Below are 110,868 nucleotides of genomic sequence, written 5' to 3'. Positions count from 1 at the left end.
ACTGATTTAAAGAGAGTCAGTAGCATAAGAGAAACACTGACTCAAGAGGTAGGCTTTTTTTTTTCCTTCTTTTTTCTTTAAGGTAGAATGGGTTTCACTCATCTACTCGAGGTAAGATGCAAATTTCATTGGGTAACTGCTCAGATTTTTGCAGTAGCCAAGAAGAAAAATTCTGAAGTAACAAGCAGATTTCTAGAAAACATTTTTTAAAAAATTTTTGCATACACAGATTTTTATTTTAATTATCAATTAGGCTTAGTTTTATACTTAGTCCATAAGAGGAAAGCTATGTAATTATCCAACATTTCTTGTTGAAAAATAGACCTATCTTGAAATCAGTAGAATCTTGAATTTTATTGATATCTATACTAGCATAATGATGAGTTGTTAGTTTGGTCAAGAAGAAAAAGACCTTCCTGGCTTAATGACAACATTCCATGACAGAGACTTTCCATTTTCAGTAACCTTGAGTTTTCATACTGTGTAACCCAAAGAAAGAGGGTTTCTGGATAAAGTGCCTTGATAAAGCCAAACCAATGTACAGTAGGCTTTATATTAACCTTTTCCTTCCAAGACATTTAAACTATAAAAATAAGAAAAGAAAAATTGTTTATGTCCTTACTTAGAAAACATAATTAAAATTAATTAGATTAATTAATCTGTTCCCTCAGACCACTGCTCTCAGGTGCAGGTCCAGCAGAGGAAGATCTACCCAGTAGCATATAAAAACTGCATAAACCCAACAAATACGTATGTGTTCCAGCCAAAGGTAATGAATCAGGTCAGGCTGGGACTGATGACAAAGAAGAGGAGCTGCACATTTAGGTCATTTCTCAAAATAACATGTAAATTTTCTAGAGTAATTTAAAAAAAAAAAAAAAAAAAAACAAACAAAAACAACTTGAAAGCAGAATAATTTATTGTAGCTAGGTTACTTTTAAAGCTTTCTCCACAGCATTTGCATGGTACCCAAAAATGACAATAGTGAAGTGGAATCCCGTACCACCTGTAAATGCAGACAAAATTGGGCATTTGATGATGTATAAGAATAGGATTTACAGTTAGACTCAATGATCTTAAAGGTCTTTTCCAACCTAAATGATTCTATAATTCTAGGACTTCTATTTTTTAAGCCATAAAGTGACACAGTGTTATGAACCTTTGATAATATCTAATGTAAACTCTATTTCTACATTCTCTGTAGCCTTTAAGCTAGGAAATTGTTAGAGCTGTTGGGAGAAGGAAAAAAACACCGAACAAAAAAACCCCAAAAAACTGATTAAATCCCATTCTTACTCATTCTGTATCATAAAACACCAGAACGGGTACTTCAGTGGACAAGCATTTCTCATTTGTATGAGAACTTTAAAAAGAAATTCACCAAAGGGTCTTTTTTCTTGGGAATAAACTACTACTTTATACACAGTATGCCTCTTTGTTTATTTCACACACAAAAACATTTTTATAGTGATAATTTACTCTCTGATTTTCCATCTCATGATTATAGGTCTCTCCCTGAGTAAAATTTTTCACAAGGTTGGAATTAATAAATTACTTTTATCATTCAAAGTTTGAAATAATTATATGAAATCATGTAGATATATGGAAAATGCATGCTGCTCTGATTTCTTTCATGTATTATATATTGTTGAATTTGTAGGCTGGAATTTCAGAAACATGATTACCATAATTATTCTATGGAAGAAATAAAGCAGTTTCATTTTTTACTTTTTTGTAAGCAAGTCTGAAGAATTATTTCCCATTGTATTTTAAATATATTCTTTCTGATATGCTTTGCACATCGTGTTTCTGGTCCTCAAATTTCTACAGTACTTAGTTTTGTCCACATTTGGACCATAGACCTGTTAACTAATCTGAGCTGTTAGCTAATCTGAGCCCCATTCTCCATATCTTTATTATGGCTGTTAAGCAGTGGTCTATTTGCCTGAATATTTTCACAATAAGGTCCATTTCCCCTCCTCATATACTTACATATGTTTGAGAACTGCAGGTGGTAAAGCAGTGTTTCAAAGCTTGCCATGTGGATATAAACAGTTTCAATCTTTTCAATGTATATATGCCATTGTACAAAACAGAGTTCTGATTTTAAATGGTGTTTTACTACCAGGTACTGTAAAAATTTAAGTGACTTTTAAAACCACATCAAATCTACTATCATCAAGTGACTATTCCATTAATGTTCAATACATCAACATAGATCAAACTTGAAGACTGTGTTTTATACATGACTGTGATTATGGGCTGCTCAAAGTGCATAAACGTCGATGTTGTTAGAAAACAAAATAATCATCAAATAAAAGTTGTATGCACAAAACCAAGTTTTAAATCATGTTTCATTGTGTTTTCCCAATCTAAGAATGACAAAAAGTATTTAAATGTATGACTGTGTATGCATGCATGATCTAATTATTAAAGTATTAGATACAAGGATGAAATCTGGGATGTTCTAAACTCAAAATTTCCCACTGATTTCAGAGGATATAGTATTGCGAATATATTTTTAATAATAGCAAGAAAGCAGAAATAGATTAAGTAATTTAAGTTCATACAAGACTGCTTACCTAGGAATGCACTTTCTTGAATCTTTAAAAGAAGGGAGAAGAGGTAGTTCTTGGTGATTCTTAAGATCATAGGGATTTGTGGATGTAACAAAAAAGCTTAGCTTGATACAAACAAAGGGCTCAGCTATCTGTGGGAAAAGTATCTAAAGTGATAAAAAAATTAAACAAAGCAAAGAAATAAACTGATTACATAGTTCAAAGTAAATTTAATCTCTTTTTCTATTCATATCATGATGGCATGACAAATTCAGTCTGTATCTGTGTAACTAATTTATTTCACTTTCAAATGAAAGCTTTCAGAGGGATAATTCTTCTATTTGGCTAAGTGATGGAAAACCAGAAGGTAGTAAATGGCACACACACACACACACACACAAAAAAAAAAAAATCACAAGAACTCTTTAACGTAGCTTCAAACGGATAGATTTTTCAGACAGTAAAGTAACCTCATCACAAGACACTCCTGGTGAAAACATTTATCCTAGAATTTTATAAGCTCTATTAGTAATTTTTAAACATTAATAAACAATTGTCATTTTATTAGATTGTTCACTTTCTGCATTCTCCAATACAATCCAGTGTTGCAGCCTCAGTTAGTATCCCATTAAATTAAATTCTTAACTTTAAAAGAAAATCCCAACTGAAAGTTTACAGCAGAAATGAATGTATTACTGTTGGATAGAGGAAAACAGCTAATATGTTGGGCCAAATCTACTCTGATCTATGGTGAAATAAATCCTTCTCTAATCTAAGATTGGAATTTGCTGCCAACATACTCATTTTGAAGTGGCAGTTACCCAGGACTTGAGAGGTTAAGACTGTTAGGGCTCAAAACAACATTACATATCTGCTAGTATTGAAAGCCTTAAACTTTATGATATCTATTTATAAAAGTGCTGGTTTTGCATACTGTTGAAAGTCCAACGTTTTCAAACACAGACCTTTAATTTCACAATATAGACAAGTACTAAATTCCACAGATCTACACGACTGTAGCAATAATTCCATTCAAATGCATCAATGTGTTAAAAAAAAATCCAGAATTATTTGTTTTAGAATTACATATTGTGAACTACAGTTACTCAAAAAATCCTACTGCTTTCATAAAGTGAGATGATGTTCTGCTGTTCATATTTTTGCTATCATCTCTTTAGCTGCAGATAACTTTAGTTAGGTACAAATACAATTGAAAAGACCTATGACTTAACATTGCACTCTGAGCAGGATCCAGCAGATGGCACACACAGAAAATGTATTCATGCAACAAGAACAGCTTATGTATTATCGAAGTCCCTGTTGATACACAAAAGCTAAAAGCCAATAGACTCCTATGGTGTTACACAGTTATTAAACACTGCTTTAGGAAGAGATGGAGTCATTCTAGAGTCATTGAAAGTGTAGAGGTAGAGAGAAAACCAACCACCAATACTGTGGACAGAATTTATTGGCATTATTCCAATTAGTACTGGCATTACAACATTATTTTCAAATATCATCTTTTATTGAACGTGTTCTCCCAGTCTACTTGAGTGGAATCTGTATGTATCATTTGGCATCAAGACTGATAGAACCCTGCTTAGTAAGTTTCAAAATTATTTCTGAGAAATTGTAAGGCTCCGATGGTATTTTAAGTATAATTCAGCTTAATTTAATTAATTTGATGCATTGATACTAACTCACTTTCTCTTAATAAGATATTTTTATATATTTTACCCTGTTGCTTGGTTAATTTAATTTAGTGCCTCTGTGGCATTCTTCCATAGTCCACAGTAGAACAGGAATCTCTAATGAAACATTAGAGTCTTTGAAGGAAAGTTGGGTTTTGTGTATTGATCCTTCAATGAGTAATGCAGGTCCCAATATTTCATGCAGCCTCACCACACTTCTACAGTATTTACAAACTTACCAGTCCAAGAATTGAGCAGGTCTTCATAACAACTCTTTATTCTTTAAATAATTGCCAGTCAAAATCAAGACTAGTCAACTCAGCTGCAAAAAAGGATACGTTTGGCACAATGCGTACAACTCCATTAAACTGCCTGATTAGAGCTGAAAATACCTCCCATCGGATTTCAATCATTTAATTCCTCTTTAGTTTTAGAAGAGCTGATTAGCGTCTCACTCAATGCTTTATAAACTTACCCTTACCTTGTAATGATATGTAGATGGAGTTGAATTTCATTCTCCATTTAGCAGCCATTGAAAGATTCTTGGCAAGTAATTATAGATCAAAATAGCTATATTCAGAAACTGCACCTTCTAACACCTATATGCATATTTGTTTTTATATTCACCTTTTTTCATTCCAGCAAATGTTAGAAGATATTTTTCAGTGTTAAACAATAGCTCAAGAGAGACATGAGAAGAGTATAAATCAGTATTATTAAGTATGGTGATAACTGCATTAAGAAAATTGGCACTTACTTCCATTTCAGAAAGCACATAATTAAATTTTGCAAAAGGATTAGATCCAGCTACTGAATGAATATTAAAGCAGCTGCAAATGGATCTTTTTCTGTTTGATGTGAAGTGAAATGTTTTCAAATGAAATTTCACCAGCTCAGATGTATAAATACAAATGAAACTATATTCATTGGTCTTGTCTTCCTTCTTACATGAAGAATAATGCAAAGAAGATAAATTCATACTACCGAAATATTATCAATTCATTATATTACTTCACCTAAGGATCTCAAAGCATGTTATGAGTATCAATTAAGTCTTTGAAACAGAGCTGACTTGCTAAACCCACGCCCCAGAGAAAGGTTACAGTGAAAAACAATTTACTGTGTAGCTCAGGAACTAATTGCCTGAGGGCCCTTCACCCAGATGACAATCTTTGGACAAAACCCCGACATTGGGACCATAATCCAGTTAAAATGCCTTTGCTTAGATGCCAGGATATATGACCAGAGTCTGCATGGTATGAAAAAATATGATTATGTATACAGTAAATATTTCTCTAACACTATGTAAATCATATGATCTAACAATTTCACCAAAGGTTAGCAGAGCAGGAAATATATAATAAATAACAATACTTTGGTTAGAACATACAGTAAAACTCAGGGATAGCAGAAAGTTGGAGACTGAAGAAAAATAAGAAGGTAAGCTAACTGTTATTGCAAGTGTGTACCTGTGGCTCCAGGGAACCTACAGGTGAAAAAGATGACAGCACCATCAGGAATAACACCTCCTTGTCAGAACTGGGGACACTAATGTCTTCTTGTGACACTCCACTTAGGGAAGAATAGCCATTAACCTTGTGACTCCACACATAATCAAGGTGCAAGGAAAACACTTCAAAAGGGATACATACCACTTGCTAAAATGTAAGGCAGCAATAATAAGCCACAGCTGGTATTGTTACTAATTGGATTACCAGTAAATTATTGACTCTATACCATGTGTTTTCCTTCAGGTAACCTGCTTAAAATAACAAGTGCAAGAACCTCGGTTTTTTGGTTGGTTGATTTTTTAACAGCTACTTAAAATTATATCAAGGAATGACAACTCCCCATTTTCAGTTCCAGCTACACACTAGAGCTCTTTGCCATAATAGGAGAATGTCACCTAGCAAATACAAAAGCCTGTTGAAATCCTCTTAAATTTGAGTCATTTATCTTCAAGCATTTCTGAAAAGTGCCATGGGAACTGTATCACGACCCCATAAAGGATAAATTGTTTTGGAGAACTACTTCTTACAGGGTTAAAAGGTTTTCATACAGCATGCTAGTGCAAAACATTGGCATGAGATAGCAAGGCTTGTGATTCACAGGATGAGGAAGTTTACGCAGACTACACAAAGAAGATATACTCCCTAGTGAGGATTCTCTCCTGAGCTCTCTCTGTGCTCTTTGGAAACTGTGCTCCTTCTCAAAAGCCCTGTGGAAGAGCTCAAATTTAAGAAGGCCAAGGCTCTGCAATTTAGCTACTACCAATAACAATGGAATGCCAGTTCACGTAATTGTAAAAAAACAAGATAAATAAACAAACATACAAATCCACAACCCACCATATTTTTTGAAAGAGAGGGCAATGATACAGTATGCAGTATTGATGTCCAGGAATAGTCTCCAAACATCATAACCTATTGAAAGCCCAAGTTTGCCATGTTCTTTAAAGTTTTCAAGGTACAGATCATCAATTTGTGAGCAGTTTAAAGCATAATATTGGACCTACTTAAATTTCAAACTATGTATTAAATTTTCTGTTTGAAGTCTGCTAACATGAATCTGTTTCCACATTATATTTTTTTGATTAAATTATTAAATTCCTAATTCTCCTCTGAGAATTCAAGGAGTTCTCTTCAGGACAGAGCATAGGGACAGAGCATGAATAGCGCAATAGGAGACTCAACCAATTCAAAATGCTGCTTCAGTATTTGGCTTCTGAAGAGGCTGATTAATTAGCATGGTGTTTCTGTGACACCATAGTCTTTCAAACAAAATACCACAGACTGAACTTGGATTAGAGTAAAAACCCTTAATGAATATTACTGCAGTGGAGCCTTTGCGAGTCCAATGACTATTTATATATTAGTCCACAGTTTGAAAAGTTAAAAAATAAACTGAAGTGTGACATTTACTCACCAAGCCTTTTTAGAACTTACAAGGTGTGGTTTACAGGGGTTCATCTCAGTATTCTGAGCAAGTCTAATGAAACGTCATGTAAAGTCAGTGCGATTTAAAAGTTTAAGTGTTACAATTGCTCCTGAGAGCAAGGAAAAATTAATTCTAAATATATTTTTAAATTACTAGCAAAGACATGTCATTCTAATTGAGTAGCAATAAACAGCAGTACCTATGTACAACATATATCCTAGAGTAACAGGTGTCTTCCTTCAGCCTGTCATATGAGGTTTTTTATGCTTTACCTCATCTGCAAAGCATTACCATTATTACTTTTCATCGTACATTAATTCTGAAAAGTTAAGGCAGTACTTTGTGCCACAATCTGGTTCTGTGCACCAAGTCCAAACATTTTCTATGGGTTTTTTTGCAGTGATCATTCTTTTGCAAAATATATTTTACTATTTTATAACTACTTACTATTGGCAGTTTCACTGTGCTATTACACTAATAAATTATTTTTCTATACCATTCTGAAACCTTCCATTTACTTATCCATCCATTTTGCAGTAACATGACAACAGCTTACAACAGCTTAACTGATTTATCAAGGAAGAAACTTTCCACAGCAGAGACTTAGGCCTCATACTACATGGCATTTAGTCTTTGGTCTCTTTTTCCCACTTATGATTGTCCAAAATAACGAAAGTGCTGTACTGGAGCCTTCCAAAGCAGTATGTTTTTGTGCATAAAACTACACAAAACTGAAGGTTTTAATGCATGCTTTGAGATAAATATGAGATCATGCAAAAGATGCAAAGCCTGTTGGCTGATGGAGAAAACAATACTTGGATTTTGGAGGAGATTTACCTATCATACTCTCCCTCTGTCCTGGAAAGGGCTAGTTGAAGCTCTCCAAAAGAGTACAAAGATCTCGTTAGATCATACAGAGAGGGAATTAGAAAGGCAAAAGCCCGGCTAGAGCTCAGTCTGGCCACAGTCGTAAGGGATAACAAAAAATGTTTCTACAAATACATTAACAACAAAAAGAGAGCCAAAGAGAGTCTCCGTCCTCTACTGGATGCGGGAGGGAACGTTGTCACCAAGGATGAGGAAAAGGCTGAGGTACTTAATGCCTTCTTTGCCTCAGTCTTTAATAACCGGACCAGGTATCCTCAGGGAATCCAGCTCCCTGAGCTGGATGACAAGGATGGAGAGCAAAATAAACTCCCCATGATCCAGGAGGAAGCAGTTAATGACCTGCTATGCCACCTGGACACTCACAAGTCTATGGGGCCTGATGGCATCCACCCAAGGATATTGAGGGAGCTGGCAGAGGAGCTTGCCAAGCCACTCTCCACCATTTGTCAACAGTCCTGGTTAACAGGGGAGGTCCCGGATGACTGGAGGCTTGCCAACGTGATGCCCATCTACAAGAAGGGCTGGAAGGAGGATCTGGGCAACTACAGGCCTGTCAACCTGGCTTGGGTGCCAGGGAAGATTATGGAGAGGTTCATCTTGAGGGCACTTACAGGTCATGTGCAGGACAACCAAGGGATCAGGCCCAGCCAGCACGGGTTCATGAAAGGCAGGTCCTGCTTGACCAACCTGATCTCCTTCTATGACCAGGTGACCCTCCTACTGGATGAGGGAAAGGCTGTGGTTGTTGTCTACCTGGACTTTAGTAAAGCCTTCGACACCGTCTCCCAGAGTATTCTCCTGGAGAGGCTGGCGACTCGTGGATTAGACAGCTGCACTCTTCACTGGGTAAAAAACTGGTTGGAGAGCCGAGCCCAGAGAGTTGTGGTGAATGGAGTGAAATCCAGTTGGCAGCCGGTCACAAGTGCTGTCCCCCAGGGCTCAGTTCTGGGGCCGGTCTTGTTTAATACCTTTATCAATGATCTAGATGAGGGGATCGAGTGCTCCCTCAGCAAGTTAGCAAACGACACCAAGTTGGGCGGGAGTGTTGATCTGCGCAAGGGTAGGAAGGCTCAGCAGAGGGATCTGGACAGGCTGGATCCATGGGCCGAGGCCAATTGTATGAGGTTCAACAAGGCCAAGTGCCGGGTCCTGCACTTGGGTCACAACAACCCCATGCGACGCTACAGGCCTGGGGACGAGTGGCTGGAAAGCTGCCCTGCAGAAAAGGACCTGGGGGTGCTGGTTGACAGCCGGCTGGATATGAGCCAGCAGTGTGCCCAGGTGGCCAAGAAGGCCAACGGCATCCTGGCCTGTATCAGAAATAGTGTGGCCAGCAGCAGCAGGGAGGTGATCATGCCTCTGTACCCGGCGCTGGTGAGGCCGCACCTTGAATCCTGTGTTCAGTTTTGGGCCCCTCACTCCAAGAAGGACATTGAGGTGCTGGAGTGTGTCCAGAGAAGGGCGACGAAGCTGGTGAGGGGTCTGGAGCACAAGTCTTATGAGGAGCGGCTGAGGGAACTGGGGTTGTTCAGTCTATAGAAGAGGAAGCTGAGGGGAGACCTCATAGCTCTCTACAACTACCTGAAAGGAGGTTGCAGAGAGTTGGGTCTTGGTCTGTTCTCCCAAGTGACAGGACAAGAGGAAATGGCCTCAAGTTGCACCAGGGGAGGTTTAGACTGGAGATTAGGAAAAATTTCTTTACTGAAAGAGTGGACAAGCATTGGAACAATCAACTAGCCTATGGTTAAGGCAAGATTTATTGTTGTAAAAGCAGTTATGCAAACACAAACCCATAGATCTAACCACCAGTAGAACATACTTCGAATCCTGTGTTGAGATGGATTTTGAAAGAAAAAAACCTCACACTCACATTAAAAGAAAAAAAAAAGTAACATTAGACCACAATATTTACCACAGGCATGGTGCACAAGCCATCCCAATATCAAAATCAATAAAGCTTTAATAATATGCTTTGGAAATACTATGGTTTTATTATAAATTTTTTTCAACAACTTTACCGTACTTGTCAATGATAAAAACCAGAACAGAAATATTATCTTAATCAAATGAGATTGGTTCCATCATAGTGGACAGCTGAAGAATCAAATCAGTAGTAACTCACATTTTTTGCTAACAAAAAGTCTTATACAGATATCTTTGCCTTTCTTCATAAGAGTGCATGCCCCTCTGCCTTCCCTACCTACAGTCTCAGAAATCAGGATCTTTTCCTATTTAACACATACTGTTGGCACACAGAAACCTGAGGGTCTATAGCTGAGACATACTGTATTATTTTGCTTTGTTCAAGTCAGCTAGCAGCCGGCAGACAATGGCTGGCTTTCAACAGTACTAGGAAATCTTGTGGCGTGTTCTCTTTCCCCTCTTATCAAAGTTCTCCCTTTTGCTACTTCAACATTTCAGACACTGTAGTTCTTAAAACTAGGTATTATATAGGACATATTGTACAGATCTCCAAGTCAAATGGCACTCAGAGCCATTATATCACCACAGCAAGTTGTGAAAGGTTCTTTTATCAAAATTATTAAAGACATCCCTTATGAGTCCTATTGGAACAATGTCTCAAAAAAAAAAAATATCCCTTCTCTCCTGACTGCCTGGTCCTAGTCTGCCTCTTGATGAGAAGTTTTCACAGACTCTATTGCTTCCTCTTGCTTTTCATCAAAGCTGCTGTTTGGTAGTTCAAAAATCTTTTGTCTCACATCAAATCTCGGACACTTGTCCCATCACAGCAGCCAGTAATAAGTCATATTTCACATAATTCTCAGGTGTGGTTCACTCAAACTAGATGTAAAATTCTATACAATCCAGTAGACAAGACCAGTAAAATATGTAAAACTGATTGATTAGACTACAGAAAATGTTGCCGAAACAAGTATATATCCATTAATAGGTTCTCTTTGCCACCTGTGTCAATGTATTTCTGCCATAATATAGAAGGTTTTTTGCCCTAAAGTCAAAAAATGTTTCCATAATGGGGAATATAAACCTCTGTCATCAAATACTACACACTGCATTTTTTTAGTAAGTGACAAACACTAAAAGATACTTCAGTAAATTCATCAAGTTTTACTGATCATGAGAAATTGAACCATTAGTTCAGTGCAGTTTCATTGAAATCAAAGGCTCATTGAAAAGGTATTGAATTTTTACTGGGAGTTTGATGCTTTTTTTTTTAATGTTTCTTTCAAAACTTCTATACTATATTACCAAATGATAGAGAAGATTTTTATTTTTTAAGCACATTCTAGTTATTTTAGGAAAACAGGACACTGTAAGCATCCAAAACTCTTGCATCTGTGAAGAATTACTGGCTAATTTATCTTTCTTTTATATTGTTCCCCTATAGAACAATATCAAGCGTACATCTTATCACAGTTTAAAGGTTGTACTAACTACATCTCTCTCCTTCGCAGTACTCCATAATGCTTCAGCACCTTTTTTTTTTCTTTCCAGAAAAACAAGCTGATAATTGTATTATGCTTTAAGCCGTTTTACACTTATATTAAGGTTGTCTCTAATAGTTAGAGAGTGGATTAATACATACTTATTTGCCTGCTGTATTTCCAGCGCTTCATAAATGGCAAAATATTGCAGCTGTATTTAGTGCAAATGACATTTGCATATGATACACTGAGCAGACTAATATTTCAAAGGAATTGTTCTAGAAGTAAGAAGAGGAGTATTTTCCTTGTCCAGGTCCTTTACTAAAACACATTCACATTCAAATCCTCTTCTTATAAATTAATCTATAAAATTAGTACAAAATAATAATGACTAGGACTTAAAACTTTAGTATAAATTATATGGTGGGGGGTTGTTCTAGTCTTGGGGTTCACTTCACTAAATTACTGGGTGAAAACCTTTAAACTTAACTGCCTATTCTTTACATTAATATCCACAGGGGCTTTGGAAGGGAGGTGTGAGCATGCTTTGTCCATGGTTCTGAACTGGGAGGGACTCAGGCAATTTCGTTAGCCCCACAAGGAACCCGCTTCTCAGCGGGACTTGGTAGGTTGAGCGTGGCATGACAACAATTGCAGTTAAGTTCTTGCAGTCATCTTGGAGCCAAGGAGGGGGGGGGGGGGGAAGCAGTACTTTGGACATATGGTAGGAGGTGCAGAAGACAGTGATAATCTCAGATATTACTTCCTGACAGCCAAAAGTACCACTGTCCCCCAAAGACTCAAGGTGTAAATCACATGGGGATAGAAAGATACAGAGGTCAGTGCTGCAATACAGTTAGGTACCCTGAATCTGTCCTTTCCCAAGCCCTATTCAACAGTGCCTCCCCAACACTCAGACATAATGAAAGGAAGGACTTGAGTCTATTTCTTACAACCAGCCACACAAATGGAAATTTTCAGATAGTCTCTGGACAAACGAAGTCCAGATAATCCAAAAACTCAACATGTCAAACTTTCTAAGCATTTTTTTTTTCAGGCAGGTGTTCAAAAAGTGCTGAAAATGTAAAATTTGAAACTTGTTTGTGGCAAGGTAAAATATACATAACGATGCTAACATAGCTCCACAATCTCTGCTTGAATGTAATGAATTATCAAACTGAAAGCACTGAAATGCTCAGAATTGTTATATCCAGGAGAAACTCTAATTAATGCAACTGCTATAAAAGGAATATTGCATCTCTTGATAACAAGTTTTATTAGAAATGGAGGAGCAGTGGCATAGGATTAAATTGATTGATTAAATTGATCCATTGTTTTCTGGATGAGAACAAACAATAGCTGATGCTTGGCACTCAAAAAAGGAATCACAATTTTTGAGAGACTGAAGAGTAAGACTCCTATAAGCCTTGTTAAAAGAACAAAATCTTTCTAAAATCAGGTTTTTTTAAAAAGTAAGAAAAAGCTTTAAATTGCATTCTGAATAATCTACTTAAAAGAATTTCTTTGCTGGTCAGTCATCACAACACAGTTACCACAGTATTTTCCACCTACCAAATGCAGCAGAAATGCCAGCTTCTCAGACTAACAGTCTAGTTAGGCAATCCATGAAATGTGGCTCAAGCTTTAAAATCCTGATATCCTGGACTGTTACAGGTAAATAAGTTTATTCTGATAAGCAAAATTAATCACGCTTCCTTAACTCTGTAAGTCCTAAAAAGGAGTGATATTCAACAGTCACTTTGATAAAGAATCCAAAAATAGTAATTCAACTGTCAGTCCTTACTGGGCAGCAAAATAATGGCTCAGTAGGGAATAATCTAGCAATATATATTTGGTTCATTCACATGAAAGAATAACATTTTGTGAAAGAATTTTCCTGCATTTCAAAGACAGGCCTCACTTGTGAGTGGTCTTTGGCTCCTTGACTCTTCAGAATAACACACAGTGTAAAAACAAAAACAAAACCCCCAATCAGTTAGCAAAGATCTACATATAAAAAAGGGCTTTTTGTTGCATGTCCTCTTAAGCACTGTGCTGTGATATTGCTGACCTGATATAGCTCAATATCAAATAAGGAAGAGGAGATTTGGATACTAAGTATGTACATAAATTTATTTCTGAACTGTGAGGAAGACAAAAACCTGTAAATTTATAAAGCTACCATCTGTAAAACTACTCACAATTTTTCAGGAACTGGATACAGTGGACTTTATTTAATCTGATACTGGTTTTTCCTCATGCCTACTTGAAACAGGACAGGCCAAACCTGAAATCATTTCTCTAAACTTCCTATTTTTCCAAGTTTTGTTGACTTCAAACAATTTCATGGAAATAAAAATTTAATGAGATAATGGCTCAGGGAAAGATGAAAGTAACAATGTCCTGGAACTGGGATTATGTTGCATGCCTTTATATATCGCACTTATGCAATTAAGAGTTGTGCTTCAGAGATTAAAGGTGAGCTCAATTTATCAGCAATTATGCAAAGAAAACAGATCAGCAAATGCAACTCTGCTACAGGATAAAAATTAACACATCGATCGAGCTTTTTTTATCAGTTTCTATTTTTATTGTGTTCCTATTTTCCTCTTTGTTCAATAATGAAGGGGAGGGGATGTAGGCGTCCAAGCTTGGGCCCCCATATGTAGAACAAAGTTTCCATTGCTGCGCATTATCAAACTGGGTGTTAATTTCTTCCAATTTTATTTAAACTTTGCCATGGGACATCTGTTCTTGTGTGCTGTGTTATATTATTAACACTTTCTGCATACCCTTACAGGAACATGGACAATCATTTTGAAAGAATGTTCCTGCTTTAACTTGAGTGTTCTAGAATGTGCTTTTTAAAAATTAAAATGCCAGCACAGCTCTTTCCTTTCATTATGGTAACAGCTGAATTTCTATTTCTAAATTGAGGATGTAAGAAGAAACCAGATGTAGTGCAATATGCACTGCAGTGACAAACTTAGGTATTTAATGGTCTGTGTTATACAGAATAAATAAGAGATACTTTCTCCCTGCTAAGTCCTTGGAATTTGTGAACAACAAATAGGATCCAGCTTCAAATCATTCCAGGTTCTTTTCTAAGAGCCAAAACCCAACTGCAGTACACTTTTCTACAGCAAAATCAGCCCTATTTGTTCTCAACTTTTAGTAAAAGGGAGATTGGTCGAAGGTGGAATCAATCATCCAGATTCCTTTTCCACTCAAATTTCAATGAATTTCAGTTTATATAATTGAGGTTGAACCCAAACCAGCTTTTGCCTGAAGCTTCAGAACCAGCACTGCAAAGACAACCTTATGGCTTAATCCATCATACAGGATTAAGTTAGAGCCGGCTGTCAATTTCTAATAAAGTATCTTTTTATCTGAAAATGTAATTTGTCAGAACACCACCATTATTTGAGAAAAGGGAGACAGTAATCCCAAAAGTAAGATTGGTTTATTTAAAGCTGTTCTCTGTTGGCAGAAACTTAGATTGAAGCCTCTACTCTAATGAGCATTTACATGCCCTTTTGTTTCATAGTTGAAGAAAATGACAGTGTAAAAAGGTTTCCAGACTAACACTTAAGTCAGGGAAAACAATGACAAAACATTTTGACCAGATTCCTAAATGTCAGTGTAAGATTGCAAATATCTTTCACTGATGAGATCCAGAAGAACTGCATTGGTAGCCAAAACCCAAGGCTGTGTGCCAGATTAAATACGTTCAGGGTTTATTATCAATACATCACTAAAGTCATCAGGTCAATGGAGCAGGGCAGGAGAGAAAATAAAGGTCCTAGCTTCCAAAACATCTTTCTTTGGATTCCTTAGATACATATCTTCTGTGTCACCTTGCTTATGCAGTGAAAGAACACATGTGCAAAAACATACATAAGCCTGCATTGTCCATGTTACCGGAATCAGGCTCTGGGTTACTGTGTTGGCCTAGTAATGAGGAGGTCATGAATACAAATATGACCCCCTGTTTTAGAACTGAAACAAATTAACAAATTCTACATTAAAGCCATGAATGTGCCATGTTGTCCCATGCAGTAGGGAACCCTCTCTCCAGCCTGCTTTCCTCAGCCTTTTTCTAGCTCCAAGCCTGATCTCTCTCTCTCCACTACACCACCAAGCACATTCCCACAATCATCCTTGATTACTCTCTCATGCTCTGTTACTCCCTTCTGTGGTTGCTCAGCCCCTGGATTGCTACAGCTCAATCCCGTGGTTGCTCCTCATATACCACTGCTACAGTGCCCCAATCCCCAGTGCCAGATTTAGCTGGTTATCCTATTTTTGTCATCTGCTCAATGATTGGGATCCTTGCAGAGGGGCAGGCAGAGCACAGTGTACATGTACACATGATGTCCAAGTCAAGTAACCTACTACATCAGAGGGTCACCCCTCATCAGGTCTCCTGACAGGAGCGATCTTAAGGCTCCAGTTAAAGTTGCCCAACCACCCCACTCACCCCTCACCCCCACTGCTGCCCTACAACTTACTTCTCCCACAGTATGCCACTGCCATTGACTCTGAACTTCAACAGTGGTTACTGAGAGAGCTAGAAGGCTCTTAACTGCTGTTTGGACCTACAGCAGATCACAATCTTCCCACCTCTCTACTAGACCAGTATTTCAAACAAATCCTGAACTCCAAGAGCAGCTCCACAAGAAGCTCTTGCTGCTGTCTTTACCAGAATAGCCATTGTGGTTTTTAAAGGAAACTCAATAAACGCTTCAAGTGGTTCTGCCAAACTATTGCCACTCCTTCCAACTTAGGCACCAACAGAACTTTGGGCTGGCACCAAAAACAATGAGTAGCAGTGCTTTTCAAAACAAATTTGATACCAGGCAGCAAAACATTTGCCATCTCCAAGTGTTACTCTGAGGAATAAGGCAAGCGATATAATTTCAGATTTTACTTTCTGATAAAGCCTTGTCTTATATTCAGGCCAAAAGAATTAATAACTTCAGGAGAAGAGACATCATTACATTTAAAAGTTGTGTTTCTTTTTTTTTTTTCTTCAGAAAACTGAGTGCAGAATTGGCCAATATTCCACTAAATTAGATTGCCAGCTCTTTGGCAGAGGAGTCAGGCCTTGTTTATATGTTGTAAAGCCTCAAGCCACTACCAGCAGTTCCTGAAAAGACAAAAACATACTTCTATACTATTATGTCAGATATGATAAAAATGTGGCAGCAAAACCAATGCAGCATGTTGGCTTAAAGTGGGTATGGCTTTAAAGTACAATACCTATTACTAATGAACACACTTTGTGGACACTTATTTTGAAGTAAGCGAGATTTACTCAAAATTAGTTTGTTTTTTTTTCTAAGTCTGACATGATTGAAAGAAAACATAGAAAGTTACTTTAAAATGCCAGGAGCAAAAGAAGTTTAAAGCTTTTATTTGATTCAAATACATTTTTTTAAACAAGTATGAAACTGGGGAATGTATTCTAGTAAGTTCACTGAATTAATACACTGGTTGGGGCTAAAGGAAGAAGAGTATGAGACAACCGAGAACTTTGGACTATGTATGTACAGAATGAGTGCTAATCCTCTTCATCACAAACATCTGTGTTGATCAGTCCAGCGTAGCAAGGATACAGGAAAGGTGAAGTACAAAGTCTGATGCATGAGCCAAGGGCTTGGTTATGGTTCAAAATAAAGTACTACTTGATTACACTTTGCCAAAGAGCATACACGGCTTTCTTGTGGCACATACCTAACAAGCATTCCTTACTGCAATACTTACATTATAGTCTATTCCAACCGATTTAAAGTTGATGAAAGTCTAATTCAATTTAATTTACTTTATCAGTGAACACTCTTGTGCTGGTTTTGGCTGGGATGGGGTTAACTTTCTTCATAGCAGCTAGTATGGGGCTGTGTTTTGGATTGTATGGGGCTGTGTTTTGGATTTGGGCTGGAAACAATGTTGATAAAGCAGGAATGTTTTAGTTACTGCTGAGCAGGGCTCACACAGCACCAAGGCCTTTTCTGCTCCTCACCCCACCCCACCAGCGAGCGGGCTGGGGGTGCACGGGAAGTTGGGAGGGAACACAGCCGGGACAGCTGACCCCAACTGACCAAAGGGATGTTCCATACCATATGACATCATGCTCAGTATATAAAGCTGGGGGAGGAAGAAGGAAGGTGGGGACATTCGGAGTAATGGCGTTTGTCTTCCCGAGCAACCGCTACGTGTGATAGAGCCCTGCTTCCCTGCAGATAGCTGAACACCTGCCTGCCGACGGGAAGTGGTGAATTAATTCCTTCTTTCGCTTTGCTTCTCCGCGCGGTGTTTTTTGCTCTACCTATTAAACTGTTTTTATCTCAGCCCACGAGTTTTCTCACTTTTACTCTTCTGGTTCTCTCCCCCACCCCACCTGGGGGGAGTGAGTGAGCGGCTGCGTGGTGCTTAGTTGCCAGCTGGGCTTAAACCACGACAACTCTTGTATTGCTTCTTATTAAAGAAGTTTTATTTTAGTGACTGCTACTCAAAGCAAAAGCTTGAAAAGTTTTGGAAGAGTTCTCTTATGCTAAAAAAAACCTGCCAAACCTGACTGGACTTTGTTCACCTCCGCTACAAGATAAATGCAGAGTGCAAAGAGTTAACATTTCCATTGAGAGACCCTCATCTGGACAAGAAACAAACTAATCAGATATGCCTTTAAATTTACTAGCCTGCCAACAATCCAGCTGTGTTACAACGGCAGACACAATGGTATGGGAGTGACATCCCCATCATAATAAACAGCTAAAACAGACAATTTCATTACAAACCAAAACGAACATTTTGTCAGCTGTTACTATAATACACAACTGCTGAAAATAGGGTCTTACAAATAATGATAAATATTCATTAGGACATCATTACAAGGCTATGAAAAAGATGGCTCAAACTGAGCTACGATTGCTGGTGTGTCCTTTTTTAAAGCCATGATACCTTGTCTCTAGATGCTAACTCTTAACTGATTCTGAGCAATCATTTGTCCTGAACTTCAATAGGAAATGTGCATCTTTAGCATTTCACTGCAGACTCTCAGTGCCTCACAGGAGTGAGCTTTTAAAGAGGAACAAAAGGAGAAGAGAGTCTACAGGCAGATGGTAGGCAGCCAGGGAAAAGTCATGCTGGGTTGGCTGACCAGCTAAAAAGAAACAGAGGGAGATGGTCTAGCAGACCCATTGTGGAGGAGAGAAGGGGAAAACCTGGGGGGGATCACACACAGCTTGCTTCTGTTGCTGCTGCCCCTATTCCCTGAAGTGCAAGGGGACAGAACAAAGTGGAAATTGGCAAAGAAAATGGCAGCCATGGTTGATTCACATACCAACAACACTTGGCACAACTGCCCCTTTCCTCTCTGCTATTGTCACTGCTTAGGCTGCCACAGTTTCCTTAACTTTTCGTACTGAAGTTGTTTCAGCCATTCAAGGAGTAAGCAGGTAACAAAATAAAGATATATAAGAGAAAGTCCCAGGTTGAGCATGTCTTAAAAGAAGAGATTACCATATCAACAAGTATTGTGTCCATTTGACCAGGTGTAACAATGTTCTTAAGAAGTTCCAGAACTATGTCTGCAGTCAACAGCTACCCTTCATTATGGGAAAACTGCAACTACTGGTGTGTATTTATGTACTTCCATTGCTCCTGCAAACCTCATAAACGATCATTAATTCTGAGCTATACTGATGACGCCTTTTATGCATACAGAAAACTAAACCGGGAGGTCCTGCTTTCCTTTTTCCTTACCATGATCACAAATGCCTGACCCCTTCTCACTGATACTTGTGTGATTTCATGTTAAATTTTTCAAGGAACTAAATCAGTAGAAGCCTGTTCACTTTTATTTTGGCAAGCTATATTTCTGCCAGTTTAACTCTTTACTGGTTCTTGGGAGGAGACGGCAGCTAAGTTGGACAGCATTGTGACAATAATGGCAAAAGCGGAGTGCCAGCATTTACAGAGATGGAGACGAGAGAAGCAGGTCTGTCCTTTTCAAGTGACATGAGGTCAACTTAGCTCTGTTAGCAAACCATATCCTGATATGCTGTATAAGGAAACCTCATTCAGTGTGGTGAATTATACTGGTCAACATTTACCAAGAAAAGGAAACAGAAAAGCCCACGTACCATTGCAGCGTATCAAGACTGGCAGGTACATTTCTATTACGGACCTTTGAGTTTTCACGATGTTAAAAAGAAATGCAGTCATCCTCCCCCCACTCCCGCATATATATATATATACACACAGTTATGTATGTATGTGTGCATGCCCTGGCTTTACAATGATCACCTGGTTTCTAAGTGCCATCACCATCCACACAGGTTTAAAAGTCACAAATGGAGCTATACATCATTGTGAAGAAAAGATAGTTTAAATAATTATAGTAGGGGCCATCTTTTAAAACATAGGCTCTTACTTTGTAAGAAATATGAAGCATCAAAACTGCAACAGCTTTCAGACAGTTTGTAATGTGTCTTCCACAGACAGGCAGACAAGTACAATTTTAAGCAGCTAGTATAGCCCTCCATCTGCTGGCTACACTTAGTGTATGTGGCTTGCAAGTCACTAATACAAAATTCAAGTGGGAACTCTCAGTCTGAACTTAGTCCTATTACAAGCCACCTTTTTCATACTTTATTCAAGGAGATGTTATCAGCTGATAGATTATACAAAATACAGACTCTAAAATTTATAACAATACAAATCCTAATAAAAAAACATGCTGGAAAGTTGAATAGACGATTTCACTGACTTACCAATCAAGACCTAAATCACTGTCAAAACTATTTGTTCTTTTCCCTATAATTTTTGCATAAACATTCTGCATTGTATTCTAATTGGGCACTGACTTATCAAATAGTCTGGCAAGATTACAAATGAGAATACTTACTTTGAGAATATGAAATTCATAAAAGGCATATTTCTCTTAATAAGCTTTACAAACAAAAACACTTCAATAATAGCATGTAAAATCTGACAGAGAAGACAGTAGGTAAAACTTCCCCATTAACTTGAGTAGATTACCAAGAAAGGGAGTGAAGAAGCGAGGGCCAAAAAAACAAATTGCTGCCTGTGACAGGAGGTTGAATTTTTAACAGTAAAATATCTGAGACATAAAAATCTCAAGATTGTTCCAGGAAACAAACATATTACATTCTTCACTGAACCCTGGAACTTCACCTATCTAAGTGCACAGGAAAGAAAATAATTTCTTCATAAATGAGAAATAAGAGAAACAGTGAATAAAGGCTGAGTCATCACAACTAAAACTTCAGCTTCCACCTACACCTCTTACACATGTACATACACACAGAAGATGAACAGCATTGTTTATGAACACTGACACATCTTAATATCAGATGAGTCATTATACAAGGTATTTCAGGATTCATTTTATCATAGCATGTGAGAGGGATACAACAAATGGACTGCTTAAATCCAACCCACATAAGCTTTGTCCAGTGCTTTGTAAGGTTGCTTTTTCATATACTATTTTTCAATATCAAGAGCATCTCACTTTAAACAAGAGACCATTTCTGAAACTGAACCTGTTATCCCAAAGTAGGTTTGGCTAGTGTTCAATGGGATACTGTATGCTCTGTAGTGCTAATTGTACTTCTTACATTTATTTTCATTTCTATCTCTTAAATATATTCTTAACTTGGAAAAATTTTAAGAAGTTACATAATCAGTTAACTAAGGATCACCTCTCCTAACAGTTCCAGTAGTTCACATCAAAATTTTATTGCAATGGTGCCTCAACTGTGAATATTTGAATCAGTCCTCATTCCTACTGTATGATGCTGTGAGGAAGTGACAGCCACACCACAGGCTCTATGCCTCCTTCACATTGTTAAACAGTGCTCATTAGAACTCTGAAACTCCTAGAACTCATTAGCACAAAAAATACTGTCTTTCAGTAAAAACACGTGTAGCCAGGCCCAGTTTTACCTCAGATAAGATATTTTTATCTCCAGAATGACATCAGCTACTAACTACTTTAGATCCTTCTCTTGAAATTCTCAGTACACTGTTAGAACTTCATGATACCTGGTTGACTTTAACAAAGCTCTGAACACTCTGTTTAGGGACATGTGGTCTCATTAATAGGATTGTTTTTTGTTGTGCATGATTTCATGTTTATTATGGGGTACAGTCACAGTTCATTGTCCTTCAAAATGGTGGGAACCTTATCTCATTTCTTTATCTAATGAAATAGCATGCTTGCTTTAGTACCCTGATGTTCTCCTGCAGCATTTCAGTTTGTAGACTTTGTGATGGCTTTCTATCATCCTTCAAATCCTTTCATTATAACACTTGCTGCAGCAGTTGATCTGCCCTTGGGCTTGTGATATCCATGATGAATCTCTGCAGTGACTCAGCTTGCTACTCATTGTAACTGTTGATACAGAGCTGAAAGTGTTTTTATATAACCAACCCATGGATACCATCCGAAATCTGTTGGTTTACTTTTGTTCTCAGTAATGAACTGGGCTTTTTAGCCATACACAGAGAAAGAGGGCTTGGATTCTCACATTCTGAAACACATAGTGCTGTCTCTTCAGGTTTTGCTCCACATGCTGCCAATCAAATCATCCCACACTAGCATCCTTCACATCAGCACTCAGTTCCCCGGTCAGAGTCCAATCCCTTTGTGGTGCTCAGTGCTGCCGGTGAGATGCTGAGTCTCCACTTCTACCTGCTTGCCTGAAAATGGGAAATGCTCAGCCCCTCCTGTGACTGGATCTTTATTCGACATTCTTTTCAAATCCACTAGACATTGTAATTTTAATCTGACAAGATGCTTGGTAGAAACACTTGCTACAGTAATGGCTGGGTTGTCATCTTTGACTCTAAATTGCCTTGCCTACAATTTCTGGCCTAATTTTTAAATTTCTATTTATTTTACAGGTGCATAACAAACCAAGAGACAATGTGCCTCACTGATGAATGTTACCTCCTCTGTCTTTAACAAAGACAAACCTTTGGCAGAGTTCTTATTTTGAGCAGGAGGTTTGACTGGTTAACCTCCCGAGATGCCTCGCAACCTGAATTATCCTACAATCCTAAGTACTTTTCCTATTACAGCCTGTTCAGACTGATTGGCAGCCATAAACATTACACTAGTTAAAAGCAGCACTGCTGTATTATGCATTGTATAATCTTGTTTTTTCCAACTCCTTTTCCTTGTACATCTTTCACAAATAAAGCAGTAGAAGAGTAAAGGGAGTCCATCATGCAATGAAAGCAATTTGAGACTTCAAACATATCAGTGTTAAGTTTCCCCACTGCAGCTCTGTCCTGAAGTCCCCCCTATTCTAGGTCTTTGACATGGAGCAGTGATGAAAGACAGAAATTCAGGGTATTTTTTGCTCCCTTCAGGAAGCACATTAGGATTTCTTTTTCTTGAAGTAGCAGAAACATAATCATGATCTCCTCATTTCCCTCATACAAACACTTGTAGCAACAGAGAAACAAACATTTCTCTTCTTTCCCCATCCCACACAGACATCAGTAGAAGACAATTCCCCAAGAAACATTCAGCAGTCAAGATTTCTCTGTCCAAGTATGTGGTCAATACAGCTGATGTTATTCTTCTACTTTCATAAGCAAATACTAGTCTTACAATACTTGTCCTAGTCTAATACCTGCCTCCCAAGAGCAGTCTCATCTACTGCAACTGTGAGAATTCATCGAGTTTTAACTAAATACCATTCCCTAGGATGTGCTCTGCCATGGACACGTGCAGATGAGTTGAGATAGACTCAGTGTCCTGCCCTCCCAGCCACACCATTGTGCAAAATGCACTGGGAGTGTAGTCCAGTAAATACCACATGCAGACAACTCAATCAGCCTGTTCCTGCAGTATTCTTAAACCAAATGCAGCCGATACCTGCAAAGAATGGGCCAATGCAAGAGAGTGCAGCGTTTCTCCCAGACTGAGGGCTTCACAATAAAGTTCTATACTCAAAGGAGCCTTGGTATCAAGCAAATTCCCAGCAAGTCTTGTTTTGAGACCTTCCCTATCACTTCACCACCACTAACCTAGATGATGACATGATAATGTGACCCAGCAAACCATTCCTTTTTACCTCAGCTGATCAGATTCGTGAAAACTAAGAGATCATCCCTCCCGGTGCTCCCACAGAATACTACATGAAGTGTGAGGAAAAGGACTTCAGTCGTCCTACTTGGACAACATGAAGTCATCTTTGTGTCACTTTTACACCTCTGAAATGAAATGGAGGTCTTACTGAACTGTTGACATTTCCATTGACTTTAGATACCAGTAATTCACCTATAAAATGATTCACTGTATGCTGAAAGACTCTAAAGGTTTGCTTTACAGTTTGATAAAAATGTGTATTTTTTTCATATTCAAACCACATTACAGCACAGACTTTACATTTGTCTTTCAATGTCTTCTATAATTTCAGAATTAATTTTTCTTTAAGAAATAACCTTATCATAATTTCTCACTACAGTTTATGAACACGACTATTTTTTACAAGATATAAAATAAAATCCTCAAAAAACCTCAGTAGTTTCTGCTTGGCTTTTTAAATTTTACACAGCAAGGCTTGAAAGTATACCATCAGTTGCCATTAGGTACATATACCACAGAATATGCCTATTCATGTAATGTTTTCATCTTCTATGATAACTGCACTAGTTCAAACTTCAGCTGAATTAATACTATGTTGCCTTGAAAAATCTGACCATCCTCCTTTCTCCTAATCCTCACATCATGAATTTCATATACCAGCTGACAACAGGCCCTTTTACAGAGTTGAGGAGCCCCAGATGTCTTGTACCACTTTATAACTTGGCTTTCTAATATAAACCAAAAAAAAAAAAAAATTCGATAATCTCAAAGATCAGACATTTTACTTAGTCACACTCACCACAATTTTTAGATTGTCTACATTTTTTACTCTTTTGATCTGCCTGACAGTCCAGTTTAATGATTGAGGCACATGACTATTTTATCTCATTACAATTTTCATCATTTGTTTGGGTTTTTTTGTTTGGTTTTTTTTGGGGTTTTTTTGTTGGTTTGTTTTTTTTTTTCAACCAACTGCCTCCTGGTCAGAATAAAAAACGGTATGGATCATAGTGAGTCACAACAATGATTTTCTGCACCAGTACAACAACTTTCAAACACACTGTTCCACATGCACAGAAATTAACATACCTTTTGTTCCTGTAGATGTGGATCCTTCAGCACTTAAGTCACTCCTATTTTCTTCCCCACACCACAGTAAGTTACAATTTACCTTCCAAGAGACCTACCCACAAAGTGACAGCATGTGATACACTAAGTCTGAGTTAATGCATGACAACTGTCCAGCCAGTTGCTGCCAAACAAACAACAGATGAGTTCTCCCTGCTTTTCCTTTAGCAGAGACACCAGTTTGGTTGCTGAGTGAAGGAGGGAGACCCGATTTTCACAGTTTGTAGAAACTGAATCATTTCTGAGGCATACTTTCCTCTTCTGACTTTTTGAAGCTGGCTAGTTGTATTGAAAGTTATTCAGGCAAAGACAGACAGCCTGAGCTTGTTTTCTTAGCAAAGCTAGAGACAAAGACATATTAATGCAATAATCCTGTTCTACCTTCCAAAATTTTTCCTCATAATTCTGAAATCTGTACCTTCAAGGACAGAAGCACATCTGGTCCCTGACTTGCCAGCCACAGGTATTTCTGTATCAGCATACCAAAACTAAGGCATTAAGCACTTTTCACAAAAAGCATTGCACCCCAGTGTTTTTATCCAAATACCACAATACCAGTGAGTTTTTCCTTCTTAGCCCTTTGGTATGCTTTACCTCCTACATTTTTTTTGCTTCTCAACATTACTCTTCCCCTGTATATGCTGGAAATCAATAGAATATACATAAAATTGTTGAGTAGACATCCCTAGGTAGACACGTCCCACGGTGCTGACCTCAGCAATGTTAAAAGGAAGATAGTATTGGTACTACTTATCAAAAGAACAACTGATTTACATCTGTCACCTGGCTTGAACCACTCTTGCTAGAACTATTCACTTTGAATAACTATATATACATGCAATGAATCAGAACAACTCACAGACACTCCATATGATGTAAGACAAATAGATATGTTCAGGTCTTCATTTTCAATCAGGCAAATGAGGATTGTGAACCTGTGTTTCTCTAGATCCAATAGGAAAGTACTAAAAAGTAGGTTATGACTGCAACTTGCTTGTGTTCTCTTTTTCTCCAGTACCAAACTTTAAAATTCAACCAGATAGTCTATTCCTCCTCACTCCTGCAGAACAGTGAAAATGACTACACCAATTCTAATGCTCAATGAAATGGTTGTTTATTTACAGTGTTCTTCCCTGAAGAAGGGGGGAAGGGAGGGAAGATGGAACTAGCAAGACTCTTATTCAAGTTTTTCCGTAAATTCTTCTTCTGGGGAAAAACAAGACTTGCCAGCTGAACAAAGGATTCTGCTTAAAGATGCACAGCCATCAAGATTGCAGGAGGGGCTTTATTTCAAAAAATCCTGGCTTGAAGACCACATCTTGTACTGGGATAGGTTTCCCTTAGTGGTTGCCAATAGCAAGTAGTCTGTAGAGCTTGCTGAAGGACTACAGCAAGTTATCAGTGTCCTTTACATTTTGTTTCCTTCAGAATTCCAGCAGTATTAAAAAGGGCCTTTACACACATTCTCTAGCCCTTCCAGCTACCTTAGCTGCAAAGAGGACCCAAGATCTACCATCCAAAAATTTAGTCGTACAAAAATAAAGGCTCTAGATCTACCTATCTACAGACAAATTTATGTTCTCCAAGTTGAATTCAAGTCATTCATATATTGTATTTACAGGTACTCTGAGTCCCTCAATGTATGCAAGAGGAATAATTCACTCAAAATTACTTAGAAACTTGCTGTCCAGACCACTCTCATTCTCTTTACTAGGAATGTTGTAGGATTACACGTAATTTAATTGTCTATGTTGCATGTTTCTAAGACTACCCATAAAATGCAATTTTATGTCTGGGTTGATGATATTTAGTTATTTATAGATAGGTGGGTAGCAGAGTGCCTTTTGCCATGCTCTTAGAAGTGGTCATGAAGTAATGCCCACGCACTGTCAGATGAAGATGATGTTTCCATACTGTTCTAAAAATCACATCATGCTCTACAGAAACCACAAATGAGTCTATAAACATTCTGCCATTTAAGCGAAGTCTGTAGATATTAGTGAATTGCTCCACAAAAAATTGTTTTCTGTCTCTATGATTGCCTCTCAGAGATCGTGATTCCCTTTAGTCCAAAGGGTGCTATGCTTTTTAGCAGACTGATCCCAGCTATTGCATCGTTATTTCAGTCACAGGTGCATCACTCCTGGACTGAAATCCACAGCATTGATTCAATCACCTTTCCAACGTGCAGATACATCATATGGCTTTAAAATGGGAGTCACAGCATTTGCTGTAAAGGAGCAACCAGACCTAGTCAGCTGCAAAACACTGTATGCTTTAAGACTTTTCCTAATAATACCCAATTTGAAAAATGTTATTAAGTTTCTACATTAGTTGTCCAGCTCTGTGGATCTCAGCATTTGTGCTTTGTGGGAAAGCATGATCTACCATATTCTAATAATTCAGGATGTCTAGGCATCATTATCATGTGAATAAATATTAGCCTTCAAAACACAACATAATCTGAAATGTTTGGTGGGTTGTTTTTTGTGTGTTGAAGAGTAGAAGAAAGCAATACAGAAATAACCACAGAAATAATGTATTTTGTAGTACACATAAGTGTGTAACAAACATCGTGACCATAGGAAAAAAAGTCAATGTTTGCATAAAGAACAGGATTAAAAAAGTTAATGCTAACTATAAAACACTCCAGAAAGACAGTACAGTATAGGTCCTCCATAGTTTCCTAGCAACAAAATTTTCTCTGCTTTCTCAGAGTATCATGAAGTTGTGGAATCCTCCTCCTACACATAATTTGAAATCAGGGATGAAAACAAGGATGACCCATCTTCCAGACTAGAAGCAGAAAACTGTTTCAAAGCTTGCTGAAAGACAGCTCAGTAACAAGCAGCATCTGTTGTTGGTTTAACTGTATTTTACTTGCATCTCAGACATGGTCAAAGGCTTAAATGTAGCCATCAGATAACCAACCCTCGTAATGAGGAGCATAACTCAGCAACACATGGAAAGTAAGGAATGTGACATATTTTAAAATAACTTCAGTGACCACCACAAGAATTAAAAATAATTCCCAAAACCAGTGGCAGACAGGAAAGTGGTTTTGACTGGCAGCTGTCCCCTAGCTTTCTCTAGACAGCATCAGAATGGGGCAAAACAAAAGACAATCCCCTGCTTTATCCTGTATTTTACAGCGATTCCCTCGAGAAAAATTCTTTAAAGCTTATTTTCCCTACGCCAGAACAGGGAAAGCAGAAACAAAGTTCATGTTCTGGCTCATCAATCTTATCCTTTAATATTATTAGCATCCCACCTGTAATGAAATTTAAAATTGCAAGTAAAATAAGTATCTAATTTATCAGGGCTTTAAAATAATAATGCCTAACTCCCTGTTTATAAAAACAAGTGAAGATCATGGCCTAACCAATAAAATTTCCACCCAGAATTTCCTCAAAAGAAATCTTCCACCAACAGAATGAACAGGTGCATTTTCAGTTTGGGAAGGTACCTTTCTTTTCTTTAATTGCTTAGAATGTAAGGTTATGTATCCAAGAGTTTGCCAATCTACAGAAAGTTGCATGCATAACTTGCAAGATAGACATCCTTCTAAGCACAGGACAAATCATCATCCCACAACAGAATGGTACAGTATCTTTAAAAAAAAACAAAAACAAAATTATCACTAAAGTAGTACAAAACTATGAAAAGCCTATGAAATTCAAATTACAGTTTAATATAGAAAACCTTATTCTATAAGCAAAATCCTACTGTAAGTGAACAGAAAAGTAACATCCTCATGGCCAAAAAAATGAACATGAACATTTATACCATTCAGTTCTCATAGGAGTCTTGTTTCTTTAAGGTAAGAGGAAACAGGGCAAGTTACTGCTTTAGGGAAAAAAGAAAAAAAGAAACCACACACAAAAAACCCGAGGAAACCAACACACAAGAAGTGGGCACTAGTCTGGCTGTGCTGTTTTCCTGTGTCTGTAAGCATAGATGTTAGTAAGCTTGCCTCCCAATTTAACTGCTGCTTCTTTAAAAGTTGCCGCCCTTGTTCAGTGTTGTATCAGCTCAAGGGAAAAGATATTTATTGTTCCTTCTTCCTTTCTTAGTATGAGCAGTCAGAATTTGGATCAGACCAATTACTTACTGTTATTAAAATGTTCCTGTTCTACTCAACCCACAGTCCCAGCCTATTTGCACAGGTGAAAATATCAATTTCTGACAAAATTACCTTTATGATAACCTACCAAGAGTAATGCAGTTCAGCACGATGTAAATTGCACAGGAGTACAATATTTTTCTATTTTACTTTATTCCATTTGGGATTAAAATCTCATAAGAGCACCTTACAAGGCATTGAGGCGATTGAAGCTAAATTTCAGTCTTAGCTTTAAATCTGATATTCCAGAAACATCAGAGCATAGGTTAGTACCAGTACCAGGCTGCAGTCTCACTCTGTGACTACTTCCTCAGCTCTTCAAGAAAAGTCAACACCAGACAAAGGCAGAACATAAGTCAGCAAGTTCAATGGCTAAAAATATGTCCGTACTATGGTAGGTATTCAGAACTGATGCCCTACATCTCTTACAGTAACTTTAAAAAAAAAAAAAGGGGGGGGGCAGAAAATACTGCACTCTTCCACATTTATCCTCTCAAGATAGGATGTACATGCACTGCCTAAATCAGATATTACAAAAATCTAGATCTTTAATTCTTACTCAAGTGCCAGTAGATATTCAAAGTAATGCAGACATCTTGTTCATTATTTGAATTCTAAATCAAATACGAAGAGTGTTTGCAGACCACCAATAGATGCATTATCGCAACTACAATCCGTTAAAAATACATGCAAAATGTATACATGTATATGCATGCTGACCAGCTTCCAGGCATCAGTAAGAATCTAAGCTCCTGGCACAACAAAGTTGTTGACAGAGACTCTAGTGATCTTTGATACTAGTTATTCATGCTTTGCCAATAATGGTGCAGACAGTTTTCTTCATGAATATACACACAAACACTGACACCACCAAGAAATTGGAAAAAAAAAAATCTAAAATCTGCTACAGTACATTTGAGTATATCAGCCTGTGGCAGGTGCTTCCCTGTTTAATGCATTCAGTAGCAATGGCGCTTGGATATGAAAGATATAATAACAAACTGTGAAGCAAAATATTAGGCAACAATATTAGAAACAGGACATCCTAGGGTAGACCTTATTTAAATAATGTTAAGAAATTATTTGTGAGAAAAAATATAAATGTTACATTTTTACATTTAGAACCATAAAGAAGATGCAATCCTACCCACATGTCTTTACAGACTAAAACAGACAAGTCAAACACAAAGATGGCAGTGCAGAGGGGGTTCTGTTAGATTTAAAAATGGAAAGAAAAGAGAGACTGCTTTAGGTTTTAAGGCTCAGTTTGAAGGAGGAAAGCTTGAGTAACAAAGGCAGAGAGGCAGCTTGCCAATCTTTTATTTAGCAGAAACGGATAACCTAACAGTTCAGGTACGGCGCAAGAGACACAGGTGAAAGTCTGTGTTCCACATTCAACTTTAAATCACAGCTTCTCAGTACCTCATTTCCCTCTCTCTGAACGAGAGAAATACTATTATCCTTATTTCACAACAGTCCTGTAAGGATAAATATACTGACACAGATGCTATGGTAGCTGGGCTACTGAAGTATTTAGAATACGATAAAATTGTATTTGCGTGAACATTCAAGGGTGATTCAGATAGAACAGTGAAAAAGCATGAATCCTAAAAGCTCTCACAGGCAGATCTCCAGCACTCAGATACAATGAGTAGGCAGAGGAGGATTTCAGATAAGTTCCATATGGAATGAAGATCAAGACCAGATGCAGCTGAAATGTGAATGGAGGAGCCATACAGCGATGTAGCCACTACAGACAGCATCATATAACTCGGAATACACGCAACATATGGGGCAGTTCCAGTCGGCTGTGTTACCTGCTCCCTGGTAAGTCATATTTGCAGAGATTTGCAGGCAAATGTATAAACTGAGCCTTGAGAAAAAAACGTTCCAGTTTCTAAATATCCCAACAGTCTTTAGGTCTGCCCTAGCAATAAAGGAAAGAGTCACAGAGCTTTAGCTTATAACAATGAATATGTAATCGCACTAATTGTACTAAATGTAAAAAATAAGCAAGCCATAAAATGTCATCTTTCTCCATGTGGAGGTTCATTTAACATGCATCTAGCTACTACATATATTGCTTTTAATAAACCTTTCGTGCTTTTCTCTGCACCAGTATTGTAACGAGTGGAAACTATGAAGTTCAGAGCTCTAAGCATGTGGAATTTTCCAGGTCACATGTTAAACCAAATGCTGGACTCTGTTGGGCAGAGAACATTAAGAAGGAAAAAACCTGAATTCTAACCATATGTTTTGAAACGAAACAATATGCTCATTCTGTTACAGCTGAAAACTTTAATAACTGCTTTACAGTTAGCAGCAATAAAGAGGGAAGGTAATCTTGAAACAGCATTTACTGTGGAATAGAAAGTAATTACAGCATAGTAATGAGAACGCCCAATGTATATACCACAAGTCTGACGCAATACAGTATTGATTAAGTTAATACCATTTCCATCATAATATTTATCAGTGTGGTTATACAAGAATAAAAAAACTGACAAGAATTAAAATAAGTGGGATTTGGTTTTCATTCTAACTATTCCATACCAAGACTTTCGTCTTTCAGAGGATCATGAAAAATAATCTGTCCTTTTACCAACTGAACTATGATCAATGGCAGAGAAGTGTGACTATTCAGAGTTTAACATTTAATTGCAATTATAGCATAGGTTATGTGCTCAGAAAAAAAAAAAGCCCACACAGAAAATAGGGTAAGGCCAGTGCCTGGAATACCTTGGAAGCGCATACACAGCTGCATTGTATCAGCTCATGACGTAACCCAGAATACATTGAACCAGGCAGCCCCCTTTGCTGCTGGGGGAGCAGGAAGGGTTCCACTGTACACATGTCCCTGCAAAAAACATTTTGGTTTTTTGCCTACCTAATTACAGTGACTGTCATTACAAAGTCAGAATTTGTCCAGGTTAGAAATTACCATTCGAGTTTCAAGCAATTAAAGACAGTCTAGACAATGAATTAATTGCACTCAAATACAAACTTAGTCTTATCGGGGAGGTTTTTTAGGTTGCATTTATGCTAGTAAAAAGCAAACAACGTCAATAAGAGACAGAGACTGAACTCTTTCCAGCTCTCAGATTCTGTTCTTGGTGTGGTAGCTGGGATTATCTTTTGTGACTTAATCTTGGCATTTTTCTCTCGCTATGTTGTCTGTCATGTTTGTAGATTCTCCACATCTTCTGCATTCAGATTCTGCATTGCCTCCTCACAATAGAATCGTAGAATCGGTTTTCCTTACATGATACTAATTTCTAATCAGCAGTATTTGGAATGTCATTTTAAAGTTAATGCAAGAAATTACAAACAAAAGTCAGAACTTGTTTTCATGGAATAAAAACCAAAAAGTGTCTTAACACTATAGGCTCAGGGTATGACAGCAACATGCCAAATAACTTAACAACTAACTTTTCACTCCAGAGGTGGAAGATTTTTGTGTCTAAATTCAACATATCAATGTGTGTTTTCCAGGGTCAGAAAACTTGAGGTCTTCTAACCCTTCAGCTTCAACTTGATTTGAAGGCAGGGGAGCATGCTAGAATTCAGCCTAGAACATAAGGCAAACTCTGGCTTCATTTTCACTGTTGTAGTTCTAGTTCTTACACTCAGCATTGCACAGAATAAGCCATCACCGAAAAGAATTTGTCAGGGCCCTTTGGGTTTAGAAAGAACCCTTTTTCTTTTTTTTTTTTTTTTTTTTTTAACATGTTACAGTATACACTAACAGAGGAAGTCTTCACATTTGTCAAGAGTGTTGGGCATAGTCTGATGACAATAGATAACTTCATACATGCAGCTTCAAAGCAGTGTCCAGGCATTGCTTTCTCCAGCAACAAGGATCTACATGGTTTTGGGGGAAGAGAGTTACAGAGTAAAGAAACAGGTATCTGTGGTCTACAGCTATAGGCATAAATCTCTGGCTGGAGAATGCAGTCATCTGCAGGTAAGTGTTCCAGGCACTGGCTGGCTTTTAGGATGTGACATATCTATGGATCAGATAGATGTATGAGGTCTGTTTTAGGATGACTCTTGGTTCCCAATTAGAAAAGTACTCTTGCTACTACTTTCCTGGGATTTTTGTGCTAGAATTCAAGTGATCTTTGGCCTGTAACAGCAAGGAAAAGTAGAAAGGAGTAAAAGCAAAGGGAAAGAAAGATCTACCTAACCTCAGAGCTGAACAAGTGGCCTCAACCATCTGAATTAAGGGGTGTCTCAGGACTGTAGTAGCTTGTAGCACACAGGCAAAGCCTGCAAGGTTCAAGCTATAAAGTTTTTAGACTCAGAGTTCAAAACTATCTTCCGACATAGCCTTCACTTACCAAGTAGCGCACTGGCTCCCTGAGCCTGCAAGTAACGTGCAAACGGGCAGCCGCATAATTCACTCCTTCAATACCCTTCTGGGCGCTAATATCCAGTAAGAACTGACACTTCCCCGCTGGCCTCCACCGTTCTAATGACTAATTTTTGAGGAAATTGATCATTAAGGAGAGCGCGCTAGTGAAAAGAGACAAGGCAACGACTGAAGGTCAGGGGAGATGCCCACATGAAAAGAGAAGAAGGAAAAGGCAAAATAAACGGGAGACACGATGGCAGCCAACGTAAAGGACCGTCATTCCGGTCCTTTTTGCGCTCTTAAGTTCTGCCTCAGGAGCGGCCCCGAGCCCTCCGCGGAGCGGGCAGGCCCCAGCTATCCGGCCGCGGGTCCCCGCCGCCACCCCCGCCACCGCCGGGCGGCGTCCAGCCGGGGCCAGGCCGGGGCGGCTGGGAGAGGCAGCCGGCTGCGAGACGAACTTGTGTAACAGGCTCGGGGAAGAAACCGTTCCTCCGCCGCGCCCCCGCTCCCTCCTCCCCTCGCCGGAGCCCGCCCGTCTCCGCTCCTCCTTTGCAGCCAATGGCACTAAGCGAGGTGGCTGCATGTGGTGGCGCGGACCCAGCGCCCGGGCTGGGAGGAGAGGAGGAGGCAGCAGGCTCTGCTCGCCGCTCGCTCCCGTCTCCCGCTCCCCGGCTGCGGGCACTCCTCCTGCCAGCGGCGGCCAGCCGCACGCTGCCCGCCCCGAGCTGCCCCGCGGCCCCTCCGCCCCGCCGGTACCTGCAGCATGGACTCGGACTCCGGGGAGCTCAGCGAAGGCGAGCTGGTCTCACCCGCAGGTAAGGGGGGCCGCTGCCCGACGGACCGCTGCCGCCTAGCCCCGCGAGCGGTGGGGCTGGGGGCGACTGCGAGAAGGAAGGGGTCTCGCCCTCGCTGCCCCTGAGGCAGCTCCAGGGCAGGGCGGCGCTGAGGAGAGGTCCCCGCCAAGCGCCCCGCGCGAGCCCGGCCAGCTGCGACGCCAAGCGCCCCGCGCGAGCCCCGCCAAGCGCCCCGCGCGAGCCCCGCGGCCTCGCAGGAGAACAGGCACCGGCAGCGGCGAGAAGCCCCCCTTGCCCGTCCGCCCCGCAGGCGGTGCGAGCGACAACCGGCTCCTCCGGCGGCTGCTGGGGCAGAGGCACCCCGCGGGAGCGGGAGGGGCGCGGCCCCGCGCCGGGCTCTGCTCTGCCCCGGCCAGCCGGCTGCCCGGCCGGGGGAGAGCGCTGCCCTGCTGAGTTGCGTTCAGCCATGACGTGACAGCCGGTTAAGTTAGCGGTGTTGGCGTGAATCTGATGCATTGTGCTTTATGTCCAGAGGCTGCAAAGTTTCGGGGGTTTGGTTAGGGCTATTTTGCTATGGCTGCAGACCCCAGCAGTCAGCCCACGTGCAGGAGGGGAGGCTCCCCCACAGCGGCCGGCGTGCGGAGCCCTCGGCTTTTGTTTTCAAGTCCTGACTTGTCACCAAAAACCGTAAAAATGCTGCTGTCTAACTGCTGCAGCCGGCATAGTTCTTAGATGAGACAGAAGAAAAAAAATAAAAAGCCCTCCTGCCATTTCCGAATGTCCAGATTCCTGTGTCCCACACAAAACGGACCATCGCCGATGTGCTGTCAAAGGCTGTCCTGCACAGACAGTAAACGGGCACAATAAACTTGTACCAAACCCAGCACACAGAGGTAGGCTTGCGCTACCGGCAGAGCACGCGTCCCAGCGCCAGTCCGCGGACAACTGCTATCAGCTGAAGGCCACCCCCTTCCCCACGCACGTCTCTGGGCCTCCACCTCTTCCTCAGCCCGTGGCAGTGCCACCCTGCCATCCGCAGAGCGGGCTGCGGTGCTGTCGCCCACACCGCTAGCACCTGACCGGCGCTGGGCGATTACTGACGCTAGGTGCCAAAGGGACCTGTTTGACCTCTGGCTTCCCGTCAGACACAAGTAAGCGCAATTGGAATGATGTCTGAAACTGTCCTAGAGATCGTAATAAACCCAAACAGAAAGTTACTGTGGTACCTTACAAGACCTTCTCTGAGAAGAATCGTTTCACCATGATCTGTCCAGTTTAGACATGTCCTTTATTCCAGCTGGCACCTCCCCCCACTCCACCCCCCCAAAAAGAAAGGTTTCAACACCAAACAATATTTTAACTACAAGTAAAAAATGCCAGATATTTTGTGAAATATTTTAACGGTCCCATTAATACAGCAGTGATAAACAACGGTAGGAGATCATAAGATAAATGGGTGTTACCTTGTCTACTCTCCCAGGAGAACAGGATTTTACAGCATGGTCTTAAACGCAATTCAATTTTAAATATTAGGGGTATTTACTCTTGATATCTTGCTTTGCAAAGATATCTTACTTGAGATCTAGAGAATGAATTAAGACTAGCAACAGGTCATACAGCTCCTTATATCCATAAAGCTTCATTAGGCTGAACTTCCTAACAAAGGCCACCAACAGCTATAATTTTTCATCCAAATATTCAAAGCAGTGCATGAAGCGCAAGTTACAAACATTACATTTATAGACAAATTAATGTAATATAGCTCCTGCCAACAACTTACTCCTGTTCTGAATAGGATTTTCTTTTAAATAAATTAAAAATAAGTATGCTTAGAGATTGCCATAAGTGCTTTACATCATCACTTGCTAGCTGCCAAGAGTTGATGTTCATCATTCTCCTCTCCTCTTTTCTATTCCTTCTTTGTACTATCTGAGAGAAGAAAAATCTGGTATTTTGACCATACATGGCAGCTGCCTTGCAGTAGAATAAAACTGGAATAGAGTGAAAACTTGGTGGTTTTGTCCTAACCAGTTGCAATCATCTTTTCTGCACTAAGAATTACTTGCTGTTTGTATCCCCCACCCTCTTCTGAAAAATACATTTTTGCTAGATTTTATTTGGTCTTTTTTCTGTACTCTGCCATATGTACAATGCAGTATCTCTCTGTGTGTGGGTGTTCAGCAGTCACGCTGTCAGTCACTGTTGCAGGCACAGTAACTGAAGGGTTATAGTGTGGGATTCAGTCACCACCCTGTTCAGGGAGGGGCCACACCCCACAAATCCCAGTGACCAGGGGCATTCTGCCTGCAGTTTATAGGGCAAGCAGAGTGCCTCCGAGAACTATTTGGGATAAAGTCCTAGTAACGGTCTGATTTTGGCCATTTATTTTAGAACAGCTAGGATTTTGTACTGAAAGCAACACCAACTTGAACATTTAGCTTACTCTCTTCATTACCAATCTTTGCACTTCCAAGTTTGTAAAGCAATGACTTACACAGTTAAAACCCCTTGTAGCCATTGCCCACGTCTTCGGCTGTCCAATTGTTCAAGCCCAGCTTGATACAGTTTACTTTATCACTAGGGCTCCATGATGCTAATGCAATACAGGTGTTTAAAAACATATCCCATTCAAAGGTTTGTACTACTCCTGCAATACTTATTTAGCCTTTTGCTCTGCCCCAGTGGAACAGCACCCCTGCGATTCCTGGGATTCACACGGATGTGCACAGGACAGGAGGCTACCTTGTACGGCCCCACCATCTGCCACACACGCTTGGCTTCCACAAGCCAGCTGGAGTCTTTCTCTGAGATCCCAGCAGCCTCATTTCCTTTAATAGCCCACTTAAAGCTGAGTCTCCAAGGAGGCAGAAGTATTTTTTCTTTATTTATTCTGAACGTGTTGTCACAATAGCATCTTCATATTTCTTTGGTACAAACAAAAGGCTCCATATATATGAGTAGTGCAAGATGTTAGCTGTACTTTACAAGAAAACCCAAACAACAAAAAGCACCGCACCTCTGCACACAAGAACATCCAGCGCCACAGCCTTGGCTTCCACCGGTCACCTCACACCCATCCATGACTGCTTCACATTTGAGTTGTCTATATAGTCAATAAGGTTTTGGGGTTTGGGTCCCCCCCAAAAAAAAAAAGTTACTCCTGAGACGGACTCCTGTTAAAATCATTAAACAGGTCTTCACTATTCTGAAACAATTAGATATTGTAATGCAAAAGAAAAAAAAGAAACTTACATGCTTACTAGCAGTACCCTCAGTGAAATTTCTTGAGTTTTACTGTATACACAACTAGTCACATTTCTTTTCTTGTCCTATAGAAAAGATTTGAGAACTGAACAGGTAATCTTAAAATAGAACATTGCTCTCATTTTTTCCATGTCCACCTACTGAGAGGTTGGGTTTTTCAAGAAATTATTCAGTAGAGCAATGGACTGCTGTTTCCCAGCTCTTTCATAGGCAGCCTACCACATGAAAGTACAATTCTCCATACTGCCATCTTTCAGAGTAAGATTTCATAAAAATCCAGGTCATGTCCAACAGCAATGATTTTGCAGTGGATTTGGAGATTCTACACGTAAGAGAAAGAAGGTGGCAGACCTTTATTTGGTGTGCCTTGTCCTAGGTTCCTTGGCTGAAACAGGCAGGAATTTGGCCATAGAGCTTTTACGCAATACTGATTTAGGCCTTTCTACAAGCTACTAAGTCAGAACATAGATTTCCATGTTTACTTCAATGGAACTATTATGTTACACTATTAACATATGATAACTAGAGGCCAAATTGCCTGTATGGTCTTTGAAAGAATACAGATTTTTTTTTTTTTATAAAGTTTAACATATCCTGGAGAGTAAACTGTTGCTGGTCCCTTCTCTGGCTTTCCCCCACTGAAGTCAAAAGACATTTGATATAGGAAAGAGAGCAGCTTGCACTCCAAGTAGAGCTCTAAACTGGTGACAGGATTTTTTTTTTTTTTTTTTAAATATTAACACTTTGGAGCCTATGACTTTGTATGATGCCAGGGAGAACAAAATGAAGACAACCTTACCACCAGCCTTGCATCCATAATGGCAGTGGGAGTCTTATTATTGTCTTCAATGGGGCCAAGATCTTACCCTGCAACTCCTGGCACAGAAATATTAATGCATTTAAAATTATTTGATAAATTATCTGAACTCTACTCTGGACAATAAATATATACTTAGTAAAAAACAATGACAGGTTTAAACATTACTTACTGTTGTAGAACAGTCCCGACAGACATGAATAATTTTTCCGGAGCTGTAATATTATTTGATTTGCAACGCTTAGCAAATAATTTCTTCTGCAAATTATTTATCATCCTATGTGAACTGCCTGTACTTTTGTGATATTAATCTTTTAAGCCTGTTACATATTTTAATCACTGTTTTACAGAGTTAAATGCCATTCAAGAGCTAATACATTCTTGTAAATATAAAATTAATTAGAAAATGTACTGTAAGATATTTAGCACTTAATTATTTGAGGCATCAGTAACATGCTTATTTGATATAAAGTGCAAGTAGGCATTTTATAACTTTTTGCAGTATCACACTGGTCATTTGAACAATGTTTATCATGACAAAAGGTACGCTTTGCCCCAGGGAATACTTGTGCGTTTGAACAAAGAGGGTTTTGATTTAACAAAGCCTGGTTTTGAGTCTACATAAAAAGGTTCAAGTCAGATATGCAATAATATTTATTGGACTTTAGACAAGCCAGCAGAAGTGGTAGATAACAGCATGTTGTAAGTATGGAAGCTAGGAGGAAAATAAAAGAGCCAACCTATTTTGAGTGGAAGGTGCAGATTCTACTGGATGCTTCTGTAATGAAGTGCTTTCTATCAACTATCTAATAAAGGGCTCTCCCTTCCCTTCTGCTGGAAAACAAAGGAAAAACAAAGCTAGTTGAAAAAAGATGGACAAATGACAGACATGAACTAGCATGTCATGGGAACCCATGCTCCAAACTCTCTTACAGGGCTTTTTGGATCACACTGCAAGCTGAGGCAAGCATGTGTCCAAGTTCCTCTGCCAAGACAGAGTGGGCGAGAGACACTTCAGGATGAGCAGGCAGCAACTGCCTGTGAGAGCAACAGCGAGGGCAGGCACATGTGCCAAGAGCCTGGTTGAGTGAATTTTTTTTGATCTCTTTACTGTTCTCTCCAAGAAACACCTGGGCTGCTGATTTACATATAGACCCTTCTTTAACACAGTGACTGTCAAATTGGGAGCCTTGTCCAACTGAAAAAAAACCAAGGAAAAAAAGTAAAAACTTGGAAAGACAAAAAATCTAATCATTCTGTGATGATAGTAAAGACCATAAATAATCCCACTTTTGTCAAGTTGAATAGACAACTTGGACAAGCAGAATAGACAGTTTAGTTGAACAGATCAACTTGTTCAGGCTTCTGTTTTTTAAAATCAAGTGGAAATATAAACTTCATGAAGCACTGGATTGAAGCCCAAGTTCACCTGCTTGTGCAATAGCAACATCTGTGGACAAGACTGCTAAGCAGCAATAGCTGATGGTGTATGAGGTAACAACTCTTTTCAGTAGCTTTGGTAGTTTCTTTCTGCCTTTGAGAGGATGGCATACGAAAACATGTGGCCTCAGAAAGACTTGTCACCATGGGTGAAGCAGAATCTGACTCCCAGATAGGGATAGCGGGCACATGAAGGATGTTAAGTTATCTTAGTGCATAAATATTTGATATTCTTGATCAGAACTACTCGTTTTCAGGACAGGGTATGCTAGTGCCACCCAGACACACAAATAGCAGGCAGAGGCCAGCCACAACTCTGCCAGGTCAGAGAGAGCCCATTTCTCAGGCAGGGAGGTTGATTTTACACTTATGTGAATGATGGTTGTAAAGGGCTCTGCATAGCCCCAGACTGAGCTGTTCCCACCTGAAATTCTGACGCTGATCACAGTCAGTGAACAGAAAGCCTCTGCTTTTTCCAATATGTAGATACGGACAAGCCTTAGTGCAGGAATTTACGATGCCAGATGAAATTCATAGATAGGAACATGAAGCAATATCCTGCCGCACAGCCGTCATCGACCATCCTGTCTGCCTCGCTAAAGGCCTGGGATGGGAGTGGGTTCCATTTGATGTGATAGTTTGGCAATAGTGGATGACCTGTACAAGGCAATGAGTGCTTGTCCTCAAAAATCTCACCCTACCTGTTTGAAAAAACAAATCTTTTATAATTTCTTCTCATCTACACCAAAGACTACGAAGTCATGGTAGGAATAGTAGGTCACCTGATTTTGTGGTAACAAAAGAATAAAGCTATAAACGCCAGGTAAAAAGGAAAACAGGAGGCCAGATAGATGAGAAGGAGAGTTCTGGAAGACTTGGCCTGCCTGAGAAGCCTTAAGTATTTGCATTTTACCTACAGCATCAGCCTTGGGGTGACAGGCCCTCCCAGGAAAGTAGGAGAATCCTGTCACTTTCTAAAAGCACTCACTATCTTTTCTAGTAAACTAAGCAGGACCTGGCTGTGGGCCCAAGCGGTGGTACACAATCCTCTAAACTGTTTATCTATTAATATAGTTCCTGGCACTGTTTCAGCCCATGCCAGATAGCCTCCCACAAAATGTCCTGGCATGAGACATAGGATAACAGTGGCCAATATGAATTAAACAACATTTGGAGTGTGGGAAAGAATTCAGCTTGCATCCAGATGGCAGTACGATGCATGTACAACAGGTTCTGTCCCAGTTTATTTTCAGACTTAGACCCTACGGTCAGAGCAGGGCACAGAGATTCTTCACTATTACCGGGACTGCTGGTGCACCGCTCACAGCTGTCGGGGCTGTTGGACTGCTTGTGGACCACGCGGGGCAGCTGCCTTCAGCCAAGACCTGGGGTTTGGAGCCTTGCCCAATTGAAAGTGTTATTTGCTGTTTGTCTGCAGAAATCTCTCTGCCAGTTAGATTATGGGAGGGCATCTCATAGGCTGACAAGTCTAGCTGAAGGAGACTCATGGGAAGCTAAGACTAACTTGTTGCAACAATTATGACTTTATACCCAAACCTCAAGTTTCTTGAGAAGCCAAGCTGAGCTCAGATGCTGGCTGGTGGCCAGTAGTTTTTCTGCTCTTTAATGCAGCCATCTTTAATGAAAAATGCTGAGAAAGAGCAAAAGTCACTTTGCTGTCCTTTCCAGTGGTCACTAATCCCTCCTTTGCAGAGATTCTGTTTCAAGTCAAGTTTTATCATTTAGTTCTGCCTAGCTTCTCTACAGAGGAACAGAGCGACTGGTCTCTCTGTACAGATATAGGTTTTGGCTGACATCTGTTGCTGTAATAACAGAAACTAGAGCAGGAAGATTATTTCCATCTATGATATGAAACAAACACTTCACCATGAAGACATTCCCTTTGGTCTTCTTACTGGTGTTGGTTTAATATGAAAGGTAATCTTCTGAAACACAAATAGTAAAAATTAGCAGAATGCCTCACTACCACCAATGAGCATCTCATTTCTGGCATTAACTTTGTTTATCCAAGCAGCTTGTGTTACAGGAAAAACTAAATTTTCTATCTCTTTGAAGAAATGTATTAACACCACTATCATGTTAGTGTTTCCTTTCCAAATAGTTTTCCGTTAACTTTTAGAGCACAGAGTTTACATGGTCAAATCGCCAACAGATGAAGATCAAACAAATACAAGTTTCTTGGACTTTTCAAAGTGAGGTTTTTGAGGTTTGTTTTGTTTGTTTGTTTGTTTAAATTAAGATAACCATCTTTCAGATGATTTTTCAAACAAAACCTCTGTGCCATATAGTGTTATGCCAGGTGAATGTCTGTGGTTTTTTGTTGACTTGCATTTAATTTTAACTGTGCATTTGTGCATTGTTTCCCCTTCACTCCCAGAAGTCAGAGGGAAGTAGGTTAAAAGTATCAAAAGCGACATTCACATTCACTTCAAAGCAAGTTATAGTTGGTGCCTCACTATTTCAATACTTGCCACTATTTTGACACATTATTTCATTAACCATCTCCATTGTTAGGAGAAATGTTTAGTAGTAGATGCAAAAATAGTCAGTACAGTCATCATGATGCACAGCTACTAGATTTCTTAGAAAATGATAAAGAATCAGTGGGAGAAAAGGTTGACTTGGATTACAGATTTAGAAATGGGATGAAAAGTTCAAGCCTAAGTATATGTAAAGACCACTTCCACAAACTTTGTAGAGTGCCAGTATGTCCCATTCTTACCAACTTGGACTAACTGGTGCCCTTTAAGTATACCAGGCTCTGTATAACTAAAAGAAGTTGTTTTTGTTCAGTGATTAAGCCTCATCTCTATCAGAAACCAGCTTCTATCATATATATCTAGCCTGACCTTAGCTATAAGGTCTCTCTGGCTTCTGTCTTACCTGCATTGTTTTTAAGAGTCTATTTCCATATCAGTTCTTAAAGGTTGGTATCAGATATCATCCTGCATAAGAAGGAATGACATAACACTTTGTATCCTTGGGGCAGATACGGCTGAGAGTTCACTCTTGCCTGCACACCCACCCCCCCCAAACCCCAACACAAAAACAAACAAAGACCCACAAAAACAACCAGACGGTATATTCGTCCAAAACTGTCACCACTGCCATTTCTCCCCAAAGCATTTCCCCTTACAGAAATCATACAGAATTGATGGAAAGCCAAGAACAAATCATCTTAAGGACGGATGAATACCAGCGGTCTCCATAATTCCATGATTTAACTTTAAAATTTGGATTAAGTCAGATGCCTGAGGGCTTAGAGCAGTCTCAGTACTCAGTTGTTAATCAGCTAGTATCTGTTTATCCTCCAGACCATGGTGTCTTCTGTAGTTTTGAGGCCGATTTCCACAACGTGAACTAGGGTTCTTTTTAACTAGTTGGTATCATTCACTTCAACAAGTTTAAGAGAAAGTTGTGCTGATTTTACTCAGTGCTAAGTGTTTAAAAGCATAGTTACGAAGAGCCAAAAAATAGCCACTTTCAATGTTATGTCGCTGCATACAACAGCTTGTGCCGGTAAAAACGGATGTTTTGACTACATCAAGAACAGCGAGTGGAACTGCACCCTGGGAGGACATGCAGAAATGCCTCATGCTTTGGAAAAAAGCCAGGCACGTGCAGTGTACTGTGGCACACAGAAGGCAAGGAAGGTCAAAAGCCTCCTTGAACCCTCCCTTTGACTGCCACATGCTACCAGAGAGGCTAAGCCCCTTGCAGGAATGCAGATACCAAGAATTTGGCTATGTTCTCTATCTTCTAACCTCTAGAATCTTTTAAAATTCTTTCTGTTTCCACCCATCCTCACCTTTTACACTAATAATTTGTTTGTGTGTCTTGTCCAGATACCCACATCTTTCTAACATAAAACTGATCTTCTCATTTCCCTTGTGCCTCGGCCAATATATATTCTTTTGCAAGCCTCGATTCTTCCAGTATTGATCTGATTCTTCTTCCTTAACTCATTTCTTCTCAAATATTCTTGGGTTTATGATTTCTGCCACTATGAAAGGGAGTAAATGCTGTCAGGTTATATTTCATAAAAGGGAAAACTGATGGGTGTAAGATATTGTCTTGCCTTTGTAATTAGAGGTACTAGAAACAGATCTGCCTTGCCGGGGGAACTAACCTGCCTCCTCTGGCAAACAAACAATACAGACAGCGGGCTTGCAAATGAGATGGGTGTCATCTTGATTAGTAAAGCATGTTGAGAACAGGAAAGTTAATTTGATTTTGAAATACTGAAACAGGTAGATGCAATATTTGCCAGAAAGTGAGAACACAATAGCGTCTCCACGGACAGCAAGAGCCTCCTTGTTGTTTCCAGGGTGCATTCCTGAACAAACAGTACATCCTCACCCCCGTAAGATCAAGTCATTGGGCTTGAATAGCAGGTCCAGGGGAGAATTGCATTTCTCTCCAGACACAGCAGCCCGTGACTGTCGCTGATCAAATGAGGTCAGAGGAGAACACTGCTTTCTAGTGACATAGCTTAATTACAAGGAACGAAGGAAAACAGAGCCTAGCCCTTTTGCAGAGCGTTGTGATGAGCCATGGCATACAGATCTCCCACACCCAAGTTTACCAATATGTTTTCTTAGAAGTTCTAATGATTTTTAATGAAAAGATATTGTAAGAGAATTTACAGAGGTTACCTCTAGAAAGCAAGCAGAAGCTTTAAACAGCTGTGAAGAGGCAGTGAAGGCAAGAGATGCTTCTAGGAACTAAACCCTTCTTCACTTCGGACAAGAATGCCTTTCAATGTTCTTCTGCCAATGAGACAAGGATGAGAGCACAGAATATGCTAAGGGAGGCTTTAGGGAAATGACTTGAAGCAGGGGAATTGCCAAGATGATGCAGGTTCACCAGGACACCAACACAGCACCTGCATCCACCTTTCCACTCCACCACTGACCTGGCTGAGCAGAGTCAAACTCAAATCAGAGCTGAGTCTGCCCTTTGCAGGGCCAGCAGCCGCCCTAACACCTAGGTTTCATCTTCATCACCAGGGTGGCTAGAAACAGGGTCCCCATTTTCCACCATAGCATCTCTCTGCATCGCTAACCCTAAATGCCAGACCCACCTCATTTGTCCTCAGTCAGCAACATCTTGTGTGCAATCTGCCAGAACACAAGAGGACACATGGTCCTGCCCAGCAGATGGGGAGACGGACAGGGAGAACACAGCTCTCCCCGATGCAGCCCGTGCCATTTTCATGGTGCAGCACAGCAGGAGCAACGTGCTCGCATTACGTGATCTTGCAGCCAGATGTCTGTGCAGCTTTCAGATTCTCAAGAGCTATGTCTACACTTGCCCATCTGTATACAGAAGATGAATAACGGTTGCTCTTGCGCTGCTTAGAGCTCTGTCTATTTACCTTTTACAACTTCTCTAATATTGCCTTAGCAACAGCTGAGCAGTATTAAGACAGAGACAAGTGATGTGTAGGAAGAGAATTTAGGGTGGTGGTGAGGGAACCATTATTCAGTGTTTTCCATATTTTCATAGAACAGAATTTAATTTCCTTGAAGTTACTGCAGTCAATGACAAGGAGGTAGAAAGGTGCATGTGAAATACCTCTGGCTGTGCACTAAAATAAAGTATAACTAGACATACCAAATAAACAATGCAGGCTATCACAGACTGTGAGAGGCCTTTTATTTAAGCATATACTCATTACTGAAATGGCTTTTCTATGTTTGTAGAGTTCCTTTTTCCTCATAGCCACATTTGACAGAAATTCAGATAGCACGTGTGCCATTATGTTAAACAACAAATCCTGGAATACTTTGTTTCTTTCCTCACTTTTACAGACATTAAAGCAGTAGTTACGCTTCTTAATAGGGATTGTAATTTAAGGACAGTTGATGCCTATGCTTCATCACTTCATCAGTGACTAAAATACAAATTCTGTCTGCCCTACAGATCATATATTATTAAACAGATTGAAAACAAATCTTTAAATAAGTACTTTGCTTGCTTTTAAAGCAATGTGGCTTCATTACCATGATAAAGTAATAAAAATACACATGACATCATAAAGCTCATGAAACCCTTGGAGCAATTTTGTTGCTGAAAGTTTTACAGCTCTCTACTTGAATACATTTGGTTTGAAACTTGCCCTGGTCTAACTTTTTTTGGGCTGAAAACATTTTTTTATATTCAATCATATGCTGTTTGTCTAACTAAGCTTTTTTATACATATGTAAAGTGGATGAAAGTAATTTTCCGTAAGTAAGGAAATGCTATATATAGAAGAAAAGCTAAATGCTTTCAAGTCATAGGCTGCAGTAGGTTTTTTGACATCATCCCTAGAGAGACAGAAATACAACAAACAAGATAAAAGCAGTTTACTTCCTAAGAACACAGAACATCAGAAACAGCTTAGTAAAAAGCAGAGTGTTCTACAGAATGGAAGTTGTTATCCTGTTGGTTCATGCTTTTCACTCTGGTAATGATCGTGCCCTGTTATCATGAATGGGAAGTGCGCACACATCAATAGGTAAGACTTTAAAGCTAAGTTTTAAATATTTTTAACAAATGTCAAGACCTGAGTAAGTCATAGAATGTGTAGGCTCTGCAACTCTTGGGAGGTACAGCACAGAATAACAGCTCTGGTGAAGACAATGTTACAGGGCATTTCTGTGCCATCAAAATTGCAGACTGTTATTGGGGATAAGTCAGTGTCTGCCTCCCCTTAGTTGTCCCGGGGAGCATCACAGCTGGAAAGCTGCCTCCCTAGGGAGAACTGCACACAATGCTGCTGCTACACTGGAAAAAATCTGCATCTTCACCTTTTGCAACTCTTTCTCAGGCCTTGAGGGTAACACACCTGGACTGTGCCAGGAGTTGGAGTAGGTTCTTTTGTTAGGGTTTTTCTGTTTTGTTTTTAGCAGATCCTCAAAAAAGTTTATATATGCAGACACACAAAATTGGTATTTAAAGTTACTTTCACTTGGGCTTATATGTACACACACCCCTTTTGTGATGGTAAGGGGGAAACAGACACTAGCTTGCCTAAACCAAACAACTTACAGTGAAATAGCAAATACAAATTAATCTCAGGACAGTACTACCTGAGCCAGTGAAAGCAGGGTGACCAATTCTGCAATAGCACAGTTACCCATGTAGAGCAGACACCACAGAGGAAGCATTAAATGGCTACAGTTACAGGGTATAAGGAGGATACGCCGAGGATATGCCCAGATATGTCAGATTTCAACAGATGGAATGCTGATTTGGGGTTTATGTAATGCAGAGCTGTTCTAACAGAGTACACAGGGATAGACATGTGCAGAGTAACGGAAAACAGCAGTATTTAAGAAGCTTCACCATGTTTCCACATGCTCATTTGGAAAAAGATGGAAAGAAAATATCCGAGTAAGGTTTTCAGGTTTTTTCTTCTCTTTTCAGTTTTTCCATCATTAAAAAGTGTCAGGATTCCTTTCTTCAGGTAACTTCCCAGTAGATGTGTGTACTAGTAATACTGTATTCATATTAAGCCTGAACTTCCATATTAATGGTTTCTCCACCAATTTAGTACATTGTAAAAGGTATCCGTCATTTGTATATCTTTTAAAACAAACTTCACCACTTCAGATTTCTGTTAAGTAACACCTTCCTGAATGTCAAAGCAAATAGGATTTGAAATTTAAGGACATTGTAAATATATCAGTCTAATTTCTTTGTGCAGTCTCCCATATGATATACTTCCAAAATCTGATAAATTAAGTACTGGACTGACAGCAGGGTCTTAATCACAGCCTTAAGCAAGTATTTCAGTTGTGTCTATTTCTACTCCCACTTCTGGTCTGCTTTGTCTGTTTACCTTTACTGTTCTTAGGTCAGGAGCGTCTTTATGAGTTTGCGCAGTAAGAACCCCAAGATGTTTTATTAAAAGCTAATAAATACTAATATCAATGCAGTGCATGGTCACCACAGGTACTTTTATAGGCATATTATGAGAGAACTTCCATCCCCGAGAAAGAAGCTGCACCTCTGCAGTTAACACATCATCTTAAATATGAAAGATAAATATGCATTCAATATGGTCTTCCAGAAGTCTTTCATAAAAGGCTGCAGTTTGAGAGCTAGTTTATCTAAGCACACTTGACTTTTTTCATATTAAACAGATGACTGCATTTAATTTTTTTCAATAAGCAGTGCTATTGCATATGATAAGACAATAAAGGAATGTTACAAGCAGAAGTTGAAAATTCATATTTTTTAGCAATTGAGCTAGAGAACACACTCATGTTTTTCCCCCCCCCATCTTTCTATTTCCTTCCGATTCTGACTGTCTAGCTCTCTGGCAGTGAAAGCATGTTTGGAATAAAAATAGAACCCACAATTTGAAACTATTGGGTGTTGCTTTGTTTTGCTTTTCCCTTTAATACATGAGCCTCTTACTGAAATTCTTTTTCACCCAAAGAGAATTTACCAGAACAAAAGAAGTTTGGCAGAATTAACGTGCTCATGACTGCTGGCATATTTTCCAATACAAGTCTTCAAAGCAGGGGGTGGGATCACGCACAAAAAGAGATCCTGATCAAGTCATAAGATGCAGGCTTTCTTCCACGACTGCAATACACACACCATGGTCTAAGACCACAGTCTCCCTAAGAAACCCACTGTAAGTCACAGAGTAAAACGTATTCCCCACAGCACATAGAGTCACTATTTTCTTCATACCCTGAGTTTCGGTTTTTCCACATAAAACAGTCTGTGTGGACTTTACGTATATAACCCACCTACACCATAATCTTCTCAAGAGGTTGCTTGCTGCCAAGCTCACTTGTGCGCAGGCCAAGGAATATGGACATTTTCTGATCCTATCTGTTAGGAGTTTTCTGCAGCAGGAAGGTGGCTTTCTAGGGTGTGAATTTGTGCTTTAAAACTATCTGCCCTTTGTTGCTTCATCTCAGGCAATGCCTTAGTGGGAGGAATAATAAATCGTGTTCTAAGGTAACAATATCTAGTAACCTGGCACTAAACCTCCAATTCTAGAAAGCTAGACGAAACCTGGCCTGGAATCTAACAAATTCCAAAATCAGGTCCTTCTGAGGCACGGCCTTTCATTAATAGAGCTCTGACAGTGATCTTGCCTGTAGGAACACAAGTTGAAGATTTACTAGTAAACAGCTGTAGTAGATAATGTTATTTGCCTTCTCTCACTGCTCAAGATCAGTTTATTGTATCTAGAAATGAGATCACTACAGGACAATGTTTTCCCCGCACACACATACTGGAAGTTTGTTAAAGTTAATGTACACAGGGATCAATGTTTGCTGGAGACAGAACAAGAAGCACTCAGCATATTTGCAGCCAGGGAGATTTAGTCTGACATTAGGAAAATCTTTTTAACTGTAAGAGTTACAAGTGCTGCGTTAGGCTACAAAGGGACATTGGTCTTTAAAAACAGATTAGACAAGTATCCCTTCTAACCTGTTAGTCTTATCTCAGAGAAAGGAGTGGGTTAGATGATTGATAGAAAGTTTGTTCCTTCAACTTCATGTTTCTACAATACTGAAACAATACACAGCAAATCAAAGCTTAGTTCGGTGATGTAACCAATGATTTTCTACACCAAATTGTTACCCTAACTTTGCTTTCCATGTGAGCAGACAGAATAACCTTTGCCAAAAATCTGTCCTTAACTCCATCTCATTTTCAACACCGATAGTCTTTTAGATACAAGCTCCAATCTAGCGTCATTACTTCAGTTAATATCTGCGTACATTGCCTGAATAGCCCACTGATCCTAACATTAGCCAAACAACCCTTGCTGGCTGCAACTTCAGAGCTTCTGAGCCTTGTTCATTGATCAGTAACCTAATCACCAAGTTGCAGGTGATTTTTAACACAAACACTGATTTCAAAAAAAGTAAATGCAGACAGCTCGGTTGCAGAGGCTCATGAAGACGCAGCTGAAAAAAGTTGAAGAAAACCACTTGATTACTCCTATCCCTCCTTCTCCACAGCAAGCTGAAAAAACATAGACTGTGTTAAACCATGAGATCAGGGTGCACCACTTGTGCATGTCTTATGATATCAGATTACATTCACAATCCATTCTCATCTCCCTAGATTCAATTCAGACTAATCCCTCAAAACACCACCTCACATGTTACTGATGCTTAATTGCTAGAGCAGGCACTGCCCCATACAATGCAGACTGCCCTCATCTCTCTGGAAGCTCATGTTCCTCCAGAAGCCAGGCACAACCACCTTCTGCACCAGCTGGCTTTGAAAGCAGAAAAAGAGCCAGTCTAAGTCATCAGCAAACTATACCTGGAGGTCTGTCAAGAATATCTTGTATTTATATATTGTTAAAGCCACTAGCCATTATTGACACCTAATGGCAAACTTCCCCCCCTTAAATAATACAAAAATATAACTATTTCCTATAGATAGTTGTAGATGCAACTTGCCTAACGGCCACTAGAAGCACTTAGTGGGTGTAAATGACACCTGGAAAAAAGGAAGGTGGATTTCTGCTCAATTAAAAATACACCTCTAATCCCAGCCTACAGACTGATGATGTGTTGTTTTACAGCTTAACAGTGCAGTGAGGCCAGGAGGCAAGTTAATACCAACTGCAGTGGCTGAGGAGCAGATACACTTTCTGGCAAACTTGACAATGTAATTTTATACATTGAACATCTGGGGGTTTTATTTTAATCTTGTTATAACAAAGCCATATATAGCAGGGAAAAAAAAGAAAAGTCTTAGGAAAGTAGAACTGTTCCTGAAGTGACCTAAGATAGACTAAACAGACCATCTATCTTAGGAATCTGATTTATAACCAGCAAAAAAAAAAAAAAAAAAAAGAAGAAGAAAGGAGTGTTAGAACCTATGAATTATAGTTAGCCTTACTTCTTTCATCATAGTGCTATAACTTCCCCCTGGAAAAACCTAAGCAAACTGAAGGAGAGGGAAAAAAGAAAAAAGGAAGACTTTTTCACTTACAAGAATGGGTGAAAGAAACAAAGTTTGGTAGATTTTAGGTTACATCTTAACAGTTGGAGTATTCCAGAGGCCTGTTGTGAATTCCAGCCTCATCCTGACCCATAAGGGAAAGACTCAAGACACTTCAGCATTCTTCCTACAGACTTTGGTTTCCATGCAAATTTAGGGAGGTGAGATGCCTTCCAGGTGGTCACTCAACTGAACACTGTGAGGACCAGGTCTTGAGTTGCTCTACTGACTCTATAGCCAGGAACACCAAATCTTTCATTCAGTTTTTATTATTTCAAAATATGTCAAGGCTAAGAAGACAGGCTCTCTTCTTCTGTACTCTGGAGCTGAAAGAGATGCAGGCTGCCTTATGGAGAGAGGACTCCAAACCAAGTATGGCCTTGCCTTCCACTTACCTGCAAGCCAGTCTTTAAGAGTGGCAAGTTTGAAAACCTTTGTGTTCACAAGTTCCAAGTTTCATTGTATGGGGGAAACAAGGAAAAAGTAGTTTTTCCTCTCAAAGAGTGTGCTACAAAGTCACTCTAGGCTATGCAAGGAAATCACACCAGATCAAAGTTACTGAAATACAACGCATGAACAAGACTACAAAAAACAATTGGCATAATGTTCAACTATTCTGCTGCCAGAAATAGGCTAATCAAACCTTGATGATATTCATTTGAATATTAAAGGACTTAAACATTCATCTATCTCATAGATGAAAATAAAATACCTCAACAGAAAGCAGTGAAACATACAGTACAATGGTATTTCCAGGGACCCTTTGAGCTTACGCTGCAAGAAAACACTCTTTCTGTGGGCACTACTTGAGTGTAGAGCATGTACTTGCTTATACTGGTTAATCCAACAGTTTCCTCTCTTTCTTTCAGCCTACTAAAGAATATCTCTGCTTTAAAAAACAAAAGCCAACAAAAAAAAAAAACCACCACAAAAAAACCCAGGAAACCACACAACCTAAACAAGCCAAAAGTCAAACACTGCCAAACTAACCTAATATTAAAGTCCCAGGAGTCCTTTAAGTACATGATCGGACAGACGGGTGGATGTGTTACCGCACAGCAGAGTTGACTCCTTGGTTCACACAGGGCTTTGCAGAATGCCCTGCCAGACACCACTCTAAGTTTATGACTAAACAATTACAGCTTCAGGTTTTTATGTTTAGTTTAGCTTCTTTCAGGGGAAAAAAAAAAAAAAAATCAACAGCTTACACAAGCAGTTGGATCCATTCTCAGTTCTATCAGATAATGAAACAAAACTGTAGTGACCACTCAGAGAAACCCTGGTTCCACCTGCGCCTGCTACATAGAAGGACCATAAAAAACCCTATACACACTCTGTAGCGCTGTGAAAAATCTACTGTTTCTCACAGAGGTTTTCCACACCAGCCCCAGCATACTATTACAGGCTACAGGGTCAGTCTTGGTGACCATTCTAAGACTCCTTCCAGCCCAAGGCACAACCTCTCACAGCAGCAAACACCCCAACAAGAAGAAAAAGTACACTATAATACCACACAATATCTCTCCCAGCCTCCAAGTAAGAGACCTCCCAAGTTAGAAGATGTACCAGCAGTACCAAGGCGCTGCACACCCACCTTGCAAGCTGCACGCGCTGTATTTCAGCCTTCCACAACTGCCTTCTCCTCCGCGCTCCCCGGCAGTGGTTAACACACCTTCCTCCCCCCTCCCTCCCATTTCAAGCACCAGGTGCAGCTGGTCAGCGAAGCCCTTGATTTGCTGATGAGGAGCACCTTGTGCTATGGGGGGCAGCAGCAAGGCACCCTGGCCTGGACTCGCCCTTAGGCAGGTCCCGCTGCAGAAGGGCTGGCAGGTGGCCGTGCTGCATCCCGGCACCACTGTTCTTCCCCCATTCTGTGCCCGTCACAGGCTGCAGCGCTATCTTACACACTGGAGGTGAAGACATGGGACTTTTGCGTCCTGGTAGGGGCTGTGACACTCAGGTTAGCCATCAGACTGTCAATACTTACGCAGACGTCCATCCCTTCCAGCTGGGGCTTTCCCAGCTCCGGAGGCTGTGAGAATAAGCAGTGTTACCGTGTGTATCTCCCACGACTGCACGTTCTGTGTGTCTCAGATGGATAGACCAAAATCTGACTATCCGCTTCATGTTATTTTGAGCTATTAATTAATTTTTATCCTCACTTCGGTACTTTGAAGTGTGCTGTGTGGTTTTCCATTTCAGACATTCCCATGCTCAAAAAGCAATATATAAATAGGATTGCAGAGACCAATCTTCCATCCCTTCCAGGGTAAAAATTAAATCTGCAGTATTGACAATGTCATATGCAAGTAGCAATTGCAGAGTAAGACTACAGAGCAAGGCATGAAAAGATTCTGCAAGTATTAAAGGAATTTGATTTTTAATTGGCTTTTCAGCTGTCAGACTTTTTTAAAGTCTATGAATATTTTTGAAAATCAGTGACAGCATTGTTTGTCTTGCAGTGTAAAATCGGTTAATATAGGAAAGAAGTATCTTCAGAGTACAGTAAATCAATATAAATGCTCAAAATACTTTTAGTATTATGGGGGAAAACATAATTACCAATTTTGCTATTAACAAAATAAATTTTGTTATTGTTTAGCACTGAAGCAAGGCCTAACCTTGCCATTTTACTTTGGTAAAACTCCCATCAAGAGAGGAGTTAGTGCTAGATGTAAGTTATTATGTGGGAAGGAAGAAGGAAAATACTTTTCTAATGAAATTTTACAAGTTTTTTGGAGTACCTAGCAGGTATTATCAGCTCTGTGGAAATTAAATGCTTAAGTGCCATCTTGGACTGTGAAAATCATATTGTTAGAGGACTGAAGTAGGCAAATGGAAATTTTAAATTAATTTGCTATCCCACTAGCATTTTAGTCTAGGTGGAAGTTCTCAATCTGGAAATGATGTTATTTGGGTCTCTTTTTCACAGCCTTCATGATATCTTTCATGGTTGCTAAGAAACAGCAGCATTACAGTGGAGTAATCATTCCTACTCCATTCTAAATTGTAGTTAATTAGCCTGTGTGTGAAGTGGGATTCCTAGCATGAGAAGAAAGAGATAAAGTTTATGTTTAAACACACAAACCAATACAGCTGAAGAACTGAGGATTTGTTCCAAGTCAAAATGTTCAAATGGCAAAAAGCTTTGGACAGTTTACATTTCCTGGAATGTTTTATAATACTTGGGTAGAATAAAGGAATCATGATTAGCTGTGTCCCAAAATCTGTCCTTTTGCAGACCTTAATGAAAATTCTCAGCTTGAATGTGAAATCTGATGGATACAAAGACAAAGATTATGTGATTGGTTAAATTAAAAAAACATGGAATTTGTTCTCTGTCATGGATAGCATATACAGCAGGAGGAGGTTTACAGCTTAGGAGAAGGTGGGAAGTAAAAGATGCTGCTGGGGTTTTTTAAGAAAATTTGAAGGTATGCTTTTTATATGGAAATAAAAGAAAGAATCTGGTACAAATTATTTGGGAATAAAAATGTTTAGGTTACAAAAATGTATCTGACTATCCCTGTTTTCTGCATTTCTTATTTACCTGAATAATTTTAAACATCATGGTCTTGAACAGAAATAAGTCTTGACTTTGTCATTTGTCAGGGAATTTTCTAATTAGTGCCTTTGTTGTACGTAGCTGTAGTCAAAGGATTTTGTCATTTGATTTCCAAACATGAGTGAAAATTTGGTATTTTATTATGAAAGAACAATGAACAAGTGCCTGCTATTTGAAGCTCAGGACAGATCTGTCATTATCTTTCTAGCAAATTTGTGGTAGCAGTAATACTACTTTTTAACTAAGTCAAGTAAGAGAATTTTAAATACTTCAGAAACTGATTGCTGTGAAAGCTTTTTTTTTTTTTTTTTTTTGCTCTGTACAGTTTTATACGGAGAGGATTTTCATAACTTCTGCTTGGAGAGGAAAAGAAAAGTTCCTTCAGTGTCTTTTCCTTTTTCTTTTCCAAATAGGGATGTTACAGAAAGACCTTTGTAACACAAATGCAGTGGATTTCTCACTGAGCACAGACTCTCATAGACTATCTAGGTGCTAAGTGTTAAAATTTATAACCAGCTAGATCTACACTCTGTTAGACAGCCTTCATTTTAGTGGTTATTTATAAGAGCCAACATGCTATATGGTGATGGTTTATTAAGCAGGATATACTCTGCAATCAAAAGCCGAAAGATATTTGTGTTCAGTACGCTTTGAGAGCTTTCAAATTATAAAAATGTAGAAAATGTTTAAAATCCTTATTTGTTGAATATATGTGTGTATTTGTGTGAGTGTGTGTTGCTATTTCCAGACTGAGATTCAAAAGTTATTACTCTGATTATCTCTCAAGCCTCTATTTTCCTTCCTCTCCATAATGGTATCAAGATTGATACATCTTGTAGGAAATCGATGATGATTTCATTTTACTACTGATTGGGATGTCAGAGGGCTTCTAAGATGTATTGTAAATAAACAGTTTGACAGAGGCCACGTTGGCTGTGACCCAAAAGAGAAGCTATGATAATTTTTGGAGCAGCTAAGTGCTATTTTGGAAGTGAGCTGTTGTCAAAGGGGCAGAAGAAGGTTAAAGCGTACCATCAGCAGGGATGGATGCAGCCCTGACCTAGGGGAGGAAGATGCATGGTACAGCCACAAGCACAACACAAAATGAATGACTTGAGCAGAACTGGGGTGAACAGGGGATAAAGCTTTCCCTTCTCCCACTCCTCCCTCTATCCATCCCAGCTCTGGCTGTGAAATTCGTATGGGTAAAAAAGAGGTCCATAAGATAGACTTCAATAAGGACCTAAGGTCCCTATACTGCTAGGGGCTTATATTGGCCTTAAGCAATTTGAAGAGTTTTGCAGGGATCCTTTATATGTTCCATTACCCCCAGATAATATATTATTAAGAAAAATCTTCAATTCTAGCCATAAAAGATTATGCATTGTTGATTGTGGTTGGTAAGAGTTTTACAGAAGCTTGCTGGCTTGTGAGAATGCAGTTTTAAAAAGCACAGTGGACATTCCACAACCATCTGTTTAAGGGCATGTGTTTGAAGTACATAAATACATATTTTAGTGTGCCATTTCCCTCTGAATGTCACTGTGAAAACGTAGTGAGGTGTGGTATAATTCAATGAGATGGCGAGTTTTGTTGCTGATTCCCAAATCTAATGCATCATTTGATTGTAAGGAATGTTACCCGGGGGACTGACAGCCCTACCTGAGCCTAGCCCAGTGGCTTCAAATTATCTTTTATGGGATTAATCCGTGAATAAAACTAACCATGAGTTAGAGTAGCTTGACTGTAATAATCACAGACTCATCCTCTGTCTTGCGAGTGCTCTTTGGCTAATGCCTCACAGACTGCCTCTCTTCTGGCTTGCTCCTAAGGACTTTTAGAGTAAGAACGGCATTCACCAGGAGTAGCCAGGGTTCTGGCTGCCCATATACAACGTAAAGGAAAAGCAGGGGTGTTCTGCACACAGTCAGAAACTGTCCTCCCCCTACCCAAGGCACGTCATTCACTACCTTAATTCTATCAGTCTCAGCAAGAACTACCAATGTATTGTCTCCCATGCACAGATGTCCTAAAAGCATCAATTTAGATGGTAGTTCTGTGCCCAGAAGACTTGAGGTCCTGAAACCAACCTAAAGAAGCCTTTATTGAAAACAGTAGATAGTTCTGTAAGTGCCAACCCCTTAATATACGGTCCCGTGGAGCAGCACGACAGGGTATTTCCACTCTCTAGGAAGGAAAGTAGTTGGTGTCAAGCTGCGCTCCGCCTGCAAGTCCGAGTACTATTGAACATTGTTTCAGGAAGTTCTCGTAAAGGCTGGTGGAGATGTGGACGCGTGACAAATGGATTTGGCTTCATGAATCCTCTGGCCAAAACTCCTACGTATGGCATGAGCGGCAATGGCCCCTATCACAGCATATGAATTGTCGTAGCAGAAAGGGAGGAGCTGGCAGGACGTACAGACACTAGGCAAGGACTGCATTCCTGCATTCCCAGTGGCGCGCTCTGGCAGATCTCTGTGCTCCAGTGTTTCAGCTTTCAAAAGGAGCTTTTGGAAAAAGGCTATGGAATAGCTACTCGGTTTCCGTTTGACAGAAAGCAGCAGTTCAGACCCACTAACTGTAGATTCCTTTTAGAGAACAACCCTAGAAATGAATCAGTGAAAGGCGTAGCACAAAATAGGCTTCTGTCTCAACTGGCAACTGCAGAATGCACTTGTGTTGGGCTATTTCTGTCTTGTACAAGAATAATTGCCATCATTTCAAATCATTTTTCCAAGTAACACAATCTGGTTTCATTTTCCAGCACTAATGGAGGAGAAACCTTTCTTTAAATCTTGTAAACGATCATCGGTAACTAAATGAACTGGTAACAAAGCTAAATAAATATGTCAGATACCCAAATGAGCTTCCTATCTACTCCAGGCTGCTGGAAAAAATAAATAATTCTGATTAGTTCTTTGAGTGGCAAACTTCCAGCCCCAGCAATAAAGGCAGGCCCAATGTACTCTGGAGCAGACATAGTCCTTTAGCATAGAACAAAGTGAACTCTGCAGCAACGATGACTATAGCCAGCTTGGGAAGGCTGATCTGCCAAGGAATAAACACTCTCCCAATAGTCTACTGCAGTGACTTTTCAATATTTTGTTTCGTTTTGCAGATTACTTAACTTTTCTTCAGTTGAGCACGCTTATACAGTAAATTTTCTTAGTTACCTTTTTCACTGACATCTTGGAAAAAGTTCATGGGCTGCTCTAGTCTGGGTATGTCCACCCAGGTCTTACTTATCTAGGCTGAGTGCTAGACTGTACTTTCTATACGGTTTACCTGGGAAATAAACTCAAACCTCTGTGGAGAGTTGTGAAACTTTTTACTGGTACAAGTGCTGTATAGCACATGAGCAGTGGTGCATAACCTCTCTGTAAACATCTGAGTTTCATCCAGTACAAGTGGGAAAGGGAGTGCTTTATGGTTTAGTGGATTTTCTTGTTCAGCATTTTTGGGTTTAATTAATCTGTCTTTATTCCCCTGCTAATAAATTAGGTCATGGAGTTACATCTATTTCCTTGCGTAACTTGAACAGTATAGGCACTACCATGGAAGTCAACGTTTTCTGTGCTTCACAGTTTTCTGCAGGTTTTTTAACTTAGTCATTATCAAAGAATGAACAATACAAATATAAATGAGCCATCAGAAGTTATAAGCTTTGAAGCTCTGTATAACCACAGGTCCTAAATAAAAGCAAGAACTTAAGCATCACCAACAGCAGTTACATGCACAAGAAAGAAACCTTTCATGTAGTGAGTACCTACAGAGTCTCCTACTGATCACCACCACATGAAAGAATACCAAAGAGGAGACGTGCGAGACTTCAGTTGTACAAGGTTAATACATTATCTACTTGAATCATGGAAAAACAGAAGGAAGAACACAGGACACTGAGAAGTTAAAAAAAAAAAGTCAGCCTGATTTAATTGGAAAGCATCACTCTGCTGGCTTCTTTAGTGATTGTTGGAAACCATCCCAACTCTTTATATATTTAGAAGTGCTATAATTCAACTCATAAATAATTTCTTAATAAGCAACAGTTCTCCCAAAGTATGTGATTTAATCCTGCAGAGCTTGTGAGAAATAGGGCTGTTCCCTTCGTGCTTCTTACATTTAGAACTTTTTATGACAACAGTAATTTTTCCATTGTATATTTTAGAAGTAGGGGATCCTAATAAATGCATTTGGTATCCTACGAAATGACAAAGGCTTTGAACAGTAGGTAATAACAAATGCTGAAACAATTATTACTGTCAGTCCTATGGTGTCAGAGACATGAAATGACAATATCATTAGGGAAATCTACATAAGTGTATGCAAGATTAGAGCTGATTAGAAGGCAGTCTTTACACTGCTGAAAGATTAGCAAAACCTAGTGGTGCTGTGTTGTCGTTAAGAAGGAAAAATTTCCTGAGAAAATTTAAAAATAGATGTGTGTGTATACATATTTATATATACAAAACCACAGGTTTGGGGTGGGGGGGTTGTTTGGTTTTGTTTGGGTTTTTTTCCAAAACGACACTGAGTCTACAAGACCAAGGTCAATACTGGCTCTGCTGGTTTGAAGAGGATCAGAGAGCTGGATTCCTTCTTGCACAACAGGAACAACTCACTTTTTCAGCCAAGATCTGTGCAACAAAGCTGATGCAAATGGCAGTCACAGGAAAAAAGGGCTGTCTGACAACCTAGGAGATTGACAGGAAATAATATGGAATTTTATAAAAAATGCATGCATTTCCAACAATATTTCAACCAGCCAATGTTTTCCATCAAAATAGCTTAGTAAGAACATTTCCAGCTTATATTAATGCTAGGCATAGCCCATAATTCATTAATTTCCCTGTTCTCAATTGCATAAGTAGATACAGCCATAATATTTGTCTAGTCTTAAGTCTCTTTAGGTCCAGGATGATTATTGTTCTTCCGCCAACCTATTAAAAATAAATCTGATAGAGGGGAGTGCTCCCTCCCTTGGTATAGAACTGTACCGGTTTATCAGTGCAAGTGGAACTATGCCAGTGTACACCAGAGGATTTAGCTTCTTATTTTAAAGAAGAGCAAATTGTTTCAGAGACTGGATCTGTACCTTGGGACAGGAGATAGAGGAAAGACCACAAATTCTTCTTGATTCAGGGGTTATGTTTTCCTATGACTTCAGTGCAAATATCAGCAATGCTCTGACTCATCTTTGGGATATTATTCAATATGGCCATTAAACATTAGATTGCATGAACAGGGTTACCCTAGCACAGGCAAAAAATTAGGACGCATTTGGAAAGATACGGGAGAGGAAGGAAAGAAAAAATCAAGATTTTTTTTAATTCAATTTCATACCAAGATCTGTTCATTTTACTCAGAACATACCCTATAAAATTACAAAGCTATTTACATGAATAAGTTTAAGCAGGGCTTGGCTGTGAAATCCCTGGCTGTTAAATAAGCGTGTTTTGATTAGTTTCAACTTGCTTTGGGTTTAAAAAAAGTAACAAATAGTGCTGAAAATCAGCAAGGTGCCAAGGCTGGCAACTGGGATTCCCCCAAGCCGCCAGCCATTCTAATCAGGGTAGTGCTGAAAAGCGCTGTTTTGAGAGCTGTTCTCTGGCAATGGAGAAAGAAACGGCTTTTCATTCATTTTCTTCCCACTTCAGTGGGTTAGTCAGGACTAACTGAGTAGAACAGGCTCATTCTTGTACCTGTTCAAAAGATAAAGATTTTATATTTTTATGTGGAGGTGGCTCTGCTGGTGTTAATAACCTCTCGCAGTTAGTTAGGACTTCAAAAGCGTTACTTTCCTGCACTTACCACTTAGATGATTCAGTTCATTTCTGTACATCTCAATTAGGGAAAGCAAACCAAACAGCTTTACTCTCTGGAACTCATTCATTAACAGTGTGCTGCAATGTAACGTTGCAAATTCTGCAAGGAATCAGAGGAAACTGCTCCCACCGAATCATTTAAAGGCTCCGTGTAAACCTGTCTGTTACCATAAAATTTAGCTAAGCATTTCCCCTCCTCAAGTAAACACTAAGTCTGAAACAGTAAGCCAACAGAGGCCATCTTAAGCTGCAAGTCCAAAAATACAGCAAAAGGCAGCAATTAGAATTAACTGACACTTTGGGAATTGCTATAATTACAAAACACTTTTGCTGGAAAATAGCACACTGTATTGCATGAGAAAGAAAAATGTATTTGTGAAAGGGAAGTGATGACCCTTCTGAATTCAGTGGTTTACGTCCGTGTTATCCCGCAGGTTGCATCTGTGAGTCTCTTTCCCATGCTAATGTTTCTGTACCGATCGCTTACCAGTGAAATAAATGGCTCCTTTGCCGTGTCAGCACTCCGGAGGTACAAAGGGCAGAGAATGCCCTGCTTGTTAGATTTTGTGCAGGCATTGTAGCTTGTCTGAGGAAGCCAAGAAAGCAGTGCTTAAAGGACATAATCCTGCCCTGCACTTACCTGCTAAACAAGTTATTACCCAAAGCAGCCCCCAGCCACATTAATTTCCCTTGGCCCCCAGAGTGACAGCACAACTCACTCCTGTGGCAAGACGAGTTCAAGCTTCAGTGTCATAACTGTAGTCCCATGTTCGATAAGCAGTTTCCATCCCTGCATGCTGAGCAGCACACAGATTAACCTGTTCTGAAGCAGGGAGGGAGCAGGGGAGTGTTTCTGTGTCTACTGAATGATTACTATAAAACAAGATAACTGAAAGAACATTGTTTTGTAGAAATGAGAGCGGCAGGAAAAGTCCATTTAGCTTGCACCTTTGCCACTAAAGAAAACAAACTAGGTATGTTTTACAAAGGGGATGAACAAAACAGGAGATGCTGCTACTAATGCAATACAAACTGTCTAGTAAACAACGAAGAGCAAGCTAATGCATTCTGTGTTGCTCAATACTCTCCCTCTAATCTTTCCTCACCCAAGTGTTGTGGATTTTTTTGATGTGTTGTAGATTTCCCAGGTCAAATGAATAGCTAGGTAGTCCTATAATCAACTGGGAAAACAAATAAAACCAAAATTCATGCCCAGGAGAACACTGAATTTCATAGAAATATACCCTTATCATTTAGACCATACTAGACATTATCAGAGGTCTAAACTGGTTTTGGCACGGGTTTTTATTTGAAGAGGAAAGTCCATTTTTCTTGTATAACAAAGAAAGGGGGAAAGATTACACAAGCAGGACTTGAAGAACAGAGTGTGATTATAGTTGCCTGTATTTAACCAAAACACATTAAATAGCAGATGTGATAAGAATGACAGCCAAAAAATAACATAGAACTAAGAGTTCCAGAGATGTTATAAATCATGAGAGCTTGGTAGAATTAGCCTATAATACTTCAAAATGTTGGGGTTTTTTAATCATCCACTACACACATTTCTCCATTCCTATCTCTGAAGCTTTTTTTTCATTTACTGCTTTGGTGACCTGTGCCTTTGGTCTCTTTGCTTCTGAAGCTAAAGCAAAGATAAAGCTATTAAAAGTCACTCCTAAATCTAGCCATTGACACAAGTAATTTATACTCCCATATTCCAGATGAACTGCATAATTACTTTATGAAAAAAAAGGAGGAGTGAGGCAAGAACAGACACAGTAAGATTTCAGCTTGTTCTCGGCTCAAGAAGTTGTCATAGTGAAAAGTAAACATAACTAAAAGAAATGAGAAAATAGTCCTTCTCTGCATTTACTGATGCAGTCCCCAGTCTGGAGGATGAAAGCCTGAGTATGACAAAGACATACTTTTTGTATTTGGGACATTAATTCAGGCAGTAGCCACCATGCGACGCATGGTTATCCTCTGGTAGCTGTAGGAAATTAGAACGATAACACCAGATACCCTGTAGAGAGGCAATATGGTCTGAGAAACTTGATGCAGAGAATCTAAAAAAAATATGGTTGATTGGAATACGTCCCTTTTAAATAGCAAGTTCCCTCTAAAAGAATTGGGGAAGAGCACCTGCTGGATCTTAAATCAGCCTTGGGTGAGAAATGGTTGGAGACAAACCTGAGTACATGATGGGGAGCAGGGAAGCGTCTTTGGAAAAATAATCTCCCTGTCCTCATATACATCATAATTTTACATGGCCAGTTTAGGCCATTATCACTGATATCAGTAAACACTTTCTTTCATGAAACACTGAATATAGCAAAAGAATTCTTATCAATGCAAAAGGAGGTAGAATTTTGTCCTAAATCTCCTTGTTTGTATGCAACCTTAGGATCAACATGCATTTCAGAGTCAGATCCTCATACAGCAAATGCTCCTCCACAAGGTAGCATTTTCTTTACATTTGTAAAGAAAATAAGAGCAAATATTTTCTTTGAACGTTCTGTTTTCTGTAGTCTATCTGAGCAGATATCTAACTTTTTCTTACCATATCATCTTGGCCATTTATTTCAATTTTTGTGAAGTTCTCTGTAGAAAGAAAGCAAAGGAGAGAGCTGCCTCCAAATGCATACAGTTTCATTGATCCTTCTGTCAATACATAGGTATTAGATAATATTTGCTTTTTAAAAATAAAGATCTTTTATATGTAAATGTAAAATAAGTAAGTAATCAAATGACACTAGAAGAAGTCATTACAGGCATATCCAAATTCAGACATTCAGGTGTATGTTTTTTAAATATTGAAATATGCCACATTGCTTTTATGGTGTTGGTCTGGTATTTATTCTGGAATAAAGCAAATAGCTGGAGAATTGACAAGCATCTCTAAAATTTTACAGACCATATCCATCACAATGTTAATGAGATTTATCAGCTTCCATTTGACCAGTTTACAAAGCCGTATCATCATTACAACTATCTAGATGAAGAAAATCAGTGCCGCCCTGAATAAATTCTTGTGGTGTATCATCACATTTATAGACTTGTGTTTACAGCATTTTAATATTCTCAGTTAACCAAAAGCCACTAGATACAAATCTCTCTTCAGTTACTGTCTTAGGATGTATCTTCTGTGTGAGTTCCAGGAAGAAAAAAGCATCAGCCAACTCTGAGCACAAACATGGGACCAAAACAGGCAATGACAGTTGACTTTTTTTTTTTTTTTTTAACCCACTGTCTCTATTTGTCAGAAATCTTGCAAGCTGTAACACACTCCTTGGATTTCTATGCAGACTTTCACTATATAAAAGACAGGGTTCTGGCATTTGGAGTTTTATTTCTTTGGTAAGAGCTTTCCACAAGCAATTTCTGTGTACCTCAAAGTCAAGTAAGTGTCAACTGATGCAGCATTACACTAGCACCACTGGGCTGCACTTAATGACAGTTCAGAGCGGGAAGCTGGTCCGAGAGGCTCACCGGGGTGCCCATTTGCTCTAAGAAAATGCGATTTTATCATGAGCCTATTTTGCATTGGAGAGATGGTTGTTAAGCATGCTGGAAGACTAAAGCAGTGTGGAAAGCTTCTGCGTGTGTTTTCTCTGTAAGCATGAGAGTATTTCGTATTTGGGGAGCAAATACTGAAAAGCAGTGAGTGGTAAATCATGTTCAGGCTTTAGGCTTGAAGAAAGGACAGACAGACAGCTGACTGATGGGGAGATGCTGATAGCATCGCTCCTACATCAAATCCTGCGAGACCTGTAGCTAGGGAGGGCTCAATGCTGCCAGAAGCAGAAGAAATGCAGGTGAGCAAGTTCACCCCAAAGGCAAAGGCAGACCTGAATAGTTAGCACTGTGCCAAGGGGTCCTCCGCCACACCGTCAGGCCCAGAGGAAGAGAACAGATCACTGCAAAAGAAATTATTTGAATAGACTTGGGGTGGGGTGGGGGAAGGAAAAAAGAAAAAAAAGCATGCCAGCTCTTGAGTTCAACAGCAAAACCAGCTCTGCTAAGGTGAGGTCAGCCGAGTTAAATTTCTGCTCAGTTATTTGCCAAGGGAAGCTTCAAATATATTGTAGTATAGGGCTTAACAGCATAACACTAGCAGCTCAGATTAGCTTTTATTGAAATGAAATAAGAATAAACAAAAAGGCTCCTCTTCCAGACCTTTCATGTTGAGTCTGTAGTGTGCTATGTCTCTATGGGGAGGACTGCAAACTTTTTTTCTTTTGGCTTAAATCATCCTGGGAATTTGCGTTAAATTAATAATGACTGCTAGTAAAAGTTAAACGATGTATTTTAGAGTATCATTCAACTTGATGATAAAGTTTATTTAAATGTTCCTCCTAACAGTTTATTCCCTATGAGCAATATAGCAATACCTATATTCAGAGCACAAACACTGGATTATTGTTTTCTAGGCTTTGTGGTACAAACCTATAGGAAAGTTTACTATTATTTCATACACCAAAATAATCTCATGAATGACAGGTATACAGTCATTCCTTTTTAAGGCTTCAGTCTCCATTTAAAAGCATACAAACGTATCATTGGATGGAAGGCTGGCTGTGGCAGTGATTGCTTTCTGCTCATTGTTTATGTAATTAGATGTGAATGTCCCTGGGTTACGCTATGGCAACTGCAGGAGCACAGAGCAGGAACTACATATAGATGTTGTTTCAGGAAAAGCTGAACCCTACAAAACACATGAGCATAGAAGCCTTATTTCTCTAGACAAGCATTGTTAGACCCCTCTGCTAAAGGGAATCGGACCAGTTATCAGAATTGGGGACCAAGTGGTCTGGCCCATCCTTACCGACAAAGTCCTCTCTGGTGGGTTGCCCGCACACAGCAGTACAGACCAGAACTGTTCAAGTCCCTCTTCAAGAAAGGGAATAACATTGTAAAAAAAGTTGAATTGGAAACATGAGGTTGGGCAGAATCCAGTTTGTTCCTACGGGACCAGTGAGAGCTGAGCAAGAAGTAGGATTTGTCAGACTTCTTCAGGCAGAAGGAACACTGAACCCAGCAGAGCCTTAGAGCAGGGCTAAGAAATGCAAGATTAGGTCTCTAGGAAAAGGGGACTTACCAAGTCCTAAAAAGCAGTGAGAGGACACTAAGCAGTATTTCCCCTCGGGTGACTGCTAGACTATCTGAGGAAGCTCCACAGGGTGTTCACTCTTTGAATACCATGTCAAATCCAGGAGAGATCAGAGGGGTCTAAACTCACCTTTGGAAACTTTCTTGATCAGCCTTGAGAAACTGCCTGTGTGTAAAGTGGCTCCAGAAGGAAAAGTAGCATGCCGGTGGCTCTCTTCCTTCAGCATGCGCCACAGACACTAAAAATTTGTGCTTGAGATTAAGGAACAGCAAAATTGACCAAATTACCTTCAGAAGTAGCAGTTGTTTTGGTGGAATGAATTTCTGTTGCTAGGCACAATTTTTATTTTTTAGCAGAGCTGTGTTATTGTCTATTATTCTATTACCAATTAACCAGATAAAGGCAGCAGTTTTGCTGGCATCTGAAACAGCGAGATGATAACAGCATGTGGGCTGTGCTACATTTCTTTCTCTAAGTATCAGGCTGGGCCTGATTCAGCTCACGCGGAGTCTCTCTCTGGAGACTGTTGTGGCTGCTGTATTCAGAGGTAACATTTCTGCATTATCCTGGATATCCAGCCGGATGCTTTCAGTACATGTATAGGTATCGGCACAAAAAACCTCAGTACATATGTACTCAGAGATTTCACAGAATTGAGACCTCAGGAGGGATGGCATATTCTGCTTATCTGTGTTTATCATTGAGACTTGTCCTTGCAGGGTTTTCTTTAGGTAACAAAGGCAGTGATTTTTTTTATTTTTCCTCTGCAAATTCAGTCCTGACTCCATATAGCTGCAATATCATATAATGAGGATGCATACATATATATGTCTGCGCGTAAAAACCACGACACATTGCTGTTACTCACATGCCTCAGAATAATGAAACAGGCCTCTTAAGAACTGTCTTGACCATTTCAGTACTTTTCCAGCATCTTTTCCATTTCTGCTTTCCTGAAATAAAGATCTGCACTTAGAGTGAACTTCTACACCCTGGGTTGTTACAGTTACTGCTGTTAAACTGTTATTAGAGACTCCCTGATGCCAGAGAAAGCATCCCTGTTATCAGATTATTCCTCCTGGCATGATATGTTTAACAATATGTATACACACGATGAACAAGATAAAAGTATGAAACCAGATTATCTTTATTAGCATTTATCCTCTACAGGAGCTTTGACCCGAAGATATTATTTATGCTACTTGGGTCAGTTACATCACTGCAAAAGTATTGACACCATGCTTAGCACTTTAGTTTAAACCCATAACAAAGAAACAATCATTTGTAGTCTAGTTTCTCCTCCCTTTTTTCCAGTATAACTCAGGATTTTTTCTTTCATTAGTGTAAGACAGCAAGCAAGACACTGTAACTTTTGGCAGATATTATTAATGCAGATCTTGAACCAAGGAGGAACAGAATTGACCTGCAAATCCATCTTACTGAGTTTTGTATCCTTCCACAGGAAATAATCTTTTGCTCTTACTGTAAGACTCAACTTGTATTTTCATTAGGCTATACTAATGTTCTCATGGTTTTAAAATTATTCCTTTTATTAAAAAAAATTCTGGATAAACAGTGGTCATTCTTTACGACAGGATTACAGAGCACAAGTATGGAGAATACAGCAGGTGGTCTAGTTCATGTGGGATGGATAGTCTGTGTCTTTTTTTTTTTTTCCCCCCACAGAGATGGAAGCCATCACAAATTCCATTCTTAGTGTTTTGTGCATCTTGATCAGATACTTGACCTAACACTGCAGATGAGCAGTGCAGAGCAGATCACCCGAAGGCTATATTAAAGTCCAAATCAGGCTTCATCTTGAAGGAAAACAGGGTTATAGATCACATCTGAGCCACGAGGCAACACGTGCTTTCTTCCTACTAATAAATCCCCAATTAGATGCACAAAAATTTGTAAGAGATTGAGAGCATGATGAATCCCAGCTGTGTTGACCAGCATTAATTTTTTCTTTGGTCAGGAGTTTTCCATTTAGAATCTGGGTTGGCCATCTCCCCAGCAGCTAATCCTTCTCTAGAGGCCGGGGCGGGGGGGGGGGCAGAAAAAAAGAAAGTCAAGGATTCCACAGAGCCTAATATTCTGCAACTGTAAAAATTAAAAATCTTTTTTTTAAATAACCAGGCAAACAGAAAAGCATTGTTTAAAACAATAATTAGATGGAGACTCGTCTAGTTTTGTTGTCCTCTTTTGGGAACAACAGGCATAAGCAGACTCTTTTTCAGTGTTCATGCCTTTTGCCTTTTCAGTTTCAGCTTTGCTGTTGTTAAAAAATACTTTTCTAGCACTTTCAGACTGAAAACAAGACATTGATTTCACCCTGGATCACAGTATTGACGCCTTCAGTTTAGATTTTTCTTGTAAAGGTATGCAGAGCGCCAGCGTTTGTGCGTGGGCAGCTATTTCAGTATAGCACGTGCTTAATGTGTTCTCTGTTGAAGAGGGGGAAAAAAAACCCCTAAACTACAAGGAAAAGGAATTTACTCATTTGCTTGTCAGCCGGGATAAGCAGATGACATTTTAAAATTTATTTTTTTTTAAACTTGTAACACCATTGGTTCATTTATAACTATATCATTGAACTAACTCATTGAAGATGGATTCTACAATATCAGTTCTGATGGTTGTAATCAAACAGCAAACAGGTTTTGTTTCAGCAAGACCATAGTGGGATTGTCTGTTAGAACTCTCTAAAGAAATATTTAAACTTTTGGGGGAGGTGGTGGTGGGGGAAATACTTTCAAATGAGTTAAAAGAAACCAGAGCAGGCACCATTCAAACACTGATATTATCAGCAGCTCTTACTCGGAAAGGGAGGATGCCTGCAGGCCTTTTATGGGCTTGCACAAGCAACGTTCCCATCAGGTACCACCGCGTCCCTGCTGTCAAGCTGCAGCACAAAGCATCAGCTATTTGGAGCCAGGCAAAACAAAACTGGCTTCAAATGGCAATGACATTCTCACTGCCACGTTTCTGCATGCAGAGCCTGGACCCGTATCCTGTAAGCTGTTATGGTAAGCAAAGTGTAATATTTTAAAGCCTAGGTCAGCAAAGCTGATAGTCTCTCCACCCTGCAGCGGGGCGCAGAGCGGCACGCAGTGCGTGGCCACGTGCCGAGGCTGGGGCAGAGGGACATCGGGCAAAGAGAGCGAGGGATGCTCTGCAGCCAGGACGCAGAAGGAGGGTCACTAGTATGGTGAGTGGCAAACTAATTGGGAGTATTTTCTTTACCCCAAAAGACTTCACAAGTTGCAGTAACTCTTCCAGATTTTTTGTAGTCCTTTTTTCCCCTCCTGAATATTCAGACTAGGAGTTAAAATTTTGGACTGCACTTAGCAATACATTAGATGCCTTTATAAATCTAGGCCTTCGCATTCATGTCGGAAGTTAAAACTGTTATAAATATACAGCTGTAGGTAGCACCCACGTACCTTGTTAGTAAATGATGCTGTGACATACAAAAAACTATAGCTAGGCATGACTCAAGGTGAGGGTTCAGAAGAATATTTCTTTAGTAATTGACTTACACACCTTGCAGAGTCTCTTCTATCAGGAGTTTGGGTTTGGTTTTTTTGTTTGGTTGGTTTTTGTTTTGTTGCTTGGGGGGGTTGGCTGGTTGTTTGGGTTTTTTTAAGAACATTAATCAGTCACAGAATAAGCCACACTTTACACTCCCTTACGCCCTTGAAGCCCTCATGTTGCAGCACGTTTGGCATCCTTTGTTTTCTTTAGTCATAATCACATCACAGTCCTACTGCTCCAGCTGTACTATAACCATAGCTGTCCCTGTTTGTTGACTGCCAAACAACAGGTCCAAACATGTTATAACCTGTAAGCCCTCCTCTTCCACAGCCCTGTGACTAGTAGCTGAATTGTAAGTACTAACCAGCATCTTAAAAATATTTTTTCTTTTAATTAATTGACTCCCCCAAAGAACATGACAAGCAAAGAATAAGAGTGAGACAATAAATAGCCTATGCATAAGGTTAAACAAACTCTTTTCGTAACAGTTTTAAATATGTTGTGATCAGTCTAGAGCGTCTGCTCCTAACTTGGGAGAGTTAACTGCTATCAGACACTTCTTGCCGCTATTGTCCTCTTCATCTTCCCCTTGTTTGACTTTCTTCTCTAGTTTAAACAGAGTATGGAAGTATGGCTGGAGTTAATTGGGAAAATTAACAGCTCCTCTGGTGTTTTATTCAGGGACCCACAGTATGCTTTTCCAGATGTACCTGATCTCTGCCATTGTTTTATTTCCCTCCTATCCATCAACTTCTTCAAAACCTAGTAGTCAAGCAAGCAAATACCAAGGTAGTAAAACAAGAGTACATGGTGTTCATAAAAAAAAAAAAAATCTTCCCTCATTTGGCAGATACGCAGATGCCATTAACTTAAATCAATTCCAAGCTCAAACAGCCTGCTGTTCCCCTCCGCCCCCCACTTCCCTTGGCCTCATCTCATTTACACACACACTGTTCAGTTACCCCTACCCATCCGGCACTTGCACTGTGTCAGAGGCCTCAAAGCATTTCAAGCAAAGAAGGTTAATTAGTATTGTCAGCAGGTTTTTTGTTTAAAAACCCAAAAGAACAAAACCACACAAGAGTGAATTGCAATTTTGCTTCCAATCACCCCCCCTCTTTGGGACAAGGTGGGCTGTTTTGGGTGTATCTGAACGGCGTGCTGGAGGATGGTGAAGAGAACCGTATGCTCTGCAGAGATACTGGTGCAGTTCTGCAGGGATGCGGTGCCGGAGCTGCCAGCCCCCGTCCTCGGGCAGAGCTCAGCCTGCCGCAGCTGGGGAGCCCGCTTGGTCAGCAGCGGCTTGACACCTGCTGCAGTTGCAGCCTATTTTGGGTTTTTTGAAAGTTATTCACCTTGACCTGGTTTAGCAGAAGTATTTTGCCCCATTTCCTGTCAGCCTCAGATTAAGCTACAGAGAAATGCCATCTTGGAGTTCCACAGCATCTTCAGACCAGCTATCCTTGGGGTCCCAATTGCTTGCTTTCTCATGGAATTTTGTACATCCCTAGAGCATAGACATGGTTATTTTTTATGCCATTCTTAATATATTAGAGTCAAAAATAGAATTACTCTATGTAAAAGGCAAGGACGTTGTATCTCTGGAGAAAGAGCAGTATACTGCAACAACAAGCAACTTCAAGGCACAAAAATAAACCCTCTGAATTTTCTTTCTGCGAGGATGAGAAATGGGGGGGGAGGAGAGAAGAAATGGGTGAACCAGTACTCAATAGCCTGTTTCTTAGCTGCACTTTATCTGTTTAAAGCACACATATTGCACGGAGGCCTTGTTTAATATTTAGGGCTGATATTGCCAGGCCTTGCTTTAGTAACGGCATATTATTATGTTCCTATGGGAACAATCGGCTCCTGCATGCTAAAGGGACTTCTGTGGAAGGAATAGAAAACGTTTGAGCTGCAGAAGCACAGGGAAATCTGCACATCCTGTTAACCAGGAGTGATGACTGTGGTAATTACCAAGCCCAGAAAAGCACGGACACCTCCACAGCCCTTCTCTTACCCTCACCCTACCAGAGGGGGGTATGACAGAATACACAGAAAGGTTCATGTGTCCTGATCGAGAATCCAAGTCATTCCTGAAACTGCACTCAACTACCCCAGGATCTGTTGCGAGTGTCACAGTGTTCAAACACCAGGGAAGGGGCATAGCTGCTCCCAGGCACCAAATCTCCCATCTATACCAGGAAAACATAGCCAGAGGTTGAACCGCGAGAGTTGCTTCTGGGCCACTGCGTGTGCATACAAAAGCACAGACAGAACATGCGGAAAGCACCTGCCATGTAATTGTACACTCTACCCTGGCTCTGTCTTTTCTGTGTGTGGTTTGGGGGTTTTTTGCTTGTTTTAAAGAGGCAAGGGGAGAGACTAAGTTGTTACTACATTCCTGGAGCAAGAAACATTGTATGTACTGAAAACAGAGAGCCTCAGCAGCTTTAAGTGAGGCGATTCTAGCTGCTGGCTTCCAGGATGCGTAGCTGTATCCCCTACGCTTAGATAACACAGGCTACGTTTTCCATTATTCAGTGCTTGCAATTTTTTTTTCTCTTCAAGTTTTTCCTCAAACCAGAGTCTACCACGTTGGAAACTGATTGTAAAGTTAACACTGCAAGCAAGTTCTACAGATGATCTACAAAGAGAAGTTGCTACAATAATTGCATCTGGATAAAGATAGGGTAGCTGCATGATCTTGAAAGGTTTCTCATGGCTTATAAGAGTCTCAGGGGCAAATAATACTTTGGCAAGAAAATCCTCTCTTTTAAGAAGCCTATGAGGCTTTTTTCCTTAACAAGATAATTGGTTTATCATTCATTGTATGCCTGATGCTCACCCAGAGACTCTGTCCCATTTAAGCAATAAACAGTTCCTTAGCACATATCAAAGAACTCGTTACTGTCCTGTTGTGAAAATTACATGGCCAGACATTAAAACAGCGTAATTTTCCTAGAGAGATAATAATTAATTCATCTAATTAGACATTTTTGCTACATAGTCACCATGACACCTTCCTTTTAAAAGACATTTCATTTAAAAATAAGGTGTAAGAAATGTGGTAATTGTGGAGAAGACAAAGGAGATTAAACACAAAATGTTTCAGAGACTGAAGTTAAACCCTTCAAGAGTTACTGCCCAGGATTTGCTATACAGCATATTGGGGGAGGAAATCACTGATAGTCTGACGGCCAAAAAATCCTAACCAATTCAGGATATCCCCTGTTGCCACCAAAGCGTTATCTGCTGGGTTTTGCGAGTTATTCATGCTTACCTTAGATCCTGCTGTAGTGTTTCAGGTATGTCAGCATGCTTCTCCACTCTCAAAAACTTTTTTTGACCAAAGCTAGCATTTAAAGAAAAAAAAACACTAATATAATCACAAATATATGTCTCAAAATACAGGAGCAGGATCAATAGGTCATTGCAACAGGTAGTAACCAATCCTCATGCATTCCCATTCCCTAAAGATCAGCCCAGGCAATGTCTTGCTCTATTATGGCTCAATCTATTGCAAATACCTCCCTTATCAAACCTCTGCTGTCAGTGTGCAAGTGTTCTGTCTTGCAGCGCCAGCCAGAGTTAAACCATCATTTTCTGGGGTAGGGATGTCCAGTCTTTTCAATGTATTTTGTACTTGCTATCAACATAATGAGCTGACATTGAAAGACTTTAAGCCTGTTTATAAGATAAAATGGTCAGTTTATCAAAGCCTCTTTTAGTTGTGTAACAAAGCTTAAAAAGTCCAACCACCACAGTACTTTACTATCACTCCTGGCAGGCAGACTTACTCATTTCTGTAACACCTGAGCACTTCCAGATAAGAGCAGAGCCTAGTTTGTACTCTGTGTGTACCTTGGGGTGCAGTGTAAGCAAGCTCTCTCTGCATTGTTTACACTCGCCACCAATTGCCAAAAGTTAGCCAGATGCATTTGCTGCCTTGGCAGAGCTTCCCTGCATGCTACAAAATGGGAGGTGCAAAGTTTAAACAGAACACTTCAAAGTCACTCTCCAAAGATACCATGCCCTGTGCCTCAGCCTGGTTTAGGTTTTGGTTCTGATATATGTTACCAGATTTTAAAAAAATGAAGAGCTTTGGTAGCCATTTTCAGAGAGGTGACGTTACTGCTTGCGTGTGCCGAGCTCGTACTTGGCAGGCTAGACCCAAGGGCTGGGTCATTAGCAAAGCAGTTGCTGGCTGGTACCTCCATTTGGTTTGTGGCGCAGGGACACGGTGCGTGGAGGTGGTCCTCACTGAGCCTTTTTGTTAGGGAGCAGTTTCCTCTCTCACAAGCTGGATGCAAGTTTTCAGGATATGACCAAGTATAATGTCTCATTTGTAATGTCAAATAGCAGCCATACAAAATCACAGCACCATGTCAGCTGTGCCATATAATCAAGGGAGCTCTTGTGAAGGTTTCCACACCACAGGCCAGTGCTGTAATCCAGAAACCACTTGCCAGCTACTCCTTTTAGACATGGGAGAAGAACACAGCAGTGTAGTTCAGTTCCCAGCCAGCTACTGGGGGTAGCAGGAGAAAAGCTTAGCCAGCCCCTTTCTTGGCAACTCCAGCAGAGCTGATGGAAACCACAGCTGAGCTCCTCTCCCCCTGGATATCCTCTCTGGAGGCATTACTGAGATGAGGACAACGGTTTGACCACTCATTCTGCATTGCTCCTCTTTAGAGCAGGGGCTCCCCAGCCTACCACCGCCTCTGCCAGGTATTGAAAGACACACTCCAGTATGTAGCAACAATATATTATTAGTAAATTAAATCCCAAACACAAGCCAGCTACTGAAATAAGACTATCATTAGGAATCTCCAGTTGCTAGATTCCCAGACAGGGCTTTTTTGCAGCATCGTTGCTGCTTGAATAAAGCACTGAAAGAAAAATATAGTCTTTTTCTTTTTTCCATTCAGTCATGTTCTCTCTGTACAGGGCTGTTGCTGCCATTTCCAGCATGTCCAAGTTCTGCCTTCAGACATTCGGATACCAGTACGTTCTCCCAGGATCATATAATTATCAGTCTGTAATCTCCTGTTCCACTACGGAAATGAGCAAGCCTTTTATGTTCATAGTAACAATCTAGAAGTGTTAAAAGTTTGAGCACCGGGCCCCTGGTGCTTACACATGTTTAAATTGGCCCTCCCTGAAAGCTGATGTATTCCATCTGGTCTATTGGATTTCTTGGCTTAAAGTTACTGGAAACACTGAATGTTTCTTCTGCAGTGATCCTGTAGCTGTCCAAGAGCAATAGGCACACTTACAGCTAACTCCCTGGCTGCTCAGTACTAAAATACTATGGGAGAAGTGCTTTTAGTGTACTTTCTTCCTGCCTGCTTTTAGAGCTATTTTGAAATCCTGAGTTCTGTGGTTCACATTTCTAATCAATCTTATAGCATGTAAGCAATACTTGAAGGATAAATAAAACACACATGTTTAGAGATAATGAGCTGCAAACATTCTGTCTGTATACAGCAAATTAAACTAGATTTTTTTGTTTGTTTTTCTACATTCTCCTTTCCAAAACTGCATTAGCTTTTGCTTGTCCTTACAGCTTTGCATAACAACTTCATAAAGTTTCCTGGTCTGAACCTCAAAGGTTATTTATGCTTATATTAACTATTTATGTCAAGAAAAAGAGACATCACAGGTAACTGCAGGTTATAATGAAATAAGCTGTCAGCCCAGTAAGTTATCAAACCAGCAGCAACACTGGATTAACCATTCAGATATCCACCACTCATTTAACTCTCTGCAAGAGCTTTCTGATACAGCTGCCTCATTCCTTCTCATTGGCATTCCCAGACTCTCCAGGCTCTGGGGCCAGTATGTTTCTAGGTTAAAATACACAAATGCATTCAAAGTGGGCCACACAAGTCATTAAAACAGCACATTCCTACACCAATTTTCACAACCCAGCTATCTCATACTGTAGCAGACTCTGAAAGCGTGCCTGTCCCTTGGCTTAATCCATCTCCCACAAGCCTGAGCAACTGCTAGCAGCTGGAGGGGTGCCCACATTTCCAGCAGCTTTGCTGACTCCTTAAAGCCTGTCTTTTGCTGCAGAGGCTGCACTGCATTTGAAAATTGAGGATTCAGGAGGATTAAAAATATTTCAGCCTCTTCATCATCTTTACTTTCCTATGTATTTCCCTCTTGTTCAGTTAAGATTCAGCCCTTTGCTTACTTACAGTACAGCTGCAGCACAGATGCGAGGACCTTTTCCGACCCCATCACCTCCCATTCCTGCCAGGCTGTAGGACTGCAGTGGGCTCCCACAGCCTCTTCGTGTTTTCAGCTCGGTCCTTTAATTCACAACCGCTCAACTCACCTCTCCAGGATACTCTCCCGCTAACTCAGTGCCCCCCAGACACACACTGCTGGGCAGTGGCTTGAAAACACAGCCCACCACCAACCACGGGGAGCTGGGGGTACCCTCGCAGAGTAAGTGGGAGATGCGGCACACAGCTCCAGCTGGGATTCACTTCAGACCAGGTGAAGTCAATGGCTGAAGTAACTGATTAACGAGTACAAGCTGCAGCCCGCACTGCACTAACAACTCCCAGTGTCAGGCGTAACTCCACAGGTGCGACAAAACCAAAGAAACTGTTTTCTATCCCTTCTCTCCACGCACGCCGGCACATACCGTTAAAAAATGCACTGGACAAACGCCACAGAAACTCTGCAGATTAACTCCTACTCTCTCCATTTTTACCTGTGAAGCGGCACTCCCTCCAGAGCTCACTTAAACATGCCTTTCAGCTCTTTGCCAGGGGAGAAAATATCCTGGCTGCAGAACTTTATTAAGGTTTTGACTAAGAAGTAGTTGACTGGGAGGGAAATGGATTCATGTGCTCGGGGGGGGGGGTTTGTTTCCATGTCCGCGTAACTGCTTTCAGAAAACGTTGACCATGCTCTCTCCTGGGCATGGTGGGAGCATGTTCTGGTTCACTGGTTCTGCCGTGTGTTTTGTACAGAGTGGCTGAATGGGTATTTACATGAAAATAGTATTGCTGAGCATTTAGTTCTAATCATTTTCTACTTGGTACAGCCATCTGGAATCAAAATATTTCGAGAATATTACAGATGCTCTTGCATTTCAGCCTCAAAAACCCTTAAAATATAGAACTCTTACATCTACTCTCTAGAGTTGCCAAACTTTTTCCACACTTCTGTTATTAAGCAACTCTGTTATTAAGCAATCCTGTTATTAAGTTTAGTGGATGTGAGACATCTTTGTCATGTTCAGCACTGCGTGCCAGAAGCTGGGCCGTCACTGCGGGGCGTGGCGTAGCGTGGCATCCCGACAGCGGGACCGCCCGGGCGCGGGGAGCCTCTCCCCTTCGTCCCGCCTGCAGCTGGGCACGCGCCATTCCCTCTTCGGGAACACAGCTGTGGAAATACAGTCGGAAGAGTTGCACTTTTTGAAGTATGGAAGATTGCTATGGGATTAATCCCATCGCATGGGGCTTTTTGAATAGCTTTTATCATACACAACTCTCTAGATGACAGAGAGAGGAAGAGAGCAGATCTGAAGGCAGAACTGGTCCTTACTTTAGTAAATCTAAGATGTCAGACTTTCTATTATGGAAGCTAATTATTACCCAGCAAAGCAGTATGCTCAGAGGTTGGGTTTTCTTTTTTACCTTTGGTGTAATGTTCCTGAAACCTAATAGCATCTATAATGTTGTTGCCAATTTGTTTTGCTGCATGAAAGAAAGCAGAAAACAGAATTGCTGTATGTAGGAGGCGAAGCTGGTGTATTTTGTGTAATAAGCAATGTGCTGCAGTAAGAAAAGACCGCCACAGTAAACCTGCAGTCCCCATGAAAGCCTGAATTTAATCATGTGGCTAACCGCTTGCGATCTTTGAAAGGCAAGGTGTCACCGTGGTGTCTGAGCACTACGTGATTTTGGAGGCAGGGATCCAAACAAGCAATCCAGCCTCTCTCGCGCCTTCCAGGAGACACTGCTGTAAAACCGTGCACGCCCTCAATTTAAGCAAGTCGAGCACAGCCCTTTGCGAACAGCTCCCCCGCCATTGTCTAGGCTGCACAAATGGGCCAATGGCTGTTGCCTCCCACACCCTCATCGCACACGCGTTGTCTGACCCCACCGGCCGGCGCCCGGGCAGGTGGAGACCACGGGCTGAGGCTCTGCAGAGCACCGATGCCGGCGGCCAGGTTGGCAGCTTGCTAGTGCGGCTGGGATGCACCGGTTGTCCTCCTCCCCGAGCTTCTCAGCGGTTTCCTGACGTGGAGGGACTGTGGCAGCAGGTTGCAGCTTCCGTATTTAACAAAGAGCACCACAGTATGCTGTGGATGCACATGCTTGTCCTGTGTCCCCACCAAGCACTGCCCTTCCCCACCGGGACCTTGTCTGCTTGGTACAGTTGGCTGGGAGAGACCGCATGGCCGTCAGCGTGGCGAAACTACCCACCATTACATAATTTACAATACACAGAGCAGCACAAATCATGGAAGGAGGCGGAAGAAAGGAGTGTGCACAAAGTATTTGGATCTGCCTGGTTTCTGAGGGCTCTGAGCACTCGTGGCTGGCATGGCTTAGGTGCTAGAGATGCCATGATGAGACAGGCTGGAGAGACAGGAGCACAAAGTGGTAAAAGGGGCCACAGCAGGGACAGGAGGCATGAAATTGGGGTCCTAGTTTGAGCAGAGGAGAGCAAGAGATACGAGAGGAGGGGGAGGATATAGCATTAGGGCCTGGTAAAGGAAATCACAGAGGAAAAGGGAATACAGCTTCTAGAGAAAAGTTTAGCAGCTCCAATGTAATAACAGATTTCTTTATTTTATTTTTAGAAAGATGAGAAGGAGCTCCGTCTCATGCTGTTAAATAGCAGATCCCACACTTGGGATTTGCCATGGAAAAATGCTCCAGCCTTAACATTCAGTTAAACTCAGCCTGATGCGCTCTGGCTGTGCTGCCCGTTTCACAGCTTGCACCTTTCACTCGGAGCTGTGATACCATAATTTGAGGTACCAAACCCAGGGGTGTCACGGGGGAAGAAACCCATCTTTGAAGATCACACTCTGTTCAGTTTTACAGATGAGAGCCAGGACTTTGAATACAGGAACATACCCTGGAACCACTTTTTTTTGTAACAGACAAACCTCCCTTCTGATAAGTTTATTAGCAGCTTTTACATGCTAATTTAGCATTGAATTTTGTCTCTTGGAAATCATGTAGATGGGAGGGCAGCAGTGCATGTGTGTTTGAGAACGTGCTGGTGGTTGTGCTGGTCCCTGCTCTCCCACAGATGTGCTGGTGTAACGAAGACGCAGGGCGTGGGATGGGGGACGCGGTACTTTGCTAGCCACCTCTCTGCACACCCCGACTGCAGGCTTTGCTTTGAGCTACAGAATCGCAACTGCTCTGCAAAGCTGTCCCTGCAGTGGAGCTGAGCACGGCGGGAGCCAACTGGGCTCTCCTCTGGTGAAGATGACACAGAGACTCAAGTGTCACGAACATTAGTAAAATTAATACTCTAAAAATCCACTGCAATTCATTTCAGTTATTGATCAAAACAGATACTGAACAACTGTGTCCACTTGATTAATAGCAAACACTTACTACAGAAACAGACAGTAATATTAATCTTCCATTTTACTGTGTCAAATGCACATAATTATTCATCACGGATACTATTTATATACCCACGTACTGCTAAGAGAAAGAATGCTTTCATCCTGGTTTTATCATTTCTAGATTAAATCACAGTTTTTCTATTTCCTCCAGTCAGCAACTCAGCCCCACAATTTTCTCCCCAAATGACAGGCAATTCTCTTAAGCACGTTGAATTATTCTTTCCAGGTGGTGGTTCAGTTAAAATTAAATGTTACTCTTTCATATTGCTCAGTAGTACAGCTGTAGCACACAAAGAAAGATGACAACTTTAATATTCTAGCTAACTTGAAAAATAGGATTTAAACAGAAGACTGTTTAAATTCAGCGTGTTATTTATTCAAAGGGAGCACTGGCACCCAGCACCCCTTTTGCCTCACGCAAGGATGTCGGGAGCACAGGGAGGAAGGAGAGGCTGCAGTGAACCCACGGCAGCGTGAGCGAGGCCCCAGGGCAGACTGCACCACAAACACCGACAGACGACGGCTGCAGCGGGGTGACAGCGTGGTTGTCTGGGCTGAGCATTTGAGTGCTGAAGGCTGGAAAGGGCCTCCGGAGCTTACCCAACCAGCCTAAGGCACACTCAGGCTCCAAAATCAAATGGGCACGGGAAGCTTTGATTTTTATTATTTTTAATCTCTTAGTGGTTTGATTTCCCAGCAGCTGGTGAAGGACATGGTTACCTCCATCCCCCTTGTACCAGCCAAGGCTCTGGTCTCCCCCTGAGCAGAGCGAGGTCCCCAGCTGCCAGGGAAAGACAGGCATCTCCTCTGCATGAGCAAACACCGAGAGGAGATGTGAGGGGAAAGCGAGGAAGGCATCTCATACCAGAGAGGCCACTCTGCCGGCACTCGGCACTCACCTCACCGCTGTAAGCCTGAGCATACACACGCTCATCACCATTTTGCTACAACAATAAAATGCCCTTTGATCCAACAGATACTTTACTACCCCTACCCTACTATTAAACTGGATTATTATTTCATAGGAAATCGTTCAGTTTCCTTGACTTTGTCCACATAGGGTCAGTTAAAAAACATTAATGTGAAAAACAGAGGAAGGTCAAATTAATCTGTACTAATAATTATAGAAGCTCATTGGATAAAGTCCAGCAGAAGTAGCCACATGCCCAGGTGCTATGCTGAGTGAAATGCGCACAGATGGGTAAAAGATAAAAAATCCAAGACATTTATTTGATAAATGTAGAGCAAATAGCTCAGGTATTTTCATCTGGCAGGAACTGCATGCACTGAAGTGCCAACGTTTTACAAAAATCACATTCCATAATTTTGCCAAGTAGTGACAAATGGGAAAGACATGATTACTAGAGATTAAAGCAAAATAAATGAACGCTTATGAATCCGCTTTATTAGCCCTTAGCTGAGAAGCTGCTTAGTCTAACCGTGGAACGACAGTGCCTCCCACTGACCAAAAGTACAAATAAATACACAAACCTGAAAGAATTGTATCTCATTTTGCTCATCTCTGATAGCTTATGTATTATTTTGACCACATCTCAACAGATCTCTCTGCCAAGGAAGCTTTAATATTGACCTTCAAAATTAAAAGACTAGCAAAGAACCAGCGTAGATATCCCCTGCCAGAATATTCTGTTCTTAATTTGTCAGCAAAGAGCCTCAGTAACAGCAAGACCTGAAACATGGATGTCTGAGAGCCCAAGGATACCTGGAAATAGTGTTGGAAGTGTTCCTGTTATTGCAGTCATGACTATATGTTATGATCAGTGATATATATGTAATGTCTCAGTTAAGCACATAGGTACTACTTTTCTTAACTGATTGTGAAAATTATTCACCAAATAAAATTAACATTTTCCCTCTTCTCTGCTATCCTGAAACAGGTCCTGATTGTTTCAGTTCCAAGAATCTCGCACTGCAAGCCCAGAAAAAGATCCTGAGTAAAATGGCAACCAAAACCATGGCCAACATGCTAATCGATGACACAAGCAGTGAAATCTTCGACGAGCTGTACAAAGTAACAAAGGAACACACAAGAAACAAAAAGGAAGCTCATAAAATTATGAAAGACCTGATTAAAGTGGCAATAAAAATCGGGATCCTCTATCGAAATAATCAGTTCAACCAAGAAGAGCTGGAAATTGTAGACAAGTTCAGGAAGAAGCTGAACCAAACTGCCATGACAATTGTCAGTTTCTACGAGGTAGAATACACTTTTGACAGAAATGTTCTTGCAGAACTGCTGAATGAATGTAAAGACCTTGTGCATGAACTAGTAGATCGACACCTGACACCGAGATCCCACGGGCGCATCAACCACGTCTTCAATCACTTTGCGGATGTGGAATTTCTAACTGCCCTGTACAGTCTTGATGGGGATTGTCGCCCATACCTCAAAAAGATCTGCGATGGCATCAACAAACTACTTGATGAGAAGGTCCTTTGAAACTATGCTCAAAAACCAAGAAACCAACCAAAAACTTATCCCTAGAACTGGCCACGGTGAGCAAGCAAGCTTCCTTCCTACCGGTCTCTTACTACATTCTCCTGCAGAGGCCAGAAAGTGCTCACCAGGCTCATGATGAAGTGGAAAACTTAAATCAGAAAGCTATCAATTTTAATGTTTTGTTGAGATAATTCAGTCTTTTCCAAGGAGCGGAGTGAACAAGGCTGCTGATATATATTGTCCAGAAACAGATTGCTATACACAATGATCCTACTAGCTTTGTGTTCAAGGCTGAACCTGTGAAAAGAAAGTAAACTCAAATGCATGGCTATGTGAAAATAGACAGGTGAAGGCAAATAAGCAACGCATGGAATTTACCCCCAGGCTGCCCTTGGTGCATATGTTTTTATTATCCCCACACTAACTGACAAATCTTAGACAGAAAGTAGGGCTGTAATGGATTAAGCTCACTCCTTTCAAAAGGATCAGGAATCAATGAGAAGGCATCTCTGATTTTACATAGTATTTAAGTCTAATGGGGGAATAACAAATAATACAAACCAAGTAGAAGTGGGAGAAAATTTAAAGAGCTACTCTATGAAGCAATATTTTCATTAAAGAATTTTGTTTTATACCTGCTAATAACAGAGAGAAAGCTCAGTGGTTCAAGCTCAAAGGTAACCAGAAAACTAGATAAAGCAGTACACTGGTTTCCCCACTCTCCAATACGGTTTGCGCATTTCATAACATCAGATGAGTTTAGGCTGAAGGTTGTGCTGCTCTTTGTGCTCTTAGTTTTGCCTGCCTGAACAAAATATTCTTTGTGAAGACTTTGAAATTGCACTTGTGAAGAGGAGCATGACTAAGACACCAATGGAGCTACAAAACAACGTTTACATCCCCTATCCTCAAAATATTCAGCCTAGATAAAACTCTTGGCTGAATATGTCCATGATGTTAATTTGTGCCTACAGTAGAAGAGAGGCATGATAAAAAAGGAACCCCATCTGCTATGCTTGCGGTGCCGTCGAAGTGTAGTATATCCACAGTAGTCTTACGAGAACGGTCTTAGTAACTCTGGTGAGCTTCATGAATAGTTTTTTGTTCAGAATGTTTTCAGTGAGGTTTTTTTTCTTTTTTAAACAAAATATACTGATGTCTTCAAACTGAAAACATTTTGCAAAGAAATATTTGTTTCTGTACAGTTTTGTTAGGATTAAGGGAGAACCAGAGCAGAGCTGATACACCAGCTTGCCACTTACAGAATCTTGCAGCTGGGTAGGTGCTGGCTGACCCTAAGTAAGGAAGTATGTTCAGAAATTTTTCCTCTCCTTGCCCTCTGCATCTTATCCTCCAGACTCACCTCTATCTACTGACACTTCAGTATCATGTACTATCTCCTTTTAGTTGACACAGATAGCAGACAATCCCATTATCTGGAGGTAATACCTTCCATATCACATGTATTACAATACAGAGATGCATGTACTTGAAAATTGACAAAGACAAGGAAATATATTTGAAAGCCATTCCTCTCAAGAAAACTTCCAGTGTTGATCACTCATTACTTTAGGATAAGAAAAATTTATGTTTCTCATTTAAACTCTTAAATACTATGGTGGCGGAGAAAACTGTTCAAAATTTTATTACTCTTCTTCTGTCTTCCCTCACCCCAGAATAACTATATTGTCTCTCTTGCAACAATTTAACAATTTTTACTATCACACCTTTATATAGTTGAGAATACACATACCCAGATCATGTAGTCACTTGCCTTGTGCTAGATCGATTTTTCTCTGTTCCCAGGAGAACTCATTTTGGAGCACAGTGAAAAACGGCAGCACAAGACATTACCAGAGCAGTTTGTAACAATGTAAGTTTTCCCCACATATTTCCTTTAACGATAAAAAGTATATTTAGTAGCAATGAAGGTGGACAATTCCTTTGCAACACAGCACAGTAATGAAATACCAACATTTGGGGTTGCAAGTTCAGCCATTGCAGAGCCATATTTACATGCACCATTAGCTGCATTTTTTTCCAAGCACGTACTTGTCAATTGATGCTTTTGAACAGTATTTATTGTATCCAACACTCCTGTCCCAGTGCACACATGTCAGACTTCGCGTGTTTGTTTCACTTGTGGCAAACAAATTTAAGGTTTTTTTTTAAAGCCAGAAAGAGATTATTCAACATTGAAGATGTCCAAAGGAAAGGGATATCCTGTATCTGTGACTTTCTTTTTGTGTGTTGCAAGTATCAATATTCAGATTCTGGTATTTTAGACACACCAGCTGAACATCTGTTGTTTTATTTATAAATCTAAGTAGCCTTAAGGAAAGAGAATGTTTTCAAGTATTTCTCATACTTGCATATCCTGTATATTCATTGTTTACTTTTGTACTTGTAGCTTGGTATGTAATAACATTGCTAAAATAGGGGCAATGTTCAGGTCACCTTAAGTATATGATGTATTATCATATCTATGGATTAAAAATGTGTGATTATTGCCCTTTTTGTTTCCTTTTGATTTATTTATTCTACCATCCAATGTAAACTGAAATTAAGCAATAAGAGGAAGGAATTTACATAATCTAAGTTTTGTCACCTTAAACTTCTGCAACCTTAATGCTCTTTGACAACCAGATTTTGTGAAAGTAGGAGGTAGGTAGACGGACAGTTTAAGGGTTTAAAAGAAAACTGGAAATCCACATTTCTGTTGCATCACACACACACGCACCACAAACATGCGTCAGCAGCAAATGCAATTTCTGTTTTTCCACAAAGTTCTCAAGCACTTGAGCTAACAAATTATGCTGGCTCAACGTGTTTAGTAGTGCGGTTCAGTCACCAGGCTGAGCAACTCCCTCACAAGCCATGAGGAGGAAATGGCACAAGCTTCTTGCCTTCAGGTACCAGCCTCTCCCCAGGCTCAGCCTGAGCAGTGCCTAGAAGATACACAGGCAGCCTGTTTAGGGCCAGAGCAGATGCAACATGCCAAGATCTAGCTCTCCACCAAGCACCAAGCAAGTTTTCCATGATGTCTTTAGCTCAGTTTAGCTAAATGTGATTTAAGTTAGACAGGAGACATACCCCTGTGAGAGTTCAAATCCCTGCCCTAAACATGGAGATGCTAGAACCTACCAGAATGTTTTAACAACAGCAACCATATATTCTCCTATCCTTATTCCCAGAAAAGGGAAACTGTTTTGGCTGAACGAGCTCAGGATTTGCAAACAACTCACATGGCAATTATACTGGAAGCAATTAAAGACTGACACAAAGAGAAAACTGCCAACTACCTTAAAATAAAAGTTTAAAGCAATCTTTCTAAGTGGTGTTTCAAGCCACACTGCTGGTAAAACATTGCTGTCAGGTTAATTTTATGAATCGTGTCATGGCAGGACACACACTATTCTTTGCTTCATCACTGCCAACTTTATTACATAAAGTTAAAGAGAAAAATGTTAATGTTCAAGAAACTCTCAAGGGAACAACCACTTCTGGCATACTAATCAAATTGTACGTTTACCACAGAACAGTACATTGCACCGAACATGTAATCTTATTTGCGTTAGAGAAACATTCTCACAGAAAGGCATATAAATAGCTGACCCTGAAGAGAACCAAGAGGTAAAGCACAATTAACTCTTACCACAGCAACAGAAACGCAAAAGCAAGTCTTAACTTGATGACTTAAGCAGGTCTACTTCCATTTTTACATACCTCAATGCCAGAAAAAGACAATGCACAGTCTTATCCACACAGAAAAGATAATACAGCTTTTTATGCTGAAAAACTACTGGTGGGACTCTATAGGCGATAACTACTTTTCCAGTATTTAGAAACCACCAGGCCATGTCATTTATGAGCTACTTGCAAGTACAGGAAAACCTCCAGATAGCACCATCCATTAGACAGATTTATTTTCTCGGGTCCTTACAGGATGAGAAGGGGTTGGGAATACCTAGCAGAAAGCAATATAACACAACAGGAGATTTGATCTATACTTAGGAAAACATACTGCATGATAGTGCCATGTTGCACTTCCACCAATTTTCCTACCTAACAAAGTATTTGTTTCATTAAAAATATCTGAAAATACTTGGGGTAAGGGGGGGAGAACCTGACAAAACAGTTGAAATACAGATCCAATACAATCACTTATCTGTTGACTCCGAAAATGTCCAGAACTCCAACTTGCCCATGGCATAGAATGGTAAAACAGTGGCATCTGTTGGTACCTAGGGTTTTGGTCCAAAATGATTTTAACCTGCCAGTTCAGAAAGGTCAATATATACTCTGACTGGCCTCTGGTTGCCTCTTGAAAGTAATCCAGTTAGCACAAAAAAGTTTGTGCTTTCTTCCTTCTAGCCTACTTCTACACACCTTGTTTCCCTTTCCCTGAAAACAGGTTAATCCTTCAAGAACTAATAAGTCACAAAGAAAAGTAAATGGGAACACAACAGAAGATGAAGATACTCGCTAAAGGAGTTTCAATACAGAACTACATGAAAGAATAGTCCTTTGTGTAATTACTTACACAGCTGTATTTCATTTTAGAGATAACTGGATGACGGATCAAGATCAGAGGGATTCCCAGCACTGAATTGCTGAGGTTCTCAAGGGCCTAAGCTCCCTACATCAGCCAGAATTGCAGCACAGCATGCACCCTTGTTACACACCGACAGCCACGCCATACAAAACAGCCTCATGATACAGATCAGGGCTGCAACCACCTTCAATTCAGCAATTATGTCAAACTTCCAACTCCTTCTCAATACTACAGCAAATGGTGTATTATGTTAGCATTGCACTTCAAAAAAAAATGCTATTGCTGTCAACTATGACTAACAAGAGACCCCAAAGTCTCCTGTGCGGCCTAAAAACAAATCCCACAATCTGGCAGTATTCCAAAGAGAATACCTGATAATGTGAGCTGGCACACAGAATGCTGTTCAAAAGATCTAAAGCGTACTCTTTCACTCTTTTTATACTTCCATCTGAGACACAGGCCATTTAAATCACCAATGGATTCAAGACTTCTGCAGTGTTACATGCATCTGAACAATGATGAAGAAAAGAGAAACAATTAAAATAGAACCTAGTTCTTAATATGCAGAAACACTGCTACATGTGGTAGCAAAGAATATTTAATGAGTATCAAGCTTTTTTTTTTCATTAAAACTGAATTTTATTTTAAAACTACAAGAAATGCGAAGATGATGATAAATTAAGAAAAATACTTGCTGGGCAATCTAAAAATAAAGACTGACACAGGTACAATTCCCTGCAAACCCCTTTATGTAATGTTACCATAAAGCTCTTTGAATCCGCATATTGACAGCTTAACATACACTATTCATAAAGTGAAAAAGGTTATAAAGAACATTACATGAACAATAGAAGGCATTATTGTCTTTTGCTGTTCTTTTTAGACACTAGGACATTGAACATCTCATTGCCGAAGTGGTTTAAATGCACAGGCCAAAACCAGATACTTCTATTACAGTTCACATGATTACAAAAGTCCAATTGCATAACACAAGTCTGATTTACCAGCAGGGAAATAGTTTGCTGGAAATTATTCCACTATAAATCAGTTTTCATTTATATAAACTGTCTTGAAGTGCCAAGTAAACATTAAAGTATGCAGAACATTAAGTATATTTACAGGTTCAGTGCACTTTAAATTCCTTAGTAAGAGGGTACTGAAACAGCAATAAAAAAGGAGCTTTGCTTATATGATTGTACTTGTGATAAACACAAGTGGCTTGACTTAAAAAAACCAGAAAAAGAAAAAAGAAACTATCAGCACATTAACATTCTTATGATGATTTCATTAACATTTACCAAAACACTAGCAAAGTAACAGAATACTTTATTTTCCTTTACAACCAGTGCTTATCAGGTGACAATCAGTAACACTGAAATGTAACAAAGAATTTCCTTGTTAATATTAAACACACGAAGGAGAGAATTCCACCTCAGAATCCATTTATACCATGTCTGAACTGTGTGTACAATCTTTGATGTTTTTAAATAAAAAACCATAATCAGTTATAAATAAAGAGCATTGAAGTTTTCATTTAGCATCTAAATAAATTAAGATTGCTGGATTTTTCAACACTGTGAGGTTGTTTCGGGAAGAAAAGGAGACAATCTAGACAGACACATTTATGATGTATGCTGCTCTGATTTAGATCTCTTATGCCTTATTCCAGTTCCTAGCCATGCACGCACAACACAGCCACATCTGTGCCAGTCAAAGGTTTGAAGAGTCATACTCAGGCTATAAATAATTAGAAGTAAAAATAAATTAGTTTCCTCCATGTGAATTTTCAAGGACTGAGATATTGGCCAGATTAAATTTATAGGATTGTCTGGAGAGCAATGAAGATGTCCACTAGCCAACTACCAACTAACCAACATGTCCACAGCCAACTACCCTCAGCTCAGTCATCTCAGACTTGATCCACATGAAACTTATTTTTGGACATGCACAAATATTCAGTGACTGTCACAGATCCCTAAGGAAAGGGAACGTGACTGAAGTATGAGGCAGGAAGAACTGCAGACAGGAACTAACCTGAAGGGCCTTAGATCATTCCCCAGGAGGTACTTCCATACAATTTCACAAGTCTGCCTCCTATCAAAAACCTGTTTAGATGTTACCACTTAAATAGTAAACATCAAAGATCATGGGAAGTGTGTTGCTCAATAAAATATTTTTACTATTTTCAAAACATGCATTTGTTGCTATATGAGTTACTTTATACAACTACCAATACAGGTCTTGTTGCCAGCAGTGCTTAAAAATAGCTTTAGAAAAATTACCAAAATAAAATTAGATGATCCTGGTAACTGATCAAGTCTGACCTCATAACGGAGGTATGTTTTCTTTAAAATCATATTTAAGTAGTTGCTATGAGGAATAATTGTTGGCATCTATAAAAGCTGCATAATAAAAATAAATACTTTCATTTACAACAAAATTAAGAAATATACATTTCACTTAAACAGGTAACAATACTTCAGTGAATTACATGTTAGTCACTGTACAGTCCTGAGCATGTTTTTGCAAGCGTAGTTTAGGTCATCATTCTTCCCCCACAAGTCCCCATGATGTATGCCAGCTGGAAGAAAACTTGTAATACTTCTGAGAAGCAGTATCTTAATTAAGCTTTGGTAATTATCTGTGCAACTGTATAAATCTTTGATTTGCTTTTCACACACCAAATAGATTAAGGCAGGCGCTATTGTTATTAGGATTCCTCTATCACCTTTTGACACTGATAAAGCAAACCATCTGGAAGAGCAGAACAAGGCGATCTGAACCACAAAGCCAGCATCCCTGAGTGAGTACGACAGTGCAGCAGACAGGGCACAGATGGAAGTAGCTGGCATGCCAGTATTCCCTCATTACCTTAAAACAACAGAGGCCACAGGAAAAAATGAAGTAACAATTGACAAGTAACAACAGCTATAGTATAGTTCACTAAAATGTCTCTCTCTAACTCCACTTCTGCTGTTCTCTTCTATTCTTATCCCTACTCCTCTAACACGCCACCAAAAATCACGCCTTCTGCATGCAATCCCAGCTTCGTATTGCCATATAGCTTCACTCCCATTTTTTGTCCTGTTCAACCTCTCCACAGTGCAACAGTTTGCTCCCTTGGAAAATTTACTGTTTGCTGTACACTTGTACCTTTACATCAATCTTCACATACACCCCTGAGTAAGCAAATGAAGTCCATAGGACGATGCTCCTGTGTTTACTATGATCCTAAGCGTTCCCTGCCTTAAACTGTAAGATACCTGCTTCCATGTGCTTATTTTCCTGGTACAAATTACAGGTTGTAAGCAACCTTACAGTATATTTTTACTCACCTATAATATCAACTATATGGAGTTTCAGCTTCTGTTGCAGTGTATTCAAAGCTGCTGAAAAGGAATCTTGAGAAGATGACATTTTGATATTCTGTTTCACATCATTGGAAAGGGACAACCACAGCTTCCCAAAGTCTTCTGTAGTCATTTCCATTGGCCTAAAAATAAGTTCACCACATATCTTAGCAAAATAAGATACATTATTCAGAATATATTTGGTCTCCGAAAAAAATCGTATCTGGAAGCAACTGGACAATAGAGCAAGCAATAAGCAAATACAGATTAGTTTAAACAAACCCTCCTCTTCCCAGCTTAACATTTAAAAGAAATTTCTATTCCTTGCTTTAGCTTTCTAAATTTTAAAAAATACATTTCTATTGAAATGGAAGACCAAAGTGAATGGCCTTGAGATACTTGCCTATTGAAAGAGGCGAAACAAGTTCAATGAGAGGTAGACTTTAATATGGAAAACAAAGTGGATTTCACTATAAAACAGAAAAGTCTATTGGAAAAAGAACACTTGCTTTTTCTACTCTTAAAATAAATACAGTGTTCAAAAATTAATACAATGAGCTTTCTTCTTCCCTTGCAAAAGTTGTCAGCCTTTTCATATAATGTATGGGTGTCTGTACTCAAATCACTTATTTCAGTTTGACATGTTTATATTATGTTATATTTTAAAACAGCATGCCCTTCTCTTCACTCAGTTCTGTTAGCCTCCTCAAAAATGCATTCTGTAGTTCAAGACTTCTAACCTGCAGCTACTGTCAATATTCTCACCGGATTTGTACTTCTTCCTGGAACTTTGTCCCTTTTTTGTAAGTGTATAAATAACCATTTTACTATCTTTAACAGTCATCTCAATTAGATTAAAGTTAGCTGCTTAAGATGAAGCCTTATAGTTTCATAATCAATACCCAAATCATCCTGCCCTTGTCTAACGCTTATTTGAGTACACGTGTTTTTAAAAACCGCAGCTTATTTTGTTTACCTGATGAAGTCCAACAATGATAAAGTTATTGAAAATTCAAGGCGAGTTTTCATCTCTGGCTGGTAATTAACAAAACCAGAAAGAATTCCCTGTGTACAGATTTTGTCCATCCACACGCATTTCTGACAACGTTCCACACTTTGAGCTTCAATTACAGGAAACTGGTAGGTGGGACTCTCCAAAATCTATACAATTTTTTAAAAGGAATATAGAATGTAAGTCTTGCTATCAAGTTGTGTAAGTGGCTAAGATACAGCTATAAAATTGTGTAAGTGCCTGTTATTTCAATTAATTTTTCTTGGACTATTTGGCAAGTGAACACAGCTACCATTTCTCAGCTCTCATGGAGGATAAATCAATCATTAATATCTGCAAAAGTTCTACAAGAATTAAAACACTGGAGAAATTGATCTCTTTCTGCCAATTGGCTTTTTTTCCCCTGCCCCAAATGACTGCTCAGAGAGACCAAGAACTGATGGCCAAGAACCTGAATTCTGTAGTTCAGTCCCAAAATAAACTAATGTACAAGAGCAAGCAACATTGCAACATAGCCCAAGCTATATGCCAAAAGCAAGAAGTTAAGAAATCACCCCTAATAACAAGGATAATTTCAAGATTACTCAGCAGTCCCTGGCCTCTCCAAACAAGCTACTAACACAGACTCTACCTGTGGTAGTGGTCTGTGTAGAAACTTAAGCGAATTACAAGGAAAAACTAAATATGAGATGCTCACTTTCGATCAATGCCACGACAGGTTTGATTCAAGACAGAAATGGGAAGGAACCAATTAGCAGTTCCTTGATTAGGTCAATTCTAAAAGAAACATTCTGCTTAATTCTCTTTATCCAGTTATCCCTTGCTGAGTTTCTTCAAGGTTTCATAATTCTGTGCTTCTTTCAGGAAAACCCATGCATAGTCATGCCGATAGGCAATTCCTAAATACCTTTCCAATTATTTAAGTGAAGTTTCAATCAAGACTCTCAAATGCTTTTACCAACCATAGTTAAAGCCCAGATGTAGCCAATTTCCAAAAATAAACTGACCAACTCCTCTCAAACATCAACTGAATGCATGAAAACAAGAATGAAATATCACTGATGTCTTTGACAAAAAAAACCAACAAAACCTGAAGCAAGTGTACACAAATTTTATGTGAATGAAGAAACTGCATCATGTCTGCCTGTCAGATAAATACAAATGAATGCACAAGCCCAACAGTCACACCCAGACAAAAGAAGTTACACAGTGATTTCTCTGGTACCTCAAGTCATACCATTCTGAGTATGACCGGTTAGGTTTGCATTCAGTCTTAAACACCAGGAAGAAACTGAATTCAGAACTGAAAAATCCTATTTGTCATATGGAGGCAAGCAGTAGGAAACGAAATCAAGGTGAATTAAAAAAGTGAGATGGTAACTTTTATACCAAATGACACTAAGTTTACTATTGAGACTTCTTTCATTACCCTGTAGGATGCGTGTAATAGCCATATGACAGGTTTTAAGGAAATGCTTTGGAAAAAAGCATGGTTATTACATTAAACCAAATATTGCACATTTAAATGCAAGCAAAAAGCAAGAAGTTCCAAGTGAATTTGAAATATAATGGAAACAAAGTTTCTTACCTGAAAGTGTTCTGCTTCTTCAAACACTAAGTTCACAGCATTAAGTGCAGAAGTGGTTGTATTTGAAACAAAAACAGTGAGCAACAGAGAGTCATCTGTCCACACTTTACATAAATACAGAGCTAAGGCATCACTCTGACAAAGTTCCACTACTTCAGAGTGAGCAAGCTCTTCTAGCTCTTCTGGTAAGGAAGGGACCAACAGCATTTTACTGGCACTTTCACAGTGAGCACTTGGAGAAGGCTGAAAAATTTCAATATTACTATCAGCAAACAAAGATGACTGTGACAGCCTACTATCTGAAAGTCTGTCATCCAGCCCAGAATTTTTTAGGGACTGAGGTGTTTCAACTGCTAAATTATCTTCTACATTATCTGAAGAACACAGGGAGGCTTTCCTTAACCTTGTGTGTATATTTTCCTCACAGTCTTCCATGTTGATAGGTACTGTATCAAGTAAGGGACCAAAATCTGAAGCAGCACTATTTTGGAAGTCTGACGCCTCCTCACTATTTTGAGTTTCATTTATTTTTGATTTTCTTTTGAACTTCTGAGTAGCTGTGTCCGCTTTCCCCATCTGAAAAGGAAAAAGAAAAAAAAGGTGGGGAAGTTTCTAGCAATCAGCTGTGTTACTGTTAACAGAATGAAACAGAGTGAGCAAGGACAAATAATGACCAAGGAATCAATTCAGATGACAAATACAAATAGATTCCAAACCTTTTAACGGATCCAGTAATGGGCTTTTGCTGTATTTCTTACAGGGCATTGGATTAGCCCATAATGCAAGAATGACTCTAGGTCCCCTAAAACAAACTGAAAGCTCCTATCAAGAAGCAAGCATGGGTAAACATTTTCTGGTTAAACCAGTGATAAATGCCAAGATTTGAGCTGGCTAATATAATAATGCCAGTCTTAAAGAGATTATCTGATGATAAATTCTTTAATGTTCCACATATTACCATACATAAAAATACATGGTATTGACATAGGCCAAACTCTAGCCTTACTGCCAAATGAATGCCAACAGCTCTGCAAAGTTGGGTCAAGGAACAGTTGTTAGGGAAAACAAAGACTAAAACTTGAAGTGCAACATGTAAACAGAGGGAAGTTCTAGTTACTGAATCAGATCTGTTCCAGAGGTTGCTTAATCAAGTAATATCCGACCCGTTTCAGGTTCTTAACAAATTATCAGATGACAAAAGTAAATTTCAATAGCTTTTCCATGACTCAGGTTTTTTTCCCTAGTTTTACCACAACACTAATTTGATTTCCATTTGCATATAAATACCTGTAATTGTAAATAAGGCAATACTTAAAATTTAATATGGTAAGTCACAAAAGAACCACTTACCAGACTGACACCAGCATTTGATCCTAGCCCAATAAACAAAGTTGATGCTAACTGCTGCTTCTCCTTGTCTTCCTCAGAGAGGCTGGCAACTTGATCAGACCTCAATGCAGGAGGATCACCCACCTGTCCTGCTAATAAGCTGCCACAAGAAACAGTTTGTGGCTCATTTTCTTTCCCTACTTTGTCTTCTTTCTTTGGAAGATAGCCTTCTTTTCCCCACAGCTTGCGTATTCCCTCAAGTTTCAGAGTATTTGTCCTAAAAAGGCAAACAAAACAAAGAAGGATCAACCGTAACGAACATCACATTCATAAAAGCATGCCAACATCTACTTTAAACACCACTCACAACTTTGGTACTTCGATATACACAGTGAGTAGTGGAATATAAATGAACACTTTTCCATCTGAGTGAAGTTCTATGTTAGTAATGTCATTCGTTACTTCTAAAACATCCCACAAATGCAATCTTGGACTAGGCTATATAATCTTAAGTATAGACCTATGCTCAGTCAGCATTGGACACCTGCACCAGTAGTAGTAGACTGTGTTTGCCAACTCCATCCGGAGTTTCAGATTACATATTATAAATGTAGTTGAATAGTTTTTTTAAAAGGAAATACAAGCAACATGGTATCTGTCTTTCCCCCCGGAGAAAGATTCTGGGAATCTCTAAGTATATTTAAATTGTTCTACTGCCAATAACTTAAATTATTTTTTAAGGAAGTGTAAGAGACTGAAAATTAGAAGAGACCTAGAAAGTATTTTTATTTCTTATAAAAAGTGTTCATGTTCTCAGACACCCTGAACTCTAGCAGAAGTTAATTCAACAGAAACAGGCTAAATGCTGCAGGTCCTACACCTTAAAAGCCTCACTCAAATTTTCTTACACAAACTGGTTAAAGAATCTGAAAAAACTTCCAAGGTTTCCTGCATACCAATTTACCAGAGTATAAATGAATTTATTAATTTGTATGAAACTATGGATATGGAATTTTTTTGTAGTATTCCAAAACTTAAGGAGTATCTTACACTGCAAATCTTAGCCTCACTTTTACCTAAAAAAGTTTCCTTAAAAGGCACATTATTGTAAGCCCATAAAAAGTAAATGTAGCCTGTAAGAAAAAGAAAGAAGCCAGAGAAAAAATACTTAATCATGTAATCATCAGGTAATCCTGTCCCAATTTTAATACATTAACTATCACTTAATTTGTACTTTGTGAAGAAAGTGGAAAAACAGTCCAGCTGCATTAGCTTTTTTCCTAGTTATTTCAAAGAAGACACCATCTGAATTTCTTCTTATATGATAGAGGTTTCCAAGTTCAACTGTATTTTTTAGTTCCGTGTAATGAAGAAGCAAAGACACATAATACTGACAAGAAGAGACACTTAAATGTACTTCATTTCAAAACACAAATTAACTCACTCTTTATGCCCTGCCTCAGCACTATTACCAGACATATCAGAACCAAAAGATAAACCAGTGGGGGACTGTCTGCCGGTGACACCAGATGAGGACACACTTGAAGCAAATGACAATCCATAAGGTTCAAAATTCAGACCTGCAAGACAGACAGAATCTTAAAATTGAGATGAGGCATAAATAGATAAGAAAGAAATCTACTTTCTGAAAATAGATATGCTGTACTGCTGCACTTCTCAAGCTTCCCATTCAGGTTCCTATCCTCATTAAAAATGGATGTTTCTGTTCTCCAGTAAGTTTTTTAGACACACACAGTCTTTATCTAAAACATATTCATTCGGTATTTGGTTTTAAGTACTGAAATTGAACAGAAATAGTGACTTTACAGCGTATCGCTAAAACATCTGCTGATGCTTAGTATTTGTAGACAGAAGCACTGTATTGGATGTAAGTAAGTGAGCTTTTCCATTCATTCATGAGCCTAAATAACATTTTGAGTCCACAGCATTGGACCATGCATCACTGTCTACTTTACAAACATACTTGACACCTTGGGTGATAAATCATTTTCACTAAGACTTGCAAGTCAGGATTCAGAACCAGCTACCTTAGCTATGCTTTAGGAATCAAAATGCAGTTCGAATGACTTCCAGAAATTGTTTTGGACTGTAACATAAACAGTCATTGTTACGTAAGAAGCAGAGCACAGACTCTCCTTTGCAGCCTTGGAACTATCAAGGGGTACAGTCCCTTTCCCTTATGTCCACCCCAGCCTTATACTTTCTTTTTCCCAGCAAAGTGAAAGAGCAAGGCAAAGCTGTTGGGCATCTGGGATGAGAGAAATCTCCTGATAAAGGAGGAAACAGTGCTAAGGAAGTGTCCTGTCCCATAAAGAAGCAAGAAGGAACAGAGATCCAAGGGGCTTTGTGATAAACAGCACCCACATAAAGATATTCAAACACTACCAACCCCTAAGTTTAGTTATCTACAAAGAATTTTAATCAACTCAGTGGACTCTAGAATATTTCTGAATATTCTACCTCACCTATATCTAACCTCCTAGTTTATTTATGAACCAGTGGAAGATGCTAATCAGTACTTTTGATTACTGAGAAAAAACAGCAATTCATAATCAGGTTACTACAATGGCTTCCCCACAAAATTGTAAGAACACTGCAAACACCAGAGTGCTAAATGGATGTTCTTCAGCTGTAAAGACCACTAATTTCATTCTCAACACCTCAATATGAAGCACTATTATAAGCTCAATCTGACATACAGTAGATTATATCCCTCACTGGGCTTTACATGCATGGAAAAAACAGTATAGAATATTCAGTTTCAACATATTTGACCTTGTTTAACATATCTCCACCAAAATTTTGAATTTTCTAGCAGGTTTAAAGTGGAGGCTGTAGACGTAATACCCTTAATTTATAATTATCTCAGAAAAGCGTTAAATTCTGCCAAGCTACACATGCAAGCAAATGGACAGTATTATTTACTGCATGCATTAACCTGCACAGTCAAAATCTTCTTTTAAAAATAATAATTTAATTGTAGATAATGCAGTGTAAGAGACTCATTTGTCTAATTCCTCAATAGTAAAGCAAAGCTGAGGATTGTTTTAGAAGAGCTTTCCAACCTCAAAGGGAATCATTCAGAAGTGTCTAAAAGAAACCCTTACATGACTGGCTATAATGAAGTAAACGAATATTTCAAAACAGTAAAAATAAAAAATGCACTATAGGTGAAGTTTTGGGGTATTTTAAAATAAATAAAGCACATACTGCTGTCTTATCTGTACCTACACTAGGTAAGAAATTTAAGATTTGTGTCATAAAATAAGTTCACAACAGTTATTGCTGCGAACTATAATTCCACAGTCAAGACTAAGCGCTCAGTAAAGTTAGGAACCCTTTGCTTTCACTTTAATAATCCCCATAAATTTCAAATCCCATAGACCAGCAGAGACTATAGTAAAACATTCTCACCTGCAGAAAAGCAACCTAGGATAAACGATCAGTTACATATATCAGTTAGACAGATGTGGAACTAAAATCTAAGTTGAACTTAGCTAAGTCTACAGACAAAAAAGATATGCAGATGTATTAAGATAACATTACTTTAAGAAACAGTATTAACTGTACACTTAGATTGTTTGCTAATATTTATCAGGTAATTTACCAGCTATTTAATAAGTGCACTAAACTTAACAGTCACCTTTTTCCTGAGAAAGTTTCTCCTCTTGTCTCTGGTGATGCGGCTTATACGGTGCTGCACCACGACCAAGTCCCTCAGCCACAAACCCATCCAGAAAAGATAAGGAAGCATCTACCTACACAGAATTAAGAAAAGTGAGAAAGCAATGAAAATATTTTCTATACATGAGTCTGATGTCACCAGAAGAATATTGTGCCTTATCAGGAAATCAGGATCTTCTGGCTCACATTTCCCATATCTATCAGTAAAGCTGCTGTATTAACAGAAATTGTTAAGCAAGTATGTGAAACAGAATTTGAGCTAGAGATTTGTAATTAACTCCTCCACTATGGATTTTTTTTTTTGTCTAAACAAGAAAAAAACAAAAAAGCAGGGTGGAGTTTTCCCCAAAATGGTTGATCCTACCATTATATGAAAATACTGAATTAAAAAAACACTCCCTTCAAAAACCCCAGCAATATCAATACTATTTTCCATCATTTATTATGGACCTTTCAGTGCAAACATCAGTCATTTCTAAATAGGAAGCAAACCGTTTGAATTAAAAAGCAGTACCATATCACTAAAGCAGGTCTAACTTGTCTTTAAAAAAAAAAGACAACAAAAACCACGATTTCATACACTGATTTTTTTCTTAAAAGCTACTCCAGCTTACTGACTAAACACCATGGCTTTTTATCTTTCAGTATAGAACATTATGATTCATCACACATGCCTGAAAAAGTATGTTTCTGACAACTCACTTTAAGCAGACTAAAGATGAGCACCAGTCAGAACTGTCAAATATCATTCATTTCGAAAACACTTTTTACCAAAATATTCAACCCCCTGAACTACAAAAAGGTTCATGAACAACACACACTTCAGCTGTCTTACCACCATGTCACTGCAACTCGCATCAAATGGAAGCAAGTTTTTCATCAGTGCTTTGTCTTCACATAGATGCTTCAATTCAAAGGCGTATTGTCTCATGCAGGTATCTAGAGAGTTGCTGAATTCTTGGACTAGTTTGTCAACTGTTTTAGAACAGGAGGTACGTGATGCTATCTTGGTGACTGCAGCCATTATCCACACTTTAGTTTCAGAAGTAACAAAAGTTTTCTTCAGCAGGGTATGTAGCTTTGTTAAAATAACTTCTGGATCAACATCTGTAACAAGGCTGGAATATTCCCCCAACACCTATTCACAAAGAACAGACAAAATATACATTTAGTCACACACAGCAGTGCTTTCAGTTTTGAAATTCGAATGTAGTACTAAACAACAACACATAAAATCCACCTCACGTTCGAGAAACTATTATTTGAACATGTTCTAAATTATTTCCTTACCGTTTTGAATGTCAAAGACTTGAAGTGATCTTTGTGTTTACCTCAGCAAACTTCAACTTTTAGATTCTTAAAAATCAAATAACTGTCTCTAAAAGAAAGCTAAACATAGCAATTAGGCCCTTACAAAACATGATTTGCTTGTCCTTGGATGAGCTGAAGCTTACCCAGGTACCAGACAATACTAGCATAGCACTTGGCCAGTCACCTGCCAAGGCTGAAAATGCATTTCACAACATCTGGCCTAATCCTGACAAAGACAGAAAGGCTCTCAGCACGCAGTCAGATTCATGTGGCTGCTAAGCCATTCCAGTAGTCACCTGCCTTAAAGGGAGCAAGTCAGCTTTTCCACAAACTATGACAAGCTAAGTAGTCCTCAGGCACCAAAAGAGGTCACTAAAAATAGACTTCAGCATATTATATTGACTTCAAGTAAAAATAGAATATTCATGACTAATAATAAGACAGTTAAAAATATTTATTAAAAACATCACCACCTTTGACAGTTTCCTCATATCTCTGTATTCAATTTTGACTATGTGTCTACCTTACCCAACTCATAACTTGAAGGAATTTCTGTGGATACAATGCACCTTCCTCTTCAAGTAATCCTAAGTAAGACTGTACTGCATACATCCGTAGCTGATCATCTTCTTTTCTATCATCAAATCCTAGATAGAAAACAGTACATACTTTGCAAATAACACCTCCCATCAAATATTTCAAAATGCATTTTAAGAAAAAATTCTTCAGAGCATTCAGGGAGCTACTCACCTTCAGCCAACAGCCTCAGAAAGTTGTTTGGGATATCAGGATGCACAACATCACCTCCAACTGAAAACACAGCATTCATTGTTTGGATGAACCACTCATTGTCAGGAGCATACGTATCCAATTGTTAAGGAATGAAGTGCTAAGGCGTAACTTTTTCTTTTTTTTTTAATGCATTTCCTAAGGAAACAAATTTTCCACAAATAAGCTACCCATCTTGCTCTCCCCAGTAAGCTGGGGGCCTGATGGTCAAGTATCAGCTCAACCTAACCAAAGAGGAAATATTCCTCTATCTTTTATAAAGTGTTTCCTGTAAGCTTCATGAAAACTGACAGTCAGGTAGAGAAGTCTTAAATTACTGCCCCGTTGAAAAAGCCTCTGTGTGAACTTAACAGCTATCCATTTTATGTGCAATTTGCTGGCTTGCCAATCAATACTTCTTAAGTTGTGCATGACTAAAAGTAAGAGTGAAAAATAAAGAGTTTAAGTAAACTTCACACAGTAGAAACAATTACATGTTCACACAAGGATTTAAGTCTGGAAACCTGTCATACTGTATTTTAAGTTCACACTTGTTCCGTGCTAGCTTTCCAGCATAGTCTTTCAAGTTTGTTTACGCACTATTACTTGATCAATGATAGACTAGCTGTTCTTTTCAGCAGTGTTTTGCTGTTGGTTTAGTGAAAAACAATAAACATTTTGAAGTACTCCACAGAAAGCAACATTGCTTTTTTATATATTTAGAATTTGATCAGCCTTTGCTAACTTTGGAAGTTAGCTTCTGCCTTCCCTCAAATAAATCCCAAAAATGCACACTTAGTGAATGGAAATTTTCAACAATACAGAAATGTTAATAGTATTGTCTTATTTTTGCATACTGCATGACAACACAGCTTTTTTTTGTACATTACTCTCTGTGCCAAGTAGTGTACAAATAGAATGGTAAGGGAGCTCTCTGTTAGAAAGAGCTTACAACTCAAGTTATCAAACAAGAATACATACAGAAAAATCAGGCAATGGCAAGTCTAACAGCAACATCCACCATATGCCAAACACCTAATCATCACTTAGATCTTTTTGGCGTAGTTAAATAATCTTTTCTTTATTTCTATGAAAATGTGTTATTCTTAAAATCCATATGCCAATGAAGTGTTCTCTAATAGGAAGATCATTCCCACAATTACAGAACAGCACTCAATGTAGCACTAAGACATCTCTCTCCATGCTGTGGTGTAAGACTTCAAAGTTTTAATTTAAAAACATAAGGTTTTAATGCTAAACTCCAAAGCCAAAATAAAGTATTTCAAATGCCATTACTTTCTCTCAAAGAAACACTGTGGTCATTTTTGTATGCACATTCTTATGCTTTTTTTTTTTTTTTGCATTTGAAAGAGCGGAAAGCATAGCAGTTAACACTTCCTACTTCAAAAGATCATGAAAGATGCTCTGAAAGGTACAAATGCTATATTTGCCTGAGCTCTGACTCCAGTTTCAGAAAAATAAAAGGAAATTTCTCACCTAGTTCAGAAAAATAAAAGGATATTTCTCAGCTAGTTCTGCTATTTTGCCAACTAAGTTGATGATAGCATATTCTTCCTTGCTTTCTTTTAAGTAGTCAAGCATCTTCTGAACTATGACAATTACATTCTGTCCATTTGTAATTCTATAGAGAAGCTCTAAAGTCTGAAAAAGAAAGAAAAAAATATATTTAATTGGTTCTGATGGCTCAAAAAAGGAAACATGCAAACAGAAACACTTCAGTATGATGTCAAATTGAGCAAGTGTCTTTGACAAGTCTTAAATGAAATGCACGGCTTATCTACACAGCTTGTCACATTAATGTTATGAATAACTGCTTCCTCACAATAACTGAGACATAGCATGCCTTTTACACTACTCATTTTAGAAAACTTACCACCCATCTTAAAAATTAACTTTTCATAATTAAAAATTCACTGACCTCCCTTTTAATAATGGGATCTGGATGGTCCAGACATTCAATTATTGTCATCTGGTGCTGAAGTGCCAGATTAGGATCTTGCTGGATAACATAGGTCAGAGCCTTTAAGCCTAGAATATAAGTGATTGGAAATGATATAAGAGAATGTATACTACTATGATCAAATTAAAAACATCTTAATGAAATCAAGTAATCCTTACCTAAGTATTTCAAATTAATTTTGGGCGACAAAACAAATTTTCCAATGCACTTGGCAGCCTTTTCAAGAAGTTCAGATTTGGGATGAATTGTATAAATTGTTTGGACACATTCAAACAAGATGGCTGCAGGGGGGAGGAAAAGGACATGTAATTAATGTACATTAAATACTTCTATAATGCAAAGATTTTTAACAAGCAAACAAGATCATTGACTATATCATGGAATTGCAGTGTTGTCCCACCCTCACTGAATCTAACTGCAGTGTACCTACTGACCTAAGAAGGATGAAAGACTATCTCCCTTTAGTGTATATATATTTATTAGCCATTGCCATTGTGCATACAACTTCCTGTCTTGAAGTTCCTCCATCCTTGAAGTCTCCTATAGTTGCTCAAGGGACTGGACTGGGATGGTCTTTAGAAAGCCAATGGGCAACTATAAAGGATTTCAGACAAAACATTCTTCAATAAATGACAGGATTTCTTAGCTACTACCAACAGCCAAAATAATCCCAAGAACTTTTTATTGCCTTTCTCAGGGCAGTGAAAAGACCATCCAAGCATTTCTAATAAACAGGGCTGCATCACTAGGATTTTTCTTTTATCATTTATTTCAACTTAAGCAATGTTCAGTAAGAGCTTTCATGAAGAACATGACTTTTTGTATTCAAGGCCAAGGACAATGCAAATATGGGATAGAGGCTTTTCAGTCAAGATGAATTCCCAGTAAATAAAAATGTTTTACTTCAATGATAAAAACTGCGCTGTACAGCAATGTATCACTTGTTTTACAATTTACTAGTTGGACACTTAAGAATACAGTTGTATATTAAGAACACAATTAGATTTTCCAGAAGTACTGCATACATATTTTAGCATGATCAATTACTCACATTTTCAATCTTTCCAAATACTGATAATTACATAAAATAACCTCACCCACCATACGTAATATTATGATTTATCTCTGCTCTTCTTAAGGATTCATCTAGAACATCATACATCAATTCGCTTGTCCTGTTTAACATGAAAAAAAATACTTAAAATTATTTGCAGCACTAACAAGCATGTAGTCTTATTTTGCCAAACAGCTCAAACACTAGTATTGAAATCTGTAACAGAAATTATTCATATCCACAGATTCACTTTAACGTGGAAGAGCTCTGTAACATGTTTCTAAATGGCATCTAACAAGATGTTTGCAGCTTTCAAAAGAAACATTTACCATATCACAAGAATAAAAACACTTCCCTCGCTGCTTGTATAAAAAAATAAAACAAACAGGAAAAGGATCACAGACAGCTAGGTCCTCACAAAATGACACCACTTTTAAAAATATTTTTACTCTGGATTTTCACACAGTTGTTTGGTAACCTAGTAACAGAAGTCCCAGCAAAAATATATTTCGAGCATATTCCACAATAATCAATTGCTTAACCAATTCAGAAGCCAAGAAACTAATTTTGCAGTTTAAAAAGTATCTGCTCACTGTATTGGTTAATAACAAATGTGTAACAAGTTCAACACTGAAATCCTCTTATAAACAAAGAAAACAGAAAGCTCTCTATGAGGTACAGGTCATGACTGTATTCTTTGTACCTTCAGAATACTAATTACAGAAAAAGATCTGGTTACCTTGGGTCATCTTTTCCTAACAGCCCCAATATTCTTAAAAGCTGAATTTGTAGCCATGGTGCTGGCACGCTATGATAGTTGAAGTCAACAGGGAGCTTTCCTCCCACTACCTGCTTTAGGATGGTTACAAAACTCCCAGTCAAGTCCTTGTATCCAGATGAATTTTCCTACATAATGAAAAAAATGCAATTCAAATATTTCAATACAGCACCTCAAAAGTAAAAATAATCCACAAACTGAGTAAGATCAAAATACCTACACTGATTGTTTCATTTTGTCAAATCAAACTTCTACTCTCATCCCCCAACACTTGTAAGCTCTTCACTTTAAACCTATGCTATGGTCTCACACATTTGCAAAGGGAGTGAACGTAACTTGAAGGCAACAGTAAGAAAAGTTTACAAGCAAATTCCAGCAAACCTTTTAACACACTGTAGAAGTTAGGTCCTCTAGCTAAGGATGCCAATGATGCTGAGCATTCAGATCATGCAAGAAGTGGATCTGTCAAGCTAAATGGAGAGCTAGCACAAACCTAACAAAAATATCCATAAATTTTTTCTGCAAAACTTCTGTACAGTGTTTATATTATATATAAAAACAGCTCCTAAGTACAGTTGTGCTTCTAATTTTTTGCCTACCTTAATCATTTGAAGATAAATATGCAAAGAAGCAGCCATGACTCCAGCATCCCTGTCACATAAGGCTTTCCGGAACTTATCATGAATATGCTGAACTTGGTTAGGAGCAATGAGATAGAATTTATATAAAGCTTGAACAGCTTTTCTTCGGATAATCTCCCTGAAGAGAAATGAGATTTACACAAAACAAAATTAAGGTGCTTGTGCATCTTAAGTACTTAACAAAACAACTTGTACTTGTTATTTCTACAGCAATGTAAAATTATGTGGCCAGCCATCAGAACATCATGATTTGGAGAGGGATGAGAACCCATGTTTTACTTATTTGATAACAAATGATTTTGCAAATACCATCTAAGTGAGGAAGTGACAAAGCAAACTTAAAAGCGTGGTAGGGCTTGATGTCAGATTGACAATTCAAAAGAACAGCCACCAAACAAACAATGAAATTGGCCACTACTAATCTGTTGCCGTCACATGTACAGCTTCAAAAAATACCTGTCTAGAAGTTACTGAGTCAGTTCACTCTGCAGTTTCCTTTCTAATCAGCACAATACTTAAAGTTATCCTCTGTGTATGGGATATTATAAATTAAGAATCAAACAATTCAAGAGCATTGATATCTGCAGATACACTTTTACCAAAGTTTGTATAAAGAGCTTTACAAAAAAAAGTATCAGTGAATCACTTCAAGGATCCTCATCTGTTTCTCCACTTACTCTACAAACACTTCTTCATCCACATATTTGTTAAAAGGACGTCAGCAGATAAATTCAATTACAGTTACCTATCAAAACTGGTTATGAAAAAAATTAATACCTATCCAATACTCAGTCAAGACTGCAAATGAAATGAGACAAGAATCCAAGAAAAAAAACTAGGAGAGGAACAGTTTCTGAAGGTAATGTTTAGAAAGACCAACTCAGATTAAAAACACCAGTTTACTAAAACCACCTACAAAACTAAGTCATTCACATGTACAAGGCCTCTTGAAATTCTGTAAATGAATACGTACTTAGAATGCTGGAGCTTGTCTTCTATCAGGGGAAGAACAGCTGGAATCATCTCCCGTGGAAAGATCTGGCTGACAATGGTTAATGCCATGCACACCTCTACTAGATTAGTGCTCTGTAAGTCCTGTTACAATCATTGAAATTAGACAGTCATTTTTCATTTAGACTTCTAAATTCTGCACAGACATACCCCAAATCTTTCACAAGTAGGCTGGATCTAGCCCACCTACACAGCCTACCTACAGCAAGCCTCCTGCTGCCAGCCATCCTGTTGTCTGCTCATGTTTGACAAGTGTCAGATCTCACTGAGCTAATCAAGTTCTTTTCCTCTCTTATACAGAAAGAAGGAACATGCAGCTCCTCACATTCGTGTTATAGAACTACATTCATATTTTAAATGTATGCAAGATTAACACATAGAGCTACAATCAACGTTTGTTTACTGAAATAGTTTGATGATTGCAAAACTATGCTGAGTCCCCAGCTGGATTAGTAGAATGACTCACTTCTCACAGAATTCAACAGTATTCTCTCTAGTGCCTTTGATCTAGCCCAAAGAAGTAAAGAAAAATAAAAAAGCAAACTCAGTAAGATTGCCAATTGCGTATCTGTACACTAAAGTAAGACATTACTAAGTCCCTAAGAAAAGAATGCAAATTACACCTAACATTCTACAAAAGAAAGAATAAAAATTCACCATCTGTCCCAAATACAACTAAAAATAGTAGATAAAGCTCACTGTAACCTTAAACCAAAAAAAAGAGGATGGATGAATTCATGAAATAAAACTAGTTTCACTTGTTTTGAAAAATAATTCATGTAAGATTTTCAGCTCACATCATTATTTGCGCTGGCCACTTGTCCCAGATAGGTTTTAGTGCTCATTTTGGTTTAGTTCTTTGTGGATTCTCATTCTTTCACTTCTTCCTATATCCTTACTAGTTTCAAGTCAGATTTTTAAAGATTACAAAACAGTTCTCAATCACAACAGCAAAATGAGCATCACTTTCAGTCTATAATTTATGTGACTTTGGCGTACTGTAATGTAAAAGTAATCACTACACAGAAAGAATTGTTGTAAGTCACAATTGCTCCATGTAAGAGGCAGTAATACAGAAGATGACACCTACGAAATATTATTAGGTAATAGATTTTCAGCATCACTCCAAAGCATATTTCCATTTTCCATCAAAATTATCAAAAGAACTCAAAGAAGCCAACAGATACTTGCTGTCAGCTAAGAGCAAAAGTTTACACTGAAATATGCATGTGTGGCTCCTCCTGGAGTTGAGAACGTATAGAATTGGTATGTTTTATAAAGGAAATTTTATGGTATATCTCCTTCGAAAAAATTTAAAATTGTAGCTTCAACAGCAGGAATGCCAAGATTAAATTAAAAAGCCAGGGAAAGCCATTTCAAATTTTCATTGCTAACCAAAGAAACAGCAAGTTTAAGCGAGCAAGATAGAACTAATGAGTACGTAGCTTAGATGTTGTGTCACACAAAACAGGAAGAATTGGTCCAAGTTTAGTTTACCTCCAGACCTCCCCAAACACTGTACCTTCACAACTGTGTTCACAAGTAGAAGTAGCAGTTCATGATTTTCATGGAGAAATAAAGAAACTGCCAAGTAACCTGTAAAAGAAAGCAGCCTCCGTTACTACTTTAAAGCAATAAGCAACTTCAAGATAGAAAACTTAAGACACTCTGTAATACAAGACAAGTTAATTCAAACAATTAAAAAAACCCCACCAAAAAAACCACTGCTGGATGACAGTTGCTTGTGCTTTAAATATGAAGACTTTCTTTTATTTCCGGGCAAACCAGTTATATTTAAGCTGTAGTAAAGCTCAACAAATAACAGCTAAGAATTCATAAGCTGCAAGAAATAAGAGACATTACAATACTGTTATAGCTGAAGAGCAGCCAAGAACACCATGAGAAATCATTTCCTGGAAAACGAGTATCTTCTCTGCACAGACAAAAGTATATTCCTTCTAGACTACACAACAAATGCATTTCCTTGTATTTGTTTCTCTTTTTTCAAAAAATAAAGTTCCATTTCAGATAAATTTTATATTCAATTTAGCATACATAAGTAAATTCACCATCCTATGCCTTGTTATTTTTTAACAAGGAGGAAGCAATTCCAGAACCCCAGAAAAGAAACCTGCCAGAAATCTTTTTCTTCAAGACCCCTCTTCCTTTTAAACTAAGGGACTTAAGTGGGGGGGTGGGGAGGGTGTGCCACAACTCATGACAACATTTGTATTAGAGAGATGGATCTTAAAAAAGGTCTTGGTTCATTCAGGGCTTAGGGATCAAAATAAGCAACTTAGATACAAATAACTGTATTGTCAGGGGTATCAGACTGAGCTATCTGCTTGTGAAACTAGGGACTTGATCAGCTTAGCGCACCTGCAAAAATGTAGTTCACTCTTACACATTGAGGCTCACATTGGGTAAGAGTAACCCATCTTGATTGGATCAACTGACAACACTTCCTTAATACAGACTTTGGTATATTGCACCAAGAACAGATAAGGTCATCTTCATATATCACACATAACTGCAGAAAAACAACAAAAAAAACCAACCCATGCACACACTCTTGATAACATCCTTTTACCAGATCAAAGCTTAGGGGCATTTTGTGTCCAGAGACCTTTAAGCCACCTACTTTTAAAAAAAATAATAATGCTGCTTCACCAAAACCTTCTCAAAGAGCCCTAGTATGGAAAGGTCTCAAACCAATCAATAACAAGACACATTGGTTCTTGACACTTACAGATGTCACAAAGTTTTCTTCAAAACAGCTTACCACCTACCCTCCCAGGTTTCATGAAGACAGACTTTCTTAATCCCTACCAGAGCATGTGCACACTGGCTTTCATTACTCAGGGATAAAGCAACTTTAAACATCACTTGTAACGCATTCTCTCAGAAACTCCAATAGTTGAGTGGATGATCCAGATGAAATTCAAACAAAGGGTATCAAACAAGCATATCCCGCAAGACATTGCCTTCCCTCTGTGTATGCAGACATAGTATTGCTTGGAGTTAAACCATTTTCTCTGCAAACAAGAAGAAATGTCTTCACTAGGCAGTTGAATCAGCAACTGCAAGGAAATGCTCCAGATGAGACAGGCTGACAGCTACTTCAAACTAAATCTACTGGAAACAAGTTAATAGCCACACTGGCAGGCAAGGAAATCACAACGGCATGCAATTTCAAAGAAATGTGAACTAGCCTTTCAGGTTTCCTCAGGAACTTCTGCACCTATGCTATAAGGACCTCTCTATTTGCCTCATTTCCTACAACTGTTTCTAAACCAAAAAAATCTGACAAGCACCAAACCAGAAAGTATTTTAGGGACACTTCGCTAACAGCAGTAAGCCCTTTATAAAAATTCTAAACTACCTCTAAGTTAAATACTGGGAAATCAATACTATGCTCGCAGAAATTGTCTGACATTAACATTTTTGTCTACTCTCGTACTACAGTACTTGAAAAAGAAACCAAATCCTGTCAGAAACTCATTCTCACCTTGATGTGTTTTTAAACAAAGTTTATCGTAAATTACTTGTTTATTGGTGCCATGAGTCAAAACAATGAAAAAACAACTCATGATTTAAAAGAAATTAAATCTGCCCGCCTTCTGTTCTACAAGCAGATAGAGAGCAGCTCGCAAACTAGGAGTTTAGTTATTTTCAAAGAGGAGTGAGAGACTATGAGACAAGACTAAGAAAAATGGAAGAACATTTTAAGTATATTATTTAATTATAAAGCTTAAAAAATTTTAAAATGCAGTTTGAGAATATTATTAAGGCTACAGCTCCATGCACATACCTACTCTTTTCTCCAAAAGATTTCCTTGCTGTGCCAGCTTGATGGCATGGATATATCCAAAGGAAGACTCATACCCCAGCATTTCACAATAGATGAGTCTCACCATACATTCTTTCATCAGTCTCTGAAACACCAAAAATAAATTATTGAGAATTTTAAGTCAGCCATGTTTTATGCTCTTCTTCACTGCTCTAATGAAGTAGAGGACTTTATCCGATAGAAACATATGCATATTCACATTCATTTTCTAAAATCAGGGTATTCATAATTCTTCCTTTGCTATGAACCTCTTCTGTAAATCAATATTAATTTTTGACCACAAAAGCAGAACTCCCCATATACTACCCTTAAAGATGCTATCTTATTTTGATTAGCATGCATGTGATCAACACTAGATTAATTATTACTAACAAAAAATATGAATTATCTGAAGTATTAGATGATCACACTGCTAAAGCAAATTATTTTTTACCAATCACTACACTGACCTAGGATGGGTTTTCACTATGTGAGGTAAAATTTTATTGTTCCCTTCAAAAATTCTCACTCATGGGACTGAGATACACATTAACTAACTCCAATCAGAATATATCAACTCCCGCAACTCAGACATGAGCAACAGGGCATACAACAAAGCACAGCTTCTTATATAGCGCAAATTAATTGTTTGAACAATGTCAGCCTGCGAAGAATGTTATTTGATAGAAGCAGTTCATCACCTAGCTTTTTTGTCTGCCTTATTTCAGAAACTACAGAATGACAGACACTGAGTGCCACACTGTTACAGTTTATTCACATCAAGCAGAATCAGTGTCCTCACTATTTTAACCATGCTGCAAAACCACAGCCACTGGTACCTTTTAATGCTGATGATTAAATATCTATAATGCAGATAACCTGTACACTCCACCTGGCAAAAAGAGTGAGAACACTGTTTCTCTTCACCTTTGGTCTGCTGTTCCCACCGCCCATAACCACTACAGCAGAACTTACAAGCGTTGTGGTGGGGGCAGAAACTGTTGCTTTCAAACTGCTTAGTTCCTGCTGGATTAATTTTTCTTCTTCCTAGAAAAGATTAAACTTACTTTGATCGCTCATAAATTTTGGCGGCAAAACATGAAGCAGAAGTCAATGTAACAGCATTCCACCGCCTTCTCAAAACCAGCCTAGACCTCACTGCCGGTGGTAAGCGCGGACGGCTTGGTTCAAGCACAGCAGGCAACACCTCGCGGCTGCTTTCCCCTACCATGCCCCCACGGAACAGCAGAACGCGGCACCCCCCGAGTACGCATCGCAAGGAGGTTTATCCTCCATTCCGGAGCTCAACAGGACACAGCCCCGGGACTGAGGGGAGACGCCGCCGCCCCGCCACCGCGCACGGCGCCCCCAGCACACCGCCCCGCAGCGCCCCACGGGACGGCGCCGGCACCTCGGGAAGGCCGGGGGGCGGGAAGGGAGAGGAGTGAGGCCCGGCCCGGCCCCGCCCCGCTTCCACGCGGGGAGGAGCAGGAGGCGAGGCCCGGCCCGGCCCGGGGCGCCCGTACGTGTTTGGAGGTGAGCGCCGTGATGCTCCGGATGAGGCTCCCGAGCCGGGAGGTGGCCGAAACCCTGCCAGGGCCGCCGGCGCCCCCCGGCCCGGCGCCCGGCTCGTGCTGCCCCAGCAGCCCGGGCAGCACGCTCAGCGTTCGCTCCACTACGTCGCTCATGGCAGCTCCCGCCGCCGCCGCCGCCGCCCGGAAGGGAAGGGCCCGCCCGGGCCACCGCCCCCGCCGGCCTCGCCGCGCACTTCCGGGACCGCCCCCGCTGCGGGGCGCGCCCGCCCGGCGGCAGGGGGCACTGCACTGCCCGCTGGGGGAGGGGCGGGGCGGAGCGGCAGGGGCTCGCGGCGGAGCGGGAAGGGCTCGCGGGCCTGGGGCCGCCCCCACGTGAGGGGCGGGGCCGCCTCCCCCCCGCCCCGCCTGCTGCGGGCCCGGCGGGCCAGCGTGGTGGCGCAGCGCCCTGAGGGGCGGCGGGAGGCCCGGGGGTGGCCGCGCAGGCGGGCGGCCGTGGCTGTGCGAGAGGCGCTCCCTCAGTCCCCGGCCTTGCCTGCCCGCCGCTGCCCTCCTCCCAGAGCGGGCAGCGGGCCCTGCCGTGGCTGAGGTGGCGCGCGCCGCGCCGCCCGCTCACCGCTCGCGGCGGGGCCGGAAGGTGGAGCTGACACACAGCGTTTAGAGCGCGTCAGCCCGGCGGGGGGTGGCGCAGCCTCTGCCCGGCCTCGGGGGCTGCTGCCCGCGGCCCGGCGGTCGCAGATCGCATCGAGGTGGGAGCAGATGCTCGCCTGAGGGAGCACTGCCCGGGCGAGGGGTGCGGGAGCAGGAGCGGCCTAACCGCCCTCCCGCCCGCCGGAGCTCTTTTTTGGTCAGTATCGCAAAACAAAGACGTTTAAAGGTGGGTTTGGGAAGAGAGCAGTGGGGTAATTTGTAGATGCTTATGGGAAATACTAGTCTTAAAGCGCGAGTGGGAATCTAGAGAGGCTCCCAGAGGAGCTGTTTCTGAGGCAATTCCCGCTCCCGTTTGGCATCTCGGGAAGGTTTTCACCACGTAGTTTCTGGGAGCTACCTCTGCATTCACTGCTCTTGCAAATGAAACAAAGGATTTCTTACCCGTGAAAAGTAAGGTGTGAATTTGTAAGGTTAAAGATAACATTTTTTTCTGACTCTTTAGATACCATCTTTGCCATTTTGTAATGCTGTGCCTTTGAAATTAAGGTTAGTTTTGTGTCACCATAGCTGAACAGGAGTAGTTGCAGATGCTAAATGAACAGAAGCCTTGTTAGTTCTGGTCATTTGGCACCCAGAGAAGTGATTTCAGTTAACAGAAAAAGCTCCTCCTTTGTCAGACACGGGCCATATTCCAGCTCTACTCTGAAACACCGTGACATGCCTTCTGGTCCGTACATGGCTGCCACAGGACTGTGTGGCTGGGATGGAACTGGGCATTCACCTGCAAAGCAATGAAACAGACACGTGGAAGAAGGGTGACCTATAACTTCCATAGATATTTCACACTACAAGGGAAAAAGTGCATCAAACCCAGTCATGTTTACCTGTTAGGTTCTGTTATGATCTGTTAGGTTATGCGCTTCCAAATTTGTGTAACGAAATCTTCAGCCAATTGCAACAAGGTATATTCAGATAGTCTTTACTGTATTTTTTAACAGAATTGTTTTTCTCTCACTGTTTTTCCTGTGAACAAGGAAAAAGCATAGTCCCACTTAAATGTGTCAGTCAATCATCTCGCTAGAGGCAGCAGACTAAAATAATACTGTATCTATGTAGTTTTGGATGCTTAATTCCAT

The 110,868-nt window shown here is 39.7% G+C and overlaps 2 protein-coding genes across 2 annotated transcripts; one reads left to right on the top strand and one right to left on the bottom strand.

The window, feature by feature from the left end:
* The first annotated feature begins 32,664 nt into the window (after positions 1–32,664).
* TNFAIP8L3 (TNF alpha induced protein 8 like 3) lies at positions 32,665–80,637 on the top strand. The gene is made up of 4 exons (XM_059824123.1): positions 32,665–32,817; positions 33,523–33,871; positions 33,921–34,022; positions 80,075–80,637. Exons 1-4 carry the CDS (start codon positions 32,665–32,667, stop codon positions 80,635–80,637), a joined length of 1,167 nt encoding a protein of 388 aa, XP_059680106.1.
* A 5,971-nt stretch (positions 80,638–86,608) lies between these two features.
* On the bottom strand, positions 86,609–109,237 carry AP4E1 (adaptor related protein complex 4 subunit epsilon 1). Its single transcript, XM_059823784.1, has 21 exons — positions 109,076–109,237; positions 108,525–108,596; positions 107,532–107,655; positions 105,243–105,316; positions 103,683–103,804; positions 102,668–102,827; positions 102,030–102,196; positions 101,338–101,411; positions 100,395–100,517; positions 100,195–100,304; positions 99,778–99,917; positions 98,238–98,350; positions 98,016–98,134; positions 97,012–97,314; positions 96,136–96,250; positions 93,916–94,051; positions 92,493–92,748; positions 91,143–91,718; positions 89,519–89,703; positions 88,528–88,685; positions 86,609–88,063 (listed from the first exon to the last, which is right to left on the bottom strand). Exons 1-21 carry the CDS (start codon positions 109,235–109,237, stop codon positions 87,903–87,905), a joined length of 3,450 nt encoding a protein of 1,149 aa, XP_059679767.1. The 3' UTR covers positions 86,609–87,902.
* Between the last annotated feature and the right edge of the window lie 1,631 nt (positions 109,238–110,868).

Source organism: Gavia stellata, chromosome 13, assembly GCF_030936135.1.
Source record: "Gavia stellata isolate bGavSte3 chromosome 13, bGavSte3.hap2, whole genome shotgun sequence".
Taxonomy (NCBI): Eukaryota; Metazoa; Chordata; class Aves; order Gaviiformes; family Gaviidae; genus Gavia; species Gavia stellata.
The sequence above is the reverse complement of the archived record's forward strand: the minus strand, read 5'-3'. Positions and strand labels throughout refer to the sequence as shown.

Bases quoted from the DNA above. Each gene is read 5' to 3' on its own strand.
- TNFAIP8L3 (XM_059824123.1), top strand. From the start codon at position 32,665: ATGCAGCTTCAAAGCAGTGTCCAGGCATTGCTTTCTCCAGCAACAAGG. The intron at 32,818-33,522 runs GTAAGTGTTCCA...GTTCTGCCTCAG, and splicing joins GAGAATGCAGTCATCTGCAG to GAGCGGCCCCGAGCCCTCCG. The intron at 33,872-33,920 runs CTCCCCGGCTGC...CAGCCGCACGCT, and splicing joins CCGCTCGCTCCCGTCTCCCG to GCCCGCCCCGAGCTGCCCCG.
- AP4E1 (XM_059823784.1), bottom strand. From the start codon at position 109,237: ATGAGCGACGTAGTGGAGCGAACGCTGAGCGTGCTGCCCGGGCTGCTG. The intron at 100,518-101,337 runs GTGGGTGAGGTT...TCCCCCCTGCAG, and splicing joins AAATCATAATATTACGTATG to CCATCTTGTTTGAATGTGTC. The intron at 99,918-100,194 runs GTCAGTGAATTT...TTTCTTTTTCAG, and splicing joins ATCCCATTATTAAAAGGGAG to ACTTTAGAGCTTCTCTATAG.